Below are 144179 nucleotides of genomic sequence, written 5' to 3'. Positions count from 1 at the left end.
TTTTATGAAGCGTGTAACTTCATATTTGATATAGGCTTTTAATAATACATGTACATAAAACAAAAAAGCCGGTGAAGCCAGTAAATTCCATACTTCTGGTTAATACACTTGGTGATGAAGGAAATAGTTTTGAATGAGAAAGTTAATTCTTAATGCTATTTATGATGTGCTTAACTGCAGATTTTAGCTTGGTATATTTTTGTAAAATTTTATTGTTTACACAATTGACATCTGCTGTCTTTTTTTGTCATTAACATTTGTTTTTATCTTGTTAGTTTGCTTGTGGGTAAAAATATATGTAATATTTGTGTAGGCTGCTCTATAGTCCTAATATTGTGTTTGGAAATGAGTGATGGAATAAGTGATTCAGGAATCAGCAACATCAGCAATATTTCAGCCCTATCGTGGTGACTGTGAATAATGTAATTCATGTACTGGTCCTTAAGCTTGATTTGAAGAGAGTTTAATTCAAGATTCCTTGTTAGACTTAACTCTAACCCATGCATGCAGTGTAGCCCTAATATTACAACTATTGTTTCATTTCAGTGTCTCATGTTTATGCATTGTTGAACTTTCGCTCAAATGACAATTGTCCCACAGTTCCTGCGTACATGTGTACATGTACGTGTCAACATTGTAACATTCTGCAAAGTAAGCAGGAAAACTTTATTTGTGATCATTTAGTAGCGATTACTTTAGTCATTTGTCTTAAGGATTCATATATGTACATGCACATGACTTCAACCACATTTTGAAAAGGTTGGAATACTTGGTCAGTGAATTGGGTAATTTTTGTTATCTGCAAGCAATTTTTTTTTCTTCCTCTAACATCTTTTTGATCATAGGTATTATTTACCTCATTGCTTTGCAATGTGTACTTTGAATCTATAACATTTAAGGTTATATACTGATGGTTTCAGTTATGTGCTCTGATACAGTTATACAGTTTCAGATTGCTTTGAGTACGTATAGCTGAGTGCCCGATATGCTCGAGAATTTCATGCACAGCTGGAATAAAATATAATCATAGTTAATAAGTAGAAGTGTTCTGTTTTTTTTTTTTTTATTTATTCTTTCATCCAGATAATGTATACATTTGTGCATGTATCAGCCAGTCTGATGTTCTTGACAGCCAACCTAGTAGAAAGCCATTAGCCATCCACTGGATTGTGATTGTGTTCTGTTCACCCTATACACAGATCACAGCTTCACAGGAGATTGAAGGATTTTCTGCCGCACCACAGCTTTTGAAATAAGCTAGATAGCTGTTTCAAATGGTGCATCAATGTGCATGAGCAGAACACGTCATTCGTGGGATAAACAAAAGCATATGGTCACTCATGTCTATGCTACAAAATTACGGACTTGGACAAAAGCCAAATATTCAGCCCAAGTCTAATTTATGTAGTTTTGTCTGAAACTATGTTTGAGCCCATTAAAGTCTTTGCTATCACAAAGGCTTAGATAAAATGCCCCAAACATGCTGAAATGTGTGTGACTGCTGAGGGCTTATATAATCCTTTAACCTAGCCACATGAACTTGTTAGTTCCACAGCCACATGGACTTTGGTAGTCCCACAGCCACGTGGACTTGTTAGTTCCACAGCCATGTTGACTTTGGTAGTCCCACAGCCACATGGACTTTGGTAGTCCCACAGCCACGTGGACTTGTTAGTTCCACAGCCACATGGACTTTGTTAGTCCCACAGCCATGTTGACTTTGGTAGTCCCACAGCCACATGGACTTTGGTAGTCCCACAGCATTGGTGAGCAGCTCCTGAGTCAGTGTGCTGCGCTAGCACACTAACCACTACACCACAGTGGCACAATCCTACAAGTAGGTGAATGAATTGACATAAAAATGATAATACATGTATTACAGATGCCCGTGTGAAACTAATTATTCCATCTTCTATTAAGACACCTGTCGCGTTTAACACAGAAGTTAATATCCTAGGTACTCTACAGGTAGAAAACAAGGACGCCAGCAATCATAATGTAAAGCATGTATTTTACTTAACAAGTAGAGTATACATCATATATTGTGGTAAACTGGAGTAGAATTTTACTTATCAAACTTAACATACATGTAACTACTATACATGTACATGTATCATTATATCTGTGCTGTAATCGGACTCTCATACATACAGGGAAATGGGCAGATTCCTATGTACCAGATCAAAACATGCAGTGATACTGAATGGGAGTCCCATTTATCAGACCTAACATCATCAGTGATTCTAGGATCCACATACACACATGTAAAAATGTTAACTATTTTGCACAGAATGATGTGGAGATGAAACCAGATTATATCTTCCAAATACAGTGATGCTGAGATTCTAATAAATCAGATTTCTGTAAGATAGACACTCATGCGGGACCATGGAATCACACGTGTGTACTGGCGTCTGAAGGAGATAAATATTGACATGGTCATGGATGGGGAAGTTGATGGACGGGGCAAAGCATACATTACACAACCTATATATTAAGTATTCTGCTTACCACTGTTATGTAATCAAAATTATTTATTTATTTATTTGATTTGTGTTTTACGCCATACTCAAGAATATTTCACTTAGACGAGGGCGACCAGTATTATGGTGGGAGATAACTGAGCAGAGCGCGGTGAAAACCCAAGACCATCCGCAGGATGCTGGTACACCTTCCCACGTACAGCCTGAGAGGAAGCCAGCCTGAGCTGGACTTGAACTCACTGCGACCGCATTGGTGAGAGGCTCCTGGGTCATTACACTGCATTAGCGGCTAACCAACTGATCCACGCAGGACCCCTATTCAAAATTAAACATATTCAAAACAACTTTGGATCCTTTCTAGAACTGATTATACAAAACACTATAAAACTGAACAAAAGATCTATGAACAATCAAGTTTCTACTCTTACTCTCAGTGACGAACGTAAATCTTTATCGCATGAGTAATATGTGTATGAATGTACTCCAGCTGCTGTTGCTGAGAGACAAGTCTGCCTATCATGTTTTCACATATGATGTGGGTTATAATGGGTTGGTTAATTGCATCAAGGCAGATCTCTACTATACCTGTTCGCACGTTTCGATGAATAAATACATCAACTATAATAAGCCTTTCTGTGTAAACAAAATAGATTCTTAAAGTTTTCTCCAATGACACATATGATATGCACAGATGGATACAACAGAAGTTGACGATACTTAGGGGGTAGAAGAACTGAGGTAGCGGCCTTCACATTTGTGACCACACTGTACTGAATTATAACATAATGTAATTTGTAATAAGGGGTATTCATCATTTCCACATCAAAATGGCTTGTTTTTTACATTTAAACAAGCAATTCTACATCAAAATTTCCATAACAAGTGGATATACATGTAGCAACTATAATTCTAGCACTTGTGTTGCTACTTTATTTATCCCTCACTCACTAAACGACCACCTCACAAAACATAATAATGTAATAAATAACACTCTCTCCTAGCTAAACTGCTATCAAATCAAAGTGCAAAATAAAAGCCTAGTGAGAAGCACATGAACTAATATATATTTGCATACTATGTAAAGGCTGAAGGTACATGCATTCGTAACCAACCAATTCCAGTAAGCAGAAACACTTTCTTTAAATTGTCCGTACAAACATAAGTTACTGATGCTTACAAGGCAGGAAAAGGTTGTGAGAATGTCAAAAGACACAACACAGAACTGAAAGACCCGTGAAAAAGTGTGAGAAATAAGGGGAAAGTAGTCCAGCTGAAGCTTAGAGAAGACACATGTATGCCAAGTGGGTAAAGAAGCGGGTTATCTCCCCTTCGCTCATAAAACCCATTCTAATAAACATTTAATGATTTTTGTTCCTGGTAGTGTCCATACTTTCACACAACATTCAGATTCAGTTTTTTAAAACTTTTCTCTTAAATCATGCTGCCCAATGGTGCTGTAACCTTTAGACAACACAATTTTTTGAAGAAGTGATGGGAAATATGACAGTTATGTGCAGATGTAACTTGACAATGTATTTCCTGATATGGACACATGAGCCAGTGATTACAAAACCATAGAATGTAGTAGACATACACCTACATCACTCTGACAGACAAAAATCATCAATATATCTGCATTATGCATGGTCACTGATCATTTGAACATTGCATAATCCATAAACAGATATAACAGATATCTTGATAAACTTATTTGTCTGGTCTGGTTTGGAGATCTCTTACAATATACCCCCGCACCAACGAAATGGCAGGATTAACACTTGTTAACGCTGTTAAACAAGCAGGGACAAAACTCTCTGGAGTATCAGGTGATGTTTAACAGCTGTGTCAATACACACTACCCTTAATGGATGGACATTTGGCTGACTGACTTTTGTGTCCAGCACATATGTACCTGCTTTATACAATTGAATCAAATGAACTGGATAAAAGAATAACTGATGACAGTGGAAAAATGCTGTTTAGAAAATATCTGTGTTACTTTTTGTCCTAAAAATTTGAGGGACAAATTAGGGTCATAAAGCCTTACTTTTGTTGCTGAATTGCCTTTTACCAGTCTATTTTCAAGCTTTCTAAAACCAAGAAAATGTCAGAATCAGAAATCCATTTCATCGATGGAACTTTTCTTCAGAAAACATATATGACAGTTAAAGTCCTATTCATGCATTGTGTATCATTCTTGTATCTCTATATGGCTGTCTAATTGTCTCTACAGAGACACATAACAGTTGCTGAAGTGCTTCTGACAGCATGCTATAATGTTTCACCAGTCAGATTCACTGTTTGCTGCTAAATTATATGACATAAGATTCACTGTTCAACCATTAAAAGAACAGTTCAACAATGATTCTCTACTATAACCTACAGTTCTATATCCAAACCATACAGAATTAATAAGTTCACATGTATGATCCCACAGTTCACCGCTTCACTTGTACAACTCTTGTGTTGGGAGCAGGCCGCGGTGTTTCTGTTACTTCATCTTCACTCTCTTCATCTTCATATTCATCACTGTATTCCTCACTGTCGTCTTCATCGTCTTCTTCATCAACACCATTCTGAACACAGACAAAATGATGAAATTTATACAAGTGCACAATCCACCTACCATTACAAAGAATCACGCAAAATGTTTGTTCAACGTAAAAACGTCCCGGCTGAAATATCCAGTTGTACACACATGTACTACAGTACAAGTTCCCTATGGGTGTTACAGCAGTGTGCTACTAGTCTGCTTGTGGTGAGCATACAGAAAGGTAGCAATCTGGTTATATAAGGTTATGTTGACTTCTAACCATATTCCAGGTCCTAAATTATCTCAACATCTGCTGAAATTAACCAAGTGAAGCTACCATATTTTTAGGCAAATATTCCCTTGTTACCCTAGCAAATATATGGACCTTGTCATTTAATATACATGCACTACTGTGTATGTACAAGGTGGGAGGATTGGGTGACAAGGAATTCAGTACTAGATGCCTAAAGGCAGGGACAGGTAATCGAGGCTGGCATGGTATTTGAGCATACAGGAGTTTGAAACACTACAAACTACAAGTTTCTCTTCACTTGGCATATTTATCACTTTCCTTTTACCCTGGTTCTTACCTGATGTGTGTGAACCTGTTGTTGTCGTGTGGGCGTGTTTGGTTGTGGCAACCTCCGGGCTGATGTGGGAGGAGTCTGTGTATAAAAATCTGACTGGACAGAGGAGTTCAAAGATCGCTGTGAGGCTGTTCTGGCCATTCCCATTCTGGAGGCAGATTGAGGAGGGTACAGGTAGTTGCGAAATTCCTGCAAGATAGCAACACAGAGATGCCATCAGCCATGAATGTGACATAATGGTAATTTGCAAACCATGTAGTTCGTAGTGAATCACAGACTATGGATTTAAAGCTTAAAAACAAAGTGTACACTCAAAATGCTCTCTTTCTGTCTGCAAGAGAGCAGCTTATATCCTTAATATTTTATTTTTTTATCTGATTGTGGTTAATGCTGTACTCGACCTTCATCCCTTTTGAATATGAACATGCACTGTCTCAAACCAAAGAACAGTGTATTAGATATTTCCGAGGGTACTAGTACATAAAGTAAACAGGATGCAGGATGTACGATAAATGACCTAAAGTTTCAAACGTGAGTTACTGTCATTTACTTTCACACCATCTGAGCTGGGAGAAAGATGACAGAAGAGCGTGATTTGCCCCTTGCCCATTTCATTACCCTGCACGACATTTAGCAGCTCAGGTCACTAATCCTGGCCACATGGGGTCAAGCTATTGACAGTGAGGTGTCTAACGACTAGTATACCTACTAGTATGTCTCTAAATATACCCATGAATGAAATCGAAGAAAGTATTAAGAAGGGCGAAACCTTTAAATTTCAAACACTTTGAAAGCATGGCCACGCAGAACAAGGAATGTACATGCACAATGTACACTGCAGATGAACCGACTGAAAGCATGGCCACGCAGAACAAGGAATGTACATGCACAATGTACACTGCAGACGAACCGATTGAAAGCATGGCCACGCAGAACAAGGAATGTACATGCACAATGTACACTGCAGACAAACCGATTATTATGTGAATAAATGTATTTTAACTGAAAACGAATTTTACTGAGAAATATCTGTCACCAGTTCCCGTGTCCCGTATTCCACGAGTGTAGGTGTTGCTTTGATCGCAATTTGACATCTTCATCTCATCTGCTGATAGATCTAGTTTGTAAGTATAGATTTGCAGTGTGCTAAACTCTGCAACAGCTCTGAATACAGTGAGCCCTACAGTTTAAAAACGGATATCTGACATCACATTCCACATGTATGAAGGTACTGGGTAGTTACGATTAATCTTCTTCGAGTTTTCTCCCAAATTTCCATTTATCACAAAAGAACGATAATAAAACAATCAACCTCTTGTAAAGTGCATGTACTAAAATCATTGTGATTAAAACTGAGGAAAACATAAACTGTTGGAGGCAGGAGCATAAACTAACTGCTCAATGAAGCATGCACTTGTTTATTACATTTTTGAGCTGTTAGTATAATCCCCTGACCACCCCCGATGCTCTTTCTGACTCTTTGTGCTGAGTCAGCAACAACCACAACCAACACAATGAGTCCTGCGGCCATTTACCGTAAAATGTAGCATACCTCAAGATCTTCATCTTCATTAATGCTGGCCAAGCCTTTAAAACAGTTTGTGTACAGTTCCAATGCCTTAGCATGAAAATGCAATTCTATGTTGACAAAGTCTGACAGCACTTTCTGAAATGCAAAAACAGACACTGACATTAACAACAAATATTTATGCATGAGTGTGAGATTGTTTTCTTCAGAACACATATGTAACATTTCATTCATCCTCAAAACTCCCTGGTTTTCTAACCATTCTGGTAGGCAGTAGCTGCAGTTACACTAGTTTAAATTTGCCGGAGTGAAAAAGGACGGCTTTTGGAGCCGGCTCAGCTCGGTTCACCGATTTAAGGCTGCTTGCATACACATCGATCAGTAGATCTAAAGTTTGACTCACTTACAACTGGCACTTGTCACATCAGAAATTAGGATGCATTTTCTTTATTTTTTCTATTGATTTTCTTAAAGTTCAATGAATGAGCTTTTAAATACGTGATTGATATATTTCCTGATTTTTATTGTGATCAAGAACACGATAAGAATATGATACAGGCTAGAATGATGAGTAGTGCAATCTTCGCATAGAGCCAAATTTCAGGTCACACTGCATCAACTACATGGCCGACTGGCAATTGACTGAAAAACTTTTCCACATCTGATGTACAGATATGCACACCATATTGGACAACTGGTCTTCAACAAACAATAGACTATGCAAACAGCCAGACTACTGTCACTGACTACTTATTGTAACCAAGGTCCCACACAGTTAGTGAGGAAGAAATCTACAAATGTCCTGTCCAAGGCAGGTTTTGAACCCTCGCCCCAGATGTCTTAGCAGCAATAAACTTTAATCATACTAAACTGTACAAGTCTACCATTCTCCAGAAATAACTTACCTTAAGGTCTTTCAGTTTCTTCTTCTCAAAGTTATCCATCTGCTGTTCTAAAGACTTGCTGGTTCTGGAGGCATCAACACTGGCCTTTTGCAAAGCTGTTTCTGCCTACAAACAGAGATACAAGTGTATATGAAGGGATTTATCAAGCAATAATTATAGTGTCTGAAAAGTCATATAATGGGCAAGTCAAGATGACATATTATACATATTATCTATATGAGGATTACTGTACATTATTCTTGTAATCTATTCAGTCTATGAACATGAAATTTTTTAGTTACTGCACTGTTTTGTAAACAAAATTGTTACACATTACTGATATATAAATCCCCCAAGCTGGTCATGAAATAGACATCTCATTATTATAGTTGTACAGTCAAGACTTCATAAAACCTATACTGATCAACATCAAATTACATAAGATTAATAATATAATTATAATGTTGAAGAAAAGAACCCAAACTCCATGTGATTTGTGATCTGGACAGCTTCGTTTGATGACAAATACCTTGGACTGAATTGATGGTCAAGGGAAATTCCAGGTTATTCTCATCACATAGAGAAACACATGCACAAGTGCCTATGCTTAATAAATTACAACAGCCTACAATACATAGTATAGTTTATTCTCGATAATTAAACACCTGTGATGTCACCAAACATAAAGAATCAGAACTAAAACATAACCCATATGCTATCTGTGCACTTTCCTTGAACCACTAAACACAGAAATCATTTATCATGTGACACTAATGCAACTGTTTAAGTGGGAGAAAGACCTTGTAGCTGTGTATTCCTAAATAACAAAGTCCTCAGCACTTCATACGCCATACTTTCTTATCCGGGAATGTACAGTTGCTCGGCCTTTCTCCACACCAGAAAGTTCTTCTCAGCAGATCATGTACAGCTGTATAACACTTCAGTTGCCAAAATCCTTATAATCAGGAAGAACTAGCAACACATCACCAGTACACAAAACAGAGCTTAATAATGTTGTGATCCTTGAAACAAAATCAACTATCTCTTCAGCCAAAGGATACAATTTGATGTCTGTCACTGGGGTTATTCTGACGGACTTTATCTAACTGACGCTTGGATTTCTGTTCTCTCTGCTGTGCTGCAAATGTTGCCTTCAGTTCAGCCTGTCATAAAAAAGAGTGTTGTTATCAGTAGGTTAATATTAAAGCCTGATGGCTGTTTTGAGCAGGATGGTTCATTCATGTGATAAACAAACGATTATGATCATTTACCCCTACAACACTAAAGATATTGTAGACTGCCCATATAAGGAATCTTGCTGTCCCTGCAGTAACATATAAACACAAAGACCGAAGAAATCCACATAAACCCTAATTCTTCAACCTTTTTAACTGCCTCTGCAACCAATATTTTGGAGTATTCTGAGAGAACTATGGGGTGTTGAGAAATAATTTGCACAGTTTTATGAAGCATCTTTAACATCACTTACATAATAATTGTATGCATAAATTCCACATAAAAAAGGGCTTAGTGGTTGAAAAGGTTGAATATTTACTGTAGACAAAAAAAAATACTTCGCTCTTACCTTAGCCTGTTTACATATCAGTCCATATGAGCTCATAGGTGCAACTACCTTGGCCTCGAGTCTGGCCACCTGTATTACATCAAATGAAAAGTGACTGTGATAAATAGCTGAATAGTTAAAAGAGCAGTTTTTGTATAGTTCAGTATTTAACAGCACAGTGCACTGATCATCTAGACTCAGAACCACATGTAAAATTAAGACATCTGCATTGACAGCACAGTAACATGCCACAGTGACACCAGTGAATATTCAGACAATATTAAATAATGTTGTTGATAATTTGGTGATGTTGTTGAATATTTCAACAATTCAGTAAAACAACCAATGCAAACTTCAAAAATGTCCCTTTCTGGTCTATTTACACAAATCTACACACATAATGACATATTCTTTTTGGGTATAAACTATCAGTACTTCACCTGAGCTTGTCGATAATCCTGTACAGAAGCCAGTACGGCTGCAAAATCTGTGACGCCTTTCTTTGTACTGGGGTTCAGCGTTTCTTTCTCAACATGAGCTATTAACTCTTTGGCAAGTAAATCACCTATTGAAAATATAAATACTAAAGTGCACTGTACATTGTTTCTTTCGTCTGGAAAAGTCAGGAAAATGGCCAGTAAATTTGTGTACTTGACATTCTACTGAGCTGGCAAAGTGCTGGTGGTTTACTTCAAGCAGCTGATCAACCTTAGTCCACCCTAAACACTGGCCACCAAGAAATAATTCAAAAATTCTTTAGCATGGCATTAAACAACATTCAAATAAATAAATAAATAAATATTTATTTCATTGGTGTTTTATGCCATATGCAAGAATATTCCACTTATATAACAGTAGCTTGAAAGACTGCAACTCCATTTTTTATACTTGCCTAACAGCTTTGGAGTCTTGACACTAACAGTGTTAATTTTGTACTCAACTGAGGTCTAGGCCGATTGTCTTTGTTTTCAAACAAATCTCGTGCACATAAGACACCAGCCTAAAGGTTTGCTTTCAGTACATGTACGTCCTTACTCGCTTTAGCATAGATCTGTTACAGCAGGGGATGTAGAAAGCAGGTATTCATGTTGGTATTTTCATTTGCACTTTTCAATAACACAGGCAAAATTAATGCTATTAGCATCCAGGCTACAGTGATGCTAGACCAGCATAACAAAGCATGTTGGAGTATTTTGGGGCTAATATGACAAACACCTTATTCATGGGTGGAGGTAACCAGGAACAGATAGAAGGCAACCCATGGAGTTTTCCAGATATTGTTATCGTAAAATCAGTGAATTAAATTGAATTCCAACAAACTGCTTTAATGATCAAGGACTAATGGTCTTTGATTATGTTACTTATAGACAATAAACTCACCTTTATCCCTTAGTCGTGCAGATTTTCTTGTGTATGATGAGAAAGTGTCACAAAGCTGACCAAAATCTCTTTCTACCGTAGTGATTCGATCTTGAATAAACTTAGACTGAGCCTCACTGAAAAGAAAAAGTAGTAATAAACGTTAAATCACAACCAATTACTTTCACCATGACAAATACATTTGTAGGCCCCTAGTAGTAGGCACCCAAATGCAGGCCTACAACTTTTCACTACCACTCCAATAAAGAGTACTTCGAGATAGTAAAAAAAACATATTTAAATAGCAACAAAGATGCAAAGAAAACCAATTTTAGCGATACTTAAAGTTTCTTTATTCAGCATTCCTTTGACATATTTGACAGTTCGATGTCGTGAACATCAAACATGTCAAGGCAGATCAAAAATCGTGTCTTACACACGCCTAAAACTACCCTCTTGAAACTTCTAAACTGAACGTTCCCAACTAAACCTCGCTCAAAACAACCACGCCACACAACAATACATTAGATACAATACCTAGCTCTGATTTCTGCACCGCTTCTATTCATCGTAGTTGTTATATTTAGTTAATGTGTTTATCACAAGTTTCCTCCAAACGTCAGTTTGTCTCCCGGTTCAAACTTTTTTTACCTTCATCACAGAAGAGTTCCTCGAGCCAATGGGAAGAGTTATCCCCCTTTAGTCCAACCACTGTTTCCCATCGATCTTTTTCTCACCATATAACTATTTTGGTAAACATAAACAGACAAAAAATAAATAAACAATAAAAAATCTTAAAGCCTGATCTACGTTACACCAAATCTATAAAACACGGTATCAATATTTGTGTGTTTTGTGTTCAACGCCGTAACCAAGATTTTTTCACATATGCATGGGTGGTGAAAGCCGGATGTCCAGTGAAAACCACTGCCTTAATTTCGCCTGGTACCTGTCAAACTCTTTAAAGCGGCAGCAGAAACACCTGTAGATGAATTCGAACCCGTGACCTCTCTATTGAAGAATCATAGACGCATGAGGCTCCGAAGGGTATCAGTAAAGTATTTATGTTTATGTTTTACGTAATCTGATAACTTGATTTCGCAGACAGAGCGAGGTACGAGAATTCAAGAATGGCCAGTGAGTAATTTTCTGCGATTTTCTTTTAGGCGTATTGGTTTGACTTCAGTCAATGGCTGTCGCTATTCTTGCCAAGTGGACAGGGATATTCATTATAACAGAACATGTGACGGGTCGCATATTTTTGTAAAACTATAATAATGTAAATATATTTTTCGTGTTTGTTATTCACATAATGTAATGTAATCTGTACAGGCCTATCGATTATACAGTGCATGTTCACGCAATGGGGACGTCAAGCGCCCAGTAAACACCGTGCTTTTCCGATGGCGGGTTTCACGTCCACAATTCGGCTCGACTATAACAAATGGGAACCTCGGTATCATCCTTTCATAATCATTCATAAAAGTTGACGCCATTGCACAAATATAAAGTTATAAATTCTTCAGTTTGGCATTAAGACGCTTCTCGCCAGAGCTGTCGGTGACAAACCCAACTGGAAGCGACTGCTGGGTTCTGTTAGGTTATGGCCTATACTCTACATCTGTGTATAGGGCACATGGTGTAATCGACAAGGCATCCCAGTGAGGCAGCACCATGAATAAATCCAGTATTGTAACCACAATGGTTTTGCTACAAGGAGACACAGTTGTGATGTGACTGAAATATTGTTTATGGCAACAATTCCTGTAAGTGAACTAGCAAGAAATACTTTATTTGCCTAAAGCGTTCTGTTAACTCCATCGTTGACAATAAGCACTGATGACGCTACAAAGACTTTTTTCGCCTTTTACATTTAGCTCTTGAAAGAAATATCTTCACAATCAAATCACTGTGTATTTTGCCCTTTCACGTTTGCAGAGCTTTTCTTAGTAAAATACCCCTCAAAAAGGAACAATATGGCAACACTGAGCACGCATCATGATACCATCAGTTTAATTATAATTATTCTAAATTAAGCATAGGAAGTGAAAAAGTCATTTAAATATATGATTTTCACACAGATTTCGTAGAAGATGCTTTAACACATCTATTACACAGGAAGTGCCATTAACTCAGGTTAAGCTGAGCTTAATCCCCACAGCTTGCAGTAGCTCATGTCATACATCATTTGTTTACCATAAAAATATATACACACTGATTTTAAAGGGCAAAGTTAACGTCGTTTAAGATAAATTTGTTCATTATATTGTTCACGGAATATTATATTAAGAACATGGCGTCTGCCTGAGCTCATAATTAAAGATATACATTAATATAAAACGCATCAAAATTTCGCTGAACCAACTGTGGGCTTACGTCTTGATTTTTTATTTTTTTGTTTTTCCTTCACCAAGCAAAGAAGCAAACGGTGCATATGAGATATCATGAATTATATACAACATAAAATTTCTATCAATATACACAAATTGATTGACTGATCAGGCGACGAATTATATTTATTCATTTATTTGATCGGTGTTTTACGCCAGACCAAAGAATATTTAACTTGTATGGCGGCGGTCAGTATTATGCTGGGACAAAACCCGACAGAGCTGGCGATGTATAACAGACACTTAGCGAATATAATATCTATTCAATGTAATACCTATCTGTACAATTTTACCCCAAGACCATTTAGCTTACCAGTTATACATACTGGTACATACAGGGCTACATACAATTCATTCAGCGTTTAATGGATTGGAATATGTTAGAGCCATTACATGGTTTTGTTGGGGCACTGGGTCGTTCATCGCCGGACACATCATATGCTGGGTATGAAACAGGCGTGTATATTTATGGCATATTGAACAGTTTTACATCAAGACTTAACTTAAGTACTCTGATATTGGACACAGAATGTCATTTGCCTCAGTTGCAAAGTATAATATTACTTATTTCTAATCTGGACTCAACGTGCAGGTAAGTAATGGAGTTATTTATATGCAATTTCCTTTCGGTCTTTATTACCACAAGTAAAACATTTTAGCAAGGCGCCATTTCTTTTGATAAGCAGGTCTATTTACGAGGCAATTAACACCGTGTCGATAAATGTTCACTTCATCATGTCCGTGAAAAATCTTCTTCAAAATTATTTTACACCTGCGTGTCAGTATATAACGGCATACACCATCTTGTAACAAGCAACAGGTGTTAGAGAATGCATCCCATTTCAATGATGTACTGATTTTTCTACGTATAAGATAACGTGCAAATGTTACGCCTTTCAGCAAGCATATATTTGTGTACATATTACTTACACTTTATGTGGATTTAAGTGGTCCCAATGACACTACATTTTGTACAACACGAAATCAGCATGAACGTTGAAGGAAGAGCTCATATGTAAAAACGCCTGAAAAGATTATATATAAGTGCTCTGAACTGGTGTTCTAGATTAGAGTGCTCTTGTCTGAGTATATATAACTTGCAGCGTTGAGAGTACAATCAGAGCACTGAAAACAGAATGACGGTTGGAAAATGGTCAACATAACCGACGATATCTAGCATCTTGTCAGTTTATCTCAGTTAGTGCCCTATTATATGTTCATATATAAATGCTAAGACAGTAGCAACTTGTATGGTCTTAGCACCATGCCTTAAGCAAGATTTGTTAAGGAAACATGCAGTGATGTTAAAAGTGGAGAAAACATAAAAATTACAAGTTCAGATGAAAGAGTTTGCAAAGTTAGTCAAATGTCTTATATGGTCTCAAATATTTTTTGCTCGAATTTTCTTTAGTGAGAAAAAGACATTTGAAAATAATTCTTATGTGGTGGGTATTTGGGATCGAGTCCTGGTATATACTGTCTCTGCATAATAATGTTCTAAATGAAGATATAACGCATGCATAATTTACATATTTGTGCTAGAATCTGGACATAAAAAAAACAAGTTTACATAGAAATAAATTTATTAGACGTGGATCACATCCCTATTTAAAGCATTATAAAGAAAAGACGATATATATCAATTAAAATGTGGTCCCAAATACCTATCATACAAAAATATTTCAAATACCCCTTTCTCCTGAAAGAAAAAATCGAACAAAGTATTAAGACTATATTTGAGAATAACTTTTTACGCCCTTTCATCTGATGTTTTCAATTCTTAACTGCGATTTATTAGATGTGACCCGTCTAGATTTACCCAAAATGATGTGCTACAATCACATTTAACGATGCAACGAAAATTTTTGGAAATCGTGTTACAACGACATATGCTTGGCTTGGACACAGGTTTGATCTTTTAAGGTGTTCTGACTTGTACGCTCTACATCCGTTAGGATCCAACAGTCATGCAATATTTGTCAAAACAGACATTTTTTGATCCATACACTGGCCATTGTGAAAAACATGTATAAATACCGGGGAACAAATATTGAATTCAACACAGATGTTTACTTTATGAATAACGATATACTTTGAAGTGTCGCTAGGGTGGGCAACAACAGCTGCGAAAACAGAAATAAAATTCAATTCCACATCATGAAAACATTGCCTGGGAGAATAGACCAGTATCTAGACATCTGAAACATGACCACGATTTGGATTTGCCAAATGACACAGCTTATTCCACGCATTACAATATACACACATATATATCCTCTTATATTTATTTATTTCATTTGATTGGTGTTTTACTCCGTACCGGTATTTATCAAACGTCTACAGACATGTCAAATATTCAAACACAACTAAAATTAAAATGTTTTGCTTTAGAAAGTTTAAAATTTGTACACTGATTCTTTGCTGCAGTACAATGTATCAACCACAATTTGAGTTCTTTTTTGTGTTAACTTTCGCTTTTTAAGGACTTACAATTTATGATTTAAGTATTAAGCTACTTAATAAATACGGATCCAAATCATTTTGTTTAAAGCTGTTTTTACTTTGAGAAATCGTCTGTATAACGTAAGACACACTTGGAACTCAAAGGTCATATGCTTCGAGCGAATGGTGACCTCTTCGGTGGCCTAATGTTCAGAAAGATCAAATTTACGTCGGATATAATGTGACTGGGTAAGGTGTCATGCCTAATATTTTAGGCATGATAGCTTATTTCAGTGACGGCAGCAATTTGGCGACATGGACTCGCCTTGCCACAAAAAGACACAGTATATACATGTATACACACACACCTGATGACTCATCGCCGTCATCTGGCTGAAAAATTATTAAGTACATGTACGACGTAAAATCCTAAGCATACATATAAACATATTCGATCAAACGAGACTACTCGATGACTGGCGGAGATTGCCGAGGAGTTACGAATTGTGACAAAACTGGCCGTGGGACGATCATCAGGTGTGTCACACCACCCTATCTACGACCCCTTCTCACCCGTCCTCAAGGGGTTATCGGTAACGTGACCAATGACAGCTGTCTAAGCCCAGGAGTGTTTTCTTTAGGTCAATAACAGATAGTCTTAGGATAACAATTTGGATAAATAACAGAATCAAATTATGCATGACACACCACCATACACGCACGGAATTTCAAATGTTTAACATTCATAAATAAATAGCCATAAATAACCCTATTTTACAGAGGCCCACTGTACACCAGTTTCCCACTGTAAGTTTTGTAAGGCCTTGATCGTGACATTAGGCCTACATCATTTACGAAAAAAAGATTATATTAATAACTTAAAGGAAAGGCCTCTATGTGTGGGGAACTATGCAGGAAGTTATAAGATTCAGGATTCAAGATAGTAAACCCATATAAATACTTTGTCATGTTTAGCTTAATCTACATACATGTAATAGAAATTGAAGTTAGCCTTTAGAAAGAAAACAAAGAGTATATCAGTTGCTTATTAAAAGAGGAACCTTCGCGCGCATGGAGAACTATAAAGGATGTTAAAAAGATGAAGCCAAGTTTGTAAACCCCTAGAATTACATTTCATGTTTACGTCTATTGACATACAGGTGACAGAACGTGTCATTAATTGTGGACGATGCGGGCGGCCATCTTTGGCTCTGAGCAGCGGTGTACAGCTTGAGTGTGTTAAAAGGTCTCTACACATACTCCTTATAGCGCATGTGCCGCTCAGCTCTCGCCGCTCTCTCACCTTTCGAGACTGTGCGACGATTTAACGCCGGTGTCCTCACACGGAACTATTGAATCACCAATGGTCAAAAGAATGATTTAAAGTATGGGTTAGAATAATGTTGTGCATACTGTAGATACAGAGAATCCATCCGTAAAAAGATTTGTTTAGAAACAATCGTTGAGACACAGTTTTTGTATTTTCTGACATGAGTTCGCGTTGTTCAAGATTTCAATACAAAATTAACCTGTGGTGGCTGTGATGTAAAGCGAATGTTGTTGAGAGCTGTGTATGCGCTGGAAGGGGTATGGTCTGTTGCCCCTATAATGAAATGGTGCTCGTTGTGGGGTGAAATCTGTCCAAGTTAAACTCGTAAGAAACTAAAGCTAACAAACATGCCATCAACACTGTTCAAGCAGATCACAGGTATAGCGCATCAGTCAGTGTGTACAACTCTCACCCAGTATCACGCCATTTTGAGAAAAACTCGGAAGTGATTGGGCAAAGGCATCATTTTGATAACATGACCCATCAAAATGAAGACCCCTATCCAGATGGCCCTATACACAGTTTGAATATAAATCATTGTGTATAAAAAAAATAGCAAAAGTACCAGCTATATTCGTCAATAATTTCCAAATCCTTGACCAAAGTTTGGTCAAGTTGGAAACTTTCAGGACCCAACTTTTGTGTTTACAAAAATCTCCATACAATGAGAGCTTGAAAGTCGACATCTTGACCCCAGATATGTCCCCCTCAAAGTGGAGGGATAAAAATCAACCCAGGTAGGCTAAATGATAATACGTTGCCTTTCAACGAAACTCTAGGTGTACGACGAAATAGCAAAGTGCATACAGCCAGTGGTCTTTAACAATAACTCGTTAGCTCGCTCTGCCAGCTACACACGTCCATTTGCCTGTCTTTTGCCATTTATATCCTCAGCTTTCTTTTGAAAGTCACCAATTAATTTTCAGGTAAACATCAAAATTTCACGCTGCATAAATTTACACCTCGGTGTACTTTTAGGTGCCTCAAATCTGTTCTAATTTAACAGCCTGATTTAAATTATTCCACGTATAACGCCAAGTCATTATATGTTTATGTCAGAACGATATATATCAACCGCGGCATTTACAAAAGCGTGTTGCCATTTTAGTACCCCATCTACGATCAGATTTATAAATGTCTGCCATATACGTACAGGAAAAAAGCTTTGTCGCGTGGTAACGCTATCAGAAATTTATGTCACTTCAATGTAAAAAAAGGAACATGACATATGACAAAAACGTGCATAAATTTCACTCGCTATACCAAAATCCACGTCATGAAGACAATAAAACTAATACATATTATTTTATGAGATTACACGTATCAGGACGGAGGACCTATCAATGTTGACAGCTATCAAAAACGTGTCACATTGAAGGCATAAATTTTCGAAAGAAAAATATGACAATTTGCATTCGTATCCTATACAGGCTACACGTAAAAATTTTACTTTTGTTGGTGAATATCACAAGTATACCGGATATAAGACAAAACGTATAATGCAGATGTGTGTATCATAATATATAGCTTGCAAAATGGAAAAGCTTTTAGCTGAATGTCCGCCTTGGTTCTGGAGGTTTTTGATTTAGCAATTGTCACTACCTAACCTCAACCGCAAAAAGGTTTATGAGCACAGATCTATCAACCGTTTTTGCTAACCTATCCATGCATGTAGCGTCCCTCCAGGTCGATATCTGGATTACTTTTTTCGTATAATCTTGTGAAAATATATAGGCCTATATACGTACACAGGTATTCATAATCAATACGCAAAGCGGTGATAAGATACTCGCGTTGACTTACGTTTATGTTTTGTGCATATAAATACGCAGTCATATATTATGTGGTTACAGGTTTATAGAATGTTTAACATCCTCCTCATTCATGCAGCGACTCGAAGTCGGGAAACCCTGGCATCAAATCCGAGTCGGGTCATACCAAAGACTTTAAAAAATCAGAACTTAGAGGTTAGAACAAGGAAACGTGACTGGTTACCACGGAGTCAGTATAATGTGACTGGGTAGGTTGTCATGTTTGGTATCTTGAGCATGAAACTTCAGTGGGGGCAGCACTTTGACAGCATGGACTAACTCTGCCACAAGAAGATACAGTAAATGTGCACACTCCTAATGGATACTCATTATCATATGACTGAAAAATCGTTAAGTACGACGTACAACCCCAAGAATTCATTCATTCATTCATTCGAAGCAGCCAACAGCCAACTTATATCTCCTAATGCCTACACATTCCGTATTTAGAAATATGTAAAATTATTTAAAGGAAAGTCCTGGTGTACAATGGTCGCATGCGTTGTCCCTGTAAGATAAATCAGGAGTCGTGTATACCCACATTTACATCTGGCGCAGCCTTTTCAATGCGGATTCTCACCTGTTACCAAGGTGACACGTGTTGATCGCCATTAGAAACGACTTCGCGCACTCAGGATATTAACCAATGAAATCACAATGGCTATTATTATTTGATTAAATTTTATCTGTTGACCATTTTCAACCGGTCCATAGGCGGTTTGCGGACACACATATTGTGTGACATTATAGAATACGTTTGCAATTTATCTTGCTTAACGGGCCGATGTGTTGGTAACTTCGTCAAATTCCTATCAGCTTTATTAAACCGACTGGGACTCACGAATCTAAATGTACAATACGTGGCTTGGGTTGAAAATCAGTAATCACTAATTCACTAAATGTTTACTTAGAATATACAATTAAACCATAATCGTCACCTTTTTTCAATTCTAATTAATATAGAATCGGGATTACGCCAAGTTTCAATAGTATCCTCAATTGATAAAGCTGTGTCCACACATCGGTTCGATTTGTCAACTTGGTCAAGCTGAATGAAAATATTTATGTATTTATTTTGTTATACTCAATTTTTCATTTTATGCATGATGACGATCGGTTTTATGGGTAAGGAAACATCGTTGCAATGTGTAGACCATCGACCTGTGTCAACTTACAGTGACAAACCGCGTGAAGGTCATCGCTAGCTTATTGCCATCATATAGGAACCACGACAACGGGGAAATCTCCAACCTCCTTGCAAGTATACTTGGGTTTTACATCGTACTTCACAATTTTTCAGTCATTTAAGGACGACAAACTTAACATTGGGACCTAAATTCGGAACACGCGGTATTGTGGAGTTTTAACAAATAGCATTAATACTCTGCGACCTTCATGCGCGGAACACTCGAAGGGCGAGGACCTGCGTCTTCCGCAACCTTCGCACACCTTCTTCGTGGGCACGAAGGTCGCGGTTATATTAAAACCGCACCCTCTGCGGACGGAGCGCTACTATCAGCCACCATATAAATCTTTAAATGCGCCCACATGTCATTTCATTCTTAAAGTCGATCTGTTCACATGAAAGTCTCTTGAACATTAATAATATAATACTGTGCATGCACGTGCGTGTGATATCTGCAAATATTAGTTTTGTGGAATAAGGATATGCATGGAAGGGGCAAAGTTTATCAGACTTGCAAATATAGCAGAGGCATTACCTGTGTAATATATCGAAGTATTTCCAGTCATTTGCATGAGGCGTTAATTACATAGGTCATCTAATCATAAGCCTAGACGTTAATAACAATAAATTTGTGCCGTTCGTTTGAAATGCAAGAATATAATTAAATCGACAAAACAAAGAGCCTGGTAAAAGATGTTTGCATTATACAGCGCGTGCTCTCTATGGCCAAGGCGTGTTGGGGCCAATGTTTATTCACATTGCACATAAGTGATATTTTAAGCCTGTCCTTTGCTGCCCAGCGCCCGGTAGAGTGTGTTCATCTGCAGCGATCTCTGAAGATCGATTCTCTTTCTGGCCGTGCACTGCGCGTATACATCAACAGGTTGACTCGCACAGTGATATATATGGATTATGCATTCAGCTAAATGGCCAGTGGGCCTGTCAAAGAACGCACACGCCCGGAGGCACAGCTGACAAAAGCTTCGCTCCGGACAGCTAGATCAACAGATTGACAATCTGGAGGAGATCGATCCTGATGAGAGTATCGTGTGCGACAACCTGACAGGAAGTCGTCAAATCACGCATAAGGCAATCTGCTATTGGCTCGTATTATTGCATGTCCAACACGTGCACGCATGTTAAACTATGTGAATTACAGGACGGCAAATCTCAAGCACCTCTCGAATTGCTTTCGTTAAATCACCAAGTAAAGCCCAATTAAGCTTGAGGCGGCAGCTCTGCCCAGTTTTTCCCTATCATAACGTTGGACTCCGTTGTTTATGTGAAATATTCTTGAGTACGACATAAACACTAATCAAATACACAAATGAAAAACTAAGCGTAAATTCACGTGAATACAGAAAGCATTATTTCAAATGGCTAACACTGAATATACAAGAGGGCACTTTCTCAGAGACCCCTACAAGTTTAGCCTGTATGTTTGAAAACGAAAACTGGAAAAAGTGCAATTTCTTTAACAATAAAAAATAAATCGGTAAATAATATACTGTAAAAATATTTTTAATAGAACACAAGAAAATTGTGATCTCAGGATAATACATGGAGGGTTAACGCTGGCAAAAAAGTGGCAGTTACTCAGTCCTGTATAGCAATAAATTCCATGTCAATATCGCACAGTCACACAGGAAGTACGGGTTCAACCCTGCTGAGACAAGAAATTTGTTCAAGCGCCTCACTGTTCGTGGGGCCAAAAGGCGGTTGTCGGCTATCATGTGAATATTTGCGAAATGTAACGTTTGTTAATAATCACTTGTCTCCCACAGAAGCCGGTGGTTTACACCGGACACTCCGCTTTTTCATTAACCCATAAAACTGACCACGCATCTTATCGCATAAGAGAAAAAATACTCGAGAGAGACGCTAAACAACAGTATAATAAATAAATAAGCATGACACAGTTGTCACACGGTATACAGGGTTGTCATAAACCTTGCTGTGTAACACGCAACAGTGTGGTTTAGAGGCAGTATATAGTGTATCGTAACTACATTTACTGGTCAGTCCGGCGTCAGCATAATGTTGCGTGCCTGGTGTCCTCGGCATAGCGCTCCAGTGATGCAGCACAATCTATATGTCAGTATAGATCTGGTCTGCTATACAAGTTGACACCGTCGTGTTAAGACAAAAGTAATGTAGAGAGTGACGCTAAACCGAAAAAAAGATAAAAAAGTCAGTAAGAAAGTGCTACATATATATGCAGTGGGTGTTTCTGCTTTGCTGTGAGTAGTAGCGACAGTGCTATGTGGGGACATTTTTGCTGTGACGGTTTGCTGTGAATTGTCTCTCACGGACAGTTCAAAGATATCCAGAGTAAACCCGATCGTCGATGACGACTGACTGAATTAATAGTATCGAATCAGTTGTGACCACTATATATAACACTGGCCAGTGAGACCACGTGTTCGAATTTTGCTGCCACTAGTTTGTATAGACCCGTGCAACTGTGTGCACGTACTTTTTATAAGCAATAAAAGAACAGTGTTGGATGTTTTGCTTTTGTTTGGATCAATACATGTAGACCTGATTTATCTATTTGATTTTCACCTGCCCATAATAGCACAGTTGGTAGAGCGTCCAGTTCGGGAGCGGTAGATGCAGGGTCAATCCTGGGACTTTAAGACTTTAAAAGAGGATGTTTCCTCAATTGTCGTTCAGCATGAAGGGGTGCAACGAATAGTGCTCGGGCGGGGCGGTTTACTTGCCTTCGTCGTCGTATGACTGAAAAATTGCTAAGTACGACGTTAAACCCCATGCACTCACTCTATTTGACTTAGTTATCGCCAAAACAAAGGATTTTTATGCACCTGGTGTAAACCACCGACATTTGACACGTTTTGAATGAATTCTGTGACGTATGAAGTACAAACTTACACGCCATATTGGTGGAAGACGGGTAGGCTTGACCGTCCACAAGACTGCGCAAGCGACCTCACGAACGACCTCAACCGCCTATTCATTGCCACCTAAGCCCCAGGAACAATGGGTGCCGGGGAAGGTGCTTATTTAGTTATTTATTTGGCTGGTGTTTATGCCGTACTCAAGAAGGTCAGCATTATGGTGGGAGGAAACCCATACACTTTGTTAGAAAGTAAGAACACATTATTTATAGTTTTTTCGTAACCGACATATAGGGGATCTGTAGCCTAGTGGTCAGCGTGCCATGAGTTCAAGTCCAGCTCATGCTGGCTTACTATTCGGTCGCACGTGGGGAGGTCTTGCGGCAACCTGCGCATGATCGTGTGTTTTTCCCTTGGGCCCTTTCCGTTTCCCACACCATATCCACTACTATTTGCAGGGTGCTGCAATCCCCACTTACGATCGTTGGTGAGAGGTTCCTGGGTCTTTATCCTGCGCTAGCACGCTAACCATTCGGCCGCGGTGGCCCTTCCCTCCAACACACGTATATGAACACAACTATAAGCCTATGTGATATCCCATGTACTAGTTCTGCAATATATATATATATATATATATATATATATATATATATATATATATATATATATATATATATATATATATATATATATATATATATATATAGTGTAGAAAAGTTGAAAGACCTTCGAAATATCACTGCCAAAACGCGTTTATCTACAAGATTATGTATGGTCAATTTATTAATCATTTGTGCAGATATTGTACAATCCTGATATCCTGACAGTTCGGCAGCACCATGCACTTGCCCCTGGTGACGATCCAGACATATCTGAGATATATAAGGGTCTCATCACGGCTCCATCAGAAAATTAGTCAGCAAATTGTCCTAATTTTGTAGATTGTTGTAATTAGTGTGGTGAAATGTCAGAGCAGCTGTGCATGGCAACTTAGATCTGCTGCGTTGTTGACTTGTATAGGTCTGTACACTGTGTTGGCGCTTCGACAATGATTGTGTACATATCTGCACACATACATGGAAGTATATGTACAGGAGAATTTCATATATTTTAAAAATTCTTTATTATTTCTATACGTCATTGCAATGTTTGATTGCGATACCTTGCAAAAATATTTCAGGACTTTCTTTGTTCATCGGTTCAAGTGCAATTTGACGGATATATACATATATCTGTATACATGTATATAAACGTGTTAAATGAACCGTGAAGTTGTCTAGTTTCACAACCAGCAGCATATACAAAAAAGTAATGATGGATAAAGAAAAGGTAACTATAGCCTTGCGCTAGCCATGTTTAAATTTGAGACGCATCGGTGAGTCTGACTTCAGTTGACTGTGAAATTGGTTGTGCATATATAAATCTGGCAAGTAGCTTCAAACGTGTAATTTCGTGAGAAAAAAAAAGTTCGGGTAAAAATGATGGTTACCAGATCAGATGATATGCACAAGGTAACATGCATATTTCCCCGTTATATACATGTATATTTTTATATACATATCTAGTATAGGGGCTAAATCTAGAAATAATTTTGGATATTTCCCAACTCAGTTTTGTTTAATAACACAATATCTGCATGGTTTTGATCTAAAAAAGCTGTCTCTCAGAAAAAAAGGTACAACTAATGTACCTGTAATTATGACGAAAAAAACCCCACAAAACACCAAAAACATGCCGAATTGTAAACTGTTGTGACATTCAAGTACGCCCATCATCTCAAGGTTAAGGGCTGTACCTTAAACCAAGGAGTTATTGTTATAACATTTGTCAAAGTTAGGTTATATCTATGTGCTTGTAAACAACTTTTGGTGCTACTTTAAAAGAAAAGATAACACAGCAACTTTATGCATGCTGGGTTTTCAGTTGAAACTGTACTGTTAATGGATTGTATGTATTGCTGCTCTGATCTAAAGGAAAGACTAATTTTTGGACAACTATATCCATGCGAAAAATACTATAACATTTGCCAGTTGTACTGTGTTTTAAAGACAGAGGCAAAACTTGATTAAGATGTGATTTTTTGATTGCTTCGATGATAAATTATAGCAGCTTTGGCTCTGTCCTTTGATTCTGATTAAGCGATATGATCATCTTAGATTAAAACACAATTTATATCTCCAAGCAGCGATGTAAGCAAGTCCGCATAAAGACATATACATTTCATACACATTCAGGCTGCAGGTGGTGTTCATTTTGGCTTTGCTTCTGGTGGTTTCTGCTTGGTTTCCTCTCCAGTCATGTGACATGATCGATCTCCCAATGGCAGGAAGTCTCTCAAGCACGTGGTGAAGTTTGATGGTTTCTGTCTGGTTTCCTTTTCAGTCGTATGACATGCTCAGTCTCCCGATTGCAAGAGGTCTTTCAGCCTTCTAGTGAAGTCTGGGCGTTTTGCTTGGTTTCACCTCCACTCGAATGACATGCTTGAGCTCACGATGCCAGGAAATCTCTCAGCCATGTGTTGAAGTGTAATGCTTTCAGCTGTTTAAGTGAAATAGCCCCGAGTGAGGCATTAAACATGGACCATAAAGATATATGTTTAATGTTTACATGAGAATGTTTACAAACTTGAAATATGAATTTCGAGTTTAATGCCTCGGAGCAGAAAAGTTACATATAAAGATTCATTTTAGATTCAAGTGTAGCCTTGAGGCTAGTGGTTCAAGTGTACATGAATCCATGTGTTTTGAGGTTCAAGTGTACATGTATCCTTGAGATTTGTGGTTCAAGTGCACGTATAGTTTTGAGGTTTGTGGTTAAAGTGTACATGTAGCCATGAGATATGTGGTTGAAGTGTACATGTAGCCTTGAGGTTTGTGGTTCAAGTGAGCATGTAGACTCGAGATATGTGGTTCAAGTGTATATGTAGACTCGTGATATGTGGTTCAGGTGTACGTGTAGCCTAGAGATTTGCGGTTCCAGGTACATGTAGCCTTGACATAATTATGTGGTTCAAGTGTACGTGTAGTTTTGACTTTTGCGGTTCAAGTGTAGATGTCGCGTTGAGGTTTGTGGTTCAAGTGTGCATGTAACCTTGTGATGTGTGGTTCATGTGCAGGTTTGAAGTTACAATTCATGATCAGCAAGTATATTCAAGATGTTTTTTGGCAAACAGTTTCTTTTATCAGTGAAAATCGAGTGAGTCTGTCATATGAACTGACTATATCAGCATATATCTACAGACGTGTGCAAAATAAAAGTCATTGCTAATATAAAACATCTGCAATACTACCATGACGCGTTAAACTGACTGATTGACTGACTGACTGACAGATTGCTTTTATGCCATGGCGTGCAGTGACTAGTTTCCTCACAGAGATCCGGAAACCCTGGGAGAAAGAATTCCCTGCAGCAGCTTGCTTCCAACAGTCACGTCACGGGTGAGATAATGGCTATACATTGTCCCAGCGCACCAGTACACTTCCTGCCTTGCCTAACTTGTTCAGTTCTACTGATACAACGGTTGAAATATGTAAACATATAGACAAATGCCTGTGACATCAAAGCACGCTATGCACCTGCCTTTTCGCTGTGCACAGATGTATTGTTTTGAATATTAATCAATTTAAACCTTAGAATGGCATGAAAGGGAGGTGCTAATGGTGGGGTACTTGTTTTTGTAGAGCGGTCTATGGCCCCTTGGGTGGCAAGTGAGGGGTCGATCAGTGAACAAGGAGATATCACGTGGGGAGCAGAGAAGACTTAACTTACAGAGAAACAAGGTCAAAACGACCTAATGGCCATATACCTCAAAACTTATAAACAAAGCTTTCATGTGTCAGTTTGTGAAGTGATGAAGGTCACATGTCTGTGGTAATATCAATCGTTTAAGTCGCTAAAGCCGCGTTCAGATGGCCACATTCGTCCGCATAAAAAAGAATATCCCCTGTTTCATATGGTTTGTAACCTTGCGATTAAAACCCACTAACACGTTTCGATTTTTAAAAAAAATTATTCAAGTCGATGTTATTTGTCCCACGATTTGTGATCGCGCGATTTGGGGCAGTATAGATGATTGGAAAGTTGATAATAAGGTTTATTCGGAAAAGAAAACAACCGACCACAAAAATACTTTCCTGTAAAAACGATTTTACTTCTATCTTATTCGAGAAGGTCGAAAGCATGAGAAACTAACAGACCCAAAAATTATTACAATTGTTTGGCATCGCGATAAAAATAAACATTTATTCTAAATAGTGTAAAATAAGCCTATATTGTATTTTCGCAATGGGGTGCCAGTATATCTCAATGTTTTCTTATAAGTGTTACATCTATAATATAAATAATTTTGTTCCATGAAAAGTGAAAAACAATAAAGCCAAAACGATAATGATTTGACCTGTTGCGCGGAACATTAAATTCATAAAATTATAAGCTAAAACGATTACTTTCTTTTCTGTCAAACTCACGCCATAACGGTAGAAATAAAAATCCATGTGTTCGTTTAAAACGTTGAAATACCTAATCCGGTAGAATATAAATAAGTCATATATATTATTCTTTTTATGTCAATGATTCTAAAGAGATGAATTAATCTACTGATTATCAGCAAGACAATGGTGTCGCTGTGCACGAAGGACAATGTGTGTTCTTGTCGCTGCTGTGTTGTGAGTTTGCACTGACACCTGACTGCCGCTCATTTCAGATTCACTCCCCGAGCCTATGTACGACCCGGTTACCAATAGCTATAATGGCAACTGGTCAAGCTGTCGCCGGCCGCCCCCCTGTGACAAAATATATTTAGCAGTTGCTGAACAATCAAACTGCCCGCGGGAGGGACGTGTGTCATACTCACCCTGGTGTTTCAGTGTGCAGAGGGAGGGCCGTTTGCATGTAGCACATGGTTGACATCTCGCTATGGTTAGCCCTGAAGCCTATAGGACATGGACGCCAACTGGAAACGCGATGTACCAAAATCTTATTTGTTATGTGACATCATGTTTGTTGGGATGAATATGCTTTGAACTGAATTTCCATGGATCCAAGTTATCTGTGGAATTAAATGATGTAAAATCTCACAACAGAACTGAGAAAAAGTCCGTAATTTGCGAAGAAAACTTTTGGACATATTACCATTTCAATGAAAAAAGCAACGCCAACAACAAACTGAACATATATGGTTGGGCTAAAGGGCAAACAAATGAGCATATATCGTGCTATTAGTTCAGATGCGTGGGGGAATTGTGTGACTGTGTATCTCTGTTTTCTTATGTGGTATAACATTTTTCTCCTGACCTTGGAAACACTTGATACGAGTATTTTCTGCATCAATAATAACGGTATCATATCAGCTGAAATTAACGGTGTCAGTGATGATATCCTTCTTCTTGTGACAGCATGTAAGATTTCTGTGCAATAAAACGAGTGTTTAACGGTTACGCATACCGAAAGTTTCCTCATGTACGTTCTCTAATATATCTGTATGACTCAGTTATATTTATTTATTATTTGATTGTTGTTTTACCCGTATTCAAGAAGACATAGTTATAGAAGTGCTGTTATACACTGTGTAAATGAATCAATGGTGCATGGTCTAATTCCGCACTGACAATGCTCCGAGCTATAGGGCCTACTCTTTATTACGTTGTTTGCAAGTTATTATCCTGGTTTAAATAATGAGAAATATTTGCCTTGCTCACAGGACAAAAGCCCACAAGAGTGTGGAGCAAACTTTGGACAAAAATGACAAAGTTTGACTGCACTGTAAGCGGGATATAGGTATTGCCTTCTAAACTATAGAGGCTTCTTTGGGGTAAGGAGATATAGCTGGATCGTCACTGTAAACATGTAAACCTATAAATCCAAACTCACAGTTATACTGGCTAATTAAACGCTTGGTGTCTATGCGTGGAGTGCAGATACATGTCGTAATGGGTTAATTACTACGCCTGCATATAACACAGCACAGCATCATTCCTATATACACAGACCAATGAGCAGTCCTGTATACATGTATAGGATATACTCGTATTCATGGTGCATCTGGTTAACTCGTCATGCCCACATTTATATATATACATTTATATAAATATTCACCGCTTATACATCACTTTGTTCAACACCTGTGGTATTTCCTTCATTTCTGATTCAGTTGACAACAGAAGCTACCTGTTTGTCTGTATATATGTATATAATATAACAGTTCTCTTATCATGCATGCAGCTAGCCCGTTCAACCGGTTTCATCAAATACGGGCGTCTTTTTCTGACAGGTTTGCTGAAACGCTCTGTGAAAGAGCTGAGGATAGAGGGCGAGAAGAAGGGAGAAGACCGAGCTAGACCGGTGTTTTCTTTACAGCTTTAAGTCAGCAACAGGTAAATCGGCGGGAGGTCGGCCAGAGAGAACGCCATATAAGCACGTCACTCAACCGCTTCAGTCAGTGCAACTGTGGCAGACATCATACCTGCAGAGCATTGATCACCTGGCCCAGCTTGTAAGCCTTGGTGACAATACGGCTCTTTACACACGGAAGCTACAAGTTTTCGTTCCCAAACACACGGACAAACAATCCAAAAACTTCACTCAGGTGTTTATGATCTGGATCTGTAACTGTGCATGGATGTATTGTGTGGTGATTCAGAGGTTTAAGAAAACTAGATATCTACAAGTTTGTCGCGCTGGTTGAGAGAGATCTGCTCATCGGGCCGTAGAAATAAGCTGCGCGCGCAGTTGTCCCCTGTCCCATTCACCGCCACGCTGAGTGGGTCTGGCCAATAGGAACATACCGAGAGGTCTTTCAGAAGGGACACAGTTTATTACACATGGTCCCAGCTTCGACAAAACATTCGCTTGCATTAGTCGCACAGGGGAGGAAAGGTGAGCGGGTCGTTTGTTGATCTCATGTATGCAAGTTCCCGCTAAGGCCCCACTAGAAGTTATGGCTACTCCGTCCCACATCGTCGTCCTCTTCAACGCCACTGCCGGGAAAAACGGTGAAGATGTGGGTGTAGACGAAGAACAGATAGTGTTATTTGTGTACCTTTTATACGACGTAACAAACAACAAGGTAAGTTCACTTTGATCTTTCTGGCCAGTTGGCGATCCCCCCAAATTACCTGTCCCCTCGGTAAGGTGTGCGGGAATTTGACATCCGGTCTAGCCACCGCGCAGCTATATCGGTGCACTTAAAAGTTTGATCCATATTTCCCAATCAACGTGGCAGTCCGAAATGTAACATATGCCTCTGGGAAACATGGATTGGTTACTACCAAAATACCAGATTTCCATAATTCCAAAGACTAACATTTATATGATATGTATTTGTCAGTGGACGAACACCTGCTCATTTTCTGTCTATTATACAAGTCCATAGTGTAAGTGTACTTTTATTATTTACGATTCTCGAATTTTCAGGTTGTAGCTGTTCAATCTCATTACGTTAGGCCTCAACCGAATGAATTGTCAGAAACATTGCTTACTGAAGACTGCAAAACTGAAACCGGTCTTGACGAAGAAGCTATAAAGAACTCTCAGCCTTTGGAACATGTACTAGACGAGGTAAGTTGTGTTTATTTAGGCCTTAAATAACCGTGTCGGGGAAGCAGTGATCTTCCCGTACCTGCCTACGTATACAGCTTAATAACTGCGTGACCCGTCCCACCGTGACCCACTAAAGTCCCCACCAGGTAGGCCAGTCCGTCAGGTAGCTGCAGGTGAGAAGGAGGTTAAACTAGACAGGTGACATGGGGAGAGGGATGGAAATAACCACACAGGCGAGAAATGAAAAGAAACCTACCTGAACAAATTTAACGGAATGTATTAATAGCGACTACAAATAGGTATACAGATATATTGTCAAAGTGTCAAAATAAAACTGTTCTCCGATAGGCCTTTCGGTAAAAGTAAAATATGAACACAGCTTTCAGGTCACCTGCGTGTTTACAGTGGCAATTTGTTTACCCAGTTGTTATTAGTCATTTTATAGTTATTCCGTCAGAATAGTTGAGATTAATATGAATATTGTGTGAATATTGTGTATGTATGGTTGAGATAAGTGTGAATATTGTGTATTTATTATTGTATACCTTTGTTAAAGCCAGGTAAATTATGGTCGGCACGAAATGAAGATATTTTGGCTTGATTCACAAACAACATTTTCAGAAGCCCTAAGTCAATACCATACTATCTATGTACATCACAGCGTCATTTCTGTCAATGCAAAATTAGCTGAAAGTAAATTTCAGAAATCTAAATTGAAAGTATTTCTGTGTGATTTGTCAAAGCTTACTTCGTTTACCTTGACGCGGAAACTCACACATTTCCCCATTAATACAAAAACCGCATTTTATACATTATCTGCATGAAAATACACTTGTTGCTTCGGTCGGCCATGTTGGATTTTTTGTATACCCACGGTTTGATGGGAAAACGAGCAGCCTGTTGCTTTTCGCCTGAGGCCTTCAGCTCGCTGTAGCGATGAGCCGTATAGATCTCTCTCTACACAGTGTACATCACGATCCAGGCAATGCATGGGACCAGGAGGGTGAAAACACAGCTGACGACGGGACCTTATGTGCGACACAGCCGCCACGCGGTCGATACCCACACAATACTGACTTATATCGTATAGGCCATCCATGATAAGGGTTGGAATGTAATTATAAGCCCCGCCCATTTTTACTGTTGTGAGCAGTCGCAACACATTTGAACTTTTCAAAAATTGCAGCCTTACTACATGAGGCTATATGTAAGCTACTTTTGCGATTTTTACCAAAGAATAATCTGCCATGCTTGTAGTTAGTTAAACATGTCAAAGCGTATTGATAGTGAACGTATAAGTTAAGAGTTCTATTCCCGATGGCCTTGACTTGCATTGCATGGTTGGTTTGTCTTAATTTTATAAAACCTCAGCGTTTCATTTTAGTCGTTCAAAAATGGAACTACACGTATGCCGTAGTTCTACATCAACATGTGCATGTGTATGGTATGTTGAGCATAAATTTGTCTTTAAGTTGCTCAGTGTCAGTCCAAACAATAGTTAAAGGCTGTGGTGTCACCATTGATCTGTATATCTTTAAGATATTGGAAAAAAGTTAACAGCTGTTTGTTTCACCAGCTCTCATGACAGACACACACGAAGCGGTGACGTCATTTTTCATATCTTCATCTTCAGCCATAACTAAAAGTAAAAAGTAGCAAGGATATCTTGAACATGAATTGAACTAATGTAATCAGGTTAACATTTGTGTAAAAGAATCCATCTCTGCTGAAAGAAATCGTGAGGGTCTTGTTTGGACCTCAGCTATGTGTGAACAAATATCGGATTCTTTCTGGTCGAGGTCAGGCAAGACGGAGACGGTGAACTTCGACAAGAACCGAATGCCCTTTACTCTCCTTCTGCAGAGTAAATATTGCATACCTCCGCAGTCCTCTGGCGCAGGGACGTTTTCCATGCAAGCTCACATGACAGGTTGTAATACGGCCCCTAAAACGATCCACAGAGAAAGCCTTGGGAGCTGTTTTTGTGATTACAGTGGAAGTGGATCCAGATTTAGGTGTTTTTTATGTACAATTCTGCTCCTAGTACCCCTGTATTTTTCAAAACGAAAATTCAAGAACATGAAGTGGAAATATTATTGTTCTTTGTTTGTTTTGTTTGTCAATATAAGTGGAATGTTCAAGATACGCGCCTCCTTATTTACTGTCCTGTGTCCCTGTAATACAGCAGAGGGAAGTCTAATCTTTGTATTACATCCCAATAGTTTGCTGACCGGTAATAACGACAATTCCATGCACTCGCGCTTGTCCATTCATTTTGAATACTTTTTTAAAGTTGGGTATGTTATGAGTTCCGTAGATCCTTGATTGTCCTGTTCATTTTGGTTGCTTTTATCCATGGTGGTGACATTTATGTGCCATTAATACCTTATTGTACAACTCATTTTAGATGTTTTTTCTTGCCTATGATACGTTTTTCAATGTAATGTCTACTCTGATGTCTTGTACATTCAATTTGTTTTTTTTCTTTTCATTTTTCAGTTCGATAGGTTTTTGAGTGCCAAAGGAGTTCACCCGAACCATGGCGGCAAGTCGTTTTGTTTATGCATGGATGGCCCGGCTCACTTGAGGCAATGTATTCACGCCGAGGCCTCCAACAAGAACATTCAACTCTCACAGTATTTTTACAAGTTTTTCGATATACGCAAGGAATTCAAGAAGTTCTACAAGGCCAACCATATCACCTGCATCAAGGAAATATTGGAATGTATCCTTTCATGAAAACGTTGCTGTTCAGATTCACAGGTGTGCTTGTATTAGCATACAACATTTAAATAAAAAGCCAATTAAGCTAATGGGTCGAGCATATAGTGTGTTTAATTATAACGCACGCGGTGAATATTTAATTGTCTATTATCATATCTTTACTGTTTAAACATGTTTAGTCTTTTATTCCAGACACTTGTCTTATACTTTAAATTTCATTGTTACTGTTACTTACCGACCGCCAGCTCCAACCCCACCCCATCCCACCCCAACCCAACCCACTTCTCCCTCTAAACATTTCATTAATTGATGCTAGTTATTCACGCCCGGTATGCAATATGCATTTTTAAAGCATTTTTATGCATATAACCCATTCGATTTGCCTGTTTGACGTCTGTGTTCACGATGGCCCGCCCTCTTCACAACGTGTTGCGTCTGACCACGCCCATTTTCTTCCTTTAACTCCCTGAATGAAAAAAGTCGCTAATTCCGTTGTGCATAATTTCCTGGTGACAGCTCTACCTCGGCCATGTGTTGCCGTCTTTGATTTGTGGCAGTCAATACCTGGGAAGTTGTTGTCTTGCACAGGGGCTGGGGGTTTGGTCGTGATAACAATGCACAGACAACAGCTGTGATAAACTGGAATCCCGGGCTAAACACAGTATTGATCCGTATGTCCTTGAGCCCAACAGGCTGTAACTTAAACACCGACCGGCTGAATTCATTAAAAAAAATTCAATATATAGATTGATGCATATAGGGTAGATACATGTGCATGGCATTAGTTTTAACAATTTTTTTTTATCAAATTATAAAATATGGTTTACCCATTTTGTAAATCATATTAATTATGCAAGGTGAAAAGCAAATTTAATGACCTTTTACTCACTGATACTTTCATGACGGTCAAAAAACAGAAATTAACATGTTGTTATCAAGAGCTACATGTCAGTTCACACCTACATGCGGTGAACATACATCCCGAAAGATTTAATACCAATGTGCGGTGTCGGTATTAGGTCTAGTTCTTTCTCATTAAAGAAGAAAGTCGAGTTTCGTTGCATAAATGTATGGGCCAGTAGCAGTTTATACTTAAATTCAACATTGATCGAACTAAGTGGGATAATTGTGTTTTTTGGGTGAAACACGCCATGTGGATCATTGAAATACTATTTAACATTATGATAGTAAAAATTTTAAATGACAAGGAGCCCAGAAAAAGTTAATAACAGTTACGACGTACACCTATTTTATTTTTTTGATTTTCGTTAATTTATGTAGGATGACTGTTTTGATTGTCCGCATGCGTCCGTTATGCATGGCAGCTTTACGAACGCTGAATTTCAACAATGAATCTATTGTAAGCAGAGGAAATGTAGAACCGGGTTTTAAACAAGAAACTGTCATGTTTTAATAGATCTGTTCCAAGTTTATGAATATTTATTAATGACTCAGTCATAAAAAGGCAAACTAGACAAACCACATGTTCTTTTGGCTTTTGCTATTAATATCTTTCTGAGCCTCATTTGACAAATTCCTGTGTATGTCCCTTTTATACATTCTTGTTACGCATTTAATCATAAAGTCCCAAAGCAGATTTACATTGATAACGAATAATTAACATCCGGAAGCATGCACGAAAGTATAGACATTCGTTTTTTTTCAGCACAGGGTTTGTTTATGTTTAAACAGTTTTCATGTTTTTTTAGAACACGTACACATATAAAATCACATGTATATTTATGTTATATGGACGTACCATACTGTTTGAGAGATTAACACGCCCATCGAAATGTCATTTCTGATCATCTTGATTACCTCTTTATTTGTTGGTAAACACCCGGTCAAAACAAGTGTACGTTCGGTTCATACCTGTAATTCTGTACTATATGATATCGTTCTTAGGGATCGCTGTTAGTTTGCTGGTTGTTCATTTCCATATGTACCGTTTCTTTCTAATGACATGAGTATAGGGCATTGGACACAAGTGTAAAGTTGATGTTTGTGTCTTGCTAAGAAGTTTGAATCTAATAATCCATGTAAGTCTCAGTGGCACATCACTTGTGCCCTGCTCTTACGAGACGTGTTATCCAATATATTACGTCATGCTATTATTTTTCCACGTTCCACCCCTCCACCCCTCCACCATTCCCTCCCCCATTCCCTTCCCCGTCTGAATGAAACACTCCACCCCCCACCTCAAACCACTCCAGGTACACCCCGTGATTCAGTACTTCGTTTATTGCGATCAGCTCGTACAGATCACGCAATAGCTCAAGGGAAAAAGCTTATAAAGAGGCCATTGTGGACAATGTCATTACAGGCCAAGAGATCGATATCGGTTACTGTGAAAAGATGGGCGTGGATCTTTAACCATTGATATCAGTTTTTTGTATTCATTAGATATATGATATGAATACAATGACACTATTTCATATACAGAGGGGTATATGTCAGCACCCGGCAGTTAAACACTGTGCTTACAAGCGTTCTTGTACAATGAGCGCTCACAATCCAGCACGTATCTTAGTTATTAGAAAAAAATATATACATAGCAGTATGGAGACATTTTTTTTACCTGAGATTCAGAATTTTGACAATCAACCTGAATGCGGCGATAAGAGAGTTATTAGAAAGCATGACTGTTACGACTGGCTGAGTGGGATAACCTGCAGGAAGTCGCAAAATGTGATAAGACAACAATAAACAAATCTGATATTTTAGATCTTAATTCTCGTGAGAATCAAAATTGCACTCCAGTGAAAAATCTGGGTTGCGGATTGTCTATCACAAAACATTATATGGATACATATCAAGGTTGATTGGTTTTCCTAAGCCAGATCGTGTCAAGGTGGCCAACTTTTAAGACTATGTTGTCTTTTTCTCCATTCTCTATGGAATTCGCTCGGGTCAGAGGCTTGTGGCGTAAATATATGATTTACATAATTTCACTGTTTCCAATTCACGGAGGACCCAACTGTTGCCTGTCAACGGCAGCGACAAACACTAACGCGGTGTTTTGCATCGTATTTTACTTTTCAATAAGTACGGGTTTTGCATATATGTGCATACATCTTCCTTCCGTCTTCATATTAAGAAAACTATAGTTGTCTCTAATTCTTGTTGACCTCTTCCCTGATAATGTCAAGCGCCATGTTTTTGAAAGCTGTCAACATGGGCGGAATGAATATGCTTAGCGGAGTGTTTCACAGGTTGAACGGAGATAACCCCTGTATGATGCATATATATGTATGTATATATAGTCAGGCAAGTTTGCATTCGTCTCGCTTGACTGGACTGTAAGCGTACGTCCTAACATTGCCATGCGTATATAGACGGCGAGACTAGACCATGACCCCCTGCACATCACACTCTGACTGAATAGACACTCGGACAAGTTGTCGACATTGCCTATATTGTTTCCGGCTGACAACATATTTACATTCATAAAATGTATGCTGCCTAGCGTACCTAACCACGTTGAAGACAGTGGCGACGAATGAGGAAAAACAAGTAGTTCGTTCTTGTTCAGTAAGCGCATTATGCTAATTTAGGAAACATTGGTGTGGTGGAAATGAAAACTTGAGAGAGGAATCATCATGGAATATACGACTATGGGTGATATATAAAGTAAAAATGTTTACAGAAGTAAAATTTGACACATTTTCTTGACGATTGCAAAGGCATACCTTAAATACATCACTTAATATACTTATATTCTGTTTACCTGCCGTGTAGTCATATTAAACAGTTGTGAATTTGTGATTATACTGATGGAAAGGTGGCTGTGTATTTCAGCACATAATTGAGGGATTTTCTTGTGAACTATATTAATTCGTACAACATAGTTAATTATACAATTTATGGGTTAAATTCCGAATTGCGTTATTCTGGAAAGTACGAGAAAATGACCTTGACATTTCAACTAGATCTGGGATTGGAAGCTGACCAATCAGTGGAATATGGCATCAGACAGTGTCAAGAAATGGCCAAAATAATACAGAGACTCATTAATGATGGTAAGTTCTGCATGGTATTATATATGTCCCAGTATTTCTCTATAATTTATGTGTGTTTTAAAAGTTGCATTTGATTCTCACGTGTTCTTCCATATCCATCTTTGTCCCTCATTTTTTGACTGTTCATCCCGCTTCCAATCGGACCAACTTGGACATTCCATATCAGCACGTTAGCACTTCATTTTAAGTTAAAGAAAAAACAAACAAACAAACAAAAAAAACCCTCTGCATTTGTAATGTTGTCTACTCCAGATCAATGCCCTCATGGCGGAGCCACGTTTTTAAAGGGACTGAGAAGTGTGTCGCACATAATCTGTATGAACCAACCTTTTACCACATTGTACGCATGCTCTTCTTGCTGTCTTTATGGCATTCTATGTCACCATAAGTAAATCAGTCAGTCCCGACTGTATTCGCTTGGATAGCGTTCTACCTGGGTGCTCACTATATACAAAATGTTGATTTATTCGGTTGATTGTACCTATTCCTCTTTAAAAGAGGGCAAACAGGCCGAAAGCAATCCAAATCTTCAAGGCGCCCCATGTGGGCTAATACACCAATTATTTGCCGTAGGCCATTTCTTCTGTTTTGGTTACTCTGTCCATTTCTTCACAATACAACCGGTCCGTATATTATATCTTGACTATTGGAAGTGTGGTGTTAGTCTGTTATCACCATAATCAGCCCTTAAGCTTACTGAGACGAGAACCTCAGTCTTGAAGCCTGTTCCGATTGACTGAATCGTTTTGACCCATATAAGCATGCCCACTGGAAGCCGCCCTCGATCGCCATTGCCTGGCACAATGACTTCCCGTGTGTATTAAAAGTGAATACACGTATATAAATGCGGCGCGAATGCGCTTCAAACGAGCGGCTATTGATCTGCAAAAATAGAGAAAGTTTTTTGAAACATGCTGTGTTACAAAAAATGGATGGCTTGTGCTTACAAGCTTCTGTGAGGTACCGTGCACACATAAGCTACACCGACCGGTACAAATCAGAACTACGCCCTGCAGCATTCCAGTGGACATTAACTCGTTTGACACTGTTATCACACATTAATTACAATTCCACAAGGCAAACGGGTCGTCTCACTAGGTAAGGAATACTGCCGAAGGCGGGTTTCACAATTTTCCGCCTGTCTTCGCCGCACAATCCGTCAATCTAGCCCCAGCGTAACTAGAAGCCTGTCACTGAACGGGTTTTCAGCGCGACGGGAATATCAACTTCGTTGTTCATAGAAGTCTACATAGGCTGGTCAACATGAATGTTAAATGTTAAAGTGTTGCATTTTCACTACATAACATGGAAGTGAATTATTTGATACAGAATCGCCCTTGTGTTCAAGCCCCTCCATACTTTTGATATATACTACGTTTAAGATATATTCCCGATAAACATAAAATGTAGTGATATAAAGCTTCATATTATACATATATAGGTCTACATCAGTGTTTTGCAAGCATCCGTTCATGTTAGAGTGTAAAGTTTCATTTCGTTTTGATGTTATTGGTAACGGTATCGTTATGTAGTAATACCATTAAATTTAATCCTTCTGCACTGGTACTGTCAGAGCTAAAAATGATCGAATCTATATGTATAACAATTTATTTTGCTCACCAGGTCATGTTTTCAGTCAGCCAGATATCGTTAGCGAGCGATTAGAGCCAGGCATTTGGTGAGTTTCTAAACTGAAAGTAAAAGAATGTAAATAGTTTGGACTGACTTTATTGCATCCTTCTAAGGGTCTTCTTTAAATCGCTTATCTTCTCTAAATCACTATCTTCTTCAAACTAAAATTTATGTATTTTTTCTGATGTATATGTATATTATTATAGTTATGCTGATCAAGTCGTTTTTTGAAAGAAATAAAATGTTGTTTTTTGGCCTGTGATATACTTTGGTAAAAACTTCATTTCAACATTGAACGGAAATGTAACTTTGTTATACAGTTTTTTTTTCTTATCCTGCAATATGTATTTTTTTCTTATATGTTGGTTTTGTGATTATAGCCTGTTCTTTTGCGTTAAATTCACGAAGTAGGGGTTTACTGTAATACCACCGCATGACTACAGTGTGCGTGCTGTTTGAAACATAAATGATCTGAATCTGTTCCGCAGTTTAGACTCGTGACCAGATCATCTCTCATTCCTCTTTTTTATGTTTCCCTCTAATAACTCTAACACTGAGAGTCCCGTGGTTAAACATGAGTTCTGTTTTGAATAATCCAAATTTCTGACTGAGCTTATGTGGGACCGATCACACCAGGGTCACGAGAGCATAAGAAAACGTGACACCCCACGGGGACAAAATCTTTACCATCATTAACACGTACTTTGGAGCACGCTCAATTATCCTTACTTAACAAGCCGTGTTTATTGCCCGTATAAAGTGTTAACAGAGCTCGACGAGGTCTGGCCAAAGTGTGTAAACCACACACCACGACAAACTCACTATAGGCTCAGTGACATTCCAAACCCGAAAAGTTAACATCCCAACCCGAACGCTTAACGTCTCAACTTCGACCAGTTAATATCCCAGCTCCGACCAATTAATATCCCAGCTCCCAGCTAAAAACGCCCCAACTCCGACCAGTTAACGTCCTAGTTCCGACCGGTTAATGTCCCAACTTCAAGCATATGACGTCCCGGCTCAGAGCAGTGCACGTCTCAACTCCGAACAGTAAACGTCATAATTCCGAATAATTCAAATTCAGCTCTCAGCAGATAACTTTCCAAACACGAACGTCTTCCCATGGGCCACACAATGAAAGACTCCAGCATCAGATAATGCTTTTTATTAAGATAACATCAAACGCTGCAGCGACCGGCCCGGATAGCATAGTTGGTAGAGCGTCCGCTTCGGGACCGGTAGATCCAGGATCAATCCTTGATCGAGTCACACCTAAGACTTTAAAAGAGGAAGTTGTAACTTCCTCGCTTGGCGTTCAGCATGAAGGGGATAGTGCAACGACTGGTTGACCCGTATCAGTATAATGGCTCGGGCGGGGCGGCTTACTTGCCTTCGGTAAGTCGTCTCAGTGAAGCAGCACTAAATAAAAGAGTGGTGGAAATCCGTCCTGCTACAAGGAGGCACATTACACGTACATGCACCCTAATGATTCCTTCGTCGTCATATGACTGAAAAATTGTTGAGTACGACGTTAAACCCCAAGCACTCACTCACTCACTCAAACGCTGCAGCGTCTTCGAACGTTTTTTTTGAGAAGTATGGCATTCGAGTTGAATACGAGTACATCGCCAGCTTATAGTAAAAGCTCCCTGAATTTAGGTCCATCTACCTGCGTAGCATTGTTAATACTATTGCGAATAGATCACCACTGACATACAAATTCTGGCTAAAGATGAAGGCATAATGAAGCGAGTTTTTTGACATTTTAGGCTAAAAAAAAAAAAACGCTTCTTAGTCTCATGTGTAAGAATGGTGCCATTAATGCCACTCTTTCTAGATCCTGTCAACTAGCTCGCTTTAACATGTAGTTAATTCCAAAAAGTTATTCCGGTGTTCACGAATTGCTTGTGGCATCTTGACTAGTCACATGCTGTGAAAAGCGGAAGGCTCTATTTGAGTACTAAGATGATAGCCTACACGAAAGAAGCCATCTTTCAAAGCAAGAAACCATGTGTGGATCCTTGTATATAACACAGTTGTACTTATCGGGATGTTTTGGCTAAATATTCGCTTCGCGGAAATGAATATCTGGATGAATAGCCTCTTACAAAGCTTTGACATTTTATGAAGGATTCTTTTTCATGCCATTTCAAATTCAGAATATGCTCCTTGCACGGTACCAACACCACTCGTGCGCAAGTGGATGGAACAGGAATTGCTCTTATCATCACAAGAGATGATTTTAGTTGTTAAAGCGGCTGTCAGACTGCATGTTTCGTCTGTATATATGGACATTGAAGCCCCATCTTTGTATGGCCTAAACAGCTACGTGCGGACCTAGCGCCAGCAGTCGCCACGTTTATTATGTGTGTCTAACCAAGGGTTTACCTTGTGTTGACAAGACACGGAACCCTGAGCAAACTCAATCCCGCTTTTATTTACTCACTCGTATTTTTTTTCTCTCCCATTTTTGTTGTCTACAGCAGTAAGAATGAGCATGTCGATGACAGCACTGTTGTCAGAGCACGTGGGTTACCATGGCAATCCTCTGATCAGGACATCGCACGTTTTTTCAAAGGCCTTAATATTGCTAGGTAAGTCAAATTTATTTTTAAATGTTACATGGGCACATTTGGCCAGTATTGTGAATACATTGATTTTGATGTAATGTTCCAAATTAAAATTGTAAACGACTTTCTTCAACATTAGAACATGAATTCTCCTAAAGTTGTAGCATGGAGGTATAAATCTATTTAGGCATAATTCTCTTTATACCTCCAAAGTTTTAACTTATCTTGATACCGAAAAACCACTTTTAAAAAGTGAGGGCTATCTTAATGAACCTCTCTTCTTACATTTGATATATTTTTTTCATTTAAAATATATGGTAAAGGACACTTTTTTTCTGCGAATTTATCATAATGAAAGATGCCATAATTAACAGCTGTTTTGTCTGTTTGTCCACCAGAGGAGGCGTGGCGCTGTGTTTAAGTCAACAAGGAAGACGTAATGGGGAAGCTCTGATTCGATTTGAAAACGAAGAAAACCGAGATCTGGCTCTTAAGCGACACAAGCATCACATTGGTCAGCGTTATATTGAGGTGTACAAGGCATCAGGAAAAGACTTCGTCAATGTTGCCGGAGGTATGATGTCGGGAGACCGCTTCCACTTTTACAAACATTACCAATGATGTTCTTGTAATTTGGATTTTTAAAGACCCTGGATTGATATGTTAGCCTTAAAGTGTGAATCACCGAGAGGCACCCGTCCCACCAAACTTATAAGTCAAGAAGTTATTTGTATTACTAGTATCAGATTTGCGGGGCCTTATGCCGGATTTTTTGTTATAACCGTGAAGATGATGATGCCGAGAAAAGCAAATAAATGCATCTAATAGACACAGATACTTCCCCTGACTATACCCAAGTTTAATTGTTTCTTGCTGTTCTTTCTTTCAGGTTGCAATACTGAGGCTCAGATATTTTTGTCTCGCGGAGGCCAAGCCATCATACGCATGCGCGGATTGCCATTTACGGCAACAACTCAGCACGTGGTATGTACAGTATTCTAATATATACATGATTTTGGGATCCTTCGTCCCTCCCTTGAAGTAAATCCAGAAGAGTTAAATTGTATTTGTTGAAACGTTAATTTCTCATACATAGCTGTGAGGGTCTGGATCACTATCACACTGTGGCCACCATCGATACTCCCAATGGAATTCTGTACATGGAAGTTGGCTTAAACCACTGACTTTGTGCCCGGTTTTCTTTTCAGAACTCCTTAAATGTTATAAAATTTTGAATAACCAGTGCGAGTTGAAGGAAGACATAATGTCACACAAACAGTGTGAAAAGAACACAAATTTCTACCCAACATGCTGCAAAACCTGGTCCTCGGTGGTTAAAATTGCTGGTGCTCGAAGCTGATATCTTTGGGACTAATTTGATTCGTGGGACTAAGCAGTTGCTTCATTGCCTTTGTGAAATAGTTGTCCTTTTAGCTAAGGGCAGATAACTCTCTAAAACCCTCTCTCTAAAGCCCAAATATGTACGGCCCCTCTTTCACAAGTCAGCCTTTCCGGACACCGTGCCTATATATGCTAATTGCCGTACTATTTTCAGCCGTCAACCGTAGTTGTGGATTGAGCATCTGCTCAGTAGCAAGGTAAGTCGTTTAGGCGGGCCAGCAGATGCGGCGGAGGTTAACATTTGGGGGTAGCTGGCGCCTGTGTACAGGGTCTGGTGGCGTCTTTCTAGTACGTCTGTTTTGGGTAGAATGGCTCATGAACTTGTGCCCATTTGCCTGTGAAATGGGCATTATCCTGTGTTTTGTTGGTGAGGTTGTTGGGTGCAGGGGTTAAGGTGTGTAGAAATTAAACCGAAATCAATGGAATGCTATATATGCGGTGTAGCGGATTGTGGGTTACATTCATAGATTAGCCAGTTTTGTTCAGACAGCATCCAAAGGGAAGGCGCGGCTCGGATCTCGCCACAAAAGCGCCCTTCTCTTCCCCGTCAGAACTTAACCCCCTACGGAAACTTCCCCTCGTATGTACCATGCTCGGCAAGTCAAGCTTCTAAGACATATATATATTTACCCAAGGTTGGGAAACGCAATACTCCATTTGTATGTTGGTTTTTGGTACAGGTCATTCCACACAAACATCTAACACAACCTATATATACGCTTTTCGCCATCTATCTCTGCACTGCAGCCTTGCCAACAGCCGGACTAGCTGCTGGTCCCTATCGCGCACCTAGGCCACCGGGTATTGGGCGGTCTACATTAATATGGAGTGCCTTGGAACGGTGTAACTGAGATCCTACCTGAAATTTATACAGAGAATAATCCTGACATTTCCGGTTTCGTTGCCTTTACTGTTGGGCTCTACAAACGACGTAATACATCTGTGTTATAGGCTTTCAATATCCACTTTCACTTTCAAATTCTTTCCTTTCTTGCGAAGAAAAAACCAACATTATAATGCCTCGATCGTCTGGTTCGGAAATAAAAGTCTGGCACGTTGCCTTGCCCCTTTTAGTATAATGACCCCATCTTTGATCTTTGTCCCACTTGTAATATTTCCGGGAACTCCGACTGTACCATCTCCCACAAAGGGTGCTTTAAAAACAGTTGCTAATGTCTAGGCTGTCAGTTTCCCCCCTTTGTAAAGCAGCTATTACTGGCGGCATTGTCAAAACTGTAGCCCGCATGTGTGTTAAATGTCTTGGTGGTTATAGTTGTCCTTTCCCTTTTGCTGTTATCTTCGTTTCTCTCGCTTTCAGTTAGAATTCTTTGCCCGAGATCCTAACGCCGTGACAGTATTGGACGGTGAGGATGGTATTTTGTTCGTCCACTACCCCGACGGTCGGGCCACAGGAGATGCCTTCGTTCTCTTCACAACAGAAGACGAGGCCAATCGAGCCATTAAGAAACACCGGGAGATGATGGGGTCAAGGTACATCGAACTGTTCAAGAGCACTACGGCGGAAGTCCAACAGGTACGTCAGTTTTCTCTTATTGACCGTTGATTACTTAATGATTTAGTTTAGGTTCATATACGCATAAGTTTTCTTTCTAAGAGAAAAGATAGGTAGTGCCTTGATGGTACCCGCGTTGGCTGTGTTACATGAGAATATCGGTACTTCCTTAAACTATGGAAGGGTTTGCTTTGCCTTTGATGCCACCCATATTCGAGGTGATAAATGAGAATTTTGGTGTTTCCGGATTTGCTTTTGGTCACCTGACTCGTCTTAAACTGATGGCCTTTAAATTGTTGCTATTCAGGTTCTCAACAGGAGCATGGATCCTCGCGTACCAGATCAACCCGAGGCTCAAATCACACCTCTCATTACTCATCTCCCCCAACAGACCAGTGTGCCTTTGGTGCCACAAAACATGATCACCAGTGGTACAAGGAAGGATTGCATCAGATTACGCCACCTTCCAAATGGCGCCCAAGTCACGGATATTCTCACCTTTCTGGCCGAGTTCTCTCAATTTATCGTCTACCAAGGCGTTCACATGGTCTACAATGCGCAGGTACACCAACCTATACTACTGAAAACAGTTTTCTCCTGGACATGTTATTCACCTAATTAAGTCTGGCGTCATCAGATTCATTGCAAATCTTGTATTAACGTTCCTTTCGCGGTCATAAAACTGTAGTCAAAATGATAATACTGTATGTTGGCAACAAGCAGTCGGATGCGCCAAATATAAGATTTTTCGTCGTCAGAAATTCAGAAATTGTTTTTTTTTTTACTAGGGAGAGCCGTCAGGCGAAGCGTTTATACAGATGGATTCTGAAGAGTCTGCACAACTGACATCACTAAACCGACACCGAAAGCCTATGATCTTCTCCAACAAGAAAAGAATCATAGACGTCATCCAATGTTCTGGTGAAGACATGAGCTTAGTGTTGACGAATGGCTATCCTACAGCAGTAACCTTTCAGCAGCCAACCACACCTGTTGTGCAGAGACCCATAATCTCGCCAAATCTTGGTGAGTTAACTTTACCTGTGGAAAAGAAACATAAAATTCATAAATCTGAGTTTTAGGCTTACCAAGTAGTAGGTCCATTTTTGTACACAGAACCTCAATAAATCATGTGAAACCCCGATAATTGAATTACACTGGTAGATGTTCTGATCTAAGACATGAAAAGATATCTTAAAATGTAACCCTTAATCCGATAATTACGTTGAGACTTCATTGTCTTCATTTTCAGCTCTGATGGGGCAGACGATGAAGTCGCCATTAGCCACTCAGATACCAGAAGTTCCCCTCAAACACAGTATCAGCCCAGTGTTTCCCTCGCCTGGAAGTAACCCCATCATTCCAACAGGATTGACCTCCCCTTTTTCGTATGCTGCTCAGCTCTCCCAACTCTCCCAGCTATCACAGCCATTGCCAGGAGCTTTTCCTTCACCACTAACCCACATCCCCCAGAGGCCAGCCTACTACCCATCACCTATCCTCTACTGGTATCCCAGCCCGCCAGTGTCACCCCAGAGCTACTACACACAGGCGCAGACAGGTCCTGCTGTTGTTGTTATGAGAGGTCTTCCATTCAACGCCTCCATCCAGGATATTCTTGCCTTCTTCCAGAGCTATCCTGAGGTGAGTCCAGAATTATCAAGTTTATGTTTAACAAAAAATTCTAAGAATGTTACCCCGCTTAAACGGTAACAAGGCATTAAATATTGCTGCATTTTTACCCATAAGTTTGACGTCGAGCCTTCTTCAGAGAAATTTTATCATCAGTTACTTATATTAACATTTTTCTCTTGTTTTAGGTCGGACCGGAAAGCATCCAGATTCAGCAGAACACAGATGGACGTCCAAACGGCGACGCCTTGGTGACATTTGCGTCTCGAAATGAAGCCGAGCGGGCCATAGCTGAGAGAAACCGTCAGAACATTGGGAATCGCTATATCGAACTGTTCCTGGCTGAGAGAGCAGCTGTGTAGGACACTGTACCCAATTATTCCATCGTTGCTTCAAGTGCTTCATCGTCCTGTCCGTTTGCCATAGGGGGTGAGATAATCTTAACCACTTTGTTTTCAGCACATAGACATTGTATATGGCAGTAACCAATGGTGCGACCCGAAAAGCAATGAAAAAGAAATGAATCTCAACAACTTCCTGTATTTTGGAGGAATTCTCTCAGACTGTCAGATGCATTCTATTGATGGCAAAGGAATACCAGGAATCTCTTGGGACTTCTAGTTTTAGTTCGCCTAGGTGCAATCAACACCAGCAAACAGCTATGTTTTCCACCTGCAATCTCCTTTGAGAGGAACGTCTTCTGTGTAAAGGATCTTCAATCTAGAATCTCCTGTATTTGAGAGCCACGTCTTCTGTCAAGAATCTTCCATAAGAGCGACCTGTTCAGTGAAGGATCTGCAATCTAGAATCTTCTCTATCTGAGAGCGACGTCTGCTGTCTGTAATCTTCCATCTGTAATCTCCTGGGAGATTGTCGTCTTCAATAAAGGATCTTCCAGCTGCAATATCCTCTGACAGCGACGTTTACCGTGACAGATCTTCCATCTAGAATCTCCTCTGAGAGTGACGTTTTCTGGGAAGGATCTTACACCTAGATTCTCCTCTAAAGAAAGGACGTATGATTTGCCAGATAAGTGCCTTGCCATGAAATTTCCTCTGGTAAAGAATACTTCCGATTCGGTATCTCGTTTGTCATTACCGTCTTATACCGTAGATCATCCAGATAAAGCTTTCCTTCGAGTGAGTTTCTGCTTCCGGTTTTTTGTTGTGAATATATATGATCTGATGAACGATTTTCGCTCGTTATCTCAGCTTTTTAGTTTGCCCTGAGAAACAGAAGAAACTTCACGACAGAATCGACAAAGTGATAAAATAATCAACATCACTCGCAATAAAACATACATGTATTTCCTGGACCTTCTCATCTCAAACATCAAGCAGAGTACAGACTGAGGACCGCTTTTTCATCCAAGGGAGGTAATTCATGTGACCATGCATGAATGGTATGTTGAGGTCTAACCCACGATATTTTGTACAGATACCACTGCATTATTGATTTAAGTATCCTAGGTAACAAACACCAAAAAAAAGAATACCTTTCTTATAGTGGCCTTAATAATCCGTGTTGATATATATTATAAATATAAAAAGCATATCAACTGTATTTTATTGTATATAACCTTATTTACCGACATTTTTACAAACCCCAGAAATATGGGATTTTAAGTGTGTTTTTTTTTTATTATATCGATGTATGCATCTCTGAACATACTGTTGTAATGTTAAGGGAGTGTACATTTATAGCCAGAAAAGTAAACTAGTATGTTCTCAAAGTGATCTGTTATATGAAATGTTATAGCACGAGATTTTGTTTGTTTATGGCCATAGTGCTTTTTTTGACTTTAGGTGGGATATATTTTACACTGGTTGTAACTTTGTAATCTGAGAAATGGAACCTTCATGTTGTAATTGTATTACGACCAATACGACTGTATGGCATACGCAATTTCATGACTTGCCATCCTTGTGCTATGTTTGGTGGATTCTCATCGCTTGTTTTTGCGGATGGAGAATCTGTTTATACCCATGACAGACGACTTAGGACTTGGTTGTGAACGTTTGTGTGGAAAACTAGTCAGCCATATAATCTACACCTGGAAAAAAGGGAGACAACCGTTTAAGAAACGCAGTTATAAATAATCATTATCGCATCAAATGAAGTGCATTTATTCCTACATGCTAATGAAATCATGTTACCGCAATATGCAGTTTTGCAATAAATTTAGTTGTGCAAATGTTATCATAAATCGACTTATTGAGTTCAGATCTGAATGTCTACTAAATTAATGAGGGAACACCAACTAGCAAAACTTTTTTTTTAGTATTTAGACAAAAAGATGTATATATCACGAAACATGTTGTAGTTTTTTGATTATTTGTTGTTAGACGTGACATCAGATTTTTTGTTTAAGTTACATTTGTCAGTTATAATTTGTTGTGTTTTTTTGTCATTTATGTTGACGCCACAAGTATTGCGTCAAGTTGAGTTTATTTAGTGTTTAGTGAACTATTGTGCCTCTTGGCAGGAATTTTCATATCTAAGAGAAAAGGCCGTGCAATATGATATGTAAAAAATACAGCGTTTGGATGCATCAGCTATGAAATAAGCTAAGAAGTATATATTAATTATGCGGTTATGTAAATGCTTGTACATAATTTACCTTACAATAGAGTTGGCGCTATATTATCAAATTTAACCATGTCGGGAGGAATTTCATTTAAATGTTTTGTATACGTAGTTAGTATTCCGTACACAGAGTTGTAGCGCGCAGATTGTCTCTGACGCGTCAGTCTGTGCGGGAACAACAAATCGTAAGTATGTCTTCCAGCTTCATGCAATAATGAGAATAAAAATAGATTTAACTAGCCAAAAGGTGGAGGTGCTTGGTGTTGGTGTTTTTGGTGGTGGCTGTGGGTGTTTTGACTTTCCTTTCTGTTCTCTCCCATTTATATAAGCGCATTCTATAATTTTTACGAGTGCATGCATGCAGGCGCTCCCAAGAGTTAAAAACTATCCATTCCAAAGCAGCTCAGTGACCCCATGGTGGCGTGACGTATCCTTATTTCTCCCCCTGGTGGCGTGTTCTCGCAAGAAATAGACCCTCGCTACAGCGCAGATAACTCCGTTCATTTGCAAGTTGACAAATGCTTTTCGGGATATTTTTATAACAACGGTGGGAGTTTAATATATTTTTTTGTTTTTCACATTTACAACCGACATATAACTTCATATAATGGAAATTATTTTGACTACCATCAGTCAATGTGTTGAACAGTTCAACGCAATAATATAACGCAATTGTCACTTGAGGTATATCACACCAGTAGCTTTTCGCTCTCTTTGGTTTAAACCGTTTTCAAATGCTTCTCTCCCCCCACCCCCGATCCCCTTTCTAGTGAGGTTATATACTGAACGGAATCTACTTGCTGTCATCCTTGGTGACGGACTAAATGTGTCTTCTCTGTCTTTCTTTCTTTGCCAGGTATAATCATTTAGCAACACGTGGTTTTACAACGTTTTGGGAAAATAGCAAAACCCCGATAGTATAACATGTATTTGTGGAGCATAATATATGGATATAACGAAAAGGCTTTTAATCACATATCATATTTTAGCACATTTCTTAATAGCAAAAACAGTCAGATATTAGTTCAAGATTCGAGAAATTTATCTCGAATTTCTAACCTTCATGTACCGAGTGTTATTTTTGTGTAAAAGTTGTACACACACTTTTACTTGTCAGCATTTATTACAAAGCCTAGTCAGTATGCATACAAACAATGAGGGCCGTGCACATATCATAATTTGTTTTGTGATAGGCATAGGATGATTATCTGGTCAGGAGTTTGTAATCTCTAATTTGATTGACCCGCAGAATTGTAAGAGCACTTGTAATTGGTACTCTCTTAGGCAACAAAGAGAAAAACAGTCACGTGGCAATCATTACGATATTGCTTGCATATGAGATATACATATAATTATATATATATATTTTTAGTTATGTTTGAGATTCTTGCCTCAAAAGTAGACAGGTGTCTTCTATTTAAAAATTGTTTATTGAAAATGTTGTATTATATGCAAACATATCTATATACATATCTATAGAAAACCTAGTTTAAATTGCGAAACGCTTTTGTTTTATTTAAAGATATATCGTACATACATCTATATAATTTATTGAAAAATAAAATTTTACTCTCAAACATTTCTCATGCTGTTAGACTGGCAATTGGATATTGCCTTGGAGAAAAAAAATGTGATCACCTATCAGAAAAATCCGCCGACAGTTGAAATTGCGGTAACGTGGGGGTAAAGTACATTTGTCGCCTTCCGAGAAAAGTGAAATCTACCTGAGATTTAAATGTGGTATTTATTCTGCACACCGTAGTATATCAGCATGTACAATCGAAATGGGCCCACTTCGTTACGAGCATGTATAGTTGCCATGGCGACCTGACGCCCACAAGAGTTGATTGCCATGGTTGTTGCGTGTACTTGTAACGTCAAGTATTGCTTTATGAGCGCTGCCCATGGAGCGGATTCTTCATCACCACAATCGAAGACAGGACCTTCATATTCCATGTACTGCTGCTGATATCGAGGGGCCAATTCCACGAAGCCATTTCTGACTAGTCGAAATTTGAAATACGATCTTAAAGCTTATTTGGGGGTTTTAAAAATTAAAATTTTGTCCATCTAATCAATGCTATCTTCAGTGATTTCGAAGTGTTTCGAGTGCAGATTTGGCCAATGTGTATGCATTCATTTTCACATTAATAAAAAAACAAAACAAACCCAAAACAACTCAAGTTCAGCTTAGGTGGGGTTGAAAACAGGCTGTCCCTGAATATATAGTATTTATTGTCATAGGTTCCAGAGTTACAAACAGTACAAGTAAAACTGCGGCATCTGTCTTGCCCACCAGACGGAAATGGCTACTGCCGCCTGCGCGGTACGATTCAAGAGACGTAATTCTGTAAAAAACGCCGTCTTCCACCGGGAACAATATGGAACGGTTCATATAACAGGTCTAAATAGGCCTATATACTGTTTAGTAAATTGGTACAAAATTGAAATACTGGTCTATACAGGCTACAGCAAATATCTGTGGAATGAATGTTAACAGCTAGGTAAGAAATATAGGCTAAAATACATGAGAGCAACATTTTTGCGAAACCTACGCACGCCCCCCCCCCCCCCCCCCCTCCTCCAGCCTATGCCCTTGTATTATGCTGGCCGCCGTCGTATAAAGGAAATACTGAAGTATATCAAATAAATAAAATAAATGACGAAATGCAAATAAGCAAAAAACAACCCTTCATACACGTGTATAGTAGACTCAGGGGCGACTATCATGCAGAGAATATCAACTTTCTCCACGGTAGACTATTCGAATCCATCGACCCGAAGCTCTGTCGAAAGACCCCTGTTTGTCTGATACGTGTGGCCTAATGGTTAGAGCGTCTGCCTCAAAGTCAAAAGACCTCCGAACAAAGAAACATGACTGGATGGCCCTGTGTCAGTATAATGTGACTAGGTGGAGTGTCATGTCTGGTGTCTTCGTCATAATACTTTAATGGCGGCAGCACTTTGGCGGCATGAACTCGCCCTGCCACAAGAATATACAATAGATGTACACACACCTAAAGACTCCTCCTCGTTATATGACGGATAAATTTAGCACGACGATAAATCCCAAGCATACATACATGCATACTGATTAGACGTCTATTTTATGTAAACGGAAAACCCTTAGATGTCTCTATGAAATTAACAATTTAAGTACGGGATTAGTAGTACAGCTGAAACAGTATAATGTTGCATGTATCTCGCATTTATCAGAAACAGTCTGTCTCAGGGGAAACATTCCCAGCCAAAATAATCTGCTAATTTTAACAGAGCGTCTGTTGTCTGAGTGATGCTAGAATGTATTGTGTTATTAAAACATAATACTTTGGGATACGTCAGTGGCCGCAGCACTTTGGCGGCATGAACTCACCCTGACACAAAAAGACACGGTACATATATACACACACACCTGATGACTCTTCGTCGTCATATGACTGAAAAATTGTTAAGTACCAGTAAGACGTTAAGTACCAATACGACGTTAAACCCCAAGCATTAATCAGTTGTTTTCAACATAATATTCTGTTAGTCTAATCCAATCTTTATGTTTAATTAATAGAAAATGAACAAAATAATCTGCAGAAATAATAAAACTCACTTAAGCATCACTTACACTGCACATTTTCTGTAAAGAATTTAACAGTATATTTTTGAGAGCATGAAGAATCAAGCCTTTCAAGTTCGTGGCACGTGTTATTTTTTGTGTACTTTATCGTGATAGCTGAGGATAAAGCTGTACATTATCTGGATCAGACCAATGCATACTAAAGCTGGAAATTAGGAATTGTCAACTGGTTTGACTGCATGATTGTGGTTTAAGGATGTGGGCAAATCTCAAGGCTGATATGTTTATAATGCCGACTTGATGAAGGCAAGGCCACAGATATTGAGGTCTATGCACGAAGCTATGTCGGATTTATTTATTTATTCCAATGTTGTTTAACGCCATAACCAATAATTTGTCACTTTTTCAACGGTAACCAGTTTTACAAATGGAAGAAACCGTGGAACGCCCAGAGTAAACCACAGAACTATTGAAAACTACTGACTAACTTTCCCAAGTTTGGCGTACATGTACGCACGCGCTCACTTGACCGACACTGCACACTGACCACAGGACAGTGTGCGGTGTCGGCCAAGTGACCGTGTGCGACACTGCACACTGAGCTGGGCTGACACGCACACGCTCACTTGGCTGACACCGCACACTGACCTGGGCCAACCCCTCACACTGACCTGGGCCGTCACGCACACTGACCTGGGCTGAACCTCGGTTCCGTATCTCGGAAATAGTACATCACTACAGGGCAGTATTTACAGGTGCAAATCAAAAGCGACAAAAGTTCATGTATATTATACATACAACCACGTCCTTCAAAACAGTGCAATCACAACAAAAATCATCTGCATGGAAGTTGAGTATAGCTTTTATATAAAGTATAATGTAAATAAAGATTCAATCAATTTCCAGAACTGTACACGCACCTTAATGCGTTAATAGTATTTGACATACATATGCTATATTTTGTCTGCTAGGAAATACTGTCTTCCTGCCGTCAGTATGACAAATTCCATACAATCAAAACGCACACGGGTAGCATAACGACGCACCCTGCAAGTCCTTCTCCGTTTATCAGCCACTGATTGCCAGCAATCAAACCCGGTTGATGAGTATAGATGCTCCCGAGTACTCGCGGATTTACACGGTTCCACACACAGTGCATAACTGTGCTCGGCCAGACGGCGTATCTGAAACAGTCGCTGTATAATAACAGTAAATAATACTTGTTGGTTTGCTTGCTGCGTTGCTTTCCACGCACTCCTTACAGCGCATACGTCTCTCGCTACGTTCGCTTTACATCACTGCCACCACTAGGAAATTTTGTACAGAAATCTTGACTGTCACAATGGTATATGGGGCTATTTTACAATTCTTCTGAAACTATAATGTTCAATATATATTTTCACCGACATTGTTTTTTCTTTTAATTCGTTAAATAAACAATAACTTGTACTCACCCGGCTTTTATCGCCACCCATCCGTGAGGGAATGCGAATATGGTAACACACAAACACTGGACGGCCACAGTTAGTACAGGTCTGGGTGGGTGAAGCCTTCTCACTAAGACAACCATGACTGCCACATGAAACAATCCCCAGGCAATACCGCTGAAGAAAGATAAATGACAAGCTAGATCGCATACGTATTACACGTATAAAAGACAAGGATTCTTGCATTCATGAACATGACGTACGGCACAGACAGTGTATAAAACTGCGGAAAATTAATCCGAAGTCACTGATTGTAGACAATACTGTCGCAAAAAAGAGACGATGTAACACAGCACCGTGCGCCTTGCCTGAGCGTTAGGCCTATATATATGGTGAGCGTTAGGTCTATATACAGCCAAAATAGATCGAAATATCACACGTATAAGCACACCTAAAGCGTTCACGACGTTGAATTCTCAAAGCTACCACAACTTGAAGAATTTCGGGAAAAGGTGATAAGTTATAAAGTTAATGTAGATATCTGAGCACAAAAACTTACACTGTGGATGGCCGCAGGAGGGAAATTTAGGCTTAGGTCAACAGTTCAGTCGAGAGCGTCTGTTCCGGTGTGAAATGTCAAAATATAACTAAAACGTACCTCCAAAACAGAGAGAACGCTAACCATAGTGTGCAGCACACTCCTCGCCTGATATATCTCTGATAGCTAACTAAACCAACTTCACAGAAATGTCAACAAGAAATGTTCTGGAAAAGAATGTGAACTCAATATCATTCTGAAAAGTTCATTCTGTAGAAACAAGAACTATCATGTCCGTGACAGAACGAACGTAGGCCGTGGATTCGCAATTCCTCTCCACACCAACCTTAGCTTTGCGAACCTTTCCATCTTCTCCTGGAATGACATAAACGATGATGCCAGATGGCCACTGATTCCTCTGAAGATTTTTCTCCTTGAGAACTATGACATCTCCGGGTTTGATGTTTGGTTCATCAGAACTCCGTTTTACGACGGGGTTGAAGTTTATGGAGATATTCTCGTCTCCAGCGACTCCAGAATGAATCTGCCAAGAGTTGTACACGATTCCATTGGTTTTGTATATAGTCTTCAGATCGCACTGTCCCAAATACTTATCACGTTGGCCTGTTTTCTGATGAAGCAGACGAAGGGGTACCCTGGATCTGTCGAGACGGGCACGATTGGATGTGCATTTACCGTGACACATACTTCTGCCATGAAAATGGATTAGATGTCATGAGGGAGGTTTGATGCCGCGACGTTCCCACGCACCACCCATGTGAAAAAATGGGGTGGGCTGAAATGCCACTCCGATTACTTGCTGTGTAGGAACCTTTAATAGGTTCAGTTTTAACATTAACTGAATGTATGTTGAGACTGTCAATGGAACCAACGAAATTGGTCGCAAGGTCTGATCTAAACTGTTCGCCTCTAAGAGAGAGAAATCTACGGAGCGCATTTATGAAACTGGATGAGCTGAGTTTTTCACCCAATTCAAGGTGAATAGCTCTGGTAGTGAAACAGGTGAATAAAACTGCCCAACGCTTGCTGTTGGTTTGTTGTGGTGAATTTCCCTTAAGTTTGCAACATTTCACCCAATGGTACATGAGTGATGAAATTAGACGCTTTACTCCAGTGATTCAGAACCCTGCTGACCATACCGAACCTTCGGTAAAATGGCGACCTTGATGTTGACCAAGGCCATGGTAATGAAGAAGTAATTTATTTATTTATTTGATTGGTGTTTTACGCCGTACTCAAGAATATTTCACTTATACGAGTGAATGCGGCCAACATTATGGTGGGAGGAAATCGGGCAGAGCCTGGTGGAAACCCAATACCATCCGCAGGATGCTTCCAGACCTTCCCAAGTACGGTGAAGACTTAAGAATGCTACAAAATGAGGCTGGCCGGGTATGATCAAAGGATTCTTTTCCTCAATGCCCAGTTGGGTCCGGTTAAGTCGCCATCCGACTCTTAGTAAACCATTGATGTTGATGGCTGGAGAAAGAGAAGCTATCTGACTGTCCTTGGGAAGAAGTTTGCTTTCCCGAAGTAATTTCAGTTCCTGGTCGTAGTCTTGTTGAGCTTGCTTGATTTCAAGCACGTGTGACAACCTTTGCAGTCACCCTTGCCCTTGAAAGACTGAGCAATGTGAACAAGGCTAGGTATAACCCTTACAAGTGATCTCCACGTATAAAATCGTTGGAATCTATGAGTTCCAAGTCGTGTGTTTAAAAACAAGTTTGATTTCAAGCAATTCATTACAGGTCTGACTTCTCTGTCTTGGTCAGGTTCACTCAGAGGAAAGAAATGTCCACAGGCATATGATCCCTAGCACTTTGGTCCCGTTAGCCAGGAGACAGACCCTATGCGTGCTGCTCGAACTACTCGAGTCCCGTCATCAGCTGGATTAAAATGAGCTGGAACATCATTGATCATTGATGTAGGCTTGTAAATTCCCTGATACGCTTTACTCTGTTGGCCACGTACACGTGGAATATTCTAGACTTGTTATGGAGATATCCCAGTGCTACCTTACTGTCAGTGCAGAATTCCATTTCCTCCACTGGGACGTCCAGCTGCTCCGATACAGTTATGTGATATGATGAGAACCGTCTTCTTGTGGTAGTTTCAGGTATGCTGCTGCTGCAACAGCCTTTTCTGAAGCATCGGAAAAAACATGAATCTTCTTTTGAGTTGAAAAAAAGAACTGACGTGGAATCTGTAGCTCTTCAAGACAGATTAAAGATTCCTTCCAACTTTGCCGGTCCTCTTTCCGTTCTGGAGGTAGAGGTTCGTCCCATCCGATAGCACTATCCATCAGTTCTCTCAGCAAGATCTTCCCTTAGATAATCACTGGTACCACAAATCCTGTGGGATCGAAAATGCTGTTTATTGTGGATATAATCCCACGAAGTGTGTATGGTTTGGTATCTCTGCACACTTGAAAGGTGAAGACGTCCTTATGCAGGTCCCATGATGAGCCTAATCAACGTTGTGGCGGAACTGTGTCGATACCAAGGTCTAGATTTTCAGAGCCTTATCGAGGTCGTCTGATGGGAATGCATTCATAACATCACGGCTGTTAGAGGCAATCTTGTCAAGTCGGACGTTCCCTCCCTGCTTCAAGGACTCCTATGTTCGTTTCATGAGGCTGACAGCTTCTTTTACTGCAGGCTGAGAGGTTAGACCATTGTCGACATAAAAATCTCTTTTAACAAAGTCTACTACGTCTTTCCCAAATTCTCGTGTCCCTGTCATGGCGATATGACGAGGACCGTTAGTTGCAACAGCTGGCGAAGGGCTATTGGGCTATTAGTCCGTAATCAACCAGTCCGTTGTCAGGATTGTTGTCTCGATACCACAGAAACCTCGTATCACGGCGATTTTTTTCACTCCTGGACCGAAGAAGGATGGCCAACAAACTGTTGGTGAGGTCAGGTCCTCTCAGAAGAAAATAGTTTAACGAAACACCCTGATACTAAGCCGACGAATTAAAAACGCCTTTAACCTGGTTGGGTTTCTTAAGAGGAAAAACCCCAAATACGTGCAGATACGAGTAGTCCTGGCCATCTTCAAGAGGTCGTTCTGCGTGGCCCTTATCAAACACCTTTTGCGTGAAGTCGACAAAGTGCTGTCGTTTGACTGGGAATTGACGATCCTGTACAGACATCACGTTTTTTGTCGTTTTTTGTGGTCTGGAAGACAGACTCGTCCATGTCACTCTCGTTTAATTGAAACGTATCCTCAACGTCGAACTTGTTTGGGCACGGTTTGAACAAAGTTTTTCGTCCAACTGCTGAAAGCTGCGTCTTCTTTACATTTACCCTGTCTGACTTGTGCACTTTTCCCAGACAAGTTTCACCTATGACTACCCAACCATGAGGTAGTTATTGGCCATAGGGTGAATTACGTGTGCCTGTACGCTGATCCAACACGTGGTGTGCGTCCACAAGATCACGTCCGCTCAACAATAAAATAGATCCTTAGTCGTCTAAGGGAGAAAGCTGTCTTGCAGTGCCATGGAGGCAACGATGGTGGAGTTCTACTTCAGGAGTAGCTGTTTCTCCCCTGATATCTTGAATCTGGTCGCATTCAATGGGAGTAGGACATCCACTCCGACGTCCTCTTGCCGGGCTTCAATAACGAAGTCACTGGCTTTTCTTCCTGACGTCTGAACACAGCCAGCACAAGATGAAACAGAGTAGGCGATGTCGTTACCTGATGCATTAAACATCAAAAAAAAATGGTCGGATCTAGCCAGGGAGACCTTTCTCTGGTCGTCTAGAACAACGTACACTTTTTGCGCTCTTTCAAGTGCCACATAGGGTAAACTCGAACGAGAAGTGTAGTGCGACAAGACATTCCAATGAAAGCATTGCCGCAAGTATAAACATTTTCCATTCCTTTTCTTGATATGTAAGGCTGAAGGATGACTGTTGCGTCCCCTTTCAGAACATAGAATGTTTTCTTTACATGCACGTGCCATATGCGCAGAGGAAGCGCAACAACGGTAGCACTTGCCATGGTCCTTGATCAGTGTCTTTTTTCCTCATGCGACTTGGTTCTGAAACCGCTGCAGTCACTCCAGGGATGTTTAGTTTTGTGCAACGGGCATTTGGGTGTGTAGGTATCAATCACGGATATTTCTTCATAGACGATGTCTGATTTCCTAACAGAGACTACTGACTTCACATTTGGGTGACCGGGTTTCGGTTTAGCGTCAGTCTGATTACCTTCTTACATAAAAATTGGGATCGTTTTTGGCCTTATTCACATCTCAGAAAAATTCTACGAAAATGGTGGATATTTGACACCTTTATGTCTCTTGTTGATTGTAGCCTGATTTGTCCATTTTCCCTGGATGTGATATGGCAGCTTACACACTCTAGGAGAAACAACACATCAAAGTACGAGAGTAGAGTTTTGCCTTTCATCCTCCTGCTTGGCTTCACTCTCTGACAGGAGGTCGGCGAGGTCATGTAGTCTCCTGTGGTCCTTGTTGGTATGCTTAGGGAAATGTTGCTTTTTTTTAAAGAGCAACTTCGACTATGTCTGGGGGCGCCGTAGCGCTCATCAAGCCTCTCCCATACCCGACTCAGACCTGGCGGTGGGTTGCTGATACTGGCGGCTCTGAGACCCGTGGCGTACTTTGATGACTCAGGACCTACATATTTTACCAACAAATCTAGCTCTTCTACAAAGGTGACTTGTAGTTCCTCTACGATGGCAGAAAAGCCTGCTTTCCATATAGAGTAGGATTCCGGCTGATCGTTGTGGGAAGTAAGTCCAGACAGTAGGAGTTCCGTTTCCAACAGAAAACAACTGATATGCAAGGAAAGTGATATATCTTATGCATGAGGGCATATTAGGTGATGTGCTGTGTTATGTGCACGACTGCCGTCAGTTTCTAAATATAGCTTGCCACTGTTTACATATGCTAAGTTCAGGGAGTACTGTCTACCTCTACCTTAGAATATTCCAGAATGCGCGCAGTTCGGTGCCTATTTGTTTACATCAAGTGTTCAGGAATTTTGTTATTCTGGACAATTCCACCAGGCTATATAAGACCTATGAAAGCAGGTCAAACAGGGAGAGAACAGAGAACGGAGAAAGGAGAATTATTGAGAGCTTGGATGTTTTTGCTGTGTATTACTTTAGTAGGCCATTTGTGCTGAATTTTGGTGTCTTTATAGCCTCTGGCTTTGTTATATCCTATCTCCACCGAGCACTTGTTCAGTCTGAACTTGTATGTTTAATTTGTGCTCTTGTATACACAGCGCGTATTAGTACACGGACCCTGTCTGTGGAATTTTGTGTATATTTCGTCATACACTCAGTTATACTGTGGATTTTCCCTCTTGTGAATTTGCCTCTGAGCATTTATGCCTGTGTGGTATATATTGTGGAATATATGCGTCCGTTTGGACTTGACACCGTAAGTAATTTAGTATTTGTATAGATACTGCTATCCTTTCTTGTTAAACTTAAGTACTTTAGTATTTGTATAAGTCTTATTATCTGTTCTTGTTAAACTAATAAATTGTTGTAAAATAAAATCTGCTGGTTTTGGTTACTTTTTTGTGCGGCTAAACTGTCGTGTATTTCGAACAAGCCATCTCTTTTTTAATACAGACAGTTTGGGTCGTAACAGCTGTCATTAGCTAAATTAGCTGAAGGGTGCAAACGGTTTAATGTGGTTCCGCTGTTGGGATAGCGTAATCTGCTAATGTAATCTTCCGTTGGGATATCTATCAACACTGCTGTGATGAGCTGCGACTGTCGCCTCCTTCCTCTAGGATAGACTCGTCATAGTCAAGCTATTGATAACAGTGTTTCACATTTGCAGAGAATAAAGATTAAGCAATACGATAAATACATTTGTCGTTACGAATTGTCCCGCTTGTAATATAATCCATTATTCCACCATGAGTTATCTTCCTTGAATTGCTAAAACTCTTGACAGTGGCGTTTGTACAATTAAAAACACTAAAATCCAGGGCCTACGCACAAGTTCTCAGACAACTGTTCACAGATCAGAGGTACCGAAGTGATACCGGTAGGTTAGAAACAAAAGTCCCCATGTCACCGTAGAGTTCAAGGGCTAAATTCTCAAAGCTACGACAACTTGAAGAATTTAGGAAAAAGGTGATAAACATAAAGTTAATGTAGATATCTGAGCACAAAAACCTACATCATAGATGGCCGCAGGAATTAAGGCTTAAATCAACAGTTCAGTGGACAGCGTCTGTTCCGATATGAAATGTCAAAATATAACTAAACGCATCTCCAAACTGGAGAACGGTAACCATATTAAAGTAGAAGAAAAGACATGCAATGATATTATCCCGCTGAAAACAAGTCCACGGCCAAGTAATGCCTAGGTGGCGTCTGACAGAAATAAACTGATGATATTACTCAGCAAAGACAAGCACACAGTTCTGATCATGACATACGATCGAGATAAATAAATAGCATTGCTCAGTTAAGAGGCGCAATATATAAACTCTGTCAAAAAAGAAACGCAACCTCTGTCCTCCGATATCAAAACTTCGTTCGAATAAAGTTATTGCTTCCAAACTAAATTTTAGCCAAATGTAATGAAATTATACACGTTTTTAATGAAGATTACGATCCAAACAACTGCCTTTTCTCTCCTAAGTGTATTTTATTGCTTATGACGTCACAACGCATGGACTGACCCTGTTGACGTCGCACACAGAACCATTCACATGCAAATCATGTCAATGGCAGTTATAGTGTGGGGGTGTATAAAAGCCCATATGCTTTCGTATTTTATTCATTCATTCGTCGACGAAAGGCAGTCGGTAAAATGCCGCGACTGAGTGCTGCTGACCGAAATATCGCCATTGGTCGTCTTCAAGCCGGAGAAAGTTTTGGTACTATTGCACGACACCTAAATGTTCACAAAACAACAATATCCCGACTTTGGAGCCGTCACAACAACTTTAATTCGACCAACGATCGCCCAAGAAGGCCAAGAATCACGACCCCACTTCAAGATCGGTACATCCGGGTCCTTCACCTGCGTACTCGACATGCCCTACCAACCGTGACTGCCACACAAATACCAGGTTTGAGGAGAGTGTCGGCTCAAACGATTAGGAACCGTCTGAAAGAAGCGGGTTTACGTGCCTGTAGACCAGTTGTTGGACCTGTACTACGCCCCTTACATCGACGCCTACGACTCAGGTGGTGCAACAACGTAAGGATATGGACTTTACAAAACTGGAGGCGCATCGGGTTTTCTGATGAATCCCGTTTTCTTTTGACACGTCATGACGGAAGACAGCGTGTGTATAGGAGACGTCATGAACGCTTTGCGCCCATCTGAGTCCGGCAGGTGGACAGATTTGGCGGAGGCAGTGTTATGGTTTGGGGAGCCATCTCGTACAACCAGAAATCAGACTTGGTGATCGTTCCAGGGAACCTGACAGCCCAACGTTACATCAACCACGTGTTACAGCCTCACCTTCTCCCGATTATTGACCGACAGACACAGCTTTTTCAACAGGACAACGCCAGGCCTCATACTGCACGTGCAACAAAGAACTTTCTGCAGGATTCCAACGCCAATTTCTTGCTGTGGCCCTCTAAATCACCAGACCTCAACCCTATTAAACACCTGTGGGATACTCTGGATCGACACGTGCGTCAACGTCAGCCACCGCCACAGACGCTTCAACAGCTCGCCGTTGCGTTACAGGAGGAGTGGAGGGCCATTCCCCAGGAGAGAATCCGGCGTCTTATCCGTTCTTGTCCAAGGAGATGCCGTGCAGTGATTGCAGCTCGTGGTGGTCATACGAGATACTAAGGAAGACGCCCCCTGGTGAGCAACTGGTGTCTGTGAGATGACTTTTGAAAAGACAGTTTTAAACATGACCATCTTGATTATTATTCTGCCAAATTTCTGACTTCTGTCTTGAATAAGAAAAAAGTTGTGCCGTCCTAAACTAAATATTAAAATCTCTAAAATACGGGGGTTGCGTTTCTTTTTTTACAGAGTTTAGGATAGAGTACAATGGAGATAAACGTATAATTAATTGCTCAGCAAAGAGACGCTGCCAATATTGCGCACCGAGTGCAATAGATAAACGTTTAACACTGCTATGCAAACACACACGATCAATATTGCTCATAAATAGAAACGTAAAATGCTCAGCATTGACCTGCGATAGAGAAAATATAAAGAACTGCTCAACAAAGGCATCTGGCCAAATTGAGCATGTCATACGGTGGTGAAAATCAGTAGCAGTACTCAACCAAGACACGGGACCAATACTGGACGCGACATGCAATGGAGATAAACAGCCGTGGAATCTACCTTGCACCGTCTTGGCCGCTGTATTCTCTTTGTGTCAGCCTGGTGTGTTCTTACAGCCTCCTGATTGGGCTGGAAATCTGTGTCCATCCAGGAACACCCAGGCAGAGGATTCAGCATATCTGTAACTGCAGACAGGTTATTTGAGCGCTCCTGGGCCTTTCCAGCTTGACATCTAGACTGTTTCCTCTTTCAGTCTCCCTTCATGGTGTTTTGGGGTAGATTGTTTGCCTTGGATTGACTGTCAGACTATCCAATATAGGTGTACTTGGTGGCTGCCTGATTAGAAATGTTAAATTCATATTTTTCGTCTTTATTTATCTGTTGTAGATGCCACTGTGACACCCTTTGATGTGACTGTGCAGAGTAATAACCTGCTGTGAGACTACAGCAATGGTGCAGGGAGGTTTTTGCATGGTGAGCTAGTCAGTCAATCAGCAGTCATGGGGGAGGAGGGCGGGGGGGGGGGAAGGTTGCTTGCCTGGGGGGTCTTTTAAAGGGTTTCATCATGTAAATCAGTGGGGAACTGGGATACTAGTCTTTTCTTAAGTCCTATCCACTGAAAAACTGCCTGTGAGCAGGTCTTCATCACCTTGAGGTATTATTCTTGCTCTGATAATGGTAACAAATGATTTTTCCGAAATTGTGACAATCCGCTTTGATATCCCCTACCACACTATCAGTCAATTTATTTCACAAATGTCTTATATTTTGACATTTAATTGTCAGATAAACTGCCGATATTTTGATGTATGCTTTGACACTTTTGGCTTGTGACTTTGATTTCTGAAGCTGTTCTGAATAGAAAAATCTTCTTAAAAATGCATATTTTTCTAAATGGTTGCTTTTGAAAAGTCTAAAGTGCTCTGTCAATGGGATTTTTTAACTTTTTTCGCAGATAAACATTTTGTCTTTCCAACGCAGTTGACCTGATGGAGATATCTTGAACAGTGTATGCACTGCAAAGCTTCAAAGTTTACCCTTTAGAGTTTTCTTACCCTGAAAAAAAGACACATTTCCAAGATGGGGGTACCCCAACTTGAAATCATCCAACTCCAAAGTTTCTGCATGTATCAAGCCCTAATTTTGCCTGTGAGGTTCAGAAGTGTAAGGAATTATGTGGTGCAAAAATTATTGATTTTGAAGTTGGCTGGTGTGATAGGACACAGGCCCCCATTACAACTTCCGTCAACCAATGTCAAGATTTTTATAACTTGTTTCTCACAGGCTGGACCAGGTATGCACCAAAGTTTATTGGCCACGGAATGTTTGTGACTTAGCTACAGATCTAGACGTTAACATTGTCGCTTATGAAAATTAATGGGGGTCTGAGGCCTCCTGGGTCTTATTAATTAATCTTTTTATAATTGATTGTTGTTTAACAAACTCACGAGTTTTTAGAAGTGGAGGAAAGAGGACTGCCTGGGTAAACCAATTGACCATATCTCCCACGTGAGATGTACAGATGTGCACACCATACTGGTGTGAGACAAGCGGTCTTGAACGAACGTTAGACTGCGCAAGCGGCTCCACGAGCGTCATCAACCGCTTGCCACCAAGGTCCGGAACCAGTGAGAGTGGGCGCAAACGGCCACACGAGCGTCATCAACCGCTTGTCACCAAGGCCCGCAACCAGTGAGAGTGCTCGCAAACGGCCACACGAGCGTCATCAACCGCTTGCCACTAAGGCCCGCAACCAGAGAGAGTGCTCGCAAACGGCTACACGAGCGTCATCAACCGCTTGCCCCCAAGGCCTGCAACAAATGACAGTGCGAGCAAACGGCCACACGAACGTCATCAACCGCTTGTCACTAACACCCACAACCAGTGAGAGTGCGCGCAGACGGCCCCACGAGCGTCATCAACCGCTTGTCACTAAGACCCACAACCTGTGAGGGTGCGAGCAAACGGCCACACGAGCGTCATCAACCGCTTGTCACTAAGGCCCACAACCAGTGACAATGGAAGCAAACAACCACACAACCAGTGAGATAGTTACTTACCTTACACACAGGGCCATGAAAGGAGACATACTGTTCATCAAACAGGGTAAGAGATAGCATCGCCAACCAATCTCCTCGCCGGCAGCTCGAAGAAAACCCCGCCACTGGATACTGTTGTGGTCATGTATTCCATTGCCAGTTGGTTTCTCAACTGAAACAGAGGCAACACCGACACAAATCAGACATAGATAACATAGTTATTCCGAACATACCTCCACATTCCGAATGAGACAGATTTATACAGATTTATACTTCTCTATGGGGCCAGTCTAAGGAAGCCTACGGGTGTCACGGTCAAAGCAAAATAAAAAAATAAATAACTGAGGGGAAAAATTTCGTCATTAAAAAGTGAAAATTTGGAGTTATTTTCCTAGGACAATTTGACTTTAAGTGAAATTTAAACATTTTTTCTCTACAGTTTGACTTTCTTAAGTTAAAATTTCGACTTTCCATAGGTAAAAGACCATAAATTCCTGCATTGACAATGCCCCATCGTGCATGTGGAAGTATGCATATTTTATTTTAATCTGCACTTGTGGGATCCAGATCGTCTAATCCGTTTGTTGCATGAACAATGAGTGTCATACCAAGTGCTACGCTAAAACGACTGTCGCAAAATTTCCTGGATATTGCACTTTATATGCAAGATCGGGTTGCTGGGGCAATCAAGAGGGATAAAGACGGATGCATATAAACAGCATGCATGTAAGCCCGTCGTCATTTCACGGGGAAAATGTAACATGTATAGTTGTTTTTACAGAAAAAAAGAATGTCGCATACCCCCCCCCCCCCCCCCGCCCCACGTCGTTTTCCACTTCATCGCCTGAAGGGTTTATCAAACAATATTACGGAAAGCGTGTGGTACCAAAGAGCAAAATAAATCTACATCTACATATTTAGGAAATAACGTATTTATGCTATTAAGATTTATTGACGAGCCCTGAATAATTATTCTTCATTTATCTTTCTCAGGGGAATAAATTAACTTGTTAAATAGACCATACGTTATTTCTGGTCGTAGGGTAGGCCTATGGGCTGCCTATAGCCCTAGACTGCCCAAGGGTGATTGCGGAGGGCAAGTGTTGAAACCTGGTTGGCTTGACTAGGCCATGTCGTTTCAGTCGTGTCCAATGGGAGCATCATTTGAATGCCAAACGTCCTTGGTCATAACTTGGGCCTATGTAGGAAAGATTATATAGGGAGGCCTAAACCATGTCGAGAAAGGAGGCCCGAGCGAATGATGCTGAAGCAAAGGTCACGGGGTTAAACGTTGTTTTGGTAATTGATTTTGAGACATCTTTCTAGGTTGACGGCTGATATACAAATGTCTGCTTCGAAGCACAGACACATATGGAGAGGCTGCGTGTGTCGCATGACACCCTCAAAGATAAACTTTAAGATACAAGTTGATGACCTTATATGCAGATCATTAAGATTATGGGTCACTTACTCCATTTCCCCCATCCCATCATCAGATCCAGTCCCACACATGCCCAAACTGCCGCATAGACAATTCCAACAGATAAGACTGAATATACCAAGGACCAGACAATCTGTAAATGGAAAAGTTTAAATGTTTGTTTCGGATTTCAAGCAGCACTCAACATTATTTCGGTAAAATCACGACAGGCCCCAAGGGTGAAATTTTTAGTCCCCCGTCAACAAAGCATGTCAAGAAAGCGGATAAAAACATATATACTGCCAGAAACAATGATTTAAAGTGACAGAAAGCGCATAACTAATGTTTATATCAACTGAAAGACTACCATTCAAAGTATCCTAAACCGACATTAAACATTTTTTAAGATTTTTTTGAACCCAGTAAAAGTCTAGTGAAACTTCGTCTTGACACAGCTAAATTAAATTAAATTAAATGTTTACAAAATTACAATAGGATACAACTATAGATTCATGCTCAGTTATGAAACAAAAGGAAATAAATCTAAGCACCACTGTGGCTGATCTGGGCATTCCACTGTCGCTGGATTTTATACTTCAATTTTGTAGCGGTGTTTCAATAATTTTACTGTATTTTATAAAATAATATAGAAAACAAACATCCCTTGTTTGCGAGAAAAACAAAGGAATAAAATTTAACTAGTTAAATTTCTTTTTTAAAGTCTTTTTTGCTGCCAGCCTGCCATTTTTGGTGTACAGGTGCATGCTTGGTATCAAGATGATGGAAACTGTCTAAGCTTTGGGCAGGTATGAGTTTTAATGACGACAGTTTGAAATTCTGGGCGAGAGGACACAAGGGGACAAATTGTGATGAAGCTAGGCACCCCTCCAAGCTGCCGGCATAAAAAAGGTCCAGATTTTGACGGTCAACCTATGTAAAGACTTCTATGGCTTGTTTCTCACAGGTTGAGCCAGGTATGCACCAAAGCTTATTGGCCACGGAATGTTTGGGACTGAGCTACAGCGCTAAACATTTACACTGTCGCTTGTAGAAAACTAATTGGGGTCTGTGGCCACAGCAGCCATTTGTGCAGCATTGTCATTTTGATTTACGTCTCATTCGGTGAAATCTCATAAAAATTATAAAATGTGATACTTTTTAAATTTCCATTGAAATAGGTTTTAGCCAACTGCTGTCTTGTCCTTTCAGCTGCAAATTGACGATATTGTGCACGTTTTCGTCCATTGTCGGGTAGTCAATTTAAATAACCACCTGTAAAATCCGAAAACATAATTGCATGCATGACCATTTTGAATTCCCAAAATTTTGTATCACCTTCATATCCTTTAATCTTATACATGACTAAGTCCCAGGCCTTTAACCTTACTTGATTAAGTCCAAGGATCTCCACAAAAAAGCCTGAGATACTGTCTACGAAGAAGACGGACAGGATGGTTGGGAAAAACATTGCGTTTGCCAGAAATGAGAAGGACCATTGTCTCCCGATGCAAACCCACAAAGTTACTACTGCATTCACCATAGCGGCAAAAGTCAAACAGGAGGACGATTCCATGTTGCTGTATAGTTGACTGGACTGAAATGTATGAAACTGAGACTAATAACTAAATGAAGAATATATATAAGGACTTACAGCCCTTTACTCGTACACTTATTATTTCAAGACTATACTGTATAAGGAACCTTGACATTCACCAATAAATATATATTTTATAAATACGCATGTCTGCACACACAGTATACTTCGAAGCTTTCAAATATTTATTTACTTACGTATTTATTTGATTGGGATTTTACACCATATACTCACATGTGTATATCACTCACGACGGCTGCAGCAAAAGCTTAATATACGGGATGATATAACATGGTATTATTTTGTAACAGGTATTGTAATTAAAGAATTAAGGTACCTGGCAGTCTGTCATCCTTAACAGAAATTCTTGGTCATGGCGTAAACCAGTGACACATCAATGCATCCTGATTTAATCGAAACAGCCGCCTTTCTATCATATGAGCTGTATATTGGATCCCATTGTAATTACCCCATTGGCCGATGGGCTGTTATAAACGAGAAAGTGACCCTTGTCAATAAATGAGCCATGCAGTGAGAGACCAGAAGTTTTCTCACAGTCTTTTAAGAATGTTTCACATATACGACGGCGGCCATTATTACGGTAGGAAGAAACCTTGTAGAGCCCAGGGGAAACTCACGACCATTCACAGGTTGCTGCCAGGCCTACCCACATACGACTGGTGGGGCAACTAACATGAGCTGGACTTGAACTCACAGCGACCCCATAGGCGAGAGACTGACTGATTGCGTTGGGCTAGCACGCTAACCACAGAGGACCAATATATGATGCCGTACAGCCATACATCAGATTTCAGACTGTATGATTTTGAAGAAAGACAAAACACAGCTGTGAAAGCGCACCTTATGTGGCTGTTCTTGGAGCTATCCTTTGCTAACACAGTCTACAACCTGTCACGAATACAACACAGTTTACAGGCCTATAGTGTTGGTAATAAATACATAACTAAGAAAATAATGAACTAAATTTAACTAAATAATAATAATAAAAAACAGGCCTGGGCCAATATGCAGCCTATATCAAATACATGCAGGCATAGTTGTTAAACAAAAATAATAGAATGACACACACAAAAACCCCACAAAAAATGAAACAGTTCTTTAATCTGAAAAAAAAATGATGAAAAAATGATTTATGTACTTCTCTCATGCAAAAATAATGCCCACTGGTTGAAAGCGAATCCCTCTGGCCATCTTTATAATTATTACTGGTCAAAAACCTGCAGATACTAATTGGAAAATAGGCCCAATTAATGTCCGTACGTGTAGACCAAAATAGAACAGACCGTTCTAGATAACTTTTATAAATTACAGGTAAATTCAATGGTCATGATAAAGCATACAGACCACTAACCCACTTTGGCAAAGCAAGATATATAAGCCTGAAGTCCTTTAATCTGTTACTTGTAGGTCAATGTCTGCATATAGATTTAAATGTGCGAGTAGGGTACATAAGGCCAAACCCTCTGCAGTTCACACATGTATTTGGCCTCACACCCTTACAGCTACCGGTACACGAAACCTTAATAGTGGATTTGCCGACCACATAGCAATTACATTTAGAGAGTATTAAATAATCTTAGACTGACAATATACCGTGCTCTAGAGAATAGACGCACCTTTCGAGGTCACAGCAGCTCGACACTAGTTATACGCAAAGGTGTCGCAGAACTTGGCTTCTAGCTCTGTTTGACGTTACCGGTACGTCACTTTTAAAATGTCAGCCCACGTGGAGCACGCCGAGAAATGTTTTGGTGATGAAAGTTCTCGATAAATTTTCGATTTCCAACGACATGTAGTCGACATGGGCAAGACGAAGCAGAAAAAATACAAAGCTCCGAAGCCCTTGCCTACTGGTTTGCCCAGCGTCCGTGATTTTGAGCGAGAGGAAGCCGCAAACGGCGAAGTTGAGGTGCCAGGTGGCGCAGCTCATACTGTGGCCTATGTTGTGGACAAGGTGACAACAACAACACCGGCATACATCAGACATGTCTGTTTTGCTCAGCGCCTCTCCAGCCACTGCAATTACAACTGCACAACTGCACACTGGGAGGCGTGTACACAGGGTCTAGCATATATGTCTGAAATTCCATGGTGGCGTTTTAATAATGCTGTATTTTCGATTTAATTTTTTTATTGTAATTCTGCAGGTTTGTGGGTATACTTTTGTATGTCCATTTCCCCCTATGGACATTCCTCCCATGGACATTCCCCTCAAGGACAATTCCTCATAGGACATTTCCCTCAATGGATAAGTTTCTCTTAGGATTTTTCCCCGCATGGATAATTCCCCTTAGCACATTTCCCCGTATGGACATTTTCCCCTATGGACATTTCTTTCTATGACGGGCCTCCATGGCTCTATTGGTTAGCGCACTAGCGCAGATTTATGGCCCAGGAGCCTCTCACCAATGCTGTCGCTGTGAGTTCAAGTCCAGCTCATGCTGGCTTCCTCTCAGGCCATATGTGGGAAGATCTGTCAGCAGCGTGCAGATGGTTGTGGGTTTCCCCCGGGCTCTGCCTGGTTTCCACCCACCATATTGCTGGCCGTCGTCGTATAAGTGAAATATTCTTGAGTACGGCGTAAAACACCAATCAAATAAATAAGTTCCCTCTGTGGACATTAATCCTCCTAGGACAATTCCCCCAAATATATAATGTATATATAACCAGGAAATGAACATTTATATTTTTATTCTAATTTGAGCAGCATCTATCAATATTTATACCATGCTCGACAATTTTGCACTTTAAAATCATAGTGTCGGGTGTTATTATCTTATTCAGTGTCACTAATCTGGTTAGAAGTTATAGTAGAACTTTTATAAGACAGTGAAGCCAATGATCATGTATAATTCCCAAGATCAGATGTGTAAAACAAATTCATAATTTCATGCATTATTGGGGTAAAATATACTGCAAACTTTGATAATATGGTGAAGCTATAATTAAATTTTCTATATGTGTGTGGTAACTAATCTAAAATACACTTTAAAGTGTGTTTTTAAAAACGTGGTTTTATACTTTGGGGGAAATGTTGAAAGGGGAAAATGTTCATGAGGGGATTTGCCTGTAGAGGAAATTGTCGATAGGGGGGAAATTTCCTATAATAAATGCCCTGGATCAGATGCCTGTCATTCAGTTACAATGCCAGGATGCAAGATGCAGTGTCATCTCCTTAAAAACAGATGGTGTGTGCAAAAAAAAAAAAATATTGTCCTGCTGATGTTATAGCATTGGAAAATGCCCATTCAGCAGTAGTGTATTTGTCAAATTTGTATAATTTTAAGGTTTCTCAATATTCCTGTAGAGCTTATGTGATGCTTATTGGTCACTCATGGAGTGGTAAACATGGGCCTTTTTTATATGCTTCAACATGAGGTGACCATTTCGTTTTTACCCATGTTAGGGCCATCACAAGCTCATCCAACTTTTGAGCTGTTGTAGAAAAATCTGCTTATTAAACATTCGAACATGATCTTGCTGATTACATATTGTATATGACTCAGTTGGGTAGATATAGTGCCCCTATAAACACGTTCTGTGGATGACGGTGCAGACTCTTTTATATAAAAACTGCTCATTTTTGGGTATAATCCCTCACCTGTCTTTCAGTCGTGCGGAATCCACAAAAAAGCCGGGTAGTCCAATTCCTTACCTTTTCACTAGACACTCGCGGAACTCCCATAAAGGGTAAATGATCTGAAGCCCAATTGAAATTGACATTTTTGATTTTGTTCATCTGTTTTTTTTGTCTCCAGCTAACCAGTCCAAGCGCTGAAGAGAGAGAATATGCCTGTACAGCCATAGCGACATGTGTCACCCACCCAGAGGCTATATCAGCACTTTTGCGTCTTGATGGGATTCGGGGGCTAGCTCCCCTAATTGTGGACTCCAATCATCATATAAGACAATCAGCTTTAGGAGCTTTAAGGTAGATTTGAGGATTTAAGAGCTTTGAATTGAATGCTGTATCTGGTTATTTTAAAAGAGAGATTCTCTTCAATAAATGTTCATGGTAGCTACAACTGAAACTTTCAGGATATCGGTGGGTGTAAGTGTTTGTGTGAGGAATTTTTTTACTAAATCCTTAATAGACCATTCTGAACTGTCAATGAAGATCACACAGTTTAACAGTTGTAAGCTGTATTGTTGAGAATAGGTCAAGCGAATATCCTACACATTGGTTACAAATTATTCTGTGATGTCATGACGTCAAACCCTGAATGGAATGAGAAGTAAGGTAGTCTTGAGATGTCGGATGTGTTGGATCCACCCACAGTGAAGTTATTTCTGCGGTAAAGTATGTTCAGTGGTGGTCAGTTTGGGAAGGGACTCCCATATCTGTCTAAACATAGGAGTTCCCAGTGTGCAATGGATGTATGACTGGTTTGCATTTATTGGTTCAAAACTGGGAAAAGAAATGCTGGTTTAATCTGAAATAGCATAAATTGCAGGTGTGTTAATCATTCTAAAGGTTTTATTTAACCTGGTTTTTCATAACGTTAATGTTTTGGTTTCTCAGGAACATCAGTGTGGATGGAGGACCAGATGTTTGTAAAAAGCTAGTACTGAAGGATGTGTTAACACCTCTCATTGCCCTGCTTAATGAGGTTTGTCGGCTTTAATATAACATATTTATTATCATATGTGTGCGTGTTCTCCTGAAGAAAACATTTGAACTCAAAATTTAAGAAAACATAATGATATCAACATGCCATGCTCAGATGGTGTTTGCTGGATGAACTACAGGTGTAGGAAATATGAGGCACAAGGAATTTTGATGGAGGCCGTGTTTAGTGCTATATCAAAGATCATTAAACTTAACCGTCTGTTGTATGTGGGAAATGATTCAGTTATTTCATATAAACCTATAGAGTAAACAACCATTCAACCTGTTATTCAGTATGTGAATAATTTTGAGTTTGTATGTTACAACATCACTGTGACGTCTCTCAGTGGAGTGATGTCGTCACAGCATATGTGACATGCGTGACAACAGATCAGTGCATGGAACATGGTTGGTATATACAACATTGAAAATACACAAAAGTAATTTATTAAATTACCCAAGAAAATCCTCTAAAGTAAATATTTCAGGAAATAAGTCTTCATTTCATCTGACTATGGAGATTATAAATTATAGTATTGTACACATCCACCCAAGTTAAAATGCACAGATTACCCCTTCTTTGCCATCACAGCACAAAGGGAAGCCACCCTGAGGTTGTAACATTAAATTTTTAAACTCCTGTGTAAACAACTGTATTGTTGTATTGACTGTTTGCAGTATGGTGTGGATTGGATCCCGGAGCACTCACAGGCCAAGAGGAAAGCTGATGTGAAGGTGGAGATTTACACCCAGGCTGTGCATCTGCTGGCCAACCTGTGGTTAGTACTCCAGTATACTGTAACCTATATCAGGCTGTTGATTGCCTCAGTAGGCAAATAAAAATATGGAGCTTTGTGATGAAATATCTGTCTGTAAATGTATATCCACGTAACAAGCTGGCAGTTAATCACAAGGAATAGCTTTACAGATCACTTTGCTGGAATTCCAGTTCAGGGCCTCTGTGGCCGAGGGGGGTAGCGTTTCGGCATGGCACAGTGACCCAGGAGCACGTCACCCTGCCTTCAAATTCATAACTTGAAAGCCCTGTTAACTATTACATTTGATTATTCTTGGCACACAAAGATTATGGTTGTATCATCATATAAGTTTTATCATCATTTCAAGGCTGCTCTTTCTTAATAATATTGTGTCTGAAGAATGAGAAATTCATGACCATGTTTATATTACAAGGTGTTCACATGTCTCGGGAGTTCTTCTATAAGCTCATCTGAAGTATATTTCTGAATATGTGAGTGCTGTGTTTCAGGTAAAGTTTGGTATGTTAAAATACAATTTGAGAAATAGTTAAAGGCCTTAAAATGATACTTTTCATGCCAACACTTGAATTATTTTGACAAGGAATTAATCATACTTCGCAAAAAGTATCAACCAGAATTGGGCAAAATGTGGCACTTAAAAAATGCCATTGGGAAGTACATTGTTTTGTATTGTTACAGTGTTTTGTATTGTTACAGTATTTTGTTTCAACATGCAGTGCAGTGGCAATGATCAATCCCCATGGCTTGTTTAATTTCAGTGAAAGCACAGAATTGGCTGTGACAGTGTTTAATAAAGAGAATCTAGGCAGATTTCTGTTGCCCTGTCTTAACACGGAGAAGTATGGATTCCCATTGGCTGTTGCAGCAGGTGAGGTCACAGGACTTGAATATTTTAGGTATCGCACAAACTGTCTTTGCTGAATGACATCACTTACTTCATAGACTGGTGGTGGAATTAAACGCAGGGCATTGGGCATAACAAAATCATACATGTATATACAAGGCCTTTATCCTTGCTTTTAAGCAGGTATTTTGAGTATATGATGATGAGCACACACCTTACAGAAAACCAGAAGTTGCATTTATCTAGACATTTTGCATTTTTTTCAGGCGTGCATTAGGTGTAAAATTGTAATAGGCATGGGATTGTGATAACACTGTTCAAATATGAAGGGTACATGGGAAGGTCTTCCAGCAACCTGCGGGTGGTCGTGGCTTTCACCCGGGAATGGCCATAATGCTGGCCGCCGTCATATAAGTGAAACATTCTTGAGTATGGCGTAAAACACCAATCAAATAAATAAGTAAATAAAAAATTAAAGATGAAGGCCTGATATGTGACACATTACAAGTGATTAAGTTTTTTGGTTGTGTGTGACAATAGCAGCTGTTGAATTCTTGGGTTGGGTAATGATCATTGCAAATGCTGCATTGACAGGAACAAAGTGGATCTGTTTCAGTGTATATTTCTATGGCAGTAGACGAACAGTATGAAGAACTCTGACCAAAATCCCGCCCTCTCTTGGCGGAGATCTAACAACAGATTTAAACTTGATAGCTGTTCTCCAGTTATTACTTTCATGGCGTGCTTAGGGCATTACCTGCATTATGCATGATATTAAATAACCATTGTAAGCAATATTGTTGGGTGTTATATTGTAGTAAGGCTAAACCAGTTTAAAGTTTTGTTTTACTGACAGAACAAAGCCAAGGCAAAGGTTGATATAAAAATGAAACATGACCCAATTTTAGGAAAATGGTATCTGTCCCAGCAGTTCTTCCTGACATATTCACTTTATCACAACGCTTTGAAAAACTGGAAAATCAACAAGACCTGACAAAGTTAAAGTGCATATTTTCAATCCTAAGAACACTGCCTATCATGCGGAAAGGCAGAGGAAATGTATTGTAAGAAAAATAGTGCATTAATTACTTTTAGTAAAGACTTGAAAAATGGCTTCTCGCTGTTGTGTTAAAGCACATGTGTCATAAACTACAGTAATTCTTCAACTTTTTCACATGTTTGCAAGGTGTTTATTCAGACATATTATGAAGGCATTATTCTGTGTAGACTGATAACATTATACTGCCCTTGAACTGGCCAGCCCAACTAATGTACTTTTGTCTCTGAAGTGAAATTACAAGTGTGTATAAATTGCGCTGAAAGTTGCTCTTTCATATGCGAAAAGGTTGAGCAATTGGGGTTTAAAGTATTATTAATATTGAAATAAGTAAAATGTGTTGAAATGTAGAGCTGTAAATCTATAGACTATTTTGATATTCCTGCCGCAGCCCAGTGCCTGTACTCGGTTAGTGAAGACAACCCAGAGTCTGCATCCTTCTACTGTGAGAACCAGTCCACCTTGGAGAGTGTAGTGGGATGTGACCCTCTCACCCCAGGACTTCTCTTACTCAGGACATTAGCCATAGGTATGTGGCATGTTGAACATGTGTGTGTCAGTTCCTGTCTGAGATGAAAATGTGAAACCAATGAAAGGGAGCTAATCCCTACAGCATAAGTCATGTCTCAGACGGAGTGTTTTGATGATATTCTAAATGAGATTCTTATATATGGCTCTGTTTGTAATTCACAACCAGCAGAATATGGCTTTTCACATTTTGACTATAGGCAAAAGTTGAAGAGGTAGAAGCAAGTATTTTTAATCAACATTGGTGGATTTAAGAAAGATTCTTACGCTAAAAATAGGTCTGTTTTAATGTATTTTAGGAGAAACGATTTACCTTACCTGAATCTTTACCTGTCAGTTCTTGTTTTATCACTCAGGTGATCAGGTACTGAAGTGACTCTTGCCTCTCTCAAAAATCTGCTTTTTTCCCCTCAAATATTATTGTCAGGTGGATGTCTCCTTAGTAGGTCTCCTTGACCTAGACACTTCTTTGATTCTTGAATTGAAATATGAAAAATCTTTTTTCTGTAGGTATTTTATGTAACAGTAACAGTCAGGTGATCTCCCAGGCATCTGGAGGTGTGGTTGTTGCCATGGTAACCAAGTTGACAGAGGTTCTCACACAAGATCCGGTTGAAAGGCTGAAATCCGCGTGTGAAAAGTTGAACGCTCACACTACATTACCACCTGTTAAAGTGAGTTGGGAATTTTTTGCATTGTGTTGAAGCACCCCTGACAGGCATAAAATTGGGTAATATTCCTTTGATGGGACTAGTAGTAAATATGATTCTCATTAGCTTTTTTTTTCACTTTTGGTAAAACTTAAAACTTCCAGTAAAAAGTGTTGCTATATTTGGAGTCAGAAGAGATCATATTTGTCATTGTTGTGTGACAAAAAAAACAAGACAATGGAACAAGCCTGACTGACAAGTGAACCTTTTACTTTCAAAGTAGACCTATTGACCTACCCATGTCCTAAAAGGATATTCAGTTTTAGCCCAAAACATGTTCACTATTGTTCCTTTTTCTAGCTTTAGCAGTGTTTGGCATTGAGTACAAATAACAACAACAATTCAAACAATTTTCTATCCTGCCAGGACAGCGTGGACCCCTGTAAAGTAAATCAAATCTCCTATGATGCTAATGCATGGAATTTGACTTCAATTGTGTAGCCATTTTTTATGCCAGAGTTTGGTTTAAGACCTCTGCATGGGCAAAATTCAAACTAGAGTTAAATCTATCTTTATGCCTATCTACATATTAACATGCACTCATTGTATTCAAAATTGATCTTGTGTATGAACAATATGTATTATGTTTTTAGGCTGAAAATGGAGAAAATGTTGCTATAGCAGAGGCTGACCCAGGACCTGGTGAAGAAGAAACAGAGGTAGGCTCAGAGAGTTCATCTTGCGGTATCAGCTGCACGTGTTCCACATTTATGTTTATGGTAATAACATGAGGTTTACCAAATAAACCTGGCCACTATCCTATAATTGAAAAAGCATGGTGTTAAGCAACTATCAAATAAATAAATAAATTTATTTGATCGTTGTTTATAGCTATGGTGATGAGTTTTTACAGTGGCAGCCCAGTTAAACCAGAATGCCCAGAGAAAACAATCAATACGGGGCAAGTTATTGATAAGCCTTCCCACAGGTGAAATAACGTTATGCTGGTCATATTGGTGGTGAAGTAACATTATGCTGGTCATATTGTTACAGGTATTTGGAAAGTTGTCCTTGGAATAGTCTACCTATGCTTCAGGGGCTGATATTTGGCCCCATTCCAAGAGGGCTGTTTCCCAAATTGCTGCCACGAATGTCCTAGCTCAGGACTGATGTCCCAAAATGTACTCTTTTCAGATGTAATGAACCTCTCTCTTTTGTTGTTTGAACAGTGGATGGGTGTTAGAGGGGTGGGGGTAAGATATAATATGAGAATTCCGGGTGTGTGTGTGTGTTTGAATTTGGTTAGCTTAAAGGATACATGAAACGCGTGGTTTTTATCTCCTAATACAAAGTGTGTGATGTCGCCTAACATTCTGAAAGCTTCTCGTCTTTTGATGTAGAAATAGCTTTCAAAACTTTGATGGGGGGAGAACCTGAATTGAATTAGGAATCTCAAAGCTAAGGTGGTCCCATGTTCCGGTATGTTCATCGATGGTGTCATTTTCGACCTCCGACCATTAAAAGGATATTGAAATCTGAAAGATGCCTCAAAAATGAATAAGATCATTTCATAGACGAAATATAAATTACAGGTCAGCAACGGACCTGCTGGTGATGGACAAGCCAATGAGAAAATGGAGGAGGAACCTGTTGCCAGTAGCAGCAAACAAACTCCTCCGTCACATGCCACAAAGGTAACGAATTCATTTTTATTGGCCAGTGGGTCTTTTACAGGGGAGTTGTTTTCAGATCAAGAGTGAAGTTAACTCGGACGGACTGACAAAATTAAATTTAAAAAAAAGCTTTTAAAATTGTAAACTTTCATATGCCTGTCAGTAATGATGCATTGTTTATGCACCAATAAAATGGGTTTACATTTTGTCTCTACCACCGAAGCCAAAGGGTAGTTAAAATGAGTCACATTGCTTTAAACTGTTTAGACTTTATATGCCCTTTTTTGTGATTTTTGTTCTTTTTTGTGATTTAAGAGTGAAATCAGACGACCCTGTATAAAATGTATTTCAATCATCAAGATTCAGCCTGATGGCATCGTCTGTTCACTCTCTCATGACAGGCATAACTTGTGGTTCTGTAGCTCTCGTTCAGGATGATACTTTATCTTTTAGGCTGTAGACATTTGCCTAGATCTGGAGGAAGTACAGTATTTACTGACTGCTCAACAAGTTGCTCTGGAATTACTCACAAACCTCTGTGTAGGTGAAGGTCAGTACCCTACTCTTTAACATCACCAATTCATATTAGAAATACGAGGCCCAGTTTATGTATACATGTATATTTATTTGTTTACAGGATTGTCATAAACCTGGCCACTATCCTATAAGTGAAAAGGCATGGTGTTAAGCAACTATCAGATAAATAAATAATTTTATTTGATCGTTGTTTATAGCTATGGTGATGAATTTTTAGAGTGGCAGCCCAGTTAAACCAGAATGCTCAGAGAAAACAATCAATACTGGGCAAGTTATTGATAAGCCTTCCCACAGGTGAAATAACGTTATGCTGGTTATATTAGTGTTGAAGTAACATTATGCTGGTCATATTGGTGTTTGAGTAACATTATGCTGGTCATATTGGTGTTGAAATAACGTTGCGTTGGTCATATTGGTGAAAGACAAGCTTTCCCACAGGTGAAGTAACGGTATGCTGACCATATTGGTGGAAGACAAATTGTGTTCAGTGTTCCTCAGAGTGCACAAATGGTGACATGAGCATTGTCAAACACTTACTCTCACCAAGACCCCGGAGTAAGTTCTTAGGCCAAGGCTTCATGCTGTATGGTGTCCTGTAAGTTTGTTTAAAAGGCCTCACACTAAATTTGTGTTCATGAAGCTTGAGAGCACTGAAGGAGAAGATGGATCATGAGTGTGTTGATGTCATCTTTAGAGATGTGTGAAATCACTCAGAACAGCACCATATTTGCTGAACAAAAGTATTTAAGAACAACTTCAGTTTTGTTCTTGTTATTAGATTTCCTGCCTATTTTTTCTAGAAATTTAAACAACACTTCCTTCGTGTAGATTTTTGAAATAAGAATTAATGGCCTTTAGAATGGGTGGAATGACCGTATCCAAATTTGAAATCATGGATTACATCTTCCCTAAACCGATTTAAGTAAAATTATAACATATCCAAGGAAATAGATCTGCTGCTTTTCCAGCTTTCATTGAGATTGAAAAATATGTCTCCTCCCTTTATGATTACATCTTTTATGCTAACTCATCAAGAGACATGAGATATGAAAATTTCATTGAAACTATCAATAAACCTGAAGTCTGTAGTCTATGTTTGTCCTGTTTCAGATGAGGGAGAGGACTGGGAAGACATGGACAGTAGCTCCTCTTCAGATGACTTGACATGTATGGATACCAACATGGCTGACACGGAGGTAGACAACAACAACATGTTTGTGAGTATAGCACTGATTGTTAATACTTCAGATGTCAGACATATTGTGCTAATTGAAGATGCAATTTGTCCTCAGGTAACATAATTCAGCCCTGAGAGTTGAGGTTTAAATATCTTGAATGCATGTCTACATTTGTTAGTTTACAACAGTATATATGAATTACATGTTATAAGCTTATTTAAAAGGCCTTAAATACAGATTATCATGTTGTGTATGTGCTGTGAGCAGATATTATCTCAGGCCCTTAACACAGAGTTGTGGTGATATGATTATAGTCATGTACACCCTGTAAATTGTATCGATGTAGAATTATTTAATATTCAAGTGACCTTGACATCATGAATGTTGTAGAATACCCTGTGCTTGCCGACTGAAGTTCACACAGCATTCACATCCAATGACTTGCTGGATAAGGTAAATATCTGGTGATTTAAGTAAAGATGTGATCATATTACAGCACTAATTAAAAATGACTGTTGTGCTATAGATTTCATCATTGTTGAGACAAAACTGGGACTGTGAAATCCTCATATTTTTCTATATTTGCTGAAAATTTTAATATATAAGAACACAGCTCAAAATTTGCTGTCAGCAGAGTTGACTGTATCTGGATTTTATCTACCTAGAAAGGCTATTCTTACACACTGCTAGTTAACTATGACAGTACTGTGACCTTTTTTATCCTGCAGATGGTTGTGGGTTTCTCCCGGGCTCTGCCTAGATTCCTCCCACCATACTGCTGGCCGCCATCATATAAATGAAATATTCTTCAGTATGGCGTAAAACACAAATCAAACAAATAAATGTATGTTAAAATACCTGTTCCACGTGCGTTGTTAAATGGGTTAATGCTGGGGCCATTAAATATCAGTTGTCCGTTCCAGGTAGGTGTTTCCATGTATCATGACTGCTAAATTCAAACCTGACTAAAACTGGGTGAAATTTGATGAACTCATATTCAATCTTCCATGTTTGAATGCGTTGTGTCAAGGTTACTTACTTCTTCCTGCCCCTTATATCCCCAGGTTCTGTCCAAAGCCAATGTTGTCAAATTACCAGCTGATATAGTGAAAGCATTGGAGGACAGGGAAATGTGGAAATCTATAGTCAAGAGGTAAAACTGTGATGTGTGTCAGGATGGTAAAACAGTAAGAAAATCCACAACTGTTCTAAACTACATGAATTATGGGAACAGCAATTTTATCAAACACAGTTGCTATTATATATGTATACAGCAATCTTTGGTTTCTGTGGCCAAGAGTCTTAGCACTCCACTGTGGTGAAATTACCCAGGAGCCTCTCATCAATGCAGTCACTGTGAGTTCAAGTCCAGCTCATGCTGGCTTCCTCTCCAGCCTTACTTGGGAGGGTCTGCCAGCAGCCTGCGGATGGTCGTGGGTTCCCCAGGGCTTTGCCTGGTTTCCTTCCACCAGAATGCTGGCTGCCATCGTATATGTGAAATATTCTTAAATACATAAATCTTTTCAGATACATGTATATGTACATGTTTGACCTTTGAAGACTTGTTGCGTGCTTACACAACCTTGAAGGGAACTCAGTGCTTGAGGCTTTTTGTATACACCATTCAACATGGTGGAAAAAAACATCCAATCTTTGGTCAACTGGTCAAAATACTTCCCCCAGAAATTGTGTCCTTCTGGTATCTGCCAGGACCATTCAGTTGTGCACCACTGTTCTGGTGTGCACCACTATTCAGTTGTGCACCACTATTCTGGTGTGCACCACTATTCAGTTGTGCACCACTATTCAGTTGTGCACCACTGTTCTGGTGTTCACCACTATTCAGTTGTGCACCACTGTTCTGGTGTTCACCACTATTCAGTTGTGCACCACTATTCTGGTGTGCACCACTATTCAGTTGTGCACCACTATTCAGTTGTGCACCACTATTCTGGTGTGCACCACTATTCAGTTGTGCACCACTATTCTGGTGTGCACCACTATTCAGTTGTGCACCACTATTCAGTTGTGCACCACTATTCTGGTGGGCACCACTATTCAGTTGTGCACCACTGTTCTGGTGTGGACCACTATTCAGTTGTGCACCACTATTCTGGTGTGCACCACTATTCTGGTGGGCACCACTATTCAGTTGTGCACCACTATTCAGTTATGCACCACTATTCGTGTATGATGTATGTATACGATGGCTTTAAGAGTTTAACAAGTCAGTAATTGCCCTTTTGCCCAATCAGGCGAATAATGATCATTAATAATGAGATAACATGATAGTCCATTGTTCACTGTTTCAACTGCACCATTGAGTGAGGAGGTTTGTCAAGTACCTGGTGAAGGTCAGTGATATACCTACTCCAGTGATTCTGGAGTGATATACCTACTCCAGGGACTCTGGAGTGATACACCCATTCCAGTGACTCTGGAGTGATGTACCTACTCCAGGGACTCTGGAGTGATATACCTACTCCAGGGACTCTGGAGTGATACACCCATTCCAGTGACTCTGGAGTGATGTACCTACTCCAGGGACTCTGGAGTGATATACCTACTCCAGGGACCCTGGAGTGATACACCCATTCCAGTGACTCTGGAGTGATGTACCTACTCCAGGGACTCTGAAGTGATATACCTTCTCCAGGGAAACCTGCGGATGGTTGTTTCCCCTGGACTCTGCCCAGTTTCCACCCACCATAATGCTGGCTGCAGTCGTATAAGTGAAACATTCTTGAGTACGGCGTTAAACACCAATCAAATAAATAAATAAATTCTCTAGTGACTCTGGAGTGATATACTTACTCCAGTGACTCTGGAGTGATATACTTACTCCAGTGACTCTGGAGTGATATACCTACTTTAGTGACTCTGGAGTGATACACCTACTCCAGGGGGGCCTCCGTGGCTCAGTTGGTTAGCGCGCTAGCACAGCGTAATGACCCAGCAGTCTCTCACCAATTCGGTCGCTGTGAGCTCAAGTCCAGCTCATGTTGGTTTCCTCTCCGGTAGTACGTGGGAAGGTCTGCAAGCAACCTGCGGATGGTCATGGGTTTCCCCCGGGCTCTGCTCGGTTTCCACCCACCATAATGCTGGCCGCCGTCATATAAGTGAAATATTCTTGAGTACAGCGTGAAACACCAATCAAATAAACAAATAAATACTCCAGGGACTCTGGAGTGATATACCTACTCCAGGGACTCTGGAGTGATATACCTACTCCAGGGACTGGTTTCTTACACTCATAAACCTGACTGCTGGCATGTAAGTGGCAAATTCTTGAGCACAATGTTAGATACCAATGAAATAAAATGAATAAATTTATGAAATCATTAAATTTTGCGTCCATCTTTCAGTCTGCAGACGGTTCAGTCACACGCTCTCCTGTGTATCAATAACCTTGTCACATGTCTGACGGTAGAAGCTTTGGGTGGGGTGGAAAAGTTACACAAGATCTGGCTAGGACTTCTCCAGACCTCAACTCCATCTAAAGGTGCCTGTTCTCTGCAACTCTTCTGTCATTTTACATGTAAATCCTGTACTTTTCTCCAGAAAAAATTGTAAATTTGTATGGATCTCTTATTCTTCAGCAGCATTTTCATTTTTAGGCACTCTGCTGAGGCTCTCGCTGGCTCAGTGGATTGCAGTGTTGTCCTCAGCACTACTGATTTAACCCTAACAGTTAACCAGTAAGCCTGTAGGCTTGAATCCAGCTCACACATCCGCAGTTATGGGGTTGTCAGGTTTGACATCTGCCTAAAAAAGGGAAGTGCTTTAAATTTCAATTCATACCAGTTTCCTCCATCCAGTTGTTTTCGTTGGGCCTTAATAAGTGTGCTTTATTCTCCTAACAACCCAACCTTAATTAAGCCTACTTGATGTGGAGACCTACTTACCCTGTAGGTCAGTTGAACGGTTTCTGTAAGGTGGATAGTTAGCCTGGTTCAGCTGAAGAATTAATGAACAAAGTAAGCAAACATATTGTTTATTATTATTTTGAAGTTTGCTCATGTTACAGGCTTGGAAAACTCTTCTTTGTTGGAGGCAGTAACCAGTGCTATGCGAGCAGTCATTCAGAAAATGGCTGGTCTGGAAACAAACAAGGTACATGTATAAATAAGGAAGTAATCTGGGAGATTTTAATGTGTTGACATGGAGCAGAGAATCACTGTTGTGTTTTTGTGCAAAACAGTAAAAACCATGGGTTTTTTCTTGTGTGTGAAGCATTTTTAGAACCCTGCACTTCTACACTAAACTGGTTTTGGTGATTACCTCCCTTGACTATATACCGACCTCTCTGTTTGATGGTTATGATGAACTGACATAGGCATAGAATGAAAGCTCTTATGACATATAGAGAAATATGATCATTGTAACCTTTCTTGAGATTCATCGTCGGTGTCTCTTTTCATTTTCTCCAAATTGAAGCCAGTGGAGGAATGGCTAAATGTCTTGCTAAGTTACAAGGTGTTATATGTGTGCTTTTCAGATCTGCTGATGTACTTTTGTTGACTTGTAGTTCTCAGAGGTCAAAGGTCAGGAATTAGAGTTCATCTTCCAATTAGGTCAGACATGTCCAGTTTCCCAGGTCCGGGCCAACTCTGTCAGAATCATCTCTACCATTGGCTGTATCTTAGCAACTGCCACAGAACCTCATCCAGGGCTGAAGGTAGGGAAATGCTGACTGTGACTGTCACATGTTTGTGTATGGATAAATAATGTTTGTACATGGATATGAATGTAGTTTACATGTGCTATAAAATTCTAAAATGTACTATTTTAAAAGGAAATTCTCAAAATTAACTAAATTCTAGCAGTTCTAAGTGGTTTACAGTGCTTGTATTGGAGTTTTAGAGTCATTGTAGCAGAGTGGTTAAAGTTGGGAAAAAAATATAAAATAAGACATAAGCTGAGATGAAAGAGTGTGAAAAGTTAGTCCTAAATTTCATTCTCAATATTTTTTTAGATTTTTCTTCTCAGAGAAAGACAGTTGAAAATAATTTCATATGGTGGATATTTGGGACCACCTTTTGATACATAGTCTTTGTGTAATAATGTTATGAATGAGGATGTAACATGTGATTAATCAATATATTTACAGTAGAATTTGGTCTTTCCAACTGACTAATGTGTTCAACCTGAATTTTGGTCATGTTTAATTCAGATTAAATACATATGTTTGGATATAAACAACAAATTTACATTGAATGTAAATTGTGACATGCATCACATGCTAATTTAAAGCATGATTATGCAATGATGATAAATACCAAAAGGTGGTCCCAAATACCCACCATACAAAAATATTTCAAATACCCTTTTCCTTTTGTTCTTGGGGCCTAATGAGTTAGTAAATTGATGGAAGATTTTTTCTTGTGTGGTCTTGCAGTTTTCTTCAGACTGCTTGACTTCTGTCAATTCAAACTCATAATGCCAAACATTGCGAGTACAAACTTACCAAGGGTCATCAGCCACTCCGCTCTCCTCCATTCACAAAACTGGCCACCAGTGGATAAGTGAAAATTCTTTATGGTGGAACGAACAATCCATGTAGTGGTTTAGAGACATTTTCAGTCTTTCAATTGCTACAACTCACGAGCTGAGAGATCAAACCTAGCCATGGACAGGGAATTTGGGGATTACCCTGCTCTGTGTGTTCGTTGGGCCTTGGAGACTAGGCTCTTGAGAACGCTCCTGTTGTTGTTGGTGTTCAGTCTAACTTTCACTGAAGACTGAGGACAATGGTATTAAACAACAATCACTAAAAAAAAATGAATAAATAAATCATTTTGTGTGATGTCATAAACTCATAAAGTTTGTTGGAGATGACTTGACTCCCTCTGTTATGAGAGTATAACTGCTGCCAAGGAAACATTGATCTAACACTTGTGGAAAATTCCCCAGGCTCTACTCAGTTTCCTCTGACCATAATGCTGGTCGCCGTTGAATGAGTGAAATATTCTTGAATATGTCGTAAAACACCAATCAAATAAATAAACAAACTTGTGGAGTGTACTGCGAAACTGGCATATTTCATGTGAGTCTTATTTGGCATGTGTTTCCTCCCCCAGGATATTGGCTTGTTTTTGGTGGGCGTGGCATGTCAGGACACTGACCTGTGGGTCACGGCCGAGGCTCTGGACTCTATATTTGATGTGTTTGGTGAAGATCACTTGGACCCAATTCTAAAGGAAATTGGAATGATAGATAAACTGAAGAAGTTGGATCCTGTTTTAAAGTCTAAGGTAAGAAAGGAAGAAATAGGCAGAGTTCATGGAACATATGAATACATATCAGTATGCCATGTTTGTTTGAGACCAATCCTAAGTCAGGGTAGGTCAAGCACTTGTCAGCTAGTGACCTGGAGGGTGTCAAGATGGGAGGCAGGTGATCATGTTATGTCTTGTTGTCTTGGCCATGCTTTTCTATCAGTTTATTACTGGCCCGGTTAGCTCAGTCAGTGGAGCGTCTGCTTCGGGTGCGGTAAATCCAGGATTGATCCTGGGTCGGGTCACAACTAAGACCTTGAAAGTGAAGTTCTAACGTTCAGCATTAAGGGGATGGTGAAATGACTACATGCCTTTGGTAAGTCGTCTCAGTGAAGCAGCACTGGATAAAAGAGCAATGGAAATCCGTCCTGCAACAAGGAGGTACATAACATGCACTCTAAGGACTCCTCCATGGTCTTATGACTGAAAAATTAAGAAAAAATGTTAAACCCCAAGTACTCACTCACTCCTTCAATTTATTTTCACTGACAACGGCTCCCTGCATGGAGGCTGCAGAATAATCTAACTGAAATACTGTTGAAAGAACAGTAAGCTTTTCATAAAAAAAAACAAAAAACCTTCTAGTAGTGAAATTAAATGAAGTAAAGTCTCAGAGAATCATCTGGTTTTCATCATTGAAATATTTCAAAACCTATTTATTGAACTGCTTGTGTTTGGTTTACAGATGTCAAGCCAAAGAAAGCAATTGGGTGAGCATTACCCTGTGATTTACACGGCCAAGAGAAACTTGGGGCCTTTCATCAAATACAAAACAACTCATCTGGCTGGCAGCAAGAGTTAAGCATAGAAAGAGAACGATATATATTCCTTGAAAAATCATCAGCCAGTTTGCTGATGTTGAATTTAATGGTTTTTTGATTTCAAGTTGTTTGATTTCATTTTTTAAACTGCTGTGCAGTTCAGTCTTTTTTTGTGTGTTGTTGTTGTAACAAGCCAGTGCAGTTACGCAGTCCTCATTCCACTAACAAGTTTAAGTTGTAAGTTTTAAAGGAAGTTTGTTGAGGGATAAGCCTGAATGGACCATTGGCATAAAATATGCATAAAATAGAGAGGTCATTAAAAAAAAATATGTCTCAAAAATGAAAAAAAAATTATTTTTTTGGGGCATATCTTCATTTCTTTTTTAAGCTGTACTCTTTGTTTTATAGTAGCTTTTCATGTGGCCATTACCTTCTGAGTTTTACCTACCGATGGCGCATATTATGGTATAGGTTGAATGAGTTTGTGAAAGTCGTATGTCGTAAGTTTTTGCAAAGGATTTGAGAAGCGACTTATGACCCCTAGTAATATAGAGGCCTGGACTCCTATTCCAGTACATGGGCCGAGTTCATTTTAACTGCCATGGCAACATATGTTTAACATTGCTGTGGGTGTTGCAAACAAAATTGGTAGTTAAAAATGGCAGATTGCCATGATAAAAACACTGTACTCGGCGGGGAAATGCCTGTGTTAAGTAATGGTTTCAATGTGATCTGCATGTACAAAAGATCACCTTTGATTTGTGAAAGATCTACCTGTATTAAAATGGATGAATAAAGGTAAAAATGATGTTACATTTGTGCTGAATATTTGCATGATGGATTTGTTATGATGTTTAAAATCAGATATGTAAGTCTATTTTGATTAAAAAAAAAACTGTGCAGATCTTTATGTGGTCTCTTCCTGCTGGATACTGGAATATGAGGGCATAACTCGCCTGTGTTGTAACCTAATGTAGCTCAAGATTTCTCTTTCCACATCCCATGAAGATTTCCATTATGTGATTGCCAAGGAGGCCAGAAACATTAAAGTCTGGCGATACTTTAGGACTGTTAAGGCGTTGCTCAGAGCATCAGCTTTAAACAAAATTCGGAAAGAACATGATTTCTTACCCCTTGATATATCAGATGGTATATAACTGATGTGCTTCCTTGAAACTGTATCAATTTGGTGCAATTCTATTAAATTTTGTGTTGACTGTTCATATAGTGTTTATGTATTTTGTTTTACATGTACTTCTGATGACAATGATTTCTGTGTGACAATACAGGGAAAAACGTAGTCTTTTTTTATAAAATGATGGTGATTATCAAGCAAAGATGCTTGTGTTAGATACTTTTAATAGCTACTGAAGGGCATTGGTATTATTTGCTTCTGATATTTACCCAAATATCAATCTGTTTTAAAATTTCAAAAGAATTGTTTTACTTGTATGTCCATTGACCTACAAAATGTGTTTATCAGTAACATTACTGGTTGTCTAGTATAAGTGCCATAGATATGTATGTGTACTTGTTAATGGATAAAACTACATGCCATTTTCCAAGTGAAATGTCTTTGCATTTGATATGTACATATATAATACTTGTACTCAGATCATATATAATATAGATACAGGATCTTTACTTGTTCTTCATTTGAACAACTTTGCACGTTTATATTGTGCAGTTAACCATTTTAGGGGAGATACAGGGCCATGGATTGTTGGTTGGTTGTTGGATTTGTTTATGTTCTCTCTGAACAAATGGCCACTGACTTCAGCTGATAATGGTGTCTTGAGACTGTTCAGTGAATCATTACAAAGGTCATGTAAGTACCTGTGGAACAGGTTTACATATTGCCAAAAATCCCTTCCAAAAATGTTGATAGATTTAAATTTATTTCCTTGGTTAACATAAAACAGGGTGACTAATGAGCAGTACGTGGATATGTCTGATAGGGTGATGTCTAATAGGGGGACGTCTGATAGAAATCAAAGCCTGACCATTTTCCATCGCTCTAACTATATGAACAGGCATTTATACCGCTTGAGAGATGCAAGAATGTCTTGTATTATATCATTGATCGTAAAACTGTATATATTTTTACCTGTTTCTTAATTAGTTGATGGGATTGTTTTCTGACTTCTTAATGTTTTTGTAAGATATACCATCTCAGTTTTTAATTTCATGAGGATTTGGTTTCATATCTGATCGTTTTATGAAAAACAAACAAATTAGCCTTCATGTGGATGACGGAAATTGATTTTAATGACTGTCTGTTGATAATTATCTATCTATGCCTTGAAACGCCCCTTTTATGGCACGATAGATAATTGTTTTTGTGTGACGGTGTACAAAGTGTTTTTAAGTCAAATGTCTGTTAGCCTTTGGTGTTACTGATTTACACTAGAGGTAAGGTCAGACGTAAGCATGTGTAATCACGTGGATACCTGTTAAAGTGTGTTCATAACGACTTTTCCACATATTTATGATTTCTATCCAATCTCCTCAGTCATGTTGTGATTAAGTACATGATACATGTATCTAAAAATTACCAAACCTTTCTGATGTTAGTCCATATTGGTGTTAATAAAACATATTATTGGTAATGATACTTGTTGTCTAAACTCTTGTGTAAAGTGTCCTTGAGTTTTTGACACTTGACTGAAGACATGACATATGCAGCCGCTGTAAGCTTGGGTGACGAACAATATTAGCATTTCACTCACAACAATAGCACTATTACAATATATCCCCTCCCAAGCCTCTTGCAAGTTTCTCTTGTATTGCAAAACTGTCAGTTCAACGTATGTATACCCTGATTCTTCAACATTTTCAATCACCTCTGCTATCCACAATATTGTGAAACATTCTGAGAGAATTATGAGGTGTAGAAAGATAATTTGCACAGTTTTATGAAGCTTGCATCTTTAGTGACAAAAACAAATCCTATCTGAAGTCATTTTCATAATAACTATGCATAAATTATACTGAAAAAAGTGCTTTAGTGGTCGGAAAGTTAGAAGATTTACAAAATGTGCTTCGCCAGATCTAGTATAGAGAAGAGTGGATGACAAAATATTGCTGAGGACCTGACGTGCAATATTACACAGGAATTGTCACTTTAACCTTATTCAAACACTGGCATTGTTTTGCTAGCACCACAGGTGCAAAAAGTGACCTTAATTTTCAAGGTGGTTGGGAATATGTCGCAGTTACCTTGTGAATATCTCTTGAACGCTTCTAGCCCGGTTTACCAAACGTATACCACATGTAGTCTACAACAATGGGAATAACACTACATTTTCAATGACCTTGGCCTTCTTTTATTTTTCAAGGAAATTGGGGTTGTCTTGGTAGTATCTTGTGACATCATGGGATTTGCTTGTAAACACGATATCTGGTAAATTCTTTAAGCAATTTTCATCAAGCTTATATCACATGTACACTTAATCATGTAGAAGGCTGCTTTTCGCTATTGTTTTTCTACCCTAACTTGTGAATACTGTATATATTGCACCTCTGTGTATCTAGCACATTCGTCAGCTGGCACAGAGACGCCATGCACTGCATGCTCGTTTTGATGACAGAATTAATTTAAATTTCACAGGACAGGCAACAGCCATATTACTCGGAACAACGCCTTTATCGTATTAGACATTATTAGAACAACGTTTTCATCGCGGTTAAGTGGTTTAAATCCTTATAGCTTTCCATCTATATGTTAAACAGCGCACAAACTGCTCATTGTAGGTATGGATTTTATTAGATCATTGACAACAATCGGAGTCATGAAGCAGTTTGTAGAAAACAAACACTTGTTCGATGTCTTTCTCGAAGTTTACGATATTTTGGTATAGTATTATGACCAGCCAAAGAACTGCTATACATTTTACATGTACCTGTGTCATAACAGCAACTAATTAGTTTGTAATGAAGTCAGGATGTAACATTGAATGTGATCTTCCAAGTGTCTGAGAGTGATTGCACAAAGACCATTGTGTATAGATGAAGAGGATTAACTCAGATTGACTCGTGTTCACGTGTCATTCCGATAATTTTTAAGGATTCTCGTCGAGCAGCACGAGTTTACACACTATGGTGTACATTTCGAATAATCGGACAAGATGTTCCTTATGGATATACAAGTTCTTGGTTTAGAAGAGACGTTCAGTCAGAAGTTACCAGTTAAAGTTGTATCTTATAACTTCAAACCAGAATTAGTTTATACAACTTTGTTATATTAGTCACAGGTTCATCCGTTCTGGTTTGAAAGTAGAAGTTACAAGTTGAACTTGTAACTTTATTTCAGAGGTCCTTCTTAGTCCGCTCTCCAGTCCAATCCTAACTTGTCCCTCTAGCAGAAGGCATTGTTTATATATAATCTCTAACAATGCTAAGTTTACTTAACCAGGGGTAAGTGTCTGGTTGTCAAGATGAACACAAGTTACCGTGAGTCTGAACAAGGACGGTAGAGAGAGTCTGATAACCCGCACATCTCGTTCTATAGATTTATTTGTTTGATTTATTTATTTGATTGGTGTTTTACACCGTACACAACAATATTTCACTTATACGACGGCGGCCAGCATTATGGTGGGTGGAACCGGGCAGAACCCGGAGGAAACCCACGACCATCCGCAGGTTGCTGGCAGACCATCCGCAGGTTCCTGGCAGACCATCCGTAGGTTGCTGGAAGACCTCACGTACGGCCGGAGAGGAAGCCAGCATGAGCTGGACGAATTCACAGCGACCGCATTTGTGAGAGGCTCCCAGGTCATTATGCTGCGCTAGCACACTAACCAACTGAGCCACGGAGGCCCCCTCATTCTATAGAGCGTGATTTCACATTACATGAATTCCATATCTAAACTATGTTGTATTATAGCGCCGAAGGAACTTATAACTTGGATTATTGAATTACAAAGAATGCTGTTGTTGCAGTTCTACCTGTTTCCTTCAGACCCTTATACATGTACCTTCAAACGGAATTTCACCTATCCATCCTTTCACGAATGGACGATGTTTGATTTTCTGTACACTTGACGTGGTCACAGAAGAGAAGGTATGTCCGCGATTTGGATGCTCTGCCATATCTGGTTTCTGCTGAACATGAAATCGACGAACTGAGAAAATGAGCACCCGTGTGTTTTACTAATTTAAGTTTGGTCAGATGTATGCATTGGACTAATCACATGCTATAGCCAATGTAAGAAAAAAAACAGTTTTCAAAAAAGTAGAAACTGGTAATTAGGAACAAGGCTACCATTATTATAATACCCAAGTTTTGTGACTATAGCTGCAAACAAAATAGGCCTATATGAATTCTGACGGGTGCAAAACGTAGGCGCTATGTAACATACGCCCAGTAAATTAGACGTACCAAAGAACCAATGATTATAGTATCACGTCTTATTTTACATGTTCCTATGCGCGGACATCCGTTATTTTAGTTGGAAATTGTTGTACAATCATTTCCCACAATTTACGTCGTCAAGCAATATTTTGACCTTGTTACATTAGAAATAACAATTTTAAAGTGATCTGGAATTTGACTTAGTCTAATACCGCTTCGTGATCCGGGAGTCAGCATGACAACTTCTAATACATTTATATTGTCGTGACGTGTGTATAGATCTCGTTAACTGGGGACCATCTCAAGTGAGTAGCGCTGCGATGGACCTACAAGTCCAGATAAATATAACAGAATCAGACCTATGTTACAGTATAGGTCCCTATAGATATTATATATAAGCTTGCACTAAAGGGTCGGTTTTTTTGTATGTCCCGGACAAGATGCTCCGACAGACAAAGTTACATTTACGTTTTTTGATGCAATATATACACGTATACAGAAATTCGATCAAATTTTTAGTTAAGTATTGCTTATATAGATTATACATACAGGCTACATCTATAAACATGTAGGCCGTATGTACGAAATGATTGCGTCATTCCACATTAGCAAGGCGCATTTCAAAGAGTAAATGAATTAATGGGAATTGGTATTTACCTCAGACTTACAAAGTTAGAAGGAAATCGTGCCACATTTTGAAGATGGTAACTATTGGGAAAATCCCGATGTAATATGTATGGGCGTCACGTTCAATATATGAAAAGTGAGATGCCGATATCGCGTTGGATATATGAACATGCAGTAGGCTGCCGATATCACTTTTGATACATGCGCAGTGGGATGCCGAGATCAGGTTTGATACATGAACAATGGGCTGTCGATATCACGTTTGAGATCATTCACTTGGACGTCCTTTTCGCAAACAAACAAACAAATCAGCTTGGGTAAATAGGGGGCGTTCATCACTATCCGTAAATACACATGTCAATAACCTTTACCAGCCTTACTTAGCATATCATGAGTTCAAGTCCATTATGCTGACTTCCTCTCAGGCTGTACGTGGGAAGGTCTGGCTTCAACCAGTGGACGGTCGTGGTTTCCCGGTTTCCTCCAATCATGCTTAATGCTGGCCGCCGTCGTATAAGTGAAACGTTCTTGAGTAAGGTGTAAAAACCAATGAAATAAATAGATAAACGAATAAATAAATAAATAAATATAAATTAATGAAATCAAACTGCACGTTGAGAAAACGGATGTGATTGGTCACACCTGACTGCAGTTACTACAGTACTGCGGTTACTACAGTACAGGCTATAATCTTCTACGCAAGCTTACACTTCAGAGCCTAGAGTTTTAAATATACCATAGGTGACCCAGATAAAAAAAACCTTCGACTTACAAACTGGCATTGGATCAAATTTCTCTTTCTGATGCAATACACCGGCTTCGACAAAGGAGTCGTATCAAATTGCCAGTATAATATTTACGATTAGCTACACGTATATACCTGTAAATATATATAAGAATGATTGTCATTTAGCATTAATATTACCTCTGACAAAGGAGATTATGTTATTTCCGGCGTTTTGTTTTTTGTTTGTCTGACTGTCTGCGACTTTACGGGAAAGGTCATTGGAGGATTTGGATGGAATTTTTTTTTGTTTTTTTTTCTTGCAATCATCGTTGTACACACCGCAAACGGCTCCACGCATTATAGTCTCATATTATAGTTCTCATATGGTCCAATGCACGCAGTATGTAAAAATGCTGGGAAATGTACACATTCCCAGCCCGACCAAGACCGGGTTTGAACTTCGATTGTGTCTGAAGTTTAAAATATATAGTTCGGATATAAAGTGTTCGTGCAGGTTAAACTACGAGAGTAGTTGGGTGCTTAACATTACTACCTTTGGGGAATCCATATTAAGTTCGCTGTGGCCTGATTTAATTGAAGCCGCACCTGATAGGCCTATGTCCATCAGCGACATGAACATTAACAGGCACAGACCAACATCTGACATTTTCACCGGATTAGGTCCTCATGTACCGTATACAAATAGGGCCTACGTGACATGGCTTTGCTGGAAATGGCGTAACCACTGGTGTTTATTCATTTCTTAAAGTTACTCGAGCACAGGAGAGTGCTTGGGTTACCTACATGCTGCACAGTCTGTGCACAGCACGTGCATGCAATAAGAAAAGATTCGTAAAAAACAGTAATCAGAATGTGCTTATAACCTTCAAACATGATGGTTCCATTGTCCTCTAGCACTTTAAGCTATAGAAATCGACAAAGTCGAACACTTCGCCCATTCAGAGCTCCAAGTTATTCATCACCATTCGCTTCTTGTAAGGAACCCCGATGCTCAAAGCTATGGATAGAGTTATACAAGTGACATGCATGGTGGAAAAAAAGGAAAAGATTTGTAAAAATTGAGGGCTCCCCGGTTAAGACGCCACGCGTGACTTTAATGTAGGTTTCGTGTTCTGTACTTTGATAGCCTATATAATAGCCATACAGGTGCAATGATGAGAAATACTTTCCTGGAAGGCCCGCCCCTTGCTGACGTCAGATATGGATATTTATGAGTGTCCGCTCTTTCGTTTGCCGGGGTAAATTAACCACGTTCGAGTCATAGCACACGTGTGTTGACGATGGCAGACTCAGGCGAGAAAATCAGCAAGAAGTAAGTATATCTTGTATCGAATATCTGTGATTTGTAGCGTTTAGATGTTTTAAGTGTGGTTCAAGTAATGGGTGAATTAATACTCATTGGAAGAACGGGTAGACTTCATGGCGGGAATATCAATTTCTGTTATCAACTTCAATTTTTGCACTGAAGTTGGTGTCACTGAGTCGCCAGATTTCGCGGATACGTTAGATCTTTTGTTTTCCTCTGGTTTTATTATACTAATGTCTGTAAACTGCCTCTTAGAATTGTACAATCTCCGTTTACCAGAACATTTTAAAATATTTTCATGTATTATATGTGCGATCCTACAGGGTTTTTTTTCTTAGAGTTTTTGGCGATATTTTGATTTAATTTTGATTGCATCATCGTCTGATCAATATGTTTTATATTAGTATCGGTAAATAAAGAAGAAATCTTGCCTAATTTAAGTAAAGACTTCTCTTTGAAAGGGCAAGAGCTTCAAGAAGTCTTTAAGGTATATAATCTAAAATTAAAGAAAAATATTATTTGAATATATTCTGTTTAAACATAAGCAGTGAAAGATAGCTGGGTTAGATCCAGAAATTTGTTGCTGCTTTGTTTGAATATTAATATGGCATGAAGCTGTTAGGTAATGGGAGTCGATTGTAGTGTGTTATTTAACCTTGTACATGTAATGACGTGAGATGCATGATATGCATGCACACCAATTTTAGTCAGATTTGGCAAGTCTGACGAAGCAACTAATCCTCAACAGGTGGCGAATATGTGGCTGTTAAAACATTTTCAGAGCTACAGCTGGATGATGGGGGCCTCCATGGCTCATTTGGTTAGCGTGCTGGCACACCGTAATGACCCAGGAGCCTCTCACCAATGCGGTTGCTGTGAGTTCAAGTCCACTCTGGCCATTCCTGGAAAGGTCAACAACCTGCAGATGGTTGTGGGTTTCCTCCAGGCTCTGCCCGGTTTCCACCTACCATAATGCTGCCTGCTGTCATATTAGTCAAATATTGTTGAGTACGGTGTAAAACACCAATCAAATAATTAAATACAATAAATAGCTGGATGAAGGGGAAAGCAGTGCCCTAAAGCTGGGGATATACTAGACAGATTTTTTCTCCTGTAGGGACGAATTTAATCACCTGCGAAATATTCTGACTATATTCTCAGTATAGCTGCAGACACACTAAGCAGATTTTTTCCGTTGATTGTTTGACCTAGTAAACCATGTAACACAAACAAAATGTTGAAAGTGAACACAGTTCCACTGTGTTTGATTGGTCAGCTCGATCCCCGAAATTCAATGGAACAAACACACTACGCGGACAGAGTGAAATCGCCGGCATATTTCTTTGCCAGTATCTGACATGTTTGATGCAAGCGAATTTCGGGGTGGACAAAATCACCAACAAAATATGCTGTCGCCGTCGTCAACACACTAGGCAGATTTTTAGAAATTCACATAATATGCCTTTATGAGCAAAAAATCTGTCTAGTGTGTCCCTGGCTAAAATATTATGGAATTATCTTGATTCTGTAAACAGGGTTGTCAAATTCATGTTGACTAACTTCAATATAGCTGTCGTGTGTAAGATTTTACAAAAGAATGCTTGTAGCCGAGGTGTTTAGCACGCCAGCGCGTCACAATGACCCAGGATCATCCTACCATTGTGGTCACTGTGAGTTCGAGTCCAGTTCATGCTTACTTCATCTCCGGCTGTCTGTGGGAAGTTCTGCCAGCAACCTGCAGCTGGTTGTGAATTTCCCCCCAGGCTCTGCACAGTTTCCTTCCACCATAATGTTGGGGAAAAGTGAAAAGTAAAACACCAATGAAACAAATAAATCAGGCGTGGAAATTTCCATTGTTTTGTGTAAATTTCCTGAAAAACAAAACAAATCCAGCTGATTTTGTCAGAACGGGATTGCTAAATTAACTTGGAGGTAGGATGATGTATTTTCAGACTTTCTTAAGAATTTTCAGACTGTTTTTCTGGCCATCAGTTCATATGCCTGATAAATAAATATCAAAAGAATGCTAGCACAGTTTGCCTGAGTCCTTCTTTATGTCATACACTCGTGAAGATAACCTGATTCGTTTATAGATTTGTAGCCATATTACCTTTGATTATTTCCTGTCATTAAACTTTTTCAAGAGGATGTGGGTCTAAGTTCATTAGTCATGACAGTCAAGTAAAATTTGACAAATCTGTAAATATTAGAATATATGACTCATAAGTATTCATTTATATAATATGAGTGTCAGACTTCTGTGTAAGTTTTGAAATTCAGGACTAGTTGCACGACAGGAGGCTTTCAGAACTTTTAATGATGGTTGTGAATGCATACCACGTGCAGCATGCATGCACATTCTGTATGATAGGATTGCTGTACAAGTAGGCCACTGCAGACAATGTAATTCTCTGAAATGCATTCTGCCGTTCATGTGGTTTTCTAAGAAACTGAAATTGAACCTGAATCCAGATAAGTGTACTAATTCCAGTCTGTGGTAGAACTGATTTCAAGAAATCCAGTCTTTGTCTAAATGATTATGCGTTTTGTGTTATATTTCGCAGAATCTAATAAAAGAACTGGAGACTTTGCCCTGTAGTTACAGGACAGTTAACTCATGAGTGACAGATTTTTATACATGGAAACAAAATGTTTTCCTTTTTTGTAAAGTGCTTGCTACATTGTAATAGTTTTCAAAGAAATCTGTTATTGATAATTTTACATTGCTTTTAATTAATTCATTGGTGTGGAATGCGTGGAATCCTTTACATCTGTATATATATAAGAAATGGCAGTGCAATGAGTACATATATATCTTCCTTTCACCCGCTGCCTGACAAACCAACTGACTTACATCATAGCCGAAGCAGCAAGAGGAGGCTTTTAGAACTTTGAATGATGGTTGTGTATGCGTATCAATTACAGCATGTATGCACATTTTATATAATAGGATTGCTGTAGAAGTAGGCCACTCAGACAATGTAATTCTTGGAAATGTATTCTGCCTTTCATGTGGTTTTCTAAGAAACTGAAAGTAAACTTGAATCCAGATATGTGTCTGACTAACCATGTATACGCCCATGCAGTCTTGTGGTAGAACTGATTTCAAGAAATCCAGTCTTTGTCTAAATGATTATGTGTTTTGTGTTATATTTCGTAGAATCTAATAAAAAGAACTGGAGACTTTGCCCTGTAGTTGCAGGATAGTTAACTCATGAGTGACAGATTTTTATACATGGAAACAAAAGGTTTGCCTTTTTTGGCCCGATGCCTGACATATCAACTGACTTACATCATAGCCGAAGCAGCAAGAGATGGATTTGAATGAGCGACCTCAATGGCTGCCCAAAGGCGACAGGCTCAGTACTTTAATCATTCGCGTCAGTGAAGACCCACTCGCTATTATTAACCATTGTATATGATAAGAACAAGAAGAATTCAGTGAGTTACATTTCTTCAATATGACCAATCCAATGAAATGAATCCAATCACATGAAAAAAATGAGGTATTATATAGATCAAATGTACAAGTGAAGCTAGAAAAGTTGAAAACATCAAATTTCACCTGATTCTTTATCAGTGAATCAGTGAATCAGTTTTACAGTGCACAACAATCAAAATATTCATGTTCTAATGCAGAAGTTTTAGTCCATTTGATACTAAATGCAGAAGAGTTTTTCCGTGGGACATAAGAACTAAACCTTTATGCCAGCTTGGCAAGCTCTTGTTTCACTGAAATTTTTTAAAAATAGCAAGTCTTGTCTTCCATGTTAAATAATTTTTTTGTGTATCAAAGCCGATGTCACAAGTAATAATCGCAGTTAAAAAGTGTGTAAGACTGACTATTTGTATGTTTGGGTAGGTTGTTGGTGTTCTAGAGGCTAGGCCTGTGACAGTGTGTTTACTGGGGGGCTGTAACAGTTTGATCTGAAGTCACTGGAGGATGCTATGTTATCTTCAAGGCTCCTGTCGTTTGTCAGTCAAAAAACTCTGCGGGCAGCAATCCCACAATTCCTTCTGCTCACTCAGCGACCGTGCCCTTCCTTGTCGTCTTTGGCCATTTGTAGAAAGATCTCAAGGTACGCCATATATCCCATCCAAAGTCTTACCTGTAGACATGTATTTGTGGTGTCCTCGCTTTGTGCATGTTTCTTTCGCAAAATGCCCCTTTATGTGCTAGAACACAAAACTACATTTTGTTTGTTATTTACTTTATTTGCCGTAAGTTGAGCATTTTTCAGGCGTCACATTTCTGATTGGCTCATACATGTTATGGCCCCACACCAGAGTATTGTGTGAAGTTAAGCTGTTTGGTCAGTTTCGTAACAGAAAAACATAATTGTCAACATCAAAAGTATCATTTTGAGGCCTTTTTCATGAGTCTGAAAGTACATCTTCAGAGGCGAGACTTAGGTTAAATGGGGTAGTTTTGTTGGATATCTCCTCTGATGAGTAGGAAACTGAAACTACAGTTGACCCATGGAGTCAGGAGGTATGTCAGGTACCTGAATGGGACAAAATCATCCAACTCACCTTACCCAACCTCCTACCCTCCCACCCACCACTTCATAATAATGTAGTTTACACCAAAGAGGATAGATGTAAATGTTATGAAAGTAAAAAAAAAAAAAATAATAATTATGCCCTAATTCTTCAACCTTTTCAACCACCAATGCAACCAGTATTTTAAAATGTATTTGGAGAACTATTGGGTGTAGAGAAATAATTTGCAGTTTTATGGAGCTTGCATCTTTAGTGACACAAACATATATTTTAACATCACTTTTGTAATAATTTTATGTATAAATTCCACTGAAAGAAGTGCTTTAAAGGTTGGAAAGGTTGAAGATTTAGAGTAATGCCACTTGTATGCCATTAGATGATCATGTGAATTCATGGTTACAGTGAATCATAGAGTCCAGGGAGGGGAGGAATTCTTAACTTAAACCAGAAAATTTCCCAGAATCCTTATTAAATGATTTAATCGACTATGGCAGAGGAATGCAGACAGATTTAGCCCTGAATGAGACCCTGTGAATATAGCTGTGTGCATGTGTACATACAGTTCTGCAGGCACATCTCAGTACTAAGTGTATTTCATTGCCTTTACTCCTCATTGGACAACACCACCTATGTACACTATGTCAATTGGTGCACAACTGGAGTGTCCACGCAGTACTCAATGGTTGTCAGTTTTCTAGTCTTCCCTAGAAAAGAAAAAAAAAACACATCTCATTTGATTGGTGTGTAAGGATGTGCCCAAGAATGTTTCACCTGTATAATGGTGGTCAGACTCGTAAATGGAGGAATCTGGAGTGTAGGCCATGTCCGTTTTAAACCACCCACTTTTGTTTCTGTCACCGTATATTTTCCTACATGTACTCTTTTAAAAGATATATTTCACATGGGGATTTATTTTCACCACAAGGCTTTTACGAGGTGCTTTAGCTGTTCTGACAACAATGTATTTTGTGACTGTATTTATTGAATAATGTATCCATTGTATTTGGAGAAGAGAAATTGAATGCGGCAAACAGCATTTATAGAGAGCAGTGCGATTTGCTAATAGTTTTAACTGTAGCGAAGATTAAAACATAACCATTGCCTTACAGCAAAAAATCATTGCATCATGACATTGGAGGACAAAAACAACAGTTTCTTGTTATTGAGTAATTTTTTGTTGGAAGCACCTTTATAATGGAATTCATATTTTTGTTGTTGAAAAAATCTTACTTTATGTACATGGTAGTAGGAATGGACATTCGGGAATTCCCGTACATGTATCTCCAAATTCTTGGTCAGCTATTAGCTGGCTACCGGTGAGCTATCAGTGAGTCAATAGCCTGTTGCTGGTGAGCGAAAAGTGAAAGTCTACAACTGGTTTAGGTAATTAGGTACACTGAGAAGAAACTAAGACTTTTTTAAATAGCAAAATCAATTTTTTTTATGATACTACAGTTTTCTTTCTTTTCTATTTTTGGCAGATAAACGATTCCGAAAATAAAACTCTACTGTACTATATATGCAGTGTAATCATTTTCTTGTGTACTTACCTTTAATAGTAACAAAAAGCATTTCTTTTGTTTTTTTTTAGAGAAGGGCCATTCTTAGGCATTATACTCTTTACGGGTTAATTATGAATTTTCTTTGTCAGGCTGTTTATTTTGTGACTAAAGATTACTTGTACATGTAGAAGTCTGTAAATAATTTTTAAAGTCGGAGATTGTAAAATTTTCCAGTTTTGCATATTAATAAAAAAAAATTACAATGTTATTTAAATGGCAGTTTTGTCATGTACAAAGCAGTTGTCTCCTGTCTAAACACAATAGGTTGAAGAACATGCTCTGAAGTTTATTTCCAAGCTTGTATTAACTCTTTGTTGTTTTAATGAAGAAAAAAATGCTTGCTTTTCACATGATTGTGTACATATAGAAACATATGCAACACTTCTTCATACATGTGTGAGCATTTTGATTGATACAATAAAAACAATAGCTTGGAATTTGTATGGACCTATTAATCTGAATCAGTAGAGTTTTTGTTGTTGTTGTAGCGAGCAGAAGCGGCGACTCAAGGCCGAGCAGAAGGCCAAGGAAAAGGCGGAGAAAGCAGAGAAGGAGGAGCAAGCTGCAGCGGCAGAGGCAAAGCCTCCACCCATTGATGAGGCTCAGATTGACCCTAATGTAAGCTCATGTGTAAAAATGAAATCTTCAAAGATTCACTCTAGGACTGGGTTAACATAAATTATATTAAAAGCCTCCATGGGGATTGATTTGTGCAGAGTGCATGAAGAATTTTGTTAAAAACAGCTGTCAAAGTGTCTTGTTTGTCTTCCAAAATTAAGCCTTTTTTCATCAATTTATTTGACTTTCTTTCTCTGTATAGCACCAAATAAGTTTCACAGTTTTCTCCATTTACATATTCTCATAAATTAAGACAGGCTAACTGCATTCCCAACCTTGCAGACTATGTTTAGATGTTTAGAATCTTTGACATAACAGGATTTAACCTACAGAAAAATAGATGTGAGAAGTAAAATTTTTTACATTCTTTTTTTCCCAATTTACAGGAGTATTTCAAGCTGCGTTTAGCCCAGATTACTGAACTGAAACAAAAGGGAGAAAACCCTTACCCTCACAAGTTTCATGTAACCTTGTCGCTGGAGGATTTCATCAGCAAATACAATGATACGCCATCTGGGGAGATTTTAGAGGATGTAGACGTCAGTGTGGCAGGTGAGGGACACACCTGTGCTGACCGACAGGTGCTGTTTAACAACCATGATAACAGATCACGTGGAAATATTCCATTCTCTGATGATTAGGTAGCTAATTAGAGGATTTTGCCGTGTCTTTTCAATCATTAGGACACACAAGGTGCTGGTTCAAAATCGACTGGGCTCTGTCTTTAATATCATAACTGAAGTTTTGTTTAGCTGTATGTATCAATGTTTCAGGGCGTATACATGCCAAGAGGGAAGCTGGCCAGAGATTGATATTCTACGATCTGCGGGGTGAGGGACTGAAGATTCAAGTCATGGCAAATGCAAAGTGAGCTCATAGAAATGTTTAAGATTCATACTGTTTGAATAATTGTGAACATTGCTCCACATATGGAATCCAGCTCCACATGCTGCATTCCGTTCCACATGCTGAAAGCAGCTCCACCTACTGAAAACAGTTCCATATGCTGGATCCAGTTCCACACGTTGTATCCACCTCCACACGCTGTATCCACCTCCACATGCTGTATCCCTCCTCCACACGCTGTATCCACCTCCACACGCTGTATCCCTCCTCCACAAGCTGTATCCCCCCTCCACATGCTGTATTCCACCTCCATGTGCTGTATTCCATCTCCACATGCTGTATTCCACCTCCACATGCTGTATCCATCTCCACAGGCTGTGTCCACCGTCCACACACAATATCCACCTTCACATGCTGTATCCCCCTTCACACGCTATATCCCCCTCCACACGCTGTATCCCCCTCCACACGCTGTATCCACCTCCACATGCTGTATCTCACCTCCACGTGCTATATTCCACCTCCACACACTGTATTCCACCTCCACATGCTGTATTCCACCTCCACACGCTGTATCCACCTCCACTGTATCTCACCTCCACGTGCTATATTCCACCTCCGCCGTATCCAGCTCTCACCAATTGTTCTGCAGCATGTGTCACGAAGGCTGGTTGGTGCGGTTGTGTACTTTGAACACTCCGGTTTCCTCCAGCCATAAACCTGGCTGCTGTCATATCAGTGAAAATGTTTAAGCATGGCATTCAACATCAATAAATCAATAAATCAAGCCATCTAGAGATTGATCCAGTGACTTTGAATTGGTTTAATCCTGTCAGATATGTGATAATCTCTTTTATGGATGAAATTTGTGCATAAAACATGTCAAATAAAACATGCCAATAAAACACTAACCTACAAACTTAATAAAGAAAAGATTGTTGGTAGGTGCACCACTCAGGGAGGCCTCTTTGGCTCAGTTAGTTAGCGTGCTAACGCAGTGTAATAACCCAGGAGCTTCTCACCAATGCGGTCGCCTTGAGTTTCAAGTCCAGCACATGCTGCCTTCCTCTCCGACCGTGCCAATCAACTAGATAAATAACTAAATAAATGCACCACTCACGAATCACTTATGTTTGTTGAAAGACCTCTTGTCTTTTCCTCATATGGTGTGGACATGTCTAACTCACACATTGGAAAGTTTGTCACCATCTTGCCAAAGATGGTTTATCAGTGGTTTATTCCAGAGCACTTTGTTTCCCCCCAACCATAAAACGGACCACCATTGCATAAGTGAACAATTCTGGAGTCTGGTGTGTCCATCATCACTCAAACAAATATATATTTAAATGGAAATTGGCATGGTGGTGTATGGGATCTTTTTTTCAAAAGATGCTGAGCAAGGGATCCATGACTAAAGCAAGTAATAGTAGGTTGTGTAAACTTTAAATGTGTGTACTGTATGCTAGCCTATATTTATAGGTACTATTCATCCGAAGAAGAGTTCCTGAAGGTGAATGAGATCCTAAGGAGGGGCGACATACTAGGTGTGAGAGGCATGCCAGGTGAGACATATTAAACTGCAAACTAAAACTTCCCATGAAATCTCAGTTAAAATGTACCATGTGCCTTGTCCTGTTTTCTAATCCACCCTTGTGCTTTCTGATGTCTTTTGTTTTTATTAATTTTGCTCAAAAACACAAGAAAGAAACAATGTCTCACTTGTATGTCGTTAAGAAATTTTTGGTCTTACATTGATGTTTTGTGTTGCTTAGTGAGATGTGTTAATGCTGTAGCAAACATTCTGTCTATGACCTAGATTTTTGTTGCCTGTGGCAAAATCCTGTTGTCCTTAGGAGCGTGTTTGCGATTTGTTTGTAAGGTAGGATGATAACTTGCTGAAAGAATGTTAGTTATTGCACCAGTATATAATTTTTATGGCATTTGTTTGCCTCTAAAACTTTTGGGTGAAATTTCAGGTCATTTACTGTGTTTTTGTATTATTATTTTACGTAAATGATCTTAATTTATTTTTTGGGGTTGTAGGAAACATTAGGAAACATTAGTTGCTAAGTTCAGTAGATTTTCTGTACAGTGTGTTTTGCTGTGTTTCAGGGAAGACCAAGAAGGGTGAATTAAGCATTGTACCAAAGTTGCTTCAGTTGCTGTCTCCCTGTCTTCATCAACTTCCCCATTTGTATTATGGAGTCAAGGATAAGGTAAGTGTATATGGTGGATTGCTTGTCCGAGGGTTGGTGTTGCATTGGTCAGCCTCATCACCTGGAGAGGATGACTACAATTATTAGTTCTGGAGTTTTCAGATTCCACATTATGACAACATAGCTATGTTCTGTTGTTCTCTGATGTTGTTGCTTAGCGACATGGAATGGCTCATCTGTTTATTTTATGACGGGCTGAGTATGCTGGTATTCGTACAGTAATGTGGCCAGGAACAGGATAAAATTCAATATCACACTCCTGGGGCATGGATGATGATTTTATTTCTACCAGCAGTCTAAAAATTGAAAGAAATTTAGGCTTGAACATGAGCAGAGTGTCAGCAATTTTCAATGTGGTGCTAAAATATAACAAAAAACGATCTTGATTTCGAAAAAAATGGCTGTGATTTATGAAATATGACAGTAAAATGTGCAGCATTGTGATGTTATCGTGAAACAAAACGATGTTTGAGACATTTCAGAATGATTAACTGTAAACTCATTTCAAACAGTACAAGTAATGATGTAGGTCAGGTAGACCGTACTTAAGATTTTGTGTAACCCAAGATCTTAATTTCACGATTAACAGAGTAAAAGAACTTATCCAGTCTTAGTTTATGTATGGCGATATACGAGTCCAAAATATGTGGGGAAGAAGAAAAAAAGAAATTTGTATATACTGCAGGAAATCGGGTCACAGTGTGACATCAAATTGTGCAGGTGGACTAAGCATCCCCGAGGCCTGATGCCTTCGTGTTGTTTTAATGTGATGACAACGCAGCTTTTCGGGTAATCCTAGATCAGTTTCGTCTAATACATTGCAACTATAAACATCACTGCATTTTTCTTAACCTGCTTCTGCTTAAGCCATTGTGGTATAGGACATTGCTACTGTTTAAGCAGATACATGATAAGTTGGAATAAAACCCTGACAGGTAAATCAGTGGCCGAATTTCACAGATAATATGTGTGACCATTTGCCGACTATCACACTGTCATCTCTCGTCTGGGTGTACTCTCTAGGCCTAGTCCTTTTTTATTATTAGCAGAGTTCAAAGTCGTGTTATTGGAGTTGAAAGTTTCATTGGCTGAAGCCTCAGAGTACATTGGTGAAGATACCTTGTGAGTAGCGTCTCCTCACAAATGGAGAGGATGGCAAGAGACAGTACTCAGATGTTACCCTCAGGGTCCCGCAGTGTGGCCGTTATGGGAGGGATAGCAAGGCAGTGAAAGCACTCTCAGGATCTCCTCATTGAGTAAAGCTGGTCATGTGGAAGTGGATTTCTTGAGAGAGAACTGCAGACTCGTCACCTGTTATACGATTTACAAGAAATTGTATTTGGTATAATTTAGTATATAATTTATTATTATTATAATTTGACTTTGTTGTTGTTGTATAGGAAACTCGATACAGACAGCGGTACCTGGACTTGATTATAAACGAACCAGTCCGACAAAAGTTCATCACACGAGCAAAGATCATCAACTATGTTCGCAGATTTTTTGATGACCAAGGATTCTTGGAGGTAGGCAACAGCCAGATTCAGATGTACAGAGGAAACAATACTTGATTCTCGAGCTTTAAAAGAAAAGACAACAAATAATTTAACCTTAGTGATTTTGGGAGAGAGGTGGAAACAGACCTGAACGGCCACAGCATGAGACATTGGGAGGTTCCCTTGTTAGAGAGACTGGAAAAATCATGTCACATCTTTCGTAAACCAGAGTATTGATAACATCAGTGGAAACATGGGCGTTCTCGGCTATAGAAATAACTCATGCTCATGATAATTTAAATTATAATTGATAACTTGGCGGCACTTTTGATTTTTTCAATTAAACTGTGATATCTCCATTATGTAATATCACTCAGATAATAAGGTTTGCCATCTTTGTTGGATGCTTCATTGATTCATGTATACATTTGGCCTGGTGTTTTTTTTTTATAACGATGTGGGATGTGGATTTATATTGGAAGGTCTGGCCGCAACCTGCAGATGGTCGTGGTTTACCTCTGGGCTCTGCTCGGTTTCTTCCCACATAATGCTGGCCGCCATTGTATAAATGAAATATTCTTGTGTATGGAGTAGAACACCAACCACATAAATAGATAAATAAATAAACCGATTCAAGTTAAGAGTGTTGCTAAAGCACTTGTCAGCTGCAACTGTCAACACCTGGACTAATGAAGTGGTGTGCTTGAACCCAGCAGTTGCTGCTTTGGCAACGACTTTTAAGTCTGGAGGTTTGTCAGCTACCTAGTGATGGTATGAGTATGGTGTTCAACACTGATCAAACAAGTGTAACAATACTGAGTACGATAAGAAACATTGAGTTACATTTGAATTTTTTTTCTTTTTATCTTTCTTTTCACATCATCATCATAATTGGCACATACATGTATTAAATATGTTCTTGTTGGGATTTAGATACATTTACAGTGTTAAAGTTTCCTCTTTGCTTTAATGCACAACTCTGTAGATCTGTATCTATTCCAAGACTTTACATATTTGCTGGGCTGTAGGTGGAGACACCAACCATGAGCATGATTCCAGGGGGTGCCACTGCCAAGCCGTTTATCACTCATCACAACGACTTGAACATGGACTTGTATTTGAGAGTTGCACCAGAACTTTACCACAAGGTAAGAATCGCTCAGCTGGAAAATATCCAGACAGGTCCAGGATTTGCTGTGCACTAATAATTCCTCAACCTTTTTGCATACGAAAGGGCAACTTTCAGTCCAATTTTTGCTCATTTTAATTTTGTTTTGGGGATAAAACTTGGCTTCACAAGGCATTTAATTTTATCAGTCAACACTGAGTAATGTCTTCAGAATGTGCTTGAAAATACACCTTGCAAACATGCGAGAACAATGAGGAATTACATTAATCTCTATTCATACTGGATGGGACTATACATTCAGTCCATCAAAAATCAGTTCTCCAGACTTTTTTCAAAATGGATTATCACTTGAAATGAAATAGGCAAAATGGCCTCACCAATGAAAAAGTTACAGATCAAGTCAAGCTGTTGGGCAATTTGAGCAATTTTCAATGAAGTTAAGACCATTTTTGTGCTGTTTCCTTGTACGGTTTATTGTATTAAAGTAAATTTGTACCTGACTTCATCGAGACAAGTTTCAGTCTGTTAGGCATTTATCTGTGGTCATACCTGCGGGATGGTCATTCACATTATGTCAGCATTGACAATAGCTAATCCCTGTGGTATGTCTGCTGTAGATGCTGATTGTAGGGGGACTGGATAGAGTGTACGAAGTTGGGCGTGTGTTCAGAAATGAGGGAATTGACCTGACCCATAATCCTGAGTTCACCAGCTGTGAGTTCTATATGGCGTATGCCGATTACAATGATGTCATGGAGATGACTGAGGCCCTGGTTGCAGGTAAGAATTGCAGTAATAATTCCTTAAGGGTGGAGAAAACATCAAAATTACATCAGGTTCAGATAAAAGAGTGCGAAAAGTTAGCCGTAAATTTGGTCTGAAATATTTTTTTGTGGGTCTGTTGGTGAGAATTGCCAGAGAGGCATTATAGAGGCATGAAAAAGTGTGAAGAAATTGCTGGAAGTAGTTTTACCCAAGTACGACGTGTCAGTGCGCTTAATGAAATAGACCGTTATGGTCAAATATTAGCTTCCTTTTGTGATGGTTTCTTCATTGTTTTGTTGGGATTTATATGTTATGGTTATGGATTGAACAAAGATCTTAATTTATTTGGAGTTGTGCTTTCATTGATTTTTTTTTTTGTGCCATGAAATGTTATCGAATGAGCATGTGCTATTTTGAGGATTAAGATGGTAAATGTTACATCCCAGTCGGTACCCTGATTGCCTATGATAGCGTATGTAGCAAAAAGATTTACGTCACATAGGGAATAATGTGCAGGCCTACCTTACGGCAATTGAGCTCTTTGTTAGTCACCAAAATGGTGAAAAAAAAGAATGTGGAAGTCATCAGACGTCGGGTGTGCCATTTGACCTTGACTCCAGTGCTACAGATAAGGGGCGTGCTGGCGTAAATGCGCTTTGAAATTAGATGACACTCTTCAAACATTAAAACAGAGCGTTATGAAGACGCACGATGATTTGTGTGTATGCCTAAATTTCTGAAAGCTATAGTGTACAGGCAAGAGTTAAAGCAAACGGTCCTGTCAAAATCGAAAGTAGATCTTCAAAGTAGTTTACGTGTGCGATGCTCTCCACGACTTGGTAGTTTTCAGAAACTGAAGGTTTGACCAAAGGCTAATGTACGACAACCTGCAGTTGTGAAGAATGACTCCTGTGATAATTGTGACTTTCTCTCGTGTTTGTTGTGAAGATGTAGGAAGGGTTAAAAACATTGTCATTTGGGTTACTATACAGCAAGTTCTGCTACTATACTGCATTAAGTCATCCTAATGCTGCTCCCAATGTATGGATTTATTTCTACACTGATGGTCAGTGAATGTAAAGTACTTTTTATTCGCTGGAATTTATTTTTCCCGATTTTCTCCAAAAATATGTTCACGGGAATCAGTTTTCACATATTTAAGAGAATACTAAAAAACAGATCTTAAAATTTTCCAAGATATAATATGGTCGAAATCTTTCAAGCATGTAAAACAGGTATCATCATGGATGTCTTTATTCCTTCATTGTTTCCTGCGGTGTTGCTAATCCTCGTGATCTAGAGATTAAAACAATGGGAGATGGATTATCACAACGTAATTCTGGGCATTCGACATGTACATAATACATATGGTAGTCCTAAATGTAACTACAAAACTCTCACTACCGGTAGGTCTGTGTAGGCCTATACATGTATGTAACTACAAGACTCTCAGCACTTGTAGGTCTGTGTAGGCCTATACATGTATGTAACTACAAGACTCTCAGTACCTGTAGGTCTGTGTAGACCTATACATGTATGTAACTACAAGACTCTCTGTACCGGTAGGTCTGTGTAGGCCCATACATGTATGTAACTACAAGACTCTGTACTGGTAGGTCTGTGTAGACCTATACATGTATGTAACTACAAGACTCTCAGTACCTGTAGGTCTGTGTAGGCCCATACATGTATGTAACTACAAGACTCTCTGTACTGGTAGGTCTGTGTAGGCCCATACATGTATGTAACTACAAAACTCTCAGTACCTGTAGGTCTGTGTAGGCCTATACATGTATGTAACTACAAGACTCTCTGTACCGGTAGGTCTGTGTAGACCTATACATGTATGTAACTACAAGACTCTCAGTACCTGTAGGTCTGTGTAGACCTATACATGTATGTAACTACAAAACTCTCAGCACCTGTAGGTCTGTGTAGACCTATACATGTGTGTAACTACAAGACTCTCTGTACCTGTAGGTCTGTGTAGACCTATACATGTATGTAATTACAAGACTCTCTGTACCTGTAGGTCTGTGTAGACCTATACATGTGTGTAACTACAAGACTCTCTGTACCTGTAGGTCTGTGTAGACCTATACATGTATGTAACTACAAGACTCTCAGCACTTGTAGGTCTGTGTAGGCCTATACATGTGTGTAACTACAAGACTCTCTGTACCTGTAGGTCTGTGTAGACCTATACATGTATGTAACTACAAGACTCTCAGCACTTGTAGGTCTGTGTAGGCCTATACATGTATGTAACTACAAGACTCTCTGTACTGGTAGGTCTGTGTAGACCTATACATGTATGTAACTACAAAACTCTCAGCACCTGTAGGTCTGTGTAGACCTATACATGTGTGTAACTACAAGACTCTCTGTACCTGTAGGTCTGTGTAGACCTATACATGTATGTAACTACAAGACTCTCAGCACTTGTAGGTCTGTGTAGGCCTATACATGTATGTAACTACAAGACTCTCTGTACCGGTAGGTCTGTGTAGGCCTATACATGTATGTAACTACAAGACTCTCTGTACCGGTAGGTCTGTGTAGGCCTATGCATGTATGTAACTACAAGACTCTCTGTACCGGTAGGTCTGTGTAGGCCCATACATGTATGTAATTACAAGACTCTCTGTACCTGTAGGTCTGTGTAGGCCTATACATGTGTGTAACTACAAAACTCTCAGCACCTGTAGGTCTGTGTAGGCCTATACATGTATGTAACTACAAGACTCTCAGTACCTGTAGGTCTGTATAGGCCTATACATGTATGTAACTACAAGACTCTCTGTACCGGTAGGTCTGTGTAGGCCTATACATGTATGTAACTACAAGACTCTCTGTACCGGTAGGTCTGTGTAGGCCTATACATGTATGTAACTACAAGACTCTCTGTACCTGTAGGTCTGTGTAGGCCCATACATGTATGTAATTACAAGACTCTCTGTACCTGTAGGTCTGTGTAGGCCTATACATGTGTGTAACTACAAAACTCTCAGTACCTGTAGGTCTGTGTAGGCCTATACATGTATGTAACTACAAAAATCTCAGCACCTGTAGGTCTGTGTAGACCTATACATGTGTGTAACTACAAAACTCTCAGCACCTGTAGGTCTGTGTAGACCTATACATGTGTGTAACTACAAAACTCTCAGCACCTGTACGTCTGTGTAGACCTATACATGTGTGTAACTACAAAACTCTCAGCACCTGTAGGTCTGTGTAGACCTATACATGTGTGTAACTACAAAACTCTCAGCACCTGTAGGTCTGTGTAGACCTATACATGTATGTAACTACAAGACTCTCTGTACTGGTAGGTCTGTGTAGGCCTATACATGTATGTAACTACAAACCTCTCAGTACCTGTAGGTCTGTGTAGACCTATACATGTATGTAACTACAAGACTCTCAGTACCTGTAGGTCTGTGTAGGCCTATACATGTATGTTACTACAAGTATCTCTGTACCTGTAGGTCTATGTAGGCCTATACATGTATGTAACTACAAGACTCTCTGTACTGGTAGGTCTGTGTAAGCCTATACATGTATGTAACTACAAGACTCTCATCACTGGTAGGTCTGTGTAAGCCTATACATGTATGTAACTACTAGAGTCTCTGTACCGGTAGGTCTCTGGAGGCCTATAGATGTATGTAACTACAAGACTCTCAGTACCTGTAGGTCTGTGTAGGCCTATACATGTATGTAACTACAAGACTCTCATCACTGGTAGGTCTGTGTAAGCCTATACATGTATGCACATGTGTGTCTTTCCATTTTCTCAACCCCCTTCACTCAGTCAACTTCTTTGGCTGTATTTAAGGAAAAGGTCTGCCAGCAACCTGCAGATGGTCGTGGGTTTCCCCCGGGCTCTGCCCGGTTTCCACCCACCATAATGCTGGCCACTGTAATATAAGTGAAATATTCTTGAGTACGGCGTAAAACACCAATCAAATAAATAGATAAATATTAAAGGAAAAAACAAAGCACCTTGTAATCCCTGGTTTTGTTGTTATTTTGCAGGAGTGGTTGAGAACATCACTGGCAGCCACCTGTTGAAGTACCACCCCGATGGTCCTGACGGCGAAGAGGTGACTATAGACTGTTCCCGACCCTTCAGGCGCATCAAGATGTTCCCAGAGCTTGAGCGTATCCTCAATGTGAAGCTGCCTGACCCTCAGACTCTGGAGACTGAGGAAGCTCGTAAACAGCTGGATTCCCTGTGCACGAGGCTCGGGGTAGATTGTCCCAATCCAAGAACTGCAGCCCGCTTGCTGGATAAGGTAATGACATGTCCATAGGGAGCTATGAAAAGTAACATGCCCAAGTAGTCTCTTTAACCCAAGCTTTGATTTTGTCACAGGCTGTTCAGAAAATAAGAGCAGTCAGTTTTTAATATTACATCTGTGCTTATTTTATTGTTTTTTATTGTCATACAAAGTTTTCACTTATGCTGTGGCAGCCGGTCTTATGGGTAATGGAAACCACAGTGCTGGAGTTAAACCATCCACCCTTTGGCAAGTTACTAGTGAACTTTGTCACTTGATTGTGGTATACAACATATTGATGGAAGGCAAATGGTCAGCTAACTTTATATAAGACCATAAAAAAAGAGCCAAGAACAATTAGGACTGGGGACTTAAACACTATAGTCACAGAAGTCTCCTAAAGTGAAAAGAGGGAGCCTCAGAGGGAGGTCTATCAGCAACCTGCGGATGGTTGTGGTTTCCCCAGGGTTCTGCCTGGTTTCATCCCACCATAATGCTGGTCGCCGTCATATTCTTATGTATGGCGTAAAACACCATTCAAATAAATAAATAAATAAATAAATTAAAAAGATAAATTCCTCCTGTGGGAATTGAAGCAGAGTTTCTTTAGATGGGCTAGGTTCACCATTTAGTGAGCTTTAGATGGGTGAGGTTCACCATTCAGTGAGCTTTAGATGGGTTACGTTCACCATTCAGTGAGCTTTAGATGGGTTAGGTTCACCATTCAGTGAGCTTTAGATGGGTTAGGTTCATCTTTCAGTGAGCTTTAGATGGGCTAGGTTCATCATTCAGTGAGCTTTAGATGGGTTAGGTTCACCATTCAATGAGCTTTAGATGGGTTAGGTTCACCATTCAGTGAGCTTTAGATGGGTTAGGTTCACCATTCAGTGAGCTTTAGATGGGTTAGGTTCATCATTCAGTGAGCTTAGATGGGTTACGTTCACCATTCAGTGAGCTTTAGATGGGTTAGGTTCACCATTCAGTGAGCTTTAGATGGGTTAGGTTCACCATTCAGTGAGGTTTAGATGGGTTAGGTTCACCATTCAGTGAGCTTTAGATGGGTTAGGTTCACCATTCAGTGAGCTTTAGATGGGTTAGTTTCACCATTCAGTGAGCTTTAGATGGGCTAGGTTCACCATTCAGTGAGCTTTAGATGGGTTAGGTTCATCTTTCAGTGAGCTTTAGATGGGTTAGGTTCACCATTCAATGAGCTTTAGATGGGTTAGGTTCACCATTCAGTGAGCTTTAGATGGGTTAGGTTCATCTTTCAGTGAGCTTTAGATGGGCTAGGTTCACCATTCAATGAGCTTTAGATGGGCTAGGTTCACCATTCAATGAGCTTTAGATGGGTTAGGTTCACCATTCAGTGAGCTTAGATGGGTTAGGTTCACCATTCATTGAGCTTAAGATGGGTTAGATTTAGCATTCAGTGAGCTTTAGATGGGTTAGGTTCACCATTCAGTGAGCTTTAGATGGGTTAGGTTCACCATTCAGTGAGCTTTAGATGGGTTACGTTCACCATTCAGTGAGCTTTAGATGGGTTAGGTTCACCATTCAGTGAGCTTTAGATGGGTTAGGTTTAGCATTCAGTGAGCTTTAGATGGGTTAGGTTCACCATTCAGTGAGCTTTAGATGGGTTAGGTTGACCATTCAATGAGCTTTAGATGGGCTAGGTTCACCATTCAGTGAGCTTTAGATGGGTTAGGTTCACCATTCAGTGAGCTTTAGATGGGTTAGGTTCACCATTCAGTGAGCTTTAGATGGGTTAGGTTCACCATTCAGTGAGCTTTAGATGGGTTAGTTTCATCATTCAGTGAGCTGTTAATCAGCTCATTGGTCAAACATAACACAACATTCTCTGTTTCAGTTGGTAGGTGACTACATTGAGCCAACCTGTGTGAACCCCACATTTATCACAGAGCACCCCACAGTCATGGGACCTCTCGCCAAGTGGTGAGTTTCTGTGTGAGCAAGTTTTCAAGTAGCTACATCTACATGTATTCCACCAAAGGTGTTTCAATCCAGAAACAGTTTAATACCCTACAACCTTATTTCCCCTAAAGTTTGGTTTGTGAAAATGCACTTTCAATTCCTTAAATTGACACTTTTGATACCAACACCTTAATTAGTCAAACTTCACAAAAAACTCTTTAAGTGGCCCAGTGAAGTAAATGACTCGATGAGAATCAGACAAAACATGTTAAAACTTAAGGTGGGAATACGGTCTGTTGATATGTGCCTATGTAAGCATATGGAGCAAAGAACAGGTGGCACCTCTTAAAGCATCTCTGAAATTTGTTGGAAAAAGGCACCAGCCATTTTTTGACTTACTTTTCTACTTGGACTACATTTTCGACAAAATCTGACACAATGTCCTGTTTACTCTTATAAAGTGATTATTATACAGCCATTTTCACGTCACCCATTAATGCCAATCCTCTACTGCAATATTACCGGCCCCGATAGGACATTTGCTAGAGCGTCCGTTACGGGAGCGGTAGATCCAGGTTCAATCCTGGGTCGAGTCACACCTAAGACTTTAAAAGAGGAAGTTGTAACTTCCTCGCTTGGCGTTCAGCTTTAAGGGGATAGTGCAATGATTGATTGACCTGCATCAGTATAATGACTTACTTGCCTGCGGTAAGTCTCATTGAAGCAGCACTAGATAAAAGAGCGATGGAAATCCGTCCTGCAACAAGGAGGCACATTACATGCACTCTAAGGACTCCTTCCTTGTCATATGACTGAAAAATTGTCAAGTACGATTTTAAACCCCAAGCACTCACTCAGTCACTCACTCAACTGCGATATCGAGGGCCTCCCTGTCCAAGGTGGTTAGCAGATGGTTAGCAGATGGTTGTGGGTTTCTCCTGTGTTCTGCTTGGTTTCCTCACACCATAATGCTGGCTGCCCTCATATAAGTTAAATAATCTTGAGTACAGCGTAAAACACCATTCAAATCAATAAAAACTTGCTGAAGTTTCTTGGGGACCTTTTGTGATCATGTTATACCAGGCAGCGAAATTTGGCGCAAACGAAACCGTCGGTCGCGCAACTGTTACGTGCGGTATCAATTTGGCTAACCGGAAAATCGGTTAGGCCAACTGTCCAACGAGAACGTCCTTAGAGTCAGTGTGCATTAGGTAACTACAGATAAACTGGACTGAACAGCTTTCATAATCACAACGCGGCCAGTATGGCAACGCGTCTAAAAATAGAAACATCGATTTCAGCCACAGCCAGCTGCCTGTGCTGGTCACATGGAAATGTAATCATTCATATATGCTTTACAGGCTTTGAGATAATACTCAAATTATTTATTTTGACTTATCTTTTCACGATCACGCAAGTAAATAAAACAAGGTTACCTTTTCATGTACATGTAGTTTAACTGCTACTCGAGCCCAGATTAGTCGAGTCTACCGTACAGATTGATGGAACCCTTACGGGACCTCATCGGCTGCGTTCTGATTTAGAGCACAGTCCTGTGACGCATAGGCCTGTGACGTCAAGGTCTCTCCCGGCCCTGTAGCGAGTATATATATATATATATATATATATATATATATCACTGTGGTAAGACTCACACCACGTGCGTTGGAAACTGCGTTAATTATCAGTAATCAGGGATACCAAACTCGCTCCCCAATACCGTAATGACACTTACTGGAAGTACTTAATGTTGGACTGGGCATATTGCAAACATATAAGCCTGTATAACGGAATTTCACGTAAAAATGTGCCACAGGAGTCAAGTACCAACCAGGCAACACACAACGTTGAAACACCGTGTGAGTGTAACATTTCTCTTTCTTTTGTTCACCAACCTTACGGTATGAGCTTCTAGATATAGAAAAGAAAAACAAACATAACATTGAGCTGAATACTTGTATTAATGATCCAGAATGATGCCTGAAACATAAACCACGTAAACAATTAGCGTAACCGATCGGGTTGATAAACATACGTGGCATAACCGAATGATCGGTTAGGCAAGGCGGAAAAGACGTAACCGATTTCTGGGTTTCGCCGGCAGGCCAAATTTCGCTGCCTGTTATACTGAATCACACCTTGTATTGAAGCAAGTTATAACGAGGAAGATGTCCATATGTTACATATTATTTCTTGATAGAAAACACAATAGTAGACCAAACATATTTATGCCTCCATAAAAAGATCTGGCAGGAAGCCAATAAAACATTTAAAATTTTTCATTTTTGCAATGTTGCGCAAGAGGATATCACAGTTCAAAGTAAACATAGTCACACACATGGAGACAGAAGTTTTATCCAATCAGGTGCTGGTTATTTCTACATTCCAAGGACTTGTCTGTTTCCGTTTATGTCACTGAAACTGGGTTTGCGTTTCTCCATATTAACCCTAACATGGTGTATGTCATAACCTCATAAGAATTCCTTGTTAGAAGTTGATTTATGAAGCTAATGAACACATCAGAAAAAATGGTTATTTTACCCTAAATAACCTAAAAATTTGAACATACAAGAGCATTTTGCAAAGCAAATAAATGTCATGAGATATTAGTTTTGGTGCTAGAATTTACATTTTTCCAATGGGATGTCATCGTGCCTTCCAAACACCGCTCAAAGCACCTTTCTAAAATCAATAGCGCCCTCAGAATGTGGAAAAATGAGCAAATTAGTGATGATGAAACCCTGTGTAAGTCACGCACTCGTGATTCTCATTACAGGCATAGGTCTCAGCCAGGCCTCACAGAGAGGTTTGAACTGTTTGTCATGAAGAAAGAATTGGTGAATGCTTACACGGAACTGAATGATCCCGTGGTTCAAAGAGAGCGGTTCCAGGAGCAGACCAGAGTAAGTGTGACAGAGTAGTTCAGGAAACTTAGCCAAAATAATGGGTGCCCTTGTTCCAACACCAGCTATACCAGAATACTGGGTGCGCTTGTTCTGACACCAGCTATACCAGAGTAATGGGTACCCTTGTTCTGACACCAGCTATACCAGAATGATGGGTGCCCTTGTTCTGAAACACAGCATAATAAAGTAATGGTTTGATTGAAAAGTCCAATCAGTATACCGGACCCTTAATGAGATATAGCCAAGTCGAACTTGTGTCCGAATCTTGGGAAATTTAGGCATGACTAGTTGACTGTAAATTAAAGGCAACATCAGCTACAAATGAGGATCTACTTACAGCTCTAGTTGTTATATAGGTCGCCTTTTATAGCTGAAACCAGGGTCTTGGTAAAAGACCCCATCGAAATATATCCAATTTCCATGGCATGTCAGAGAAATTGAGTTTTAATTTCTTGTAAAATTGAGATTGTTAGCTTGAAAGAGAAGGAAATTTAAAAAATGGCACTATAGGCTGAAAAGAGCTCTTTTTTTCTATCTGGTGGTGCCTGCTGCATAATTTTGCAAGTTTTCTTTGCCACACACGTAAAGCCAGAAAATGGCAGAGCTAACATTAATCGTCCATAGCGTCCTCCATTTTAACACCATGTAATTTATGCTGGGAGTGTGTTGCCTCTCAGCCAATGAGAGTTGTTCCAACTGCCAGCTTGTTCGTGTAAACTCAGAACCTACGTCCAAGATTCCGGTTTCTGGATTGTCAAGCAGAAATCACTGAAGCAACGTGAAGTACCAGCGGTTCACAGGTCACGTACATTTTCTACTAGAAATGTACAAACTTCATCACTAGTTCTTAGGCAAAATGGAGATGCCCACAGTGGATTTTAGCGCTGAATATATTTATAAATTGTCAACTTGAGGTACATATTTGAATTTTTTATGGCATGTATATGCGAGGAAATGCATACTCTTTTCAGTGGTATTTGTTTGATATTTAAATTTTCTTCTCCTTTAAAGTGTGTGTCAGTATATGTATTTGTTCTTTCTAGTGTTAAGCAACGATCTAATACATGTAATTACACAAACTAGACAGCATTATTAGAGTACAAGCCTCCGCGACAGCTGACTGCACTAGTTCCCTTGATCACTACATACAAAAGCCTCCACAACAGCTGACTGCACTAGTTCCCTTGATCACTACATACAAAAGCCTCCACGACAGCTGACTGCACAAGTTCCTCTGATCACTATATACGTGTACAAGCCTCCACGACAGCTGACTGCACAAGTTCCCTTGATCACTACATACAAAAGCCTCCACGACAGCTGACTGCACAAGTTCCCTTGATAACTACATACAAAAGCCTCCACGACAGCTGACTGCACAAGTTCCTCTGATCACTATATACGTGTAAAAGCCTCCACGACAGCTGACTGCACAAGTTCCCTTGATCACTACATACAAAAGCCTCCACGACAGCTGACTGCACAAGTTCCTCTGATCACTATATACGTGTGCAAGCCTCCACGACAGCTGACTGCACTAGTTCCCTTGATCACTACATACAAAAGCCTCCACAACAGCTGACTGCACTAGTTCCCTTGATCACTACATACAAAAGCCTCCACGACAGCTGACTGCACAAGTTCCTCTGATCACTATATACGTGTACAAGCCTCCACGACAGCTGACTGCACAAGTTCCCTTGATCACTACATACAAAAGCCTCCACGACAGCTGACTGCACAAGTTCCCTTGATAACTACATACAAAAGCCTCCACGACAGCTGACTGCACAAGTTCCTCTGATCACTATATACGTGTAAAAGCCTCCACGACAGCTGACTGCACAAGTTCCCTTGATCACTACATACAAAAGCCTCCACGACAGCTGACTGCACAAGTTCCTCTGATCACTATATACGTGTGCAAGCCTCCACGACAGCTGACTGCACTAGTTCCCTTGATCACTACATACAAAAGCCTCCACAACAGCTGACTGCACTAGTTCCCTTGATCACTACATACAAAAGCCTCCACGACAGCTGACTGCACAAGTTCCTCTGATCACTATATACGTGTACAAGCCTCCACGACAGCTGACTGCACAAGTTCCCTTGATCACTACATACAAAAGCCTCCACGACAGCTGACTGCACAAGTTCCCTTGATAACTACATACAAAAGCCTCCACGACAGCTGACTGCACAAGTTCATCTGATCACTATATACGTGTAAAAGCCTCCACGACAGCTGACTGCACAAGTTCCCTTGATCACTACATACAAAAGCCTCCACGACAGCTGACTGCACAAGTTCCTCTGATCACTATATATGTGTGCAAGCCTCCACGACAGCTGACTGCACAAGTTCCCATGATCACTACATACAAAAGCCTCCACGACAGCTGACTGCACACGTTCCCTTGATCACTACATACAAAAGCCTCCACGACAGCTGACTGCACAAGTTCCTCTGATCAATATATACGTGTACAAGCCTCCACGACAGCTGACTGCACAAGTTCCCTTGATCACTACATACAAAAGCCTCCACGACAGCTGACTGCACACGTTCCCTTGATCACTACATACAAAAGCCTCCACGACAGCTGACTGCACAAGTTCCCCTGATCACTATATACGTGTACAAGCCTCCACGACAGCTGACTGCACACGTTCCCTTGATCACTACATACAAAAGCCTCCACGACAGCTGACTGCACACGTTCCCTTGATCACTACATACAAAAGCCTCCACGACAGCTGACTGCACAAGTTCCCTTGATCACTACATACAAAAGCCTCCACGACAGCTGACTGCACAAGTTCCTCTGATCACTATATACGTGTACAAGCCTCCAAGACAGCTGACTGCACAAGTTCCCATGATCACTACATACAAAAGCCTCCACGACAGCTGACTGCACAAGTTCCCTTGATCACTACATACAAAAGCCTCCACGACAGCTGACTGCACAAGTTCCCTTGATCACTACATACAAAAGCCTCCACGACAGCTGATTGCACACGTTCCCTTGATCACTACATACAAAAGCCTCCACGACAGCTGACTGCACAAGTTCCTCTGATCACTATATACGTGTACAAGCCTCCAAGACAGCTGACTGCACAAGTTCCCATGATCACTACATACAAAAGCCTCCACGACAGCTGACTGCACAAGTTCCTCTGATCAATATATATGTGTACAAGCCTCCACGACAGCTGACTGCACAAGTTCCCTTGATCACTACATACAAAAGCCTCCACGACAGCTGACTGCACACGTTCCCTTGATCACTACATACAAAAGCCTCCACGACAGCTGACTGCACAAGTTCCCTTGATCACTACATACAAAAGCCTCCACGACAGCTGACTGCACAAGTTCCTCTGATCACTACATACGTGTAAAAGCCTCCACGACAGCTGACTGCACAAGTTCCCCTGATCACTACATACAAAAGCCTCCACGACAGCTGACTGCACAAGTTCCTCTGATCACTACATACGTGTACAAACATTCATGACAGCTGACTGCACAAGTTCCCTTGATCAATACATACAAAAGCCTCCACGACAGCTGACTGCACAAGTTCCCTTGATCACTACATACAAAAGCCTCCACGACAACTGACTGCACAAGTTCCCTTGATCACTACATACAAAAGCCGCCACGACAGCTGACTGCAGAAGTTCACTACATACAAAGGGACAATATTCTGCATTTCTGTTCATCCTCTTAAATGTGAAGAATTGTTTTAAAAAAAATTTCCAAATCCCAAACCTGATCCATATGACCTCTCCACCTTGCCCACCCAAATTAAACAGATTGGTTCTTAGCTCAAGGCCATTCTATGGAGAAATTTCATCCAAATCTGTGCATAACTTCTTTTGCCTTAAGTTGCTGACAGATAAGCAGACAGACAGACACAGACACACGCATTAATGAATAAATGATTTATGTTTACAGGCCAAGGCGGCAGGAGATGATGAGGCCATGTTTGTGGATGAGAACTATTGCACGGCACTGGAGTATGGACTTCCTCCTACAGGCGGGTGGGGAATGGGCATAGATAGATTGACCATGTTCCTGACAGACTCCAACAACATCAAGGTAACAGACGGTTTTTGTTTGAGAATTCTTCATGGCGGATTTCAATGATGATAATCAGATGGAAATTACTTTGGTATATCATATACTCTTTGGCTTTTCATGCAGACTACTTTAGTATATCCTATATTCTTGGGCTTTTCAGGCAGACTGCTTTGGTGTATCATATATACTTGGGCTTTTCAGGCCAGCTGCTTCGATATATGATATATTTTAGGGTCTTTCTGTCAGACTACTGGTACCATGATGCGTGGGCTCTTCAGTCATTGTGTGCATTTAGTTATAGTATAAGCCAAATTATTATATGTACATGACATTCTTTTATGATCAAGGTTTGTTCTTTGTCGAAATGTTTTCGCTGTTCATGGGCCTTTTACAGCTTAACAGGACAGTTTATCATGGCTTTTTAAAAATGATTTCAGGACATGCTGCTGCAACCAACATAATGTGTTTTGGAAAAAAAAAGGGAAAACTAGTGCTGAAAAACAGAAAGTACAAAATTTTGTGAAAATCATCCCTGACCTATATGTAGTTTAATATTATGTAGTTTGTGAAACAACTCTGAATCATTCACTCTGTCTGTGATTGTTGTAGGAGGTGTTGTTATTCCCAGCCATGAAGCCAGATGACCAGAAAAGTGCGCCTCAGAAGGAAGCTGCTGACTCGACAACAGGAAACAGCTGAAACTGGCCATCTGTTTAAACTGTACTGTTAATCTCTATTTAAACCATTGAAACAGTTGTTAAAATTTTTGTAAAAAAAACCCAAATAAGTGATTTCAATTGAATACATGAATTAATAATGCATTTGCTTGTTTCAACAGCTGAAGAAAAATATATAGACAAAAAAATGTTTTTAAAATATCACCAGTGCTTAAGAGAGGGGCAGGTAAGATGGATTTTCAGGAATGGTGCAGTATGCAATATAAGTACATGGATCTCCGCTTGTTACGCTGCAGAATTATATTAGTTATGTGGTTACACAGTGGTAGGATACGGAGCTATACAAGGGTTATCAAATTTATCCTGCAAAAAAACCATTAGCTCAGTGCAAAAAGACAGCCTAACAAAGGGAGATAACCTATGACGTCGGCTGCAGGATACAGGAACAGACACGTCTCCATGTGATCGATGCTGTCCAATGAAGAGCGGCCTTTTTTGTCTGATCTGGGATGAATGTTTAGTATTTTAATGATTTATAGTGAAAACTACCCAAACGCTATGAGAATGCTCGTATTGCTTCTTTCGTTCATTGTGCCAGGCAGGATATCTTATTCTCAACAGGTTTGGTTGATTGGATATCTCAAGTACAGAGTTGTCGAATAAACAAACAGGACAACTGCAATGCCTGTGTTGTGAGGATCCAGCTTGGATTGGCCGTAGAATTACAATTTAATCAGTGCTTATGTGTAAACATTTCAGAACTGTTTTCCAGGTTTGTCTGTACACATATGTGACATATTCATGGATAATAAATTCTTTGGCAGCGTCAAACAGACGTTACTGTCAAGATGAATACATTTTAATAAAGTACTGTTGATGTGAAACTCTTTTATACACCTATATCATTATTTTTGCGTACGTGGGAAGGTCATTCGGCAACCTGCGAATGGTCGTAGGTTTACGGCGTAAAACACCAAACAAAAAAGTAAATCAATAAATCATTTTTGTTGTGCTTGGTAGGAGAATTTTGTGGCTTTTTAAATTTTTTTTTTGTGCTGGGAAATATTTCTCTTTATAACAACATTCAAGTTTGTACGTGGAGGAATGATTTTGAAATAAAATTCAGCTTTTTGTTGTAACTGAAATGATGGTTCGAGAAGAATTCCTCTTGGGGATAATTTGGTCGGTGAATTCAGCGCTTTATTTTATTAGTTACTTGGTTGCTTGGTGACAGGACCCCTCGTCCAGTATTATTAGTATGATTATAGGCACCATACATTTGCGTATCCTACTAGTAACTTATCAATGAGTAACCATGTAAAGAATGTATTCTGTAAATATCTATCAACTCAATGCAGAAGACCGATGTATAGGTATTTGCAATCCGACAAAGGGAGGTAAACATACATGCACTCAATAAACACACTTGACGACGTCTGCAGGATTCAAAATTTATCCTCGTCACTTGCGGTTAGATACATTCTCGAATCATGAAGACGACGTCAAATGTGTCTGCAGAGTAGGTTATCTCCCTTCGTTGTGGTCCGACAATCGTCACATCGCTGAAGCCATTAACCAATACATCGCTCTTCTGCACGTACACTATCTCTGAGTCACCATGTAGCGAATTTATCCCGCAAAGACCCATCATTTCAGTGCAAATATACAGTGTCAATAATCCTCATACTGGGCTCGGCTGACATGCTTCGCCCAACATGAGGATTATTGACAGCATATATTTGCGTATCCTATCGCTGAGTAACCATGTAACTAATATTATGTGCTGAAAAGCTGTTAATGGTTTACAGTTTGTAAAATATCTGCTTACATACAAGTATTATATACTTGCATGTTTCCAACAATGCAGAAGTAAATGGTTCCAATAGATTCCAAACCGGAGAGCTATCGAAGTCTGGACATCTGTGAAATTTGTGAGCAGAAATCGAAGAAAACAATGATGACATATGTGTGGTAGTAGATAATACTTCCCTTGCATCCTCTGTTGTCATCACTCATTATATAGTGCAAAAAAATTCCTCCGGGTATCCGAATATACAAGGAAATAAGATATTCCTAAACCTTCGATGATCGAATGACCAAACAATTAATGATTGGGTAAATGTCAACTCCTGCAGGACACAGAAGCGATTTAACAAAATAAGAAAAAGGGCACAGTGAGAGTATTTAGAAAATGGGTTGGCGAGGAGTGCGTGGAAATGTCTGTTTTTACGATTAGTTTTAAGTTTGTGGTTTTACATTTCAGAAGCACTGTTGGGGAATAGAGACAACGTTTACGTAATGTAAAATGATTTTATTTAGGTAAACTTTGGCCGAGACCATTCCGAATTCCAAAGCACCAAATTAGTCTTTACCCATTGTAAAAAAAAACAAAAACAAAAAAAAAAACGGGACGACCAACCGCAGAATAATGGCAAGATTTTTACCAAAATTATTTCCTAATTATCATGTAATAACGTAGAACACTTTCTGTTGAATAGAATTAGGCTGTGTACTTTCCGAGACAAAAATGGGAAATGGATCTACCATTCCTGTTGGCTACCTCCCAGTTTGTGAAAAATTCCGCTGGCCCAGTACAGCGATGCAATGGATTGCTGGGATGTGTGTAGTTCAAAATCCAAAACGACGCTGGCTACATTTCAGCAAACGAAGGTGTACCAGATCCAGAAAATGCACGGGCAAATTAATATTATACTCTTTTTAAAACCAGTTTGGAAAATATAAAGCAAAAACTCTCATATGTTTTAAATATTGAATTTCCCTTTAATACGCGACAAACAACAACATATATTCCCATAAAGGAACAACAGCACTATATGATAGTAAGTCAGAAAGACAAAGCAAATCGTGTATAGATTTCCGGAGGTGTTGTCGTGGGTGTAATTGTTGAACAAGGGTATACAGAGACGGGAATGGTGAAAAGCCTGGGAACATGTGTAACCAAGGTGAAGTTTGCAGATGAGAGACGGACTCTTGCAGGATGTGAGGAAGGGAGTAAGGTGGAAAGGTTGCGGGCAGAGGAAAGCCGGTACCCATCGGAGTCTTTGCGGGTATTGGAGAAGAGTAGGTTATTGGTAGAGTTGACTGATGATGAGGAACGTGTATACTTGGGTTGTAAGATGACAGGGCTTTCGTCTGTCGCAGTCGAGCCTCTTCGGTTTTGAAACCATACCTGGAAATAGATACAAAATAAAATTCTTACTGATGAAGGTGGCAATTTGACTGCTTTGGAGAGATGTTGAGAAAATATGTAAAATGACTGGCACACACTGATAGACCGTCTTACCCCTGATCTTTTTTCTCCGATATGTTGGTTTGACTGGACAAATCCTCTATTGTCTGTGCGTCCGGATAGGGCGTCTGTGTAAAGACATTGTGGAATAGGTGAACTTGGTCCGGGCCTATAGCTGGTACGCCAGTTCTTGCGGTTACAAGGACTGTTGTGGTGGCCCGAAGAATGTGCGGAAGATAGGCTGTCTTCAGAAGCGCTCTTGTTAACATTGCTTGAGCTAGCACTGCATAAGCCGAGTCATTGTGGTATGCCGGGAGAATTGCCTCTACCATGAGCTGGGCTACTTACTGCAGCTTTCCTCTCGGTCGTTCTGTCCTCTCCGGCTGTTTTACGGGGTGCTCTCCCAAACCGGCGGTCCTACCACGTCAATGACGCTTCGTCCGTGTCGGGAGCTGTAAGGAAACAAAAATACAGGCTTATTTTAAAATGTAATAGTATCATCCATACAAGTGTGGAAAAATCATGTGCACACATGTAACTACACATCTAAATGTAAAAGTAAATAATAGTGAGAAGTCTTACCGTTTTGAGTACTTTCGTTAGAAACCATAAGGGTGAGGCCAATAAATGGACCTTGAGACATGTTTGTCCTTAAAAATAGTAAGCTGGGCAAATGCACAAAGTGACGTCTTTTTCAGTCGATGTCCAACTGAGGTGAATACAATGTGGAAAAGAAACGGAGTATATAGAGTACACCTTGGTGTCATTAGGTGTGTCAGGCGGACAAGACATGCGACGTCCCACTGATGAGTGAATCTACATAATCCGGAGTAAGTGATGATGGGATCAGCTCAGAGCAATCAGTATGTAAATGGTAATCCACTCATGTCACTGCAGGGAATGTGATAGGATAAAGTAATTCGTGGTCATTTACCAAAGAAATGTGTGAATGTTTTATGTAAACAATAATTTTTCAGACCAGTCTGGCAAATATTTTGATTGTTTAAGTTTGTCTTAATATTTTTTAAAAAAAATTAAGTTTGAGTAAGAATATTTTTTTCCATTGGCAAATTATATCTATGCCGCTAGTTTAACCTCCCTTAGAAGTGACCATGGACACGTAAGAAACGTAATTAAACGCAAATACTGAGAAAGGGTGGTCTGTTCTTCCTTCTAAATACCCGCCTTTGTTTAGTTTTAAATAATAAATTATGTACAATGCTGTCGTCATGTATTATGTGTTCCTAGCAATTCTTAAGGGTAACCGGAAGGTAATATAAATGAACTCTTGACAGATCGTTAAGTGATGATCGGATAATCAAATAACCAATGACTGGATAAATGTGTGCGCCTGCAGGGCACAGCAGGGATTGAGGTGGAGAAGTAAAGGGGCAGTGAGAGTATTGAGAAAATAGATAGGTGAGGAGTGCATGAAAATAAATGTGTATGATTTTTACTGTTAGTTTCAAAGCTTGTGGTTTACATTTCAGAAGCACCATTTGAGAGTAGAGATAAAGTTTACGTAATGTAAAGTCATTTTATCCACATGAACGTTGGCAGAAAACCATCCGAATTTCAAAGTACTAAACTGGTCTTTACCCATTGTATGTATTATAAAGATCAGCGAAAAAAAGCGGGACGACCAACCGCAGATAATGGCAACATTTTCACCAAAATTATTTCCTAATTATCATGTAAAGACGTAGAACACATTCTGTTGAATAGAATTAGGCCTGTGTACTTTCCGAGACAAAAATGGGGAAATGGATCTTGGTACTGAAGTCTACCATTCCTGTTGGCTACCTCCCAGTTTGTGAAAAATTCCGCTGGCCCAGTACAGTGATGCATGAATTGCTGGGATGTGTGTAGTTCAAAACCCAAAATGACACTGGCTACATTTCAGCATACGAAGGTGTACCAGATCCACAAAAATGCACGGGCAAATTACTGCAATACTCTTATTAAAACCAGTTTGGAAAATATAAAGCAAAAACTCTCATATGTTTTAAATATTGAATTTTCCTTTAATATGCGACAAACAACAACATATATTCCCATAAAAGGAACAACAGCACTATATGATAGTAAGTCAGAAAGGACAAAGCAAATCGTGTATAGATTTCCGGCGGTGTTGTCGCGGTGTTGTCGTGTATGTAATTGTTGAACAAGGGTATACAGAGACGGGAAATGGTGAAAAGCCTGGGAACATAGGTAGCCAAGGTGAAGTTTGCAGAGGAGAGACTGACTCTTGCAGGATGTGAGGAAGGGAGTAAGGTGGAAAGGTTGTGGGCAGAGGAAAGCCGGTACCCATCGGCGTCTTGCGGGTACTGGAGCAGAGTGGGTTATTGGTAGAGTTGACTGATGATGAGGAACGTGTATACTTGGGTTGTAAGATGGCAGGGCTTTCGTCTGTCGCAGTCGAGCTCTTCGGTTTTGAAACCATACCTGGAAATACATACCAAATAAATTTTTTACCGATAAAAGCGGGAATATGACGGCTTTGGAGAGTTGTTGAGAAAAAATTTGTAAATGAACTGACAGACAATGATAAACCGTCTTACCCTGATCTTTTTCTCCGATATGTTGGTTTGACTGGACAAATCCTCTATTGTCTGTGCGTCCGGATAGGGCGTCTGTGTAAAGACATTGTGGAATAGGTGAACTTGGTCCGGGCTATAGCTGGTACGCCAGTTCTTGCGATTACATGGACTGTTGTGGTGACCCGAAGAATGTGCGGAAGATAGGCTGTCTTCAGAAGCGCTCTTGGTAACATTGCTTGAACTAGCACTGGCATAAGCCGAGTCATTGTGGTATGCCGGAGAATTGCCTCTACCATGAGCTGGGCTACTTACTGCAGCTTTCCTCTCGGTCGTTCTGTCCTCCCCGACTGTTTTTACTGGGGTGCTCTCCAAACCGGCGGTCCTACCACATCAATGACGCCTTCGTCCGTGTCGGGAGCTGTAAAGAAACAAAAATACAGGCTTATTTTAAAATGTAATAGTGTCATCCATACAAGTGTGGAAAAATCATGTGCACACATCTAACTACACATCTAAATGTAAAAGTAAATAATAGTGAGAGTCTTACCGTTTTGAGTGCTTTCGTTAGAAACCATGGGGGTGAGGCCAATAAATGGACCTTGAGACATGTTTGTCCTTAAAAATAGTAAGCTGGACAAATGCACAAAGTGACGTCTTTTTCAGTCGATGTCCAAACTGAGGTGAATGCAATGTGGAAAAGAAACGGAGTATATATAGTACACCTTGGTGTCATTAGGTGTGTCAGGCGGACAAGACATGCGACGTCCCACTGATGAGTGAATCTACATAATCCGGAGTAAGTGATGATGGGATCAACTCAGAGCAATCAGTATGTAAATGGTAATCCACTCATGTCACTGCAGGGAATGTGATAGGATAAAGTAATTCGTGGTCATTTACCAAAGAAATGTGTGAATGTTTTATGTAAACAATAATTTTTCAGACCAGTCTGGCAAATATTTTGATTGTTTAAGTTTGTCTTCTAGATTTATTCCAGGTCTTTTCTGTCTTGTAGAGACAGAGCTACTGGTTTTATAAGCAACAGTTTTGTATTTTCTGTATTGTACTCATGCTGTTGAATGGAATTAGGCCGTGTACTTTCCGAGAGTAATATGGGAAATGGGTCTTGGTAGTGAAGTCTACCGTTCCGGTTGACTACTCCTAGTTTCATAAGCAAGAGTTTTGTATTTTCTGTATTGTTTAAAGATATTTAAATTGTAAATTTTGCTATCGCAGATCCACTTTATAATTTGTTATATTATTATTAAAAAAAATTTAAGTTTGAGTAACAATATTTATTGTCATTTCGGATATATTTCTAAGTCGCTAGTTTAACCTCCCTTAGAAGTTAACAGGCTAGCTTTCTGTTGTTAAGAAGGAGGATTTGGAGTTCGTAGAAAATCACGTTTGCTATCCGTCATGGAGCACATAAGAAACGTAATTATACGCAAATATTGAGTAAGGGTTGTCTGTTCTTCCTTGTAAATACTCCCCTGTGATTAGTTTTAAATGATAAATTATGTACAACGCTGTCATCATTTATTATGTGTTCCTAGCAATTCTTAAGGGTAACCGGAAGGCAATATAAACGAACTTTTGACAGATCGTTAAGTGATGATTGGATGCCCAAATAACCAATGATTGGATAAATGTGTGCGCCTGTAGGGCACAGCAGGAATTGAGGTGAAGAAGAAAAGGGGCAGTGAGAGTATTGAGAAAATAGATAGGTGAGGAGTTCATGAAAATAAATGTGTATAATACTTACTGTTAATTTAAAAGTTTGTGGTTTACATTTCAGAAGCACGATTTGGGAGTAGAGATAAAGTTTACGTAATGTAAAATCATTTTATCCACATGAACTTTGGCAGAAATCATTCCTAATTTCAAAGCACTAAACTGGTTTTTACCATTGCAAGCATTATGAAGAACTGCGAAAACAAGTGGACGTTCAAGCTCAGAATAATGGCAACATTTTCACCAAAATTATTTCCTAATTATCATGTAATAACATAGTACACATGATGTTGAATGAAATTAGGCCGTTTACTTTCCGAGAGTAATAATGGGAAATGGACCTTTGTAGTGAAGTCTACCGTTCCGGTTGACTAGGCCTACTCCTAGTATGTGAAAAATTCCTTAGGCTCAGTGGTCTACAGCGATGCAATGGATTGCTGGGAGGTGTGTGGTTCAAATCCAAAACGACGCTGGCTACATTTCAGCATACGAAGGTGTACCAGATCCACAAAATGCACGGGCAAATTACTACAATACTCTTATTAAAACCAGTTTGGAAAATATAAAGCAAAAACTCTCACATGTTTTAAATATTGAATTTTCCTTTAATATGCGACAAACAACAACATATATTCCCATAAAAGGAACAACAGCACTATATGATAGTAAGTCAGAAAGACAAAGCAAATCGTGTATAGATTTCCGGCGGTGTTGTCGTGGGTGTAATTGTTGAACAAGGGTATACAGAGACGGGAAATGGTGAAAAGCCTGGGAACATAGGTAGCCAAGGTGAAGTTTGCAGAGGAGAGACTGACTCTTGCAGGATGTGAGGAAGGGAGTAAGGTGGAAAGGTTGTGGGCAGAGGAAAGCCGGTACCCATCGGCGTCTTTGCGGGTAATGGAGCAGAGTAGGTTATTGGTAGAGTTGACTGATGATGAGGAACGTGTATACTTGGGTTGTAAGATGGCAGGGCTTTCGTCTGTCGCAGTCGAGCTCTTCGGTTTTGAAACCATACCTGGAAATACATACCAAATAAAATTTTTACCGATAAAAGCGGGAATATGACGGCTTTGGAGAGTTGTTGAGAAAAATTTGTAAAATGAACTGACAGACAATGATAGACCGTCTTACCCTGATCTTTTTCTCCGATATGTTGGTTTGACTGGACAAATCTTCTATTGTCTGTGCGTCCGGATAGGGCGTCTGTGTAAAGACATTGTGGAATAGGTGAACTTGGTCCGGGCTATAGCTGGTACGCCAGTTCTTGCGATTACATGGACTGTTGTGGTGACCCGAAGAATGTACGGAAGATAGGCTGTCTTCAGAAGCGCTCTTGGTAACATTGCTTGAACTAGCACTGGCATAAGCCGAGTCATTTTGGTATGCCGGAGAATTGCCTCCACCGTGAGCTGGGCTACTTACTGCAGCTTTCCTCTCGGTCGTTCTGTCCTCCCCGACTGTTTTTACTGGGGTGCTCTCCCAAACCGGCGGTCCTACCACATCAATGACGCCTTCGTCCGTGTCGGGAGCTGTAAAGAAACAAAAATACAGGCTTATTTTAAAATGTAATAGTGTCATCCATACAAGTGTGGAAAAACCATGTGCACACATCTAACTACACATCTAAATGTAAAAGTAAATAATAGTGAGAAGTCTTACCGTTTTGAGTGCTTTCGTTAGAAACCATGAGGGTGAGGCCAATAAATGGACCTTGAGACATGTTTGTCCTTAAAAATAGTAAGCTGGGCAAATGCACAAAGTGACGTCTTTTTCAGTCGATGTCCAAACTGAGGTGAATGCAATGTGGAAAAGAAACGGAGTATATATAGTACACCTTGGTGTCATTAGGTGTGTCAGGCGGACAAGACATGCGACGTCCCACTGATGAGTGAATCTACATAATCCGGAGTAAGCGATGATGGGATCAACTCAGAGCAATCAGTATGTAAATGGTAATCCACTCATGTCACTGCAGGGAATGTGATAGGATAAAGTAATTCGTGGTCATTTACCAAAGAAATGTGTGAATGTTTTATGTAAACAATAATTTTTCAGACCAGTCTGGCAAATATTTTGATTGTTTAAGTTTGTCTTCTAGATTTATTCCAGGTCTTTTCTGTCTTGTAGAGACAGAGCTACTGGTTTTATAAGCAACAGTTTTGTATTTTCTGTATTGTACTCATGCTGTTGAATGGAATTAGGCCGTGTACTTTCCGAGAGTAATATGGGAAATGGGTCTTGGTAGTGAAGTCTACCTTTCCGGTTGACTACTCCTTGTTTCATAAGCAAGAGTTTTGTATTTTCTGTATTGTTTAAAGATATTTAAATTGTAAATTTTTCTATCGCAGATTCACTTTATAATTTGTTATATTATTATTAAAATAAAATTTAAGTTTGAGTAACAATATTTATTGTCATTTCGGATATATATCTAAGTCGCTAGTTTAACCTCCCTTAGAAGTTAACATGGCTAGCTTTCTGTTGTTAAGAAGGAGGATTTGGAGTTCGTGAAAATCACGTTTGCTATCCGTCATGGAGCACATAAGAAACGTAATTATACGCAAATATTGAGTAAGGGTTGTCTGTTCTTCCTTGTAAATACTCCCCTGTGATTAGTTTTAAATGATAAATTATGTACAACGCTGTCATCATTTATTATGTGTTCCTAGCAATTCTTAAGGGTAACCGGAAGGCAATATAAACGAACTTTTGACAGATCGTTAAGTGATGATTGGATGCCCAAATAACCAATGATTGGATAAATGTGTGCGCCTGTAGGGCACAGCAGGAATTGAGGTGAAGAAGAAAAGGGGCAGTGAGAGTATTGAGGAAAATAGATAGGTGAGGAGTTCATGAAAATAAATGTGTATAATATTTACTGTTAATTTAAAAGTTTGTGGTTTACATTTCAGAAGCACGATTTGGGAGTAGAGATAAAGTTTACGTAATGTAAAATCATTTTATCCACATGAACTTTGGCAGAAATCATTCCTAATTTCAAAGCACTAAACTGGTTTTTACCATTGCAAGCATTATGAAGAACTGCGAAAACAAGCGGGACGTTCAAGCTCAGAATAATGGCAACATTTTCACCAAAATTATTTCCTAATTATCATGTAATAACATAGTACACATGATGTTGAATGAAATTAGGCCGTTTACTTTCCGAGAGTAATAATGGGAAATGGACCTTTGTAGTGAAGTCTACCGTTCCGGTTGACTACTCCTAGTATGTGAAAAATTCCTTAGGCTCAGTGGTCTACAGCGATGCAATGGATTGCTGGGAGGTGTGTGGTTCAAAATCCAAAACGACGCTGGCTACATTTCAGCATACGAAGGTGTACCAGATCCACAAAATGCACGGGCAAATTACTACAATACTCTTATTAAAACCAGTTTGGAAAATATAAAGCAAAAACTCTCACATGTTTTAAATATTGAATTTTCCTTTAATATGCGACAAACAACAACATATATTCCCATAAAAGGAACAACAGCACTATATGATAGTAAGTCAGAAAGACAAAGCAAATCGTGTATAGATTTCCGGCGGTGTTGTCGTGGGTGTAATTGTTGAACAAGGGTATACAGAGACGGGAAATGGTGAAAAGCCTGGGAACATAGGTAGCCAAGGTGAAGTTTGCAGAGGAGAGACTGACTCTTGCAGGATGTGAGGAAGGGAGTAAGGTGGAAAGGTTGTGGGCAGAGGAAAGCCGGTACCCATCGGCGTCTTTGCGGGTAATGGAGCAGAGTAGGTTATTGGTAGAGTTGACTGATGATGAGGAACGTGTATACTTGGGTTGTAAGATGGCAGGGCTTTCGTCTGTCGCAGTCGAGCTCTTCGGTTTTGAAACCATACCTGGAAATACATACCAAATAAAATTTTTACCGATAAAAGCGGGAATATGACGGCTTTGGAGAGTTGTTGAGAAAAATTTGTAAAATGAACTGACAGACAATGATAGACCGTCTTACCCTGATCTTTTTCTCCGATATGTTGGTTTGACTGGATAAATCCTCTATTGTCTGTGCGTCCGGATAGGGCGTCTGTGTAAAGACATTGTGGAATAGGTGAACTTGGTCCGGGCTATAGCTGGTACGCCAGTTCTTGCGATTACATGGACTGTTGTGGTGACCCGAAGAATGTACGGAAGATAGGCTGTCTTCAGAAGCGCTCTTGGTAACATTGCTTGAACTAGCACTGGCATAAGCCGAGTCATTGTGGTATGCCGGAGAATTGCCTCCACCGTGAGCTGGGCTACTTACTGCAGCTTTCCTCTCGGTCGTTCTGTCCTCCCCGACTGTTTTTACTGGGGTGCTCTCCCAAACCGGCGGTCCTACCACATCAATGACGCCTTCGTCCGTGTCGGGAGCTGTAAAGAAACAAAAATACAGGCTTATTTTAAAATGTAATAGTGTCATCCATACAAGTGTGGAAAAACCATGTGCACACATCTAACTACACATCTAAATGTAAAAGTAAATAATAGTGAGAAGTCTTACCGTTTTGAGTGCTTTCGTTAGAAACCATGAGGGTGAGGCCAATAAATGGACCTTGAGACATGTTTGTCCTTAAAAATAGTAAGCTGGGCAAATGCACAAAGTGACGTCTTTTTCAGTCGATGTCCAAACTGAGGTGAATGCAATGTGGAAAAGAAACGGAGTATATATAGTACACCTTGGTGTCATTAGGTGTGTCAGGCGGACAAGACATGCGACGTCCCACTGATGAGTGAATCTACATAATCCGGAGTAAGTGATGATGGGATCAACTCAGAGCAATCAGTATGTAAATGGTAATCCACTCATGTCACTGCAGGGAATGTGATAGGATAAAGTAATTCGTGGTCATTTACCAAAGAAATGTGTGAATGTTTTATGTAAACAATAATTTTTCAGACCAGTCTGGCAAATATTTTGATTGTTTAAGTTTGTCTTCTAGATTTATTCCAGGTCTTTTCTGTCTTGTAGAGACAGAGCTACTGGTTTTATAAGCAACAGTTTTGTATTTTCTGTATTGTACTCATGCTGTTGAATGGAATTAGGCCGTGTACTTTCCGAGAGTAATATGGGAAATGGGTCTTGGTAGTGAAGTCTACCTTTCCGGTTGACTACTCCTTGTTTCATAAGCAAGAGTTTTGTATTTTCTGTATTGTTTAAAGATATTTAAATTGTAAATTTTTCTATCGCAGATTCACTTTATAATTTGTTATATTATTATTAAAATAAAATTTAAGTTTGAGTAACAATATTTATTGTCATTTCGGATATATATCTAAGTCGCTAGTTTAACCTCCCTTAGAAGTTAACATGGCTAGCTTTCTGTTGTTAAGAAGGAGGATTTGGAGTTCGTGAAAATCACGTTTGCTATCCGTCATGGAGCACATAAGAAACGTAATTATACGCAAATATTGAGTAAGGGTTGTCTGTTCTTCCTTGTAAATACTCCCCTGTGATTAGTTTTAAATGATAAATTATGTACAACGCTGTCATCATTTATTATGTGTTCCTAGCAATTCTTAAGGGTAACCGGAAGGCAATATAAACGAACTTTTGACAGATCGTTAAGTGATGATTGGATGCCCAAATAACCAATGATTGGATAAATGTGTGCGCCTGTAGGGCACAGCAGGAATTGAGGTGAAGAAGAAAAGGGGCAGTGAGAGTATTGAGGAAAATAGATAGGTGAGGAGTTCATGAAAATAAATGTGTATAATATTTACTGTTAATTTAAAAGTTTGTGGTTTACATTTCAGAAGCACGATTTGGGAGTAGAGATAAAGTTTACGTAATGTAAAATCATTTTATCCACATGAACTTTGGCAGAAATCATTCCTAATTTCAAAGCACTAAACTGGTTTTTACCATTGCAAGCATTATGAAGAACTGCGAAAACAAGCGGGACGTTCAAGCTCAGAATAATGGCAACATTTTCACCAAAATTATTTCCTAATTATCATGTAATAACATAGTACACATGATGTTGAATGAAATTAGGCCGTTTACTTTCCGAGAGTAATAATGGGAAATGGACCTTTGTAGTGAAGTCTACCGTTCCGGTTGACTACTCCTAGTATGTGAAAAATTCCTTAGGCTCAGTGGTCTACAGCGATGCAATGGATTGCTGGGAGGTGTGTGGTTCAAAATCCAAAACGACGCTGGCTACATTTCAGCATACGAAGGTGTACCAGATCCACAAAATGCACGGGCAAATTACTACAATACTCTTATTAAAACCAGTTTGGAAAATATAAAGCAAAAACTCTCACATGTTTTAAATATTGAATTTTCCTTTAATATGCGACAAACAACAACATATATTCCCATAAAAGGAACAACAGCACTATATGATAGTAAGTCAGAAAGACAAAGCAAATCGTGTATAGATTTCCGGCGGTGTTGTCGTGGGTGTAATTGTTGAACAAGGGTATACAGAGACGGGAAATGGTGAAAAGCCTGGGAACATAGGTAGCCAAGGTGAAGTTTGCAGAGGAGAGACTGACTCTTGCAGGATGTGAGGAAGGGAGTAAGGTGGAAAGGTTGTGGGCAGAGGAAAGCCGGTACCCATCGGCGTCTTTGCGGGTAATGGAGCAGAGTAGGTTATTGGTAGAGTTGACTGATGATGAGGAACGTGTATACTTGGGTTGTAAGATGGCAGGGCTTTCGTCTGTCGCAGTCGAGCTCTTCGGTTTTGAAACCATACCTGGAAATACATACCAAATAAAATTTTTACCGATAAAAGCGGGAATATGACGGCTTTGGAGAGTTGTTGAGAAAAATTTGTAAAATGAACTGACAGACAATGATAGACCGTCTTACCCTGATCTTTTTCTCCGATATGTTGGTTTGACTGGATAAATCCTCTATTGTCTGTGCGTCCGGATAGGGCGTCTGTGTAAAGACATTGTGGAATAGGTGAACTTGGTCCGGGCTATAGCTGGTACGCCAGTTCTTGCGATTACATGGACTGTTGTGGTGACCCGAAGAATGTACGGAAGATAGGCTGTCTTCAGAAGCGCTCTTGGTAACATTGCTTGAACTAGCACTGGCATAAGCCGAGTCATTGTGGTATGCCGGAGAATTGCCTCCACCGTGAGCTGGGCTACTTACTGCAGCTTTCCTCTCGGTCGTTCTGTCCTCCCCGACTGTTTTTACTGGGGTGCTCTCCCAAACCGGCGGTCCTACCACATCAATGACGCCTTCGTCCGTGTCGGGAGCTGTAAAGAAACAAAAATACAGGCTTATTTTAAAATGTAATAGTGTCATCCATACAAGTGTGGAAAAACCATGTGCACACATCTAACTACACATCTAAATGTAAAAGTAAATAATAGTGAGAAGTCTTACCGTTTTGAGTGCTTTCGTTAGAAACCATGAGGGTGAGGCCAATAAATGGACCTTGAGACATGTTTGTCCTTAAAAATAGTAAGCTGGGCAAATGCACAAAGTGACGTCTTTTTCAGTCGATGTCCAAACTGAGGTGAATGCAATGTGGAAAAGAAACGGAGTATATATAGTACACCTTGGTGTCATTAGGTGTGTCAGGCGGACAAGACATGCGACGTCCCACTGATGAGTGAATCTACATAATCCGGAGTAAGTGATGATGGGATCAACTCAGAGCAATCAGTATGTAAATGGTAATCCACTCATGTCACTGCAGGGAATGTGATAGGATAAAGTAATTCGTGGTCATTTACCAAAGAAATGTGTGAATGTTTTATGTAAACAATAATTTTTCAGACCAGTCTGGCAAATATTTTGATTGTTTAAGTTTGTCTTCTAGATTTATTCCAGGTCTTTTCTGTCTTGTAGAGACAGAGCTACTGGTTTTATAAGCAACAGTTTTGTATTTTCTGTATTGTACTCATGCTGTTGAATGGAATTAGGCCGTGTACTTTCCGAGAGTAATATGGGAAATGGGTCTTGGTAGTGAAGTCTACCTTTCCGGTTGACTACTCCTTGTTTCATAAGCAAGAGTTTTGTATTTTCTGTATTGTTTAAAGATATTTAAATTGTAAATTTTTCTATCGCAGATTCACTTTATAATTTGTTATATTATTATTAAAATAAAATTTAAGTTTGAGTAACAATATTTATTGTCATTTCGGATATATATCTAAGTCGCTAGTTTAACCTCCCTTAGAAGTTAACATGGCTAGCTTTCTGTTGTTAAGAAGGAGGATTTGGAGTTCGTGAAAATCACGTTTGCTATCCGTCATGGAGCACATAAGAAACGTAATTATACGCAAATATTGAGTAAGGGTTGTCTGTTCTTCCTTGTAAATACTCCCCTGTGATTAGTTTTAAATGATAAATTATGTACAACGCTGTCATCATTTATTATGTGTTCCTAGCAATTCTTAAGGGTAACCGGAAGGCAATATAAACGAACTTTTGACAGATCGTTAAGTGATGATTGGATGCCCAAATAACCAATGATTGGATAAATGTGTGCGCCTGTAGGGCACAGCAGGAATTGAGGTGAAGAAGAAAAGGGGCAGTGAGAGTATTGAGGAAAATAGATAGGTGAGGAGTTCATGAAAATAAATGTGTATAATATTTACTGTTAATTTAAAAGTTTGTGGTTTACATTTCAGAAGCACGATTTGGGAGTAGAGATAAAGTTTACGTAATGTAAAATCATTTTATCCACATGAACTTTGGCAGAAATCATTCCTAATTTCAAAGCACTAAACTGGTTTTTACCATTGCAAGCATTATGAAGAACTGCGAAAACAAGCGGGACGTTCAAGCTCAGAATAATGGCAACATTTTCACCAAAATTATTTCCTAATTATCATGTAATAACATAGTACACATGATGTTGAATGAAATTAGGCCGTTTACTTTCCGAGAGTAATAATGGGAAATGGACCTTTGTAGTGAAGTCTACCGTTCCGGTTGACTACTCCTAGTATGTGAAAAATTCCTTAGGCTCAGTGGTCTACAGCGATGCAATGGATTGCTGGGAGGTGTGTGGTTCAAAATCCAAAACGACGCTGGCTACATTTCAGCATACGAAGGTGTACCAGATCCACAAAATGCACGGGCAAATTACTACAATACTCTTATTAAAACCAGTTTGGAAAATATAAAGCAAAAACTCTCACATGTTTTAAATATTGAATTTTCCTTTAATATGCGACAAACAACAACATATATTCCCATAAAAGGAACAACAGCACTATATGATAGTAAGTCAGAAAGACAAAGCAAATCGTGTATAGATTTCCGGCGGTGTTGTCGTGGGTGTAATTGTTGAACAAGGGTATACAGAGACGGGAAATGGTGAAAAGCCTGGGAACATAGGTAGCCAAGGTGAAGTTTGCAGAGGAGAGACTGACTCTTGCAGGATGTGAGGAAGGGAGTAAGGTGGAAAGGTTGTGGGCAGAGGAAAGCCGGTACCCATCGGCGTCTTTGCGGGTAATGGAGCAGAGTAGGTTATTGGTAGAGTTGACTGATGATGAGGAACGTGTATACTTGGGTTGTAAGATGGCAGGGCTTTCGTCTGTCGCAGTCGAGCTCTTCGGTTTTGAAACCATACCTGGAAATACATACCAAATAAAATTTTTACCGATAAAAGCGGGAATATGACGGCTTTGGAGAGTTGTTGAGAAAAATTTGTAAAATGAACTGACAGACAATGATAGACCGTCTTACCCTGATCTTTTTCTCCGATATGTTGGTTTGACTGGATAAATCCTCTATTGTCTGTGCGTCCGGATAGGGCGTCTGTGTAAAGACATTGTGGAATAGGTGAACTTGGTCCGGGCTATAGCTGGTACGCCAGTTCTTGCGATTACATGGACTGTTGTGGTGACCCGAAGAATGTACGGAAGATAGGCTGTCTTCAGAAGCGCTCTTGGTAACATTGCTTGAACTAGCACTGGCATAAGCCGAGTCATTGTGGTATCCCGGAGAATTGCCTCCACCGTGAGCTGGGCTACTTACTGCAGCTTTCCTCTCGGTCGTTCTGTCCTCCCCGACTGTTTTTACTGGGGTGCTCTCCCAAACCGGCGGTCCTACCACATCAATGACGCCTTCGTCCGTGTCGGGAGCTGTAAAGAAACAAAAATACAGGCTTATTTTAAAATGTAATAGTGTCATCCATACAAGTGTGGAAAAACCATGTGCACACATCTAACTACACATCTAAATGTAAAAGTAAATAATAGTGAGAAGTCTTACCGTTTTGAGTGCTTTCGTTAGAAACCATGAGGGTGAGGCCAATAAATGGACCTTGAGACATGTTTGTCCTTAAAAATAGTAAGCTGGGCAAATGCACAAAGTGACGTCTTTTTCAGTCGATGTCCAAACTGAGGTGAATGCAATGTGGAAAAGAAACGGAGTATATATAGTACACCTTGGTGTCATTAGGTGTGTCAGGCGGACAAGACATGCGACGTCCCACTGATGAGTGAATCTACATAATCCGGAGTAAGCGATGATGGGATCAACTCAGAGCAATCAGTATGTAAATGTTAATCCCACTCCATGTCACTGCAGGGAATGTGATAGGATAAAGTAATTCGTGGTCATTTACCAAAGAAATGTGTGAATGTTTTATGTAAACAATAATTTTTCAGACCAGTCTGGCAAATATTTTGATTGTTTAAGTTTGTCTTCTAGATTTATTCCAGGTCTTTTCTGTCTTGTAGAGACAGAGCTACTGGTTTTATAAGCAACAGTTTTGTATTTTCTGTATTGTACTCATGCTGTTGAATGGAATTAGGCCGTGTACTTTCCGAGAGTAATATGGGAAATGGGTCTTGGTAGTGAAGTCTACCTTTCCGGTTGACTACTCCTTGTTTCATAAGCAAGAGTTTTGTATTTTCTGTATTGTTTAAAGATATTTAAATTGTAAATTTTTCTATCGCAGATTCACTTTATAATTTGTTATATTATTATTAAAATAAAATTTAAGTTTGAGTAACAATATTTATTGTCATTTCGGATATATATCTAAGTCGCTAGTTTAACCTCCCTTAGAAGTTAACATGGCTAGCTTTCTGTTGTTAAGAAGGAGGATTTGGAGTCGTGAAAACACGTTTGCTATCCGTCATGGAGCACATAAGAAACGTAATTATACGCAAATATTGAGTAAGGGTTGTCTGTTCTTCCTTGTAAATACTCCCCTGTGATTAGTTTTAAATGATAAATTATGTACAACGCTGTCATCATTTATTATGTGTTCCTAGCAATTCTTAAGGGTAACCGGAAGGCAATATAAACGAACTTTTGACAGATCGTTAAGTGATGATTGGATGCCCAAATAACCAATGATTGGATAAATGTGGCGCCTGTAGGGCACAGCAGGAATTGAGGTGAAGAAGAAAAGGGGCAGTGAGAGTATTGAGGAAAATAGATAGGTGAGGAGTTCATGAAAATAAATGTGTATAATATTTACTGTTAATTTAAAAGTTTGTGGTTTACATTTCAGAAGCACGATTTGGGAGTAGAGATAAAGTTTACGTAATGTAAAATCATTTTATCCACATGAACTTTGGCAGAAATCATTCCTAATTTCAAAGCACTAAACTGGTTTTTACCATTGCAAGCATTATGAAGAACTGCGGAAAACAAGCGGGACGTTCAAGCTCAGAATAATGGCAACATTTTCACCAAAATTATTTCCTAATTATCATGTAATAACATAGTACACATGATGTTGAATGAAATTAGGCCGTTTACTTTCCGAGAGTAATAATGGGAAATGGACCTTGTAGTGAAGTCTACCGTTCGGTTGACTACTCCTAGTATGTGAAAAATTCCTTAGGCTCAGTGGTCTACAGCGATGCAATGGATTGCTGGGAGGTGTGTGGTTCAAAATCCAAAACGACGCTGGCTACATTTCAGCATACGAAGGTGTACCAGATCCACAAAATGCACGGGCAAATTACTACAATACTCTTATTAAAACCAGTTTGGAAAATATAAAGCAAAAACTCTCACATGTTTTAAATATTGAATTTTCCTTTAATATGCGACAAACAACAACATATATTCCCATAAAAGGAACAACAGCACTATATGATAGTAAGTCAGAAAGACAAAGCAAATCGTGTATAGATTTCCGGCGGTGTTGTCGTGGGTGTAATTGTTGAACAAGGGGTATACAGAGACGGGAAATGGTGAAAAGCCTGGGAACATAGGTAGCCAAGGTGAAGTTTGCAGAGGAGAGACTGACTCTTGCAGGATGTGAGGAAGGGAGTAAGGTGGAAAGGTTGTGGGCAGAGGAAAGCCGGTACCCATCGGCGTCTTTGCGGGTAATGGAGCAGAGTAGGTTATTGGTAGAGTTGACTGATGATGAGGAACGTGTATACTTGGGTTGTAAGATGGCATGGCTTTCGTCTGTCGCAGTCGAGCTCTTCGGTTTTGAAACCATACCTGGAAATACATACCAAATAAAATTTTTACCGATAAAAGCGGGAATATGACGGCTTTGGAGAGTTGTTGAGAAAAATTTGTAAAATGAACTGACAGACAATGATAGACCGTCTTACCCTGATCTTTTTCTCCGATATGTTGGTTTGACTGGATAAATCCTCTATTGTCTGTGCGTCCTGATAGGGCGTCTGTGTAAAGACATTGTGGAATAGGTGAACTTGGTCCGGGCTATAGCTGGTACGCCAGTTCTTGCGATTACATGGACTGTTGTGGTGACCCGAAGAATGTACGGAAGATAGGCTGTCTTCAGAAGCGCTCTTGGTAACATTGCTTGAACTAGCACTGGCATAAGCCGAGTCATTGTGGTATGCCGGAGAATTGCCTCCACCGTGAGCTGGGCTACTTACTGCAGCTTTCCTCTCGGTCGTTCTGTCCTCCCCGACTGTTTTTACTGGGGTGCTCTCCCAAACCGGCGGTCCTACCACATCAATGACGCCTTCGTCCGTGTCGGGAGCTGTAAAGAAACAAAAATACAGGCTTATTTTAAAATGTAATAGTGTCATCCATACAAGTGTGGAAAAACCATGTGCACACATCTAACTACACATCTAAATGTAAAAGTAAATAATAGTGAGAAGTCTTACCGTTTTGAGTGCTTTCGTTAGAAACCATGAGGGTGAGGCCAATAAATGGACCTTGAGACATGTTTGTCCTTAAAAATAGTAAGCTGGGCAAATGCACAAAGTGACGTCTTTTTCAGTCGATGTCCAAACTGAGGTGAATGCAATGTGGAAAAGAAACGGAGTATATATAGTACACCTTGGTGTCATTAGGTGTGTCAGGCGGACAAGACATGCGACGTCCCACTGATGAGTGAATCTACATAATCCGGAGTAAGCGATGATGGGATCAACTCAGAGCAATCAGTATGTAAATGGTAATCCACTCATGTCACTGCAGGGAATGTGATAGGATAAAGTAATTCGTGGTCATTTACCAAAGAAATGTGTGAATGTTTTATGTAAACAATAATTTTTCAGACCAGTCTGGCAAATATTTTGATTGTTTAAGTTTGTCTTCTAGATTTATTCCAGGTCTTTTCTGTCTTGTAGAGACAGAGCTACTGGTTTTATAAGCAACAGTTTTGTATTTTCTGTATTGTACTCATGCTGTTGAATGGAATTAGGCCGTGTACTTTCCGAGAGTAATATGGGAAATGGGTCTTGGTAGTGAAGTCTACCTTTCCGGTTGACTACTCCTTGTTTCATAAGCAAGAGTTTTGTATTTTCTGTATTGTTTAAAGATATTTAAATTGTAAATTTTTCTATCGCAGATTCACTTTATAATTTGTTATATTATTATTAAAATAAAATTTAAGTTTGAGTAACAATATTTATTGTCATTTCGGATATATATCTAAGTCGCTAGTTTAACCTCCCTTAGAAGTTAACATGGCTAGCTTTCTGTTGTTAAGAAGGAGGATTTGGAGTTCGTGAAAATCACGTTTGCTATCCGTCATGGAGCACATAAGAAACGTAATTATACGCAAATATTGAGTAAGGGTTGTCTGTTCTTCCTTGTAAATACTCCCCTGTGATTAGTTTTAAATGATAAATTATGTACAACGCTGTCATCATTTATTATGTGTTCCTAGCAATTCTTAAGGGTAACCGGAAGGCAATATAAACGAACTTTTGACAGATCGTTAAGTGATGATTGGATGCCCAAATAACCAATGATTGGATAAATGTGTGCGCCTGTAGGGCACAGCAGGAATTGAGGTGAAGAAGAAAAGGGGCAGTGAGAGTATTGAGGAAAATAGATAGGTGAGGAGTTCATGAAAATAAATGTGTATAATATTTACTGTTAATTTAAAAGTTTGTGGTTTACATTTCAGAAGCACGATTTGGGAGTAGAGATAAAGTTTACGTAATGTAAAATCATTTTATCCACATGAACTTTGGCAGAAATCATTCCTAATTTCAAAGCACTAAACTGGTTTTTACCATTGCAAGCATTATGAAGAACTGCGAAAACAAGCGGGACGTTCAAGCTCAGAATAATGGCAACATTTTCACCAAAATTATTTCCTAATTATCATGTAATAACATAGTACACATGATGTTGAATGAAATTAGGCCGTTTACTTTCCGAGAGTAATAATGGGAAATGGACCTTTGTAGTGAAGTCTACCGTTCCGGTTGACTACTCCTAGTATGTGAAAAATTCCTTAGGCTCAGTGGTCTACAGCGATGCAATGGATTGCTGGGAGGTGTGTGGTTCAAAATCCAAAACGACGCTGGCTACATTTCAGCATACGAAGGTGTACCAGATCCACAAAATGCACGGGCAAATTACTACAATACTCTTATTAAAACCAGTTTGGAAAATATAAAGCAAAAACTCTCACATGTTTTAAATATTGAATTTTCCTTTAATATGCGACAAACAACAACATATATTCCCATAAAAGGAACAACAGCACTATATGATAGTAAGTCAGAAAGACAAAGCAAATCGTGTATAGATTTCCGGCGGTGTTGTCGTGGGTGTAATTGTTGAACAAGGGTATACAGAGACGGGAAATGGTGAAAAGCCTGGGAACATAGGTAGCCAAGGTGAAGTTTGCAGAGGAGAGACTGACTCTTGCAGGATGTGAGGAAGGGAGTAAGGTGGAAAGGTTGTGGGCAGAGGAAAGCCGGTACCCATCGGCGTCTTTGCGGGTAATGGAGCAGAGTAGGTTATTGGTAGAGTTGACTGATGATGAGGAACGTGTATACTTGGGTTGTAAGATGGCAGGGCTTTCGTCTGTCGCAGTCGAGCTCTTCGGTTTTGAAACCATA

At 39.6% G+C, this 144179-nt stretch overlaps 5 protein-coding genes across 6 annotated transcripts; 3 read left to right on the top strand and 2 right to left on the bottom strand.

Moving 5' to 3' along the window:
• Nucleotides 1-2542: 2542 nt before the first annotated feature.
• LOC135475238 (CBY1-interacting BAR domain-containing protein 1-like) lies at nucleotides 2543-11576 on the bottom strand. The gene is made up of 10 exons (XM_064755054.1): nucleotides 11476-11576; nucleotides 10960-11075; nucleotides 10020-10144; nucleotides 9601-9669; nucleotides 9077-9178; nucleotides 8545-8550; nucleotides 8037-8141; nucleotides 7156-7269; nucleotides 5607-5792; nucleotides 2543-5059 (listed from the first exon to the last, which is right to left on the bottom strand). Exons 1-10 carry the CDS (start codon nucleotides 11505-11507, stop codon nucleotides 4922-4924), a joined length of 993 nt encoding a protein of 330 aa, XP_064611124.1. The 5' UTR covers nucleotides 11508-11576; the 3' UTR covers nucleotides 2543-4921.
• A 17919-nt stretch (nucleotides 11577-29495) lies between these two features.
• LOC135474744 (epithelial splicing regulatory protein 1-like) lies at nucleotides 29496-49905 on the top strand. Its single transcript, XM_064754326.1, has 13 exons — nucleotides 29496-30018; nucleotides 30366-30509; nucleotides 32991-33216; nucleotides 37145-37234; nucleotides 38858-38912; nucleotides 41350-41460; nucleotides 41835-42010; nucleotides 42326-42420; nucleotides 44156-44371; nucleotides 44658-44912; nucleotides 45139-45376; nucleotides 45603-45994; nucleotides 46171-49905. The coding sequence occupies exons 1-13, from the start codon at nucleotides 29857-29859 to the stop codon at nucleotides 46342-46344; spliced, it is 2334 nt and encodes a 777-aa protein (XP_064610396.1). The 5' UTR covers nucleotides 29496-29856; the 3' UTR covers nucleotides 46345-49905.
• Nucleotides 49906-53044: 3139 nt separating this feature from the next.
• On the bottom strand, nucleotides 53045-67906 carry LOC135475964 (uncharacterized). Its single transcript, XM_064755942.1, has 6 exons — nucleotides 67779-67906; nucleotides 67235-67441; nucleotides 65899-66001; nucleotides 64449-64599; nucleotides 53591-53740; nucleotides 53045-53320 (listed from the first exon to the last, which is right to left on the bottom strand). The coding sequence occupies exons 1-6, from the start codon at nucleotides 67791-67793 to the stop codon at nucleotides 53128-53130; spliced, it is 819 nt and encodes a 272-aa protein (XP_064612012.1). The 5' UTR covers nucleotides 67794-67906; the 3' UTR covers nucleotides 53045-53127.
• A 1276-nt stretch (nucleotides 67907-69182) lies between these two features.
• Nucleotides 69183-87120, top strand: LOC135475110 (HEAT repeat-containing protein 3-like). The gene is made up of 18 exons (XM_064754852.1): nucleotides 69183-69416; nucleotides 71221-71393; nucleotides 71985-72072; nucleotides 72750-72850; nucleotides 73609-73718; nucleotides 75143-75280; nucleotides 75790-75953; nucleotides 76583-76648; nucleotides 77522-77623; nucleotides 78056-78152; nucleotides 79250-79356; nucleotides 79708-79770; nucleotides 80382-80470; nucleotides 82683-82819; nucleotides 83345-83430; nucleotides 83846-83995; nucleotides 85398-85571; nucleotides 86281-87120. The coding sequence occupies exons 1-18, from the start codon at nucleotides 69264-69266 to the stop codon at nucleotides 86395-86397; spliced, it is 2115 nt and encodes a 704-aa protein (XP_064610922.1). The 5' UTR covers nucleotides 69183-69263; the 3' UTR covers nucleotides 86398-87120.
• Nucleotides 87121-94294: 7174 nt separating this feature from the next.
• Nucleotides 94295-123340, top strand: LOC135474758 (lysine--tRNA ligase-like). Of its 2 annotated transcripts, XM_064754344.1 has the most exons (15): nucleotides 94344-94399; nucleotides 98256-98472; nucleotides 100947-101076; nucleotides 101463-101628; nucleotides 101850-101943; nucleotides 103402-103484; nucleotides 104035-104138; nucleotides 105539-105664; nucleotides 106663-106782; nucleotides 107381-107543; nucleotides 111567-111826; nucleotides 113679-113764; nucleotides 116520-116646; nucleotides 120620-120763; nucleotides 121355-123340. In XM_064754344.1, exons 2-15 carry the CDS (start codon nucleotides 98342-98344, stop codon nucleotides 121442-121444), a joined length of 1824 nt encoding a protein of 607 aa, XP_064610414.1. In that variant the 5' UTR covers nucleotides 94344-94399; nucleotides 98256-98341; the 3' UTR covers nucleotides 121445-123340. The 2 variants fall into 2 exon arrangements, with proteins under 2 accessions (XP_064610415.1, XP_064610414.1); XM_064754345.1 differs by lacking the exon at nucleotides 98256-98472 and having other exon boundaries at nucleotides 94295-94399; nucleotides 121355-123339.
• The last annotated feature ends 20839 nt before the right edge of the window (nucleotides 123341-144179 follow it).

This window comes from Liolophura sinensis, chromosome 9 (assembly GCF_032854445.1).
Source record: "Liolophura sinensis isolate JHLJ2023 chromosome 9, CUHK_Ljap_v2, whole genome shotgun sequence".
In the NCBI taxonomy this organism is placed as follows: Eukaryota; Metazoa; Mollusca; class Polyplacophora; order Chitonida; family Chitonidae; genus Liolophura; species Liolophura sinensis.
Note: the sequence above shows the minus strand (reverse complement) of the source record. Positions and strands in the feature narration are given on the sequence as shown.

What these genes read in the sequence shown, in the direction of transcription:
- LOC135474744 (XM_064754326.1), top strand. Translation starts at nt 29,857, where the DNA reads ATGCAAGTTCCCGCTAAGGCCCCACTAGAAGTTATGGCTACTCCGTCC. An exon ending in AAAGGCCTTAATATTGCTAG is followed by an intron (nt 41,461 to 41,834) that starts GTAAGTCAAATT and finishes TTTGTCCACCAG; the next exon opens with AGGAGGCGTGGCGCTGTGTT. An exon ending in CGGCAACAACTCAGCACGTG is followed by an intron (nt 42,421 to 44,155) that starts GTATGTACAGTA and finishes TCTCGCTTTCAG; the next exon opens with TTAGAATTCTTTGCCCGAGA.
- LOC135475964 (XM_064755942.1), bottom strand. An exon ending in GATGGGATGGGGGAAATGGA is followed by an intron (nt 64,600 to 65,898) that starts GTAAGTGACCCA and finishes CCTCTGTTTCAG; the next exon opens with TTGAGAAACCAACTGGCAAT. An exon ending in TGGGTGGCGATAAAAGCCGG is followed by an intron (nt 53,321 to 53,590) that starts GTGAGTACAAGT and finishes CGACTGTTTCAG; the next exon opens with ATACGCCGTCTGGCCGAGCA.
- LOC135475110 (XM_064754852.1), top strand. Translation starts at nt 69,264, where the DNA reads ATGGGCAAGACGAAGCAGAAAAAATACAAAGCTCCGAAGCCCTTGCCT. An exon ending in CCAATGACTTGCTGGATAAG is followed by an intron (nt 79,771 to 80,381) that starts GTAAATATCTGG and finishes TTATATCCCCAG; the next exon opens with GTTCTGTCCAAAGCCAATGT. An exon ending in TGGAAATCTATAGTCAAGAG is followed by an intron (nt 80,471 to 82,682) that starts GTAAAACTGTGA and finishes TCCATCTTTCAG; the next exon opens with TCTGCAGACGGTTCAGTCAC.
- LOC135474758 (XM_064754344.1), top strand. Translation starts at nt 98,342, where the DNA reads ATGTTATCTTCAAGGCTCCTGTCGTTTGTCAGTCAAAAAACTCTGCGG. An exon ending in AGGCTCAGATTGACCCTAAT is followed by an intron (nt 101,077 to 101,462) that starts GTAAGCTCATGT and finishes CCCAATTTACAG; the next exon opens with GAGTATTTCAAGCTGCGTTT. An exon ending in ATTATGGAGTCAAGGATAAG is followed by an intron (nt 104,139 to 105,538) that starts GTAAGTGTATAT and finishes GTTGTTGTATAG; the next exon opens with GAAACTCGATACAGACAGCG.
- LOC135475238 (XM_064755054.1), bottom strand. Translation starts at nt 11,507, where the DNA reads ATGAATAGAAGCGGTGCAGAAATCAGAGCTAG. An exon ending in AGAAACTGAAAGACCTTAAG is followed by an intron (nt 7,270 to 8,036) that starts GTAAGTTATTTC and finishes TTTGCATTTCAG; the next exon opens with AAAGTGCTGTCAGACTTTGT. An exon ending in AACAGGTTCACACACATCAG is followed by an intron (nt 5,060 to 5,606) that starts GTAAGAACCAGG and finishes GTCTGTGTTCAG; the next exon opens with AATGGTGTTGATGAAGAAGA.